This window comes from Callorhinchus milii, unplaced genomic scaffold (genome assembly GCF_018977255.1).
Source record: "Callorhinchus milii isolate IMCB2004 unplaced genomic scaffold, IMCB_Cmil_1.0 Scaffold13, whole genome shotgun sequence".
Classification (NCBI taxonomy): domain Eukaryota; kingdom Metazoa; phylum Chordata; class Chondrichthyes; order Chimaeriformes; family Callorhinchidae; genus Callorhinchus; species Callorhinchus milii.
Window position 1 is genome coordinate 1,063,851 of NW_024704754.1, and position 143,672 is coordinate 1,207,522.

General features: G+C 42.0%; 6 protein-coding genes across 19 annotated transcripts; 2 read left to right on the forward strand and 4 right to left on the reverse strand.

The window, feature by feature from the left end:
* Window positions 1–3,681: 3,681 nt before the first annotated feature.
* LOC121850072 (thymosin beta-11-like) lies at window positions 3,682–6,861 on the reverse strand. Its single transcript, XM_042340169.1, has 4 exons — window positions 6,782–6,861; window positions 5,542–5,642; window positions 4,371–4,478; window positions 3,682–4,068 (listed from the first exon to the last, which is right to left on the reverse strand). Exons 3-4 carry the CDS (start codon window positions 4,468–4,470, stop codon window positions 4,031–4,033), a joined length of 138 nt encoding a protein of 45 aa, XP_042196103.1. The 5' UTR covers window positions 4,471–4,478; window positions 5,542–5,642; window positions 6,782–6,861; the 3' UTR covers window positions 3,682–4,030.
* A 5,092-nt stretch (window positions 6,862–11,953) lies between these two features.
* fam13b (family with sequence similarity 13 member B) lies at window positions 11,954–43,757 on the forward strand. Of its 6 annotated transcripts, none has more exons than XM_042339854.1 (24): window positions 11,954–12,070; window positions 17,008–17,170; window positions 17,733–17,924; window positions 20,015–20,224; window positions 24,206–24,383; window positions 26,081–26,219; window positions 27,088–27,239; window positions 27,944–27,985; window positions 28,510–28,662; window positions 29,638–29,800; window positions 31,259–31,365; window positions 31,753–31,804; window positions 32,458–32,605; window positions 33,592–33,657; window positions 34,248–34,461; window positions 34,617–34,755; window positions 35,021–35,102; window positions 36,404–36,636; window positions 37,110–37,193; window positions 37,933–38,028; window positions 38,308–38,391; window positions 38,785–38,975; window positions 39,742–39,843; window positions 41,712–43,757. In XM_042339854.1, exons 3-24 carry the CDS (start codon window positions 17,768–17,770, stop codon window positions 41,833–41,835), a joined length of 2,916 nt encoding a protein of 971 aa, XP_042195788.1. In that variant the 5' UTR covers window positions 11,954–12,070; window positions 17,008–17,170; window positions 17,733–17,767; the 3' UTR covers window positions 41,836–43,757. The 6 variants fall into 6 exon arrangements, with proteins under 6 accessions (XP_042195788.1, XP_042195789.1, XP_042195791.1 ...); XM_042339855.1 differs by having other exon boundaries at window positions 17,008–17,105; XM_042339857.1 differs by lacking the exon at window positions 37,933–38,028.
* Window positions 43,758–48,300: 4,543 nt separating this feature from the next.
* LOC103183722 (protein phosphatase 1K, mitochondrial) lies at window positions 48,301–57,769 on the forward strand. Of its 5 annotated transcripts, none has more exons than XM_007901362.2 (7): window positions 48,301–48,363; window positions 49,496–50,033; window positions 50,449–50,549; window positions 50,818–50,983; window positions 51,218–51,362; window positions 51,892–52,026; window positions 52,440–52,795. In XM_007901362.2, the coding sequence occupies exons 2-7, from the start codon at window positions 49,621–49,623 to the stop codon at window positions 52,569–52,571; spliced, it is 1,092 nt and encodes a 363-aa protein (XP_007899553.1). In that variant the 5' UTR covers window positions 48,301–48,363; window positions 49,496–49,620; the 3' UTR covers window positions 52,572–52,795. The 5 variants fall into 5 exon arrangements, with proteins under 5 accessions (XP_007899553.1, XP_007899555.1, XP_007899552.1 ...); XM_007901364.2 differs by lacking the exon at window positions 48,301–48,363 and adding an exon at window positions 48,835–48,894; XM_007901361.2 differs by lacking the exon at window positions 48,301–48,363 and adding an exon at window positions 48,846–48,898.
* LOC103183723 (polycystin-2) lies at window positions 52,752–60,532 on the reverse strand. 2 transcript variants are annotated; one of them, XM_042339845.1, is made up of 13 exons: window positions 60,220–60,532; window positions 59,483–59,733; window positions 58,768–58,992; window positions 58,126–58,354; window positions 57,795–57,965; window positions 56,435–56,493; window positions 55,811–55,931; window positions 55,578–55,676; window positions 55,318–55,442; window positions 54,957–55,023; window positions 53,999–54,108; window positions 53,398–53,527; window positions 52,752–52,959 (listed from the first exon to the last, which is right to left on the reverse strand). In XM_042339845.1, exons 1-13 carry the CDS (start codon window positions 60,337–60,339, stop codon window positions 52,882–52,884), a joined length of 1,785 nt encoding a protein of 594 aa, XP_042195779.1. In that variant the 5' UTR covers window positions 60,340–60,532; the 3' UTR covers window positions 52,752–52,881. The 2 variants fall into 2 exon arrangements, with proteins under 2 accessions (XP_042195779.1, XP_007899556.1); XM_007901365.2 differs by having other exon boundaries at window positions 56,435–56,616.
* Window positions 60,533–62,264: 1,732 nt separating this feature from the next.
* Window positions 62,265–92,441, reverse strand: myot (myotilin). Of its 4 annotated transcripts, none has more exons than XM_007901357.2 (17): window positions 92,178–92,441; window positions 87,240–87,377; window positions 86,692–86,763; window positions 84,225–84,290; window positions 83,359–83,500; window positions 82,176–82,199; window positions 81,323–81,442; window positions 80,408–80,639; window positions 68,289–68,930; window positions 67,656–67,806; window positions 67,251–67,349; window positions 66,132–66,184; window positions 65,361–65,490; window positions 64,924–65,131; window positions 64,640–64,805; window positions 63,893–64,026; window positions 62,265–63,224 (listed from the first exon to the last, which is right to left on the reverse strand). In XM_007901357.2, the coding sequence occupies exons 3-17, from the start codon at window positions 86,716–86,718 to the stop codon at window positions 63,076–63,078; spliced, it is 2,343 nt and encodes a 780-aa protein (XP_007899548.2). In that variant the 5' UTR covers window positions 86,719–86,763; window positions 87,240–87,377; window positions 92,178–92,441; the 3' UTR covers window positions 62,265–63,075. The 4 variants fall into 4 exon arrangements, with proteins under 4 accessions (XP_007899548.2, XP_007899546.2, XP_007899547.2 ...); XM_007901355.2 differs by having other exon boundaries at window positions 65,361–65,493; XM_007901356.2 differs by lacking the exon at window positions 87,240–87,377 and having other exon boundaries at window positions 65,361–65,493.
* Window positions 92,442–121,875: 29,434 nt separating this feature from the next.
* Window positions 121,876–123,050, reverse strand: LOC103183720 (neuropeptide Y receptor type 6-like). The gene has a single exon (XM_007901354.2). The coding sequence runs from the start codon at window positions 123,048–123,050 to the stop codon at window positions 121,935–121,937; it is 1,116 nt and encodes a 371-aa protein (XP_007899545.1). The 3' UTR covers window positions 121,876–121,934.
* Window positions 123,051–143,672: the final 20,622 nt, after the last annotated feature.

The following is a 143,672-nucleotide window of genomic DNA, read 5'->3' on the forward strand; positions in this document are numbered from 1 at the left end:
CTTGATTTTCCTTAAAAAAACATTTAAACATGAATAATGCAAAATAAACTTCCCTCTGTGGCTTTCTGAGCTGATGCCTAATGCTTTTATGCTTTTCCTCACTGTATTGAAATGAAAAATGCACTGTCTTCCATTCTTCACTCCACCTCTCTCTGGATCTGAACACTGTGGAAATAAAGGAAATGCTTTTGTCTCTATGATGTATACACACAACGTATTGCAGTATTTTCTTCACAGCCTAAAATAAAGGGTCTTTTTTTTTTCAAACAAAATTTCAGCCAGCAAATAGTTGTGAAATTGATTGCTAATTTAGCAGTTTATGTAAGAAGATTTGCATTGCCTTTGCCACGGCTGCGTGTAAAGATATTCCTGCAATAGTGGCTTCTGTGTATTGCACCTCACCTGCTGCAGTGCTCTGTGTGTCCCAATTCCCAGTTACATTGGGTGTAATAATTAAGATGTTTGAGTTCAGTCCCGCTCAGATTTCACATAATTATGACACAACTAATATAGCTCAAATCGCTAGGAGAGTGCTTTATCAGCTTTCGAAGGGCTGATGGAGAATGTAATTAAATTTTAGTTTATTAATTATGAAAAGAAGATCTAAGAGAGGTTTCAGCACAGAATTAAGAAAGCCTTTGTCTGGAGCAGTGCTCAAGCAGCAGATAGTGCATTGCAGTGAAGCCCATTTATCCCCACACACACAAAAAAAAATGCAGCTGGAAATGACAGCAACCAGAATTGGAAGCTTTGCTCATATATATATATATATATATATATATATATATATATATAAAATGTGGAGATGGCAGAGGGACACAAATGCCTGGTAAGTAGGGTTTTTTTTTAAAAAAATGACAAAATGCTCTCCTGCATATAAACTACACCCCTGTGATGTGCATTATCTTTCACCAGGGAACCAATCCAGCACTGGTTATTGTGTCTGGAGCAGCTCAAACGTGATGTCTGTTGGTGCACAGACATGAATTCCCATCAGCTGTACTCTTAGACAGTGCAGTGGCATAATCCGCCAGAGATGGTCTCCCTCTCCCTCTCTCTCTCTCTCTCACTCAAGACCACCTTCAAGCCACAATTATTCAAATTCAGCGCAAATCTATTCATTAGATAGACTGGATTTTTTTTTTTTGGGTGGGGTGGGGGTGGGGGGGGGGTTGCAATCACACCTACAGTTTCAAGGGCGCTGCCTCTGCCACGTGTGAAGCTGTAGAGAATCATTCTGTTGGCAAATATCTTCAGCAGAACACCGAGTCCAACGTTATTATAAGTTCGCCCGATGTCCAGTTGATCCCTTCACAACATTATCACGTTATCTGCCTCCTCTTCCACAAAGGCTTGAACAGTGTTTCACTGGTCCAGGGCACCACCGGCTGTTCCAGCCTCAGAATGCTGCAAAAATCAATTGCCCATCTGCTGGTCACACCGACCAAATGCTTTCTTCTCTTACATGGGATTTATTGCCCCCCCCCCCCCCCCACACACACACACACAGCACAGCACTCCCCTCACAAGTATTTATCTTTATGCTGCAAAAAAAATGTAATGGTGCAATCCAATGCCCAGTTATTTATGTACAGCGCCTTTCCCGTTGGTGTGCGACACACGACCACTTTGGAGTGATTTCATGCCTTCATTGTCTGAATGTGGACCTTTCCTGGGACTGTGATTAAGTGATATTAAAGACACGGTATTACACACCATATAGCAATCCCTGCATTTGATATTGTTCCTCTGATGTTGAGAACATCTCAAAGTGCCCATAAAAGTTTCTGCGAAGTGTAGTGACTGTGTATTTGTATATATCTGTAGGGCTTTCGTTACTCGCCCCACGTTATGTGAAGAGGGGCTTTTATCCTTTGTGAATATATCCAGAGACATTCAACTCACACAGGCATTTTAGCTGAGGTGTTTCCAGAGTGAACTATTTTTAATTTGCTTCATTATTTGAGGATTTTAAGAGTTGTGAATTTTAGTTTCATAGTTACTTCTATACTTATTGTGCGTCTGAGAGTTTTCAGTTTTATTTATTCTGAAAATAGCAATGGAATTAAGTGTTCGCCGCTTTGTTATCACGAAGGGTGTATCATAACAAACTGAGACACAAAAACAATCGGAAACAAAAATTTTTTTATATTCATTTGAATTTGTACCGTATTGCAGAAATAGTAAGATATTTGAATTGAAGTGTTGCGTTATACGTTCCGCAAATGATGTGGGTTTCCCTTCTGCACTGGGGGTTCCCTGTCTTCCTGATTCTCCTCTTCAGCAAGTGGTGGATTCATGGCAGCAATACAACCCCACAGGCAACAGCAGCCTTTCAGCCAAACTTCATCGGTGAACCTGGACAGAGAATGCTATAGCATATTAATGCGTTTGACTGTGGGGGTTATAACAGCCAAACCTGACTGCCTTCACTGGACATTCATGCAAACACACTCTCAAGAGGAGCTGATTAGCCCTGAGATACTGAAGCCAATTGCTGCACTTTTCCTGCTGTCAGTTAGCAAAACACAAGGTAGAAATGCAACGTGGAGTTTATTTCTCTATATGTGTTCAGTCCCCACACTGTACTACACCCCGAACTTGATGCATTGAAGGGTGAAAATGGGCAGGGACTTAGCTGTTGGTTTATCTATAACGTCCTGAAAGATGATGCACGAATCAAAGCAGCACATCACACCATTGATCCGTTATCCAATCTTCGTGCCATGCAGATTGGAAGATGGGTGAGGATGGGAAAGATGGGATCAATCAAGAGTTATATTGGCATAAGTCTGGATAACGCTGCGTGCCATACACTCACCTGGAAAATGATGGGCAACAAGAAAAGGGGACAAAATAAGTAAAACAGAGGATTTTTAATTACTTTGCTTTTTCTACAGCTTCCGAAATGCTTAACGGAGGGGGAAATTGTACTCCACAGAAAGAAGCAAAGTGTATGTTTAAAAAACAATAAGCTGCGAACAACACTCACAACAGAGTAACATTTCCTTCAGAAATTGCAGGGAAAAAAAACCTCGTAGTAGAGTTCTGGAAGCAATTCCAAGTAGGGACCACCAGTAGATGATGTTTGTCGCAATTGCGTTTTTATAAAGTGCCACTGTACCCAATCCATCATTTCTAACTCAACAATGCAATTCACCATATGAAAGGCTGCTTCATATAGTGACAACTCAGCTTAAACCACTGCACCGTTTCTGTTTGGTAACAGATAGAAAGAAGAGAGTCCCTCATAGAACTGATTTATTCGCGAATAATTGGCACATGGTGCTCAGGGCTCCTTTAAATGAAGTTGAGCTCTTCCTTGAAGGTCTCTCGGAAGGCTTTTCTGAATATTTAGAAAGGATTGCTGCTGTTCCGGCATTATTTCCAATGCATCCAGACATCCAGCACAAAGATGCCAATGAAATCACTGCAGCTTCTGTTGCAAAAACAGTAGCAAATAAGGTCTTCCAGAAACTCGACCTTTACCATCTTCCTTTAATGTACACTTTAGGTGAACTTCTAAAACAACGGTAATCATAATAATAATAATAAAGCATTAAATTAGTTCAAACTGGGCTCTGAGATCGCGAAAATCATTTCAGATGCGTCGTCTTTCTACCAAGTTACCCCAAAAAAAAAGATGTCGAGCAAAGAAATCCGCAATCCACACAAAACGGGTTTGTTTCAGTGTTTTTTTTTTTTAATTTATTTTTGCAACATGTCGAGCAAAATGTCCGTGGAGAGACAGAATTCAATACACAAATAAAATACAACTGACTTTACATATTTAATGGGTGGATACATCTTTTGCTATCAATCAATGTATGTGGTCCGAACACCATTGTATGACTGAGCCGCTGGTCCCTTGTTGGAGGGCAGGGAGTGGTTTCCCCTTTTGGGAGAGGATTTTACAGCGGAGTCCCATTCACTGAAGTCAGTTGGCAGTGGGGGCTTTGGAACAAAATCAAAACCAGTCATCTTAAAACAAATAAAGCTGCATCTTCGTTCTTTTCCCCCCATCTCGCGTTCAGGAAGCCGATTCCTGTCTTTTTTCCTGTTCGATGGCTGAAACAAAAACAAATCAAGAAGGAGTCCCGAACCCCCTATTAGCTGAAACTTGAGCACAATGTCATTGCAATCGGCCTTTTGGGGTAAAATGCACCACAGCAAAGTAAAACGAATAAATCTTAATTAATTGTCCACCCCCCACCCCCCCTCCCCGCCCCAAAAAAAAGATATGATATTGTAAATAGACCACTGCAACTTAGACAGAAGAACCATCTCCAGTCCTTGTTCACCATAGCCTGGTCCGGTCTAGGCGTGGTCAGGTCAGGGATAAAGCTCTCAGAGCTGTTGGGAATACTTACTCTCTTTTGTTGGCAAAGGGTTTTTCTCTTTGGTTTCTATCTTCTTGAGTTTAGTCCTATCAAAACCTTTGATTTCCACCAGGTTGGGTTTGTCTGACATGGCGTCGGCTGTGGAGATAACATTGAAATCCAGACTCGTTATGGTGGAATGCGATTACAGTGCAGTAAAACCCACAGTCACTACAAAGCACGCGCTGTAATTAAAAAACACACACACACACACACACACAGGGGCTGCAATTGAAATATTACGATGGTTATTATTTTTTTTGGCGTGTGGGGAAATTGCAGATGACAGGAATATTACAAAAGCAACCGCTGGAGCCCGGAGACTGGTGCACGACGTGAAGAAGCATTAACCACAGGAGATTATCAGCCTCATTGTAGGGCAAAAATCAATTAGACATTTCAGTCTTCTGGTCCTTCTAAAGTACCAATATCTGCCTCTGCAGCTCCACCCCCTGTGGTCCATATACACCCCACATTCTTCTGCTTAGGATCGCTGTCAAAGGAAGGGACCGCCGCCCTGAAACATTAACGAATGCTGATTCTTTTTTTTAATGTGCAATTGCAATTCATTTTTTTTTTAAAAAAATAGAAACCTCCCACACACACACACACACACACACACACACACAGTGATGAACGCGTTCCGTTCATTCAAATTGGATTCTGAAAGGAAGTCGCCTCAAAAATGCAAAGCTTTCCACGTCCCGGTTTTCCAGCCAAAGAAAAAGGGTCGTCGGAGTCCCCACAAATACAACCTCATTGTATTTTAAACCGCACAAAGGATCGCCCCAAAGCTTTGACACGCGTCGCTATATCCACACCCACGAACACCTCTCTATCCGAGTGTTTCGTGACTATTTTTAATAAAGGCGGCAGTCGCTCAGCAACAAAAAAAAATCCAAAAAAAAAAAAAATCCGCGAGTGCGAGGAAAAGAATAAAGATTTTTTTTTCGTTCGAAACGAGATGAGCAATGCTGAAACATCTGGATATCGTTCACAGGGCACAGCGTTGTAATGCTGAATTGGGGGGAAAATCACAGCGAGAGGGAGAGAGGGAGAGGGAGAGAGAGAGAGAGAGAGCTTGGGGTTGGGGTTGGGGTTGGGGTTGGGGTTGGGGTTGGGGTTGGGGTTGGGGTTGGGGTTGGGTGCATCGCTTACTTACCGTTATCTTTGTCCTCCTCTCGGAAATTCAGCTGCTGTCCGCTCCCGCACTGTCTGCACTGTGCACTGTCTGTCTCTGTCTGCACTGTCTGTCTGCACTGTCTGGGTGTGTATTAAAAGGCGCAGAGAGAGAGGGAGAGAGGGAGAGCTCTGTGGGATTAGCATAAATATCTCTCTCACACACACACGGACCGCCTTCTGGAAATCCACCGCACACGACAGCAAATGGCAACGCAGCGTTGCTGAGACTGGTCAGAGGATGGCACAGGGAGAGGGCGGCACAGGGAGAGGGCATCACAGGGAGAGGGCATCACAGGGAGAGGGCGGCACAGGGAGAGGGCGGCACAGGGAGAGGGCGGCACAGGGAGAGGGCGGCACAGGAGAGCATAGGGAGAGCACAGGGCGGCACAGGGAGAGGGCAGCACAGGAGAGCATAGGGAGAGCACAGGGAGAGCATAGGGAGAGGGCATCACAGGGAGAGGGCGGCACAGGGAGAGGGCGGCACAGGGAGAGGGCAGCACAGGGAGAGGGCATCACAGGGAGAGGGCGGCACAGGGAGAGGGCGGCACAGGGAGAGCACAGGGAGAGCACAGGGAGAGGGCGGCACAGGGAGAGCACAGGGAGAGGGTAGCACAGGGAGAGGGCGGCACAGGGAGAGCACAGGGAGAGGGCAGCACAGGGAGAGCACAGGGAGAGGGCGGCACAGGGAGAGCACAGGGAGAGGGCGGCACAGGGAGAGGGCGGCACAGGGAGAGCACAGGGAGAGGGCAGCACAGGGAGAGGACATGCAAAGCACTACGCAATTCAGGAACGCATCATTCAAGATTCTGAACAAATGAATAAGGCATTGTGTGCTCCAGAGGGGTTGGTGAGGGTGGTGCCCGTTTGGATGGTGGTCACACAGTTTAGATCAACCCCCCACCATCCCCGCAAAGTGCATACGCAGTGCTGTGTGTGTGAGAGAGAGAGATGGTACGAATCTTTAAATAACACTATAATCGGAAGATCACAGTTGGAAACGAGACGCGTCTTTAACGCTTCTGGGAAAGACAGAGTGGAATAGCCATTTTCGGTGCAATGCCAGAAATACAGCTAATCAGATTTCAAATGATCGGGAGGTTTCAGTAATTGCAGAGAGAGAGAGAGAGGTTTACAAAACACAGTTGACTTAACAATTACACTGATCCCAAAAAAAAAAACTCACTGGGCGCAAAGGACAAAGGAATCTGGACGTTGCTTACGGTTCTGTTGGGTGGTTTATCGCAAATGTCCATCGTTTGGTAGTATTCCTCCTGTTTGGAGACACCTTGGGCAATGCATCCAAACTGCCCGGCATGTTGCTGATTTTATTTGCAGCTTTTTTGGGGGGTTGGAGGGATTGCAAGTCGTTTTGAAATATGGTTCTGATTTGATAAACCCCGGTGTTGCCACTGCTGCATTCACAAATAAACCTGGGCCAACAGTCCTCAGCAGCTTCATGGAAGTCTGCATTTCTTGGTTGTCCTGCTGGAAGGAGAAATGTCTGATCAGTTGGGCACTCTTTTGTTTTTTTTTTCTTTGGACGGTTGGAAGATGGGAATGAAACGTACCGGGATTAAAAACCGGTGGGATAAAATTTACCTGGAATCCACCTCCTTTGCAGTGTTTCCTCGGATGGCTTCATGCAATAAAACTATAGATTTATGGATAGTATTACGCAGGGCACCCCCCCCCTCATGTGCCAAAGGACACCCAAATCTGTGCTGCTCTTGAGAGAGTGCCAAGGTAATAGCACGATTACAAGAGCTTCTCCCATGTTTGTGTGGATGACTATACGGTACATCATTTGCTGGATCTGAGAGACCAGAAAGACCCTGAGCCCACATTCAATCTCGGGTCAGCAATGAGTTTGGGTACATCCTGATTGCTGTCCACTGCAACCTTGTGGATAGAAGTGATTTGGTTCTGCTGCTCTACATAGTCCAATAGCTTGTCAATTCGGATTGTCCAGGCACACAATGAATTTGCACTTGGATAAGGTACTAAACGATCACTTTCATCCATGGAACTGCTCACAAGCAAAGGTCACTGCTCCCGAGGTAGGAGAAATGGGAGAAAAGAAACCTGATGAAAGATCTGACTGATGACAATTTTACAGTCATGGAATGTTTCAGTCGTCTCCTTAGAGTCTCATTACACCAACATAATTGACTTCTACCTCAGTTGCGTCTGTCACTTGAGAATCCATTGAATTTGTGATTTAAATTTTCTTACAAATGTCCAGAAATGATGTACGTGTACAGTATTTGGTTCATTCGTTCACTGTGTGTCAAGAAGGGTTAAGGAAGCAACTCACAACTGATGTCATTCAATTCTGCATCCGTTTCATTCATATACCAAAGCAAACATTATGTAAATGAAATTAAAGCATTGCTTTAGAATATGTCAAGTAACATGGACAACAGGATCAGAGAACCATGGTGAGAACCGTCGAATGTTACAAGACAGACAGGATATTTGGCCATTATGTTTGTGCTGTTTATTTTTTCCACATGAGCTAACTAATCTAATACCGATCTCTCCTGTTTGCTCCAGTTTCAAGCAAGAGCACAAACCTGGAATAGAATTACTGGATGGTGTGTGAGATAAAACAAATACCTGTACTATTCAGTTAGGCAACTGTATGTGAAACAAACATATCAAGAACATGATGGAAAATTGAGCAGTAGCTCAGAGCTGAATTATTGTGGTCTTAAGGAACTGAAGCATAAAATATACTTGCGTACAGGCCTTGAAGCCTTTTTGGGTGTAATAGCATGACAATGCACTTCAGTAATGTGCTGCAAATAGCAAAAAGCAGCTCGAGATCTGCTATGTTCAGCGAGTTGCAGGTTTTGTGGTTAATTTAATACTGATTTGAGTCACTGACAATTGAAATCCGCCTTCCAGCAGATTGTGTGTAGATAACTTTGCATCCGCTATCAGTTTGTTTTCATCAGATCAAAATTAAATCTTGGGAGGATATTTGCAATGGGGCAGTGTAGAAAGGTGCCCACAATGACCCTGATCTGGGATATGTGATGGAATGAATGCTTCATGCACATCGAAAAAAGGAAACAATGAAGTAAAAATAAGTATATCGTGGTATCTCAGCTGGAATTACTACTACTAATACTACTAATAATCCTTGCGTTTGATATAGCGCTTTTCACCTCTTCGAGACGTCTCAAAGTGCTTCACAGAATATACTGTATAGTGAATTGAATAATATGCATTACAAATGCACTGTTTGCTCAGCAGTAATCCAGGTTCCTTTTCAGGATGTTTGACTATTACAAAAAGTATTTGAATTTGAATTCTTTAGTATTTTGCTTATATTCTGAACACAATAATTCGCTGCTCCACAATCACATATTATTCTAGTCCAGGGACATGGTGGTCAGCTAGGTAATGGCATTGTTTTGCCTACAAAATACAGTCAATTCACTTTACAGCATATTCGGTGAAGCACTTTGAGACGTCTCAAAGACATGATAAGGCACTGCATCAAATGCAAGGATTATTATTATTTTTATTATTGCATCTAGTACTGCAAGGTCCTAATATTGAACAAATTATCATAATATAAGAGAATATAAGAAATCACAAAGGAGGATCCATTAGTGTTCACTAGTCCCTCATCAGTAAAATCACGTACAATACCTTTCAGTGTCCTAAGAAAATGTTAATATCCTTACTCTGGCTGTATTTCTTTGTGTAGTAAATTCTTAGGACTCCAACTGGTTTAGAAACAAGTAGCTTTGTTTTGGACCAGTGACCAATTCAGATGAAAGCAATACAGCTACAACCATAAGTACACATGAATAAAGCATTTGTATTGCGCCAGTATATCATGTAAAATTTGAATAAAGATCTTCAAATGCAAATTTTATTATAAAGCTACAAGTATACATTTCCCTGAACCCTTCCCCTCATCAGAATCAACGACGTGAAGTATTAACAGTACAGACAATACCAAATATCAGAGAATAAATATTTGATTGGAAATTCAGGAATACACACAAATGCCAGAAAGCATTATCATCTGTTCCATAACATCACCATAAAGAAGTATTATTAAATATTTAATATGGCACTTTCCTTGATGTTATCAATTAAATACCCTTTATAGTATGCGGTAGCACGATAATGCTATGGTAGCATCCCTAGCATTGCTGAATGAAAAAATCCACTGCCAGATTTTTGTGCTTGTTCATTATTCAGTGCTGGAAGATCCATATATGGGGATGTTAGAGGAGGACAAGATTAGTTTCAGCAGTTGAAGTCTATATACTGTGTAGGAAAGGAACATTAAAAAGACTAATTTTCACTGATAAAAATCTCTATTTGGTCAAATTCAATCAGTAAAGACATTATTCACCTGAACTTCATTTTTAATAAAAAATTTACTAATATTTTTCGGTATTCCCGATAGTGCACATGCATCCTGAAACACACCTGGGAATGCCACACATCACATTGTATGATCTGTTAAGTGGCTGTTGCAAAATAGATCCTAATTTTGACCAAATTTACAATGACCGGGTACATTTGTGTTAAATTTCCTTCCCACTCCAGATTTCGCCAAAAAATTAGAAAAACACCTGGATCCCTGTACTGGCGGTTGGGATATGGGAGGGTGGAGGGCAAAGGGGGTAAGAAGGTGACTGAAGACAAGGTCAAAGAAGAGGGTTTTGAGACCGATCTTGAAGGAGGCATGGGAGAGGGCGAGGCAGAGGGACTGCGGGATGGAGTTGCACAGGATGCAGGCAGAGTGGCTGAAGGTCCGCCGGCCAATGGGCAAAGTGGAGGACGTGAACCAGGTTGGAGCTCGCTGAGGGGAGGGCAGGTTGGTAGGAGGTCAGGGGGAGCGAGGCCATGGAGGGCTTTGAAAGTGAGGTCCAGGCTCTTGAACTGTATCCTGTGTGATGGGAAGCCAGTGGAGTCGGGGAGCCTGGGGGTGAGGATGGGGGTGATGGGGTCGGGGAGCCTGGGGGTGAGGATGGGGGTGATGAGGTCGGGAGCCTGGGGGTGAGGATGGGGGTGATGAGGTCGGGGAGCCTGGGGGCGAGGATGGGGGTGATGGGGTCGGGGAGCCTGGGGGTGAGGATGGGGGTGATGAGGTCGGGGAGCCTGGGGGTGAGGATGGGGGTGATGGGGTCGGGGAGCCTGGGGGCGAGGATGGGGGTGATGGGGTCGGGGAGCCTGGGGGCGAGGATGGGGGTGATGGGGTCGGGGAGCCCGGTGCGGGAGAGGACACGGGCTGCAGAGGTCTGGATGATCTGCAGCCTGTGGAGGGAGGAGTCGGGGAGGCCAACATGGCAGGGAGTTTGTGTAGTCCAGCCTGGATGTGATGAACGCGTGTAGGAGGGTCTGGGCGGCCTGCGGTGTGAGACAGTGGCGGAGCCGAGCCGGGCGCTGTTGCGGAGCCGGAGGTCAGGGCACGGACGTGGGGCGTGAAGGATAGTCAAGGATCAATCAGGACGCCGAGGTTCCCCCTCCCTCCTCTCCCCCCCCCATCACCACCACAAAAACAATAACACCGCACAATGCTTCAAACAAAAATGGTCGTTGCTGTCGACTGGCAATGGCTCGGCAGCCATTTTGTGCGCTGCAACGTCCCACAACACCCAGTCCAAGGCGGGAGGGAGAGGGGGGGGTCACTGTTGCCAGGAGACGGGCAGAGAATCCCTCCCCATGTTTATATATACCGGGGGGGGGGGGGGGTCCCGCTGAACCGGTGCCACTCGGTTCAAAAGTCTCGCAAGAAACCTACCGCACAGTTAACCGCATCCCCCCCACTCCGCTCCCTCCCGCCTGCCCGCCCGCCCTCCTCAACGGGGACACGGTCGAGCGTGAAGTCGGTTCGCGCAGCACCCACCAGGCCCCGCGCCCGTCCGCCCGCCCGGCTCCATGGCAACGGCGCGTTGAGCCCCCGCCCTCCCGGCCCGTGACGTGGCCGCCCAGCCCGGCGCCGCCCGGCTATTGGTCAACCGACAGTGATGGGGGCGGGGGCAGGCGCGCGGGCCACGACGTCACTTCCCGTAGCTGACTCCAGTCGGTGACGCAGACGTTGCCCTATCCCCGCTGAAGGAGAGAAATAGGAGCCATCCAAACAATCTCCCTCCGAGAAAAATAAAATACTCGCTCTCCCCCCCTCCCTTCCCTCTACCAGTTTTTTTTTGTTGTTGCGGTTTTCCCTCTTTCTTCCCCCCCTCCCCCCACCCCCGTCCCACCCCACACCCCCGCCGCCGCGAGAGAAAAAAAAGAACAAGAGAAAAACCAGCCAAGAAGGAAGGAAAGAAGGAAGACGAGAGTTACATTTTTTTTAAAAAAAAAGATCTCTCTCTGTCTCTGTCTCTCTCTCGGAACAGCCATCGCCGATCGCTTGCTGCTTTGAGGTGGTGTGGCTTGGGGGTGGGGTGGGGTGGGGGGAGTAAGGAGAAAAGAGGTGACAAGCTGCAGGAAGCGTTCTCGAGCGTGAAAGCCGAGCTGGGGAGAGTGGCCCTCAGGTAAGGTGCACGCCAGTCGTCGTCGTCGTGGTGACTCTTGGCGCGCGCGGGGCGGGCGGGCGGGAGGGAGTCGGTTAAGTCGGTCAAGTCCAGTCAAGTCAGTCAGTCAGCGACCGACCGCCAAATTGTGTCCTCGCGACGGGGCTGCAGTGCGCACGCGCGCTCGCCACCCCCCCCCCCACCCACCAGACTGAGCATGCGCATTCCGTCCCGAGTGCGAATTGTGGAGGCGATATTATTATTATTATTCTGATTTCAATGAATCCCACAGTGACCTCGGGTTAAGTAACGTGCGGCCTGCAATTGTTTTGCTTGCAAGTCTGCGTGCGTTGTCCCCCCCCCCCACCCCCCTGTTGTTTAAAATGAGTGTCTTTCTCCTAACCCCCCCCCCCCATTTTCTGTCATCAGCCCTATTTGTGGGTAATTCGCCTTCCAAAAGCAAACGTCGCCATTATCAGCGCCCAAATGATCTCTCTTTCTCTCTCTTTCTCTCTCTCTCTCTATGTTACTATGAAATGTTTTGGCCCCGTCGACAAATTTAATAATGATTATCATCATTGTTGTTCGGTTTGCATTTCGGATAGAACGCCTCGTCGCGTCTTCGAGACGTCCGAGAGCGCTTCTGGGAGGGGGGGGGGAGGAGGGGAGGGTTGTAAAATTTTTGTTAAAAAAAATGGAAACACGAGAGAAAGAGAGACAGAGAGAGAGAGAGAGAGAGAGAGCGCAGCCCCAATTTACTGAATTTTCCACTTGGTGCGGTCTAAATGATAAACATGGCCATAACGAACGCATACATTCGCCCACGTAGTTTTTATTTAGATGTAAATCTACCTCCCGTTTGCGTGTCCGAAATGGCGCGCGAGTGTTTTGCCCGTCAGCCGCATTTATTATTAACACCAACACCAGATTGAATTTGTCAAGTGGACAGACGGTTAACCAGTTTGAAGGTGTTTTTTTTTTCTACATCGTTTATTATTTTTACATATAAAAAGAACCAGAAGCTGCTTTTGACCCCTTTTGCTGCTGTGCGTGCGTGTGCGTGCGCGCGTGTGTGTGTGTGTGCGCGCACGTACACTGTACACAATGCGCGTTAGCAGATAAGGTACAGAATGTTCTGGAGAATTTGCGGTTTGGGGACAGAACTGTTACTGCTCTCTCGGGGCTCGGCTTTCGTTTGCACGTTGTGCGCACGCGCGCTGTCTGGGTTTTTTTTTGAGATCATTCAGAGCGTTTTTTGCCCTCAGCGGTCACTGAACGTCTTGTGAGAGCTTATCTGCTTCGGTAACCATCCCGACCTGTTATTCCCTTTCGTTTTCTGGACGTTTCTGTAGATTTACAGCTGGGCTGGGCTCACGGGTGGTTAGGGGGGGGAGTACCACCTCAAAAGTCGTGAGAGGGAGGTATCATATATAAAGGATATTTATTGACCCGAGTAGTTTTGGTTCAACTTTAGAGAAGTTTTATGTCCAGACACTCTGCTTATGCTGAAATGGCCTTATCTTCTGCTTTGTGGTAACCGGTTTGGAAAACTTCATTTGCTCATTTGCTGGAATAATGATTCCTGAATCTTACAAATAGTGGTAAACGACTTTTCCTTTCATTTCTCCCTTCATATTTCTCCTCGCCTTAGCGTTTGATTGACCTACAGTGCATAGCACACGTAGATTTTTATTACCTAGTACAGAAGTTTTTATGCTGTGATTTCTTTTTATGTTTTAGTTATGACCTGTTAATATTTGTTTTTAAAAGATTTTTTGTTGCGTTTCAGTATTTGAATCTCTGCATGCGGGTTCTAAAAATACTGCCTACATAATCGGTGCTTATTTGATAATGTCTAAAACTTAGAAATTAGGTTATTATTTTTGATGATGTAAGTTAGAATTTTTTTGCTCCATTTTCCTCCCTGTATAACTATCAGTGTTTGAGAAAAGGGATCACTGATTCATATAGCTTGAGAAATGTTGGAAATATAGCCTATTTTGATTTTGTGAACATAATTATCATTTTAAGTCTTAGGTATAGCTTTGTAATAAAGGTTGCTTTACCTTAATAGAATAGCTTCCACTTAAAAGCTTTTCTGGAGGAGTGTTGAACATTTGCCCTTGACAAATTATGGACATAAAAAAAANTTGCTTCCCTTCCCCCTTCTTGTTGCCAGTCAGAGGCACTGCTACATAGTTAACCAGTCACATTCCTGATGCCATAGAACTGAATGGGTAAAGGGTATCAATCATACGGGTAAAGGAAGAGAGGATCTGCAGGTATATAAAAATGAACTTGAAGGAGATGAGTTGTAATGATCCAATTTAATTGAAATCTATTGTTGCGGTGTATAATGGAAGGCAGATAATCTTATACAGTAGTGTATACTTTACCAACCCCTCCAGTGTTGCCCACACTGCAGGCATGGAGACCTCGTTCAGATTACAATTATTTCAACTGTTTTACTAATGGTGCTATACAAATGTAATTTGTTTTGTTATCTTTTAGGAGAGCCAAATAACTAATCATATTGAGATCCAAATGTTCTTCCTTGCCCACTTATTCAAGAAATGTAACGTTTTCTGAGACAGGGAAATACTTGTTTACGTTGCTTAACAAATAAATGGGCTTTTAATATAATATACATAACATAATGTATATTAAATACATGTACATAATATCATGTAATGTAGAGACCTGTAGCTCAGTGGTTAGAGCACTCGCCTTACAAGCGAGAGACCTGGCAGGACGAAACGTTGGGTGAGTTTCCTTACCTCCACATTCTTCTGTTTACCCAACAGTAAGTAGGAATCTGGTTGTTAGTCGATTGGCGGATCGCTTTTCCGTGGGTAATAATTCCTTCATAAATAAGCAAATAAACAAATAGGTCACTGAATCCACGACCGTGGGACACTGCTGTGTGCAATTGGCTGCCGCGTTTTGCCCACAAAATTTACAGTCAATTCCAGTATATTCTGTGAAGCGCTTTGATACATCTTGAAGACGTGATAAGACGCTACATCAAATGCAAGGATTATATTATTATTACATAACAATGAGTTTATTCCAAGCTTGTAGATTGAATGGATTTGAATTTAGGACACAATTTGGCCTCTCCGCTGTGCAACGTGGCATTTGTTGAATTCTGGTGTTTAGCGGAATTGATATTATTAACTGACTCGGGACTGTTGATTAAGATTATTTCTATATCAGTTAGGCAACAATCATGAATATTAACTTGGACTCTAACTATCTTTATTACATGAAGTAAAGTCCAGTAGTCAAACAGTACAAGGTTATTTTGGGGTAACAGTTTATGGTTAAATTAACGGATTAATTGCAGAATCATAAATGCTGACTGTACAGTTTTCAACCTAATTCATGGCAGAGTGCAGTAATTCAGTATTAACTTTCTAGATGAGTTTGAGATTTTTCAAAGAAAATTCCTATCTGAGGATTTAGATAAAACAAAGATAGCAAAAAATGAAGGATTGAGTGATCCAAAGTTCAGAGGTTGCTAATGAGTACAGTTTTAAAAACCTAATTAATAATATTAATTTATGAAATAATTGGTGGTGAAATAATAATAATAATTCTTGCATTTGGTTCCAGAGTTGTATTTTTCTCTTCCTTCAGTTATACTTCTATTTATGCTATTTCCCTAGGATGATTAAAACCTAATATTTTAGGATCCAAGGTGTCAGTTTTGGTGGGATAAGTCTCAATGACAAAAAGCTAGTGGACGATAACACAGGAGATCGGTTTGAAAAAAATCTGGAACATAATATTCTCTGACTGGCCATTTTCCAGGTCATTGTAGAACTAGGCAGACCTTGATGGGATATTTGCCCAGAGGCACGTGATGCTAATATTATGCTGTGCAGTGCTTGCATGATGTTGATCAAACAGGATCTTGTAAAATAGTCTGCCAAAACAGTGAAGTGGCATGTTCTTGCTGAGGGAGGAATAGAACTGTTTAAAAAAATTAACTTAACCTTGAGACTCTTAATAGTACAGTCCCAATACTGTAGTGCACTGTAGCGTATAGTAATTGCTCTCCTGGCTTGATTGGTATGGAGAAGCACAGTATTGCAGTTCCGATTCAACTTCTCTACTCTCTTTAGCAAGTTGTTTGTTTGAATGAATGAGACATGTTTTTGCATGGTCTGTAGAGACTTTGCGTAGAGAATGTGTGCATATAATTTTGTGGCAAGCTGATTATCACTCCCCAACTATTATGTAAAAGGCCATACGTTCAACTTAAAATGAAAGGAACATCGTTGCATTAAAGGAGCATTCTTATTTTAATAATAGGAAGAGGTCAATCAAAAAGTAAATAGGGATTTGAGCCGGTGTTTTTTTATACGGTTACTGGAGATATGGTGCGCTATACTGTAAAATGTTAGGGCCCAGGCTCATATGCCAATCCTTCCATGGTATGGAATAATGATTTGAGGTCTATCGTTTTGGGGGAAAGAATATTTGAAGGCGATGCGTTTCCCATAGGTAACAAAGTAGAGAGTATTGCTCAGATCAAGCTTACTCGTTGACATCAAAATAGTTTTGATGAATATTTAAGAGCAGGCTGATAGTTTATATCACAAGCCTATGTGAAGAGAGATTTTTTTTAAAAAGTAGACTTTTTATTTTTTCTTTCAGCACTTTTTAAGCTAGTAAAAGCAAAATGTTGGAAATCTGCTTGTGAAAGAAGATAGGTTAGCTTTGACTCTTCTGAAAGCTAGATTAGTATTTTTGAGTATGAGCAATTTATTAGCCTTTGGATTTTCCAGTTGTTTCTGTTTTTATTTGGGATTTCCAACACTTTATTTGAGCTAGTGTTTTGGTTTTGAGCCAGTGCTTTGAGGCGTCCTCCTGACGTGAAATGCGCTATACAAATGTAATTTGTTGTTGGATGTACAGTTTATGTTATTCACGTTTCTTAACTTCTTTTCCAGGTTAATTGTCAAGAAGATTGGAAGAATTCTGCTTTTCGTCAATGAGGAACTACAGGTTGATCTTCTGCCACAATCTCAAGCAACCATAGCTGGCTAAAGTATGCTTATTCACTAAGGGTGATTGTGCACAAATTAATTTTTCATTGGGTGTCCTTGCTCAAAGGTACGTTTTTGTGATTGAATTAGTGCATGTTTATGTTTTTATTACTACTTATGAATTGCTCGCCTGCACTTTCTCACCCGGTCCCAATGTTTGCAAAGTGGATAGTGGTTGGCTCGAGGCTGTGGCAGGTTTTGTAGGCTTTTTGTTTTCATCTGCTACCCCCAGGCGATGGGCTAGGAGAACCTCAAGTGGGCTGCTGACTGACGAAAATGAAGCTAGTCCCTAGGCTAAATCCAGCAGCAACTTTGATGTCCATGGTTTAGGCAGTTGGGTCATGCAATGATATATCTTATCCATGGTCTGGGTTTGGTAGATAGTTTATGGCCTTCCTCACTGTGGTGACTATTGGGCCTGGAGGTGATATGAGTTTGAACAAGTTCCCAATCAGTGGGGTGTACTTTACCAGTTTTTTTTAATAAAAATTTAAAAAAGGCCCCAGAGATTGCTGGAGTGGGATATTTGAAGATAGCGACAAAATTTGCTTGGCTTGAAATCTGAAAGGTAGTGCAGCATTACAACTGAGAGCAAGTTAACTTTTTAAAATGTTTGTTCTTTCGTACAGACAAAACAGCTGAGCTTTTTGGGCTGAGGGAAGATATGAGGAAGAGCTTCTCTCCTTCACTGAGTAACAGCAACTCATTAACTACTAACAAAATTTTTGGGGTTCCCCTTAATGAGCTACAGCAACAAGGACATCCAGGGAATGGAGTTCCATACATAGTAAAGCATATTGTGGAGTATCTGGAAGAATATGGTAAGTACATTTTTGTAAATATTTAGAACTGCACAATTGGTTTCTTCATTTGTTATGGTACCATTATGTTTCTGCTCCATTCACTGCTGCTCAGTTCAGTGGACAACAGGATAGCTTTTGGAAATTTATTTGAGGTTTAGGAAACTGACTAAAACATTTTTTTAGAAATAGCTTTGTCTTTTACTATGAGGTGTTCAAAACAGAAAAAGTAATTTTACAGTATATTGGCTGTAGGACAATTTATCTGTTAAGTTTTCTTTGTGCACCTATAATGCATTAAAAGTAACAAAGTTCCAGTATTTCTTTTCCAATAAATTTTATTCCAACAAATAAACAGAATACACGTCGTACAGAGTGAAACATGAAAATGACCCATTGTTTAGTGTGATAGTATTTTCCATTTTTCAGTGAACCATAATTTTTTAGCAACAGGCTGCAGTAGCAGTAGAAATTAGACTGCATTGTTAGAGCTTATTAAAGCTTAGCACACAATCGCTGCAAGTATTTATCTTGTGAATGGATTATCGTAATGCACTTGTGACTTTGCTATTTGTGCAAATCACACAATGTAACTCTATCCTCTACATAGGGATTATGGCATTGGAACTTTGACTTGACGATTGACTAAGTTTGATTAAACAACTGTGAATCTTGTTTTCTTATGCGTTTTTGTTGCATTTAACTTGAGTTCTGAAATCCATGGAGTTAGTCACAGTAACCGTTTGGTCGAATCTGATTACCTATGGAATCATACATTATAGAGGAACATCTCTACATTATTAGTGTCTCAGATGGTGCTGTTTTTAAGACTGCAGGGAAGAAATTTCACCTTGCCCCTCCATAAAATTTTCCCCCTTCTTCTATAAGCGACATCTCCTGTTTGGAGACGAGTGTGAGCAGCTCTGGTAGCTCACAAAAGGGGTGATTTTTGATTTGAATCTGAATCATATGTGTTGGTTGACTGTTGATTGAGATTTATTGAGGGGCATCACAGTGTAGTCTGGCTCTGATGTCTGTGTACGTGGACTTTCCAACAGGACGCTGCTGGATAGTCATTAGGTTGAGAACTGTAGCTGATTTTTCTTCTCTGGTTTGTTAATCTGGCAGTGATCAGTTAACTAAGCCAGAGATCAAATCTCAGTCCTCTGCAGCTCAATACCACACTATTGCAAACATTGGGAAATGGGGGAAGATATTCATGTAGATGTTCCTCTTTCCTTATTGTGTTTATCCGTTTTCCCCCACCCCCCCCCTTCCTCTCTCCGCCGCCTGCCCTCCCCCCAAAAAAAACTTGTATGTACAGTGACATTGTAGAAGGCTCTGGATTGAGCTTTCAAAATTTCAATTGAGGAGTATTGTGCTCAGTGGCTCTCTCCAGCCTGACTTTGATACTTTTAGAACCTAAAACCCAGATGAACTGAGACACCAAAATTGTACAGATTGACGCCCTATAATATTGATTTTATTCTGATGAATTTAGTTATTTACAAATACATTACACTTTTCACTTGAAGTTATTGGTTTTCAGTAAGTATTTAAAACTTGAGTTTTTTTAACGGCTAAAATAATTTGGGGTGAAAGAAAGAATATCAAACTAATTTTCCAGATTCATATTAAACAAAATCTAAATTAATTTATTGTGGCTCTCCTCCTGTATGAGTTGATTGAGAGGTTGTGCTAGTATTTCATTCGGGCATTCATTATTTTGTATAATCTAAATACAAATTGATAATGCTTACAATGCTTCTCAATTTATAATATTTGTGTTTGTAAAATTCCATAGAAGACTTACATTTTGATACTTCCATATTGTTTCAAATATTCAAATGATTTATAGCATAGATGTGGTTTATAACTGGAACAATAGCTTCAAGGAATTCTGTGTAACCTAAACCCAGTGTCCTAAATTGCTAATCAGCAAATTAAAAAAATAATATTTATGATGCTCTGGAATGACGTAATTGTAATCCAAACACAAATTAGATCAAATTTGCATTGAAATCAACTTTTGATTTAGCAAAATTGATTTCTTTAGCTCCGTTTTGCCTGCAATTTGACAAAACTTTTTTTTGAAAATAATAAACCGGGAGGCGTGGAACAGGAAGGACTTTTCAAAGTAAATGGAAGCGCAGAGATGGTGGAGTGGCTGCGACAAAAGTATGACAGCGGAGAAGAAGTGGATTTGGTTAAAGAAGCAGATGTATCTTCAGCTGTGAGCCTCCTTCGACTGTTCCTACAGGAACTTCCAGAAGCTGTCATCCCTGCTAGCCTGCACACTCACTTAATGCAGCTCTATCAGGGTAATTTTATTGCTTACTCCTTACTGTTGTATAAATGTTTGAACTTCTGGCATTAAAGACATTGAGTGGTCCTGTACATTTCTCTTATTCAGGGATAAGGAATGAGTATTTGGTAAGTGTTTAAGACGGCAGTGTTTTTAACCAGCCTTGAAATTTTGTGTTCTAAAGGAGAGGGATCTTGATGCTGGGGACTGGAACAGCTTTCCAAGTTGGGCAAGTTACTACGGAGGTACTCTCATTGCCTGGCTCAGGGGTAGCACTCTCGCCTCTTGAGTCAGAAGGTTGTGGGTTCAAATACAACTTTGGACTTGAAGTCACGTAGTCTAAGATGACACTCCGAAGCGGTGCTGGGGATGCATTGCATTGTCGGGGTCCTGTCCTTCGGATGAGACTTAAACCGAGGTCCCATCTGCCTGAGGACGTTAAAGATCCATGGCACTGTTCGAAAAGAGAAGGGAGTTTCTCCTGCTTTCCTGGCCAACAATCAAAATTGAAAATTGGTCACTCGTTTCACGACTGTTTGTGGGACACTGTTGTGCGCAACTGGCTGCTGCATTTGCCTACAAATATACAGTCAAAAATCCTGTGAAGCATTTTGAGACGTCTCTCCGACGTGATAAGCCACTATACCAATGCAAGGATTATTATTATGAATATAGTAACCATATAGAGCAGGAGCATCAAACATACGGCTCGCAGACCGCTGCCGGCCTGCGGGGTGATATTTGGCGGCTTATTTAGTTCCTAAAATCTCAAGTCGTCATCGCTGCCTGGGCACTTCCGGATCAGCAGGCTGTTCATCAGGACGTTCTCACCTTCGATGGACATTAGTCAAGACAACAAATCACCTGTCTTAAAGGAACCAGCCTTTTCATTGAGTTTCACTTCACCCCCTCATGGGATATTTTCACCTGCCACTTTTGCAACAATCTGGCTCTTTCAGGTAAGAGTGCTACCAACTGAGCCTAAAACACATAATTTTGCAGTGCTTTCCATTCAGTGTTTTTAAATTAAGGAATCTTGAGTAATGACTCCTTTTGGTAACTGGGCGTGTGTTGTGTTTGTCGTTCTAACTCGAGGGAATCTCACTCCGAAAATAGATCGAGTTAGAGTGAGCTTCTTGTTAGTTGGCGCCATGGGCTTCTGGATTTTTTAATCTACACACAATCACTATAGATAATTTCAAGTATAGTATTAAGTAACAGTAAAACTCATGCAAGTCTAATCTATATAAATTGTATACGCTCAAACAATACGATAGAAAAGTATGTGAAACCTATTGTAACTTGGTGCTTTTTTAGCCATAAGGTGAGTGAATAAAGGTTATTATTCAATTGCAGTACTATTGTATTACACTTTAGCAAAATTGTTTCATGTATTCAACACATTATTTTATCAATGAAGGAAAGAAACTACGAACACTGGCTTTCAAAAGGTCATGCCCATTATCACCATTTAACTAGATCCTTAGTTATGTTTGATCAGGTACAGCAGTGATCGATTTTGACAGTTTACATAAGTAATGAATTAAGAGTGATATCAAGATTTTGTGTGTGTGCAGTAAAGCATGGTTGGCCCTTTAGAGGTTTAATGTCTTCAAAAGAAATGTAAGAAACTATTTTATGCGAAATTTCACACTATACACCACCAAGTAAATAGCTCAGAACAATAAAATCATTTCATTGCATCTTGGGCTGTTTTGGCCACTGAGACTAGTTTTGGTTCTAGTAAATTCTTCCTTGATCTCCAGCGTTGCTGGTGTGAATCCTCCCTGTGACCATTTGATGCAGTTACTGATTATACCATTGTTACATGATTATTTAAGTAGGAAGTCTACTTGAGTCTGCTTAAAGGCTGGATGGAACTATTCGCAGAAAGGCTTTCCTTGCTTCAAGGATGTTGGCTTTATTCTTAAATGTGTCTTGTGTTCTTAAATGTGTTCTTATTCCTAAAATCCTTGGTTCCTGTTCTACTACTTCATCTCCAGAGCATATAGAAAATAATGATAGAAGTGAATTATTCAAAGAAGGTTTCAGAAACTATTGACTATGTTTTGTCTTGAATAGTCAAGGAGAAGCTCTGGATAATGCATTGATTAAGGATTGCTCAACATTTGAGTTTGGCTGCTGTGCCTAATGCTGGTTTGAGTCATGGAACCAGAGAGTTTAATTCTGTGATGTGGTCAGGAGGCTATTCTTTTAGGGAGGGTTTTTCTTTATTGGCATTGACGCATGGCAAGAGAGAGTTTTGGTAACTGGTGCCATCCGTTGATACTATTCACACATTAGGAATGGATTTCCATTGAGGAGTTTGCAAAAGAAATTGTTTGTGATAATGTTATTCGCTATCCCCTCTGTCCAACATCTAACTAGCCAAATGGTTCCTGTCCTTTCCAGTATCTGCTCTGAAAGGGCATCGATCCAGCACTAGTTTCTGTATTTGTGGAGTTCCACTTATGAATTCTCTACTCGTAAACAAGGAGAAATAAAGATTCTCAAAATTGATGGTTGATTATTAACATTCAGATTAGTTTTGGCTTTAAAGACTTGTATGCCCAATGGAAACACTTAATGTCCATTAATGTTGAGACTGCAGTAATGTGAAATGGCAGCAATTATATGCTTGAAGTTTATGCTTTTGGTTTCCTTTTGAACTAACGGGTTCTAATGTACTTAAGTCTTGTTTACTGAAAATATCATTTTGCAGCACGTAGTTTGGTGGTAAAAGGTTCAGAAAATTGTACATGGCACACTTACTTTGTCTTCTTTGTTATGCTTCTTCAGTCTTATCCATGTCACCAAAATTTAGCCAGATTTAATTTGATGAAATTTGGGTGCCAAGATTCATCAGCTGTGCAAAGATTTATAGTGCACTATGTAAATAGAATATAACTTGTTTTAATAGTAATTAAAGAAGGTTGGAGCTGGCTCTACGTATGCAGTTTCCACTCTTGGACCATATGAGGAGACTCCTCTTGAAACTGCCTGGAAAGCAAGTTGTGGCACTTATGTGGTTTCAGCTAAGCACTATTCTATTGATCTGAAAGCTGTGGATAATGAATCCTTAAGTGCTGTAAACAAGTCTTAAGATATTTGTGTATTTCTGATGAAGATTGAATGAACCAAAAGAATGCTAGATTAATTACAGTACCTATTCTTGAAAGATAGTCAGCAATTACAACTTAAGTTCTTGTTCAGCTTAATAATTTTATTTTTTTTCTGAATGACTTGCTGCTTGGCACTGGAAATGTGTATTCCGTTGCATTGTTGCACTTAATGCATCTATTGCTGTTTGTGTATAAAAAGAAGATATTGTGATTGAGACCATATGCACAACTTTTGGGGATGAGAGAATGGATAAGTAATAACCTTATCAGAGATGCACAAGTTTTTTTTAAATAAGGTAGATCTTTTCGCTTTTTCTCCTCCCCAACCATAAATGGTAACTCATATTAGGGCAGTATGTGGATATTGTACTTTGCCTAAAGAATGACAGCCAAACTAAACTTGGATCAGTTGCGTCACTATTGTTCTACCCTGTATTAATTGAATAAGGCCAGCTCAATCCCTCGATGGTACTATTAGAAATCATGCTTCAAATGTATTTATGTATTGTACATTCGGTTGATTTTAAAACCTGTTGCAAATTTTTACATTTAAATGTTTAATAACTTGTCAGATTTTTTAAATTAACATTGTGGTCCAACAAGAAATCTCTTTAATAAGGGAAACTTGTAGACAAAGGAGTAACCATAAATGGTATTCTTGAGTAAGTTGGTTTGTGTTTGCACATAGAATTGCAATTTGATTTATAATTTTTTCTTGAAAGAATCCAACATCTAGTGTCATCGAAAACATACTTAAAAATAGGTGCTTTTCAGAAAAATGGGTGGGTAGTTTATGAAAACAAGAAGATGGATTAATTAATTAATGTATGAAACCAATTTATTTTTTAAATTGTCATTGCATGTGTATTTTTCAGATAACAGTATTGAGGATGACTTTGGAAGGAAGTTGAAATGCTTCTTACAACAGCTTCCAGCTGTTAACTACAATCTTCTGAAGTTCCTCTGTAGATTTCTGGTCAAGGTAACATCACAAAAGGAAGAGAAATGGACTGCAAGCAGTCTTGCTGCTGTGTTTGGCCTGGATGTTTTCCAGTAAGTATACACGTTTAACAATGGTAGACTCTCTAAGATCTGGTTGACTACATTTATAATGATTTCATTCTTAATACATGGATGCTTATTTTCTTATAATATCTGATTTCTCTGACCTAGTAAACTTACCTTTTTATTTCCTGACACACTGTTTGTCTGACTGTTTGGGCCTGTAGATAATATTTGACAAAACATTGGTATATTTTGATATTTTTAACCTAGCAGATATGTGACTGGATTTTTTAAAAGGCTGTGTGGGGGTGGTCTTTGTTTGATTAAAAAAAAACAGTGGTTAAATGTGGACTCCTTTGGACTTTAGAAACCTATTTGGTGTGTTGCTTGAAATTTTCAGCTTTGACTGCAATGCACCTACATGCAATCAAATCACATTACATACTTTGCATTTGATGTTGGGCATTATAATGTTATTGAAAGTCTTGAGTGCTTCTCAGGGTTTTGCTGTGAAGTGTAATTACTGTTTTATATTTCATATTTTAACATTATACAATGCAGGAAGGTTGTAAAATCTTGACTGGCCACCAGTTGTGACCGTTACCCTATCATATCTTAATATATTTCATAACTGCTGCTCATAACTTCACACAACTGTTTTTAAATCGATTGTCTTGGGTAAAACATTGTTAAAAGGTATCTGGCTGAAAAACTCCATGGTGCAATGAGTCACTGTTTTTTGGAGACAAACTTTGAAGCTAGCTATTTGCACCATAAGCCCCTGTAACAACTACAGTATACCAATGACCAATTAATGGGGAACATTGTTGGCCAGGACACCAGGAGAAACATTCTTCTGATTTTGGGTAGTAATTTGAAGGTCTTAATGTTCATCTGAACAGGACTTCTAATAACAAATTGCACACATGTTTAAGTTATATATAATATATTTTATATATATGTATATATATATATACATACGTATATGTAAGTGGCTTTCATATTGTGAAGATGTCCATCATTTCTAAGTAGGAATCCCCACATCCTGACATTCTGTGGTGGCACAATGACTATTTTACCAAATGTTAGTAGCTTTGTGTCTACATTCATTCGGTATTTGATTCTCGCTGCAAAGCTTTGAGATTAATCTTTGAATTTGGTATAGTGTCCTATTGCGTCGAAAGAATGTCTCAAAGCTCTTCCTAGGAGTTACTGTGAAACGGAGTGACTGTGTATTTGAAGGCAAATGTGGCAGGATAATTGTGCACAGCAATGTCCTACAAACAGCCATGAAATAAGTGACCAATTTTATTTGGGGGTTTGTTGGCCAGGACACTGGGAGGAACACCCTTCTCTTTTTGAATAGCGCCATGATCTTTAATGTCCACCTGAACAGATGGGACCTCGGTTTAACGTCTCGTCCAAAGGAATGCACCTCTGACAATGCAACACCCTTCACCCTCGCCAGCGCTGCATTGTATTGCCAGCTTGTCTTAGACTACTTGAGTTCAAGTTCCAACATGGAATTCAGTACAAATTCAATGCATTTCAATACTCGTTAAAGGTGTTGCATTGAATTCCATACTGTTAACAAGAGAATTGAGATTTAGAATCTGTTTACTTGCAAACTGAGAATTTGACATGTTCAGTGTTCATTAAGTAAAAGTATGAGTGCCATAGATACCTTACAGGGACAAAGCACTTTTTGATTGTTTAGTGAACCTTGTTAAATGTTTGTTTTACAGTATTTATACAGATGTTGAAGATATGAAAGAACAAGAAGCAGCTAGCAATATAATGTCTGAACTTCTGGAAAATTACAATGAGTTTTTTGGTACTGAAGAATTTCTATCTACCGACATTTCAAATTCATTTCATGTTGAGGTAAACTTAAGTTTAACTAATTTGTTTTGCTTATTAGGACATTTACTTTTCCACCAAAATCTGTTTGCTCAGTTCCTCATTGGGCATTGCTTTTACCATTGGAATGATTGAAAGGCTGTGATTGTGAGGTTAATAATTAGTAATCTACAAATCTTATAAAACTACTGTTCTATCAAAATATTGTAATTTTGCTGGATGTTTGTTTGCCTATCGAAACGTATTTACTTCAGAGATTTATTTAAAAAAAGTAATTGTGAAGTAGCGAGGTTTTTTGGACGCTGCAGTACCAGAATTAGTTTTCAAAGGAAAAGGGAAGCTTTATTAGGTGGAACAGAACTGTTCAATTGGAAAGTGTAATGTTTTAATTGGATAAAATGTACGAACATTTAAGTTTGAGAATGTGTTTGTATTATTTGAAATGGCAGTAGGGGGGCATGCATGATCATTGGGAATGTTGCAGTGCTGCAGAGTAAAAGTAAATTAGAAGTAGGCTTAGATAATGAAAATAACTGGGCTTCAACCCTCATTTTGAGAAGGTATTGGCGGTGTTCTTGAAAGGTCATCCTACTCCAACTCATCGCTTTCCATATTAAAAAAAAACTTTCCTGATGCAGTGGATATTTGACAATTTTCAGGCTTGTGTAAAGCAGATCATTGTGGCGCTAACCTGACCAGTCTTTGTAGTGATTTGGTTGAGGTTCTGCTTTAAATATTTAATGTTTAAAGATTAGAAATTTATATCTGTTTAATTTTTTCTTCTTATACTGAAGAATATGGAAATGAATGTACACTATATTTTATCCATAAAAACTCTTCAAGACATGTGTTTCAGATAATATCACATAAATATTCTAATTTCTCATGCTAGGTGACTAAATCGTGCGAACAAGTTGAAAAAATAGAACAAACTGATGTATTACCTGAAGATTGTGAGGAAACACTGTACAAAAAGATGGGCACTGAGCATTTGGAGATTACTAAGAATATTACTGAACCTGACAACATAGTTTTGTCAGCAAGGTATATATTACTTACCTATTGAAGAATTCTGATATGCACATTGAAACCAGGCTTTCACTTTTCACCTTTTCTTGTTGACAAGGGAGACACTTAACCACCTATTTTCAAATTGTGCCGTGGGATCCTTAACATCACCTAGAAATTTACAGCACAGGAGAAGGCCATTTGGCTCTTTGTGTCAGGCACATGAATAGGCAATTGAGAAATGGCATCATTTCCAGTGTGCACACAGTATGCAGAAAGCTGGAATCTGTTCTCGCAGGCCACAGAGAACCAGTTATAGACAGACTTGTACAATGGCGAGCTATGTTATAAAATGGGGTTGTTCTGTATTTTGAAGTTGAACCACCAGTTCTCCCTCCCTCTGCTACTTTTTCTATTTCCCTTACTGTGCACAACTCTCTATCTCTAATATACTCGCTGAGCTGGACAAAACGGATGAAGGAGCCAGGTATGGCCCTCAGGCTTCTAGATTGACATCCGTGCCCTATATTATAACTTGCTATTTGGTAGCATTTGGTGGAGTGATGGCCACCATGTTAGTGGCTGGTAATCTTATTTAGCTGACTTGATTTTTTGTAATTTACAATTAAATTGTGTTGTTCAATCTGATTTAGCAGCATGCCTATCTTCTGTAGCTCATGTCTGCTAATGAGACTAATGTGCATAATAATAATACTTGCATTTGTACTTTGTTGTTGCAGCGCTCCTGTATCCCCTTCAAACCGAGTGCCTGCAAATACACAGTAAGTGCTCACTGTATTGATGAAAGTTTTAACTGTGTATATATATCGCTGCTCAAGGCAATGACTGAATATCAAGAACATATAAGAATGCTTGCTTTAATAAGAGTGGCTTTCACTTCTCTATCAAGCTTAAGACATACAATTATCAGAAAACATGACAAAAGCTTCACCGGTTTTTGGCATAACATTTGGTAACGAAACACCAGAGATATTTTGGACTTTTAAGAGTTTTAACTTGTAGAATAATAATTCAAGGTAATAGTGAACACATGACATATTTTGACTACAAAATAAGTCTGTCTGTATTGTTGCTGTATTTTGTGGGCAAAATAAATAGTGTGTTCACATGTTCACGGTTGATATATCAGTTAATGAACATTCAAAACGTGCCCAATGTTTGCCATGAATAAAAATCATGACAAGGTAACCAAAAAGCAATGTTTAGAATTCTTTTAAAATGTTTCAAAATCATAATCACTTGTTCGCTTTTATTTATATATCTGCTACTGTCCAACTTTCTTCAGGATTCTGGAAAGGACAATTCGAGCAGTTGTGGAGCAACACCTCTTTGACCTGCAAAGCAATATTGATCAAAACTTCAAACCATCGCAGTTCAGTACATCATCTAATGATCTTGTCCAATACAGTGGATGCGATGTGGAAAGGCCCAGGAAAACGTAGGAAATTATCATTGCTATGTGATCTATACACTGCAAGAGTATCAGAATTAAGCCTTATTCTTTCTGTGCAGATGTTCTATCTATATTTGGTGATCTTGATAATATCATAGTTGCATGTTTTTAATTTGGGGCACCAAGAGAGAATTCTCTTTGACTGTTACATTAGTTCCTTAGTGTTCGAATGAACAGGTAGACAGGACCTTGATTTAATTTCTTATCTGAAGTATAGCATCTCTGACAATGCAACACTCCTCCAGTGCTACACTGGTACATCAGGCTGGAATGAGCTCATTGCCTTAAAGTTGACATGCGTCTTGAACCCAAACCAGAGACGAGAATGCTGCCAACTGAGCCAGCTGGCACATATTTAGGAGTGTATTTTAAATAATCTTGTGAGGTTTACATTTGGGATGTCAGCCTGCGTCCTATCGAATGCATGGTTTATTTTAGTGTGTAACAAGGTTCTTAATCATCCTTTGATTCTCCTAATCCTGATTTTTGTTTTTCCCTGTCCCCTTCCACCTGTGGCCTTGGGTATGAGTCTTGTATCAGGATTTGAGCTCATAAACTAGGGTGTCATATCATTGCATACTAAGCAAGTGCTATATTGCTGTATCTGCCATCTTTCACATGCGACCTATAATTGGCCAGGTGGATATTGGGATCATGTTACACTGTTTTGAGGAATAGCAGCATTTTCCATTGTCAAGGCCAATGTTTCGCTCGCATCCAAGTTCACTGAACAGATTATGTTTGGCCATTGGAGGGTGATGCAAGATTAAATTTTACACTGACTCGACGTGCGCTATAAGTATGATAAGTAGTGGTATATTTCAAATAACTCAAACCATTTGAGTGGGGAGGAGTTTTTTGTGGGAAAGAAAAGAATGTTAAAACGTGATAAGGCACTATATCAAATTATTGTTATCTTCTAGTCTGGTGTAGCTCAGTTTCGTTTTCTCTAAATTCTAGGAATGATCTCGTTGAAGAAAATACTAACATTGATGTTAGTAAAGTGACCTTTCTAGAAGATTTGCAGCATACTGATAGTTTGGAAGGCAAAGATGAGCAACCATCACTGCATATTCCTACCTTGGAAGCACTGAATAATGATTCCTATCTGGATGCTGGAAATGTGAGCAAAATGATGTTTATTTGTTATTATTTATTTTGTTTATTTGCACATCAAGGAAGCTAAAACCTCACAATTCCCAATTAATTGGTTACAGTCTTGACTGTTACAGATAAAAGTATACAACTCTAAATCGTTGTACTCTATTACATAATATTGTCAAACGATGACCTTTGTGTACATTCCTTTCTCATCTTTAAATTGTTAATCCAAAATAGGCTGTGGCAATCACTGAGGCAAGGTACATGACTTTATTAAGTCATCTAATCCCATTTTCACACATTGATTGTCAACCTGCAATTAAAATGGCTTTCTTTCTTCGAGAAATGACTTCCTTCTTCCTCCAAAAGCTGTGCATCAGACCCTGTCAGATCAGAGTTTAATCTCTCTTATATACATATCCTTCTTAACCTTTTATATTCTTTGGATCTTAAACTTATAACATAGTCATGGTTTCAGCAAGAATTCCAGACATGAGTAATTTGTGGTTCATAAACCGCCATATTTAAGCCAATGATGGCCTTCTCAAAACTTTCGTCCAAAGTAGTATTGCTGAATTTCATCTATCGTGGGAAATCTTGGTCTATGCATTTCTGCTTTTTATTTACTTTCTCGTCATTCAAATACTTTGCCCTAGATTAATGTGATAAACCAGTTCACAAAATGTTGTTACTGTTTCTAGCCTGTTGAACAGGTATTCTCAGATCTCCAGTTTCTGAACAGATTTCCCAAATGGTTAATGGAATGTATTTAATGTTTTTGAAAGAGGCCGTCGCAAAGTGTTACATATACGGCCAACCAGCCATTTCTTGTGCCGATCTTCAAAGTGTCACTCTGTATAATTGCAGCTTGCAGCAATTTCTTATGCTTTTCAACCCAACTTTGGTTGGATTCTCTAGTTGAGATTTTAAATGAATCTGTGCTGCCTAAAATTTAGGGCATATTGATGGTAACATTCAAGCAGATTTGTAGCGATTGTCTAGAAATGGTAAAATGAAAAAAAGTGAGATTTGCAGCTTGTAAAGTCCTTAACAATTGCATGGAATCCACATAACACCTAATACGCGAGAGACCTGAGTTCAATTCCAGGCAGAGGGCGAAACCTCGGGCAAGTTTCCTTACTCCACACAGAGCCTAATAATAATCCCTCCAAAACCAAAAACAATAATTAAAAAATTGGTCATTTTCAATCTACGACTGTTTGTGGGACATTGCTGTGCGCAATTGGCTGCCGCGTTCGCCCACAAATATACAGTCAATTCACTTTACAGTGTGTTCTGTGAAGCGCTTTGGGACGTCCTCCCGACGTGAAAAGCGCTATATCAAATGCAAGGATTATTATTATTATTATTATTAATATCTGGTACATCGAGGGTGTAACCATATCAAGAGTGAAAATGTAATTGATGTAGATTATTGCTTTCTATTTGGACTTTTTGACTTTTCTATTTTATTTTTGAGGTTGTGAAAAACGTGTCCCTTCCCAAAGATCCTCTCCTGAATACATCTAAGGAAAGCTTAGATAATGGACCAATTGTAGATGAAGAAAACAACATCAAGGCTGAAAGGTATGAAATTGCAGATTTCTGATTCTTATTGAAATTAGAAATGGAGTAATGAAATGGCACATTGGATCCTAAATACAGTTGTATTTGTGTAATCAAAGTGTTTTATATAACAAATTAGTTTTATTCCACTTCTGAACAGAACAATGTCTTATATGTAAAAGGAATATGGTCTTTTCTTCAAAATGTGCTGCTTATATAATATGTGTTCTGTTAATTTTTGGTTACTTTACAAGGAAAAGTGGAAACCAAATTATAACTTGATCAGCTATTTTGTCTAGAGTAGCACAAATAGTTATTGGACATAGACAAATTTGATTTTAGAAATTATGGAATATATTCTTTTGAGTTTGTAAACTAAGGAGAATGTTATATCCTTTTTTACCCCAGACAAGAAAGTTCCTCGGATTCTGAAACTGACATCGATTTCAAATCAACTTTGGTGAGTAAAACTCAACGTTCTTGGTCAGCCGGGCGTCTGACACTTGCAGAAATCCTTATCATGGGTTGGAACATTAACTACACAAGGCATCAGACATTCGAAAAGGCTATAAACCTGGGTCAGGTTCCATTCCCAGGGTGATCGTCAAACATTGTAATTGTCACATCTGTGAGAAAGTAAGTCTTGAAGGATATGTGTACAAAAAATAACTACATAGTGTAGATCTTAATCTCGCCAAACTCCAACAAATTACCCACATTGTAAATCACCTGTTTCTATGACATGATTGCCAATAAGGTGATGAACTGAAAGTAAATAAGTTTCCCCTCTCCATCTTCTGTGGGAACTTCATTTCCAGTAATAAAAACAAAATAGACACAATTTCTTTATTTCTACCTGTAGTAAGTAAAGTAGCAACTGAATATGGAAGATTGCTTCTTATTTCTCAATAAATTAAAGGCCTACGTTTATCTACTTTGAAAACTATTTTGTTGTAGAGATAAGTATCATGGATATTGCTGGAGTATGTGTATTAAATATCAGTATGCTTTAGGCTTAGAACTTTCCCCTTAATGTGCAGATAATGTTTCTTGTTTTGACAGCAAACAGATTTAACAAAAAACAAATGAACATTTTTTTAATCCTATTTTCAGGGTTTCGCGACTGGAGTTTACGATTTAAATGCTAACACAGAGTCTGATGTACCAGCACGTAGGAGTGTTTCTTTTCGGGCAGATAAAGTACGACCGGAAATTGCTCCCCTTGATCTGAAGAAGGTGGCTGAGACATGCGACTGGGAAGGTAATGGATCCATTACAGAACATAAACTAACATGAAACGTGCATTGCCTTTAAGTCATCTGGATTTCAAAATGTTGTTGGATATCAATTTTATAGGTCATCATGTGAAGCCCAGAAGCAGATCTTTTAGTTTTAATTTCTCTCTATTGTCTTTTTTTGCTTAGTATGCTTCATGTTTATGCTCTATGCTCTGCCCCACTCACTTGCAATTTATGCTCTGCCCCACTCACTTGCAGTTGAACCAATCTCTTTGAAGTGTTTTGTGTTGAGTGTTGGATCTATTCCCTACATTTTAATATTTTCTGCTGTGGATTTTTCTGCCATGTCATGCAGTAATTTTGTATGTTTTTCATCTTCATGGAAGTGTTTGGCTGTACCATTTAGTTAGATTACATGACCTTAGACACTATAATTTCTCACCCCCCTCCATTTCATGGGCTGTACCTTGAAAAAGATAACTAAGATTTTTTCAGTCTTAAGAACTTAAGCACATAAGAATTTGTTAGGCGAAAGAATACCAAGGTCCATCTAGTTCCCCCTCCACCGACATTGCAGTCGCTTGACATGTCATGTCCCAAACTATACTGTATCCAGAGAGATTATTTTCTAGCAGAAATCTGTCTAGTTTGTTCTTGAAACAAACATTTTTTGTTTCCCTAGGGAGCCTGTTCCATAAGTCATTACTCGCTCATTGAAGTAGTGTTTCTGTCTTCATAAGACTATTAGAGATTTGTGATTCCTCTATTGAAAGTACGTTGTTAGACAGACGGACAGATTAAACTTGTTTTTTGCTGCAGGATGGATTTGGATTTGAGACCAAAACCAAACAATAAACCTTTTTCGGCACTGGTATTGAAATTTGAACTCGCTTGAGAGAAGGAATGATCACTGATTGTGCTTTCTGTTTTACCTTTATGTGTTTGATGGGGTGTCTGACTGCTTGCTGCTCACACTGGTGTTTTTTTTACCGTTTTTTCATTCTATTAGCGCCATGTACAATCACTTTTCCCTTCATTGATTTCAAAACAATGCATCTTCAAAGAGATGGGAATGGTAAGTATGCTTTGCCATCGATCTGTGTTCAATCAACCAACATTTAAAAAAAAATCTTTCTACTCTCATCTGAACTCTTTGTTCCATTCAGTGTTTTGTGTTTGAATTTTCACTCTGCTCAAGTGCTTATTTTAATGAGACATTTTCCTTTAGAAGGTGACTTTAATGCTTGATTTTACTAACTTGAAAGTGGTTTATTGAATATTATACGAATAGTCACCCATTTTAGATTTCTTATGTAAAATCTGTTGGTAGAATTAGGGCGATGTTTTTTCCCGAAGAAAACGTAGTGTGAGTAAAACAATATTTTTCTGTTTATTAAGCTGGAGGAGAATAATAATTGTACTTACAGTGGTATGTTCATTTAGCTTTTAGTGCAAGTTGCACCTTAATTGAAAATGTTGTTCTCCAACATATTGAACATATTTAAATTAAGAGCTGTTTGGGGCGATAAGAATGCAACTCGTGATTTCAGCATCATGTTTTAAGACTTTTAAACTTATGATGTGAAAACTTTTAAATGTGCTTGATCCCATTTCCATTTGTTAAATTGTGATTCAACAACCTGTGTTTTGTTTATCCTTCAACAGATCCTGTTCCTGCATTCAAATCGTGGCAGGATGAATATGAGCATGAGTTGGGGGAAGCACAACTTTCCCCGCAGGCAGGCCGACTGACTAGCCACCCGCTGGAGGAAGATCCACAGCCCATGCTGTGTCGTCGTTACCTCAACTTTGGTCACAGCCAGCGCTTTCTTCGGGAACCTGATTCATTAATCTCATTGAAAGGACCAACCTCCTTCAGGTAGGACCACTTACAGTGTTGGAATCAACTTATTTTTTATTTTCCCCAAATTCTGCCTTTGCTCAGACACGTTTCACTGGACGAGCAGTTTGTTTGTGGGGATAGACCAATGGTTGGTTAAATAATAATGTTATTCACTGTTATTATGTTTCCAGACCTCGAAGATCATCGTTTGATTCCAAAGATGAAGAAAAGGAAGAGCAGACACGTTTACAGCTCACCAAAAAATTACAGAGCATCAAAAAGAAAATAAAGTTATATGAAGATCAGTTTGAAAAGGAGAGGAAGTATAAGGTAAGATTTTATAAAAAAGTATATAAAATTATTTTAATATTGGGGCTGAGATCACAGCAGAGACGTCTTGTGTGAGATTAATTAGTTATTCATTGCCCTGTGTAGTTACTAAAATTCCATTGAAAATTCACTCACAAAATTGGATTGTTGTTAAATAAAATAATGTCATTGCCATTTCTCCACTTTTAGCTAAACAGGAAAGATGGTTTCAACCTTTTCAAGCCAAGATTTTTTTTAACATAAATATGTTCGATTTCATTTGCAGCCATCCCACAGTGATAAGGCAGCAAATCCGAAGGTTTTGAAATGGATGAACGAACTGGTCAAGCTGCGCAAACAAATGAAAGGTGAAGACCCCAGTCACTTATTTTTTTCCAAGATCTGTATATCCCATTGTATGTGGCCATTCTGTCTATTGAAACATGTCTCTGCAATTGTGTAGGTTCAGGTTTTTATAGAGATAACCTTTTGCCATCTTTGTGAAAAATCTGTGTTTGGCAAAAAAAAAGTTTATAAAAAATGTAACTGGGAGATGAATTGTTGGAAAGTGCATCATCTCATCATTTTTGTGGTGGCATATAGCGACAACAATCCACTGCAGCTCTCTGCTTCTCTTTCCTTACCAAACAAAAATGATTTTCAAACTTTGTCATGAAGACAAGCCCCCTCTTTAAGTTTCCAAAACAAATTAGATTTAATTTCCATCTGTGGAAGTTAGGAACAGGATTGGATCATTTTGCCCTTTGGGCTTGCTCTACCATCTTATTAATTTTCATCTTTCCTAATTCCATCTCTTCCCCCACCCACCCACCCGTGCACACACGCACGCACTCACACACACTTCCTCTCCATGACCTCGCTCTCAGGTCTTGGGAGTTCAACTTTCTGTGCCAATCATTGTTGCAAGTTTTCAGTTCCTATAACATGTTGTTAAAGCACAGAAATTACAGTAATAAAATTATTTGGATGTCAAAGTGCAGCTTTATTACTGTAATGTCTACAACTACAAAAAAAACCTAAAAGAGCTTTAGCATCCATGGCTCTGTCCCTTTTGCCCCATTCATCTCTTATTTTATTTAACTGTACATTTACTTTACACTTACTTTAACTGTACATTTATTTCTAACTAATATAACCCATTCTAAGTATTCTTTCCTTTCTTTCCTAATTTTAAACTTAAAACACTTTACTTGTTTTTCTCAGCCTCTTTGGTACCACCGTCCATTTTGGAGGTGGAATCAATACTGAAAAATTGGCCTCTGGTTGGCTGAAGACCAGTTCTCAAGGTCAGTTTTTCAGCCAGTTGAGGTCTAGAAGTCTTAAAAAAAATTGACATGGTTGTCTCTGTGAATGTGTCCAAATTGTTGTTTGAATCAAAGTAAAAGCACGATCACTGGATGAGTTGTCTCATCTGTGGTGCTGGCAGTGTGATCAATCGTGCCTGGATGAGAGAATTCATCTGGCATTGTTAAGGTATTAGCACTTAAAATACCAGACTGTATTAAAATTCTGATCAACTGTATTCCTATTGACCCGGGCCTTTATCAATTGGCACTAAATCAATTGATCAGAATGAACTAGAACAAGCAACCAGTAAACAACCGAAGAGATCTACACCCACATGTTTCCCTTTGTCTTTTCATGTCAGAGGCAAAATCCCGAACGATTGAAAAAGATTTAGAAATTTTACCTCAAGCACGGCCCCGTAGCAATACCCTACCCAAAAGTTTTGGTTCCTGTTTGGAACACGAGCGTGGAGACGCACACCACAGAGAAACACCCGGAAAAGAAGCCAAGCCATCAATGGAGGCAACATTGGAAGCTATCTTAAACAGACTGAAGGAAAAGCGAGCTGAGGAGGACTGGCCAGAAGATATCAAGGTACGTGCAACTAATTGAAAAGTTATTTCCATCTGCAATGGGTTGGGGTGGTGGGGGGTGTTGCAATCCTGGAAATCCCGATCCCTTTGGGTAATAATGCCCCTGAAATCCCCGGATTCACTGAAGGGAATCCTGGCAATTTCGGGATTGTATATCGGCTGATATACAATCCTAGGTGCAAGGGGACGAGGTAAGTTTTGGGGCATTAAAATCCGTGAATCTCGCTATTCCAAAAGAGCACTGGGATTGCAGCCTGTAATCTGAATGGGGTTAATTAGTAACCTGTTTAAGGATTTAAAATCTCAATTCTTTCCGTAGCATTTTTAGTAATTGTCTCACTTTATTTGCTTTTAAGTCCTGAAACATTTTTCCTTTTCAATGTTTGAAATGCCCACTGTGTTTTTAATGAAGTTAATTTACACAAGCAGTCATCATTTCACGTGCAGTCTTTCATGAAGTGCATTCTCCATCAGGAAATGAGGCAAAATCATTTAGCAGCGGAGAAGGTAGCCCTTCAGAAAAGTCTACTCTATTTTGAAAGCATTCATGGACGACCGGTATGTTTTTCCTATAGTTTTAGTACTTGCCTTTTAAACTTCATTATTGGTTAGCTGGTGATGCTTTAAATGTTCTACAGTGCAGTAATAGTCCGTGTTGATATAAGAATTGCCTTTTTTTCTAAACAAAGGTGTAAAGTTAAACTCGTCTTTCCATATTTCTGATCAGTTAATCCTTTAAATCGGTATTTATTTTCTGAATTGTTGCTGTTGTTGTCATTGAGTTGAAAAACACCCGATAATATTTTATTTCAAAAAAAAGGTTTGAACTACAGGTTCAGGTGACAAGTTTGGAAATTGGTATCTAATAAATATAAAGTCCATGGATTGTTCAGTATTCTAATTCCTGGATTTTAATCTACAACTTCATGATTTGTTAGATATGTCAGGACTCTTGATGGTGTGATGGTCATAAGTGCCTGTCTGCCTCTTATGTCACTACAACAGCGCTGGTGTGAGTGACAAAGAATGCTTTTCAATATGAAAAATTATGAATGTTGGTTGCAAGTATTCGTAATTCTGATGTATGGTTGAAATATGTTAATAATTTAACATTCCCTATGTTGAATACGTGTGTATGTATATATTATATAATATATATAATATATATATGCCATCAATTAATTACATCTTGTTATGTCATAAATGCTTCATTAACTCCTGTAAGTTTGTAATAACGTATATTGAGTTTGTTTTGTTAGCATCCTTCTTGTTAAATGAATCTTATCTAATTTTCAAGGTTACTAGAGAGCAAAGGCAGCTGGTGAAGCCTTTGTATGATCGATACCGACTGGTGAAACAGATCCTAACCAAAGCTAACCTAATACCAATTATTGTAAGTGTGAAGTCTGTCTGAAACTGAAGGATTTTTTTTTGTGAAGTCTATTAACAATGGTACTTTATATAAAGCATCTTAATGGGGCCCTACCACTGGATTGGTCTGAATGCTGTAATTGTTAATATGGATGTGGTTAATTCAGCAAATTATATAATGTGTGATCAATGTAGCATTGGACAACCAGTTATTCTCATTTCACAGCCTTTACATTGTGTTACCATTAAATCTTCCAAGACAAGATGATTTTCTTATGCTGATTTATTTAATTCCCTTCAGGGTTCCCCATCAACCAAACGCCGTGGTCAAACATTACAGCCGATCATTGAAGGCGAAACCGCTCACTTTTTTGAAGAAATCAAGGTAAAAATTCAGTTTTCAAAGTGTCGTACGAATAATGCAGAATTATAGTACCTATTAGTAATATTTTAAATGATTTTAAAATCATTCAAACATCCGATGTTCGCAGGAAGGAGCCATCCGGCTTTCTGCTTGCATTTTGGATTTTGTTTCCTATGTAGTACTAATACTTACATTTGATATAGCTCCTTATCACGTCTTCGAGACGTCTCAAAGTGCTTCACAGAATATACAGTAAATGAATTGACTGTATTTTGTAGGCAAAACGAGTACTGTGAATGTTGGAGTCTTGCCTTATAAATGAACCCATATTGTATTAACGTGTTGCAGCAGATTCCATTGTTATTGACCTTGTTCAGTGTGTAAGTTTGCAGCTTACCTTTGTGTATTTTCTAGGAGGAAGACGAGGAGGAAGATGATTGTAATATGACAGCGAGCTTTGCTGATACCCTAAAACTAGGCTGCCATACCAGAACCTTTTTAGATCAGCTGGAGAGTGAGCACGACACAATCGAGCACAGTGGAGAAGAGACTTCAGCCAAACTGAACCTTGATCTAGGGGCATCGAGTATCCATGCAGCGTCAATGTGAGTCTGTTAGGAGTTATAAACAATATACCGTAAACCCCTGGTTTACCGGATGGACTCCGGGTATCCGGAATTCCTACTGAGTCTGATAGACTCCCGTCGGCTCGCTCTCCTAGTGCTCACTGTGCTTGCTGGTCTTCACAGTGGTCAGGGAGATGGAGTTTGACTCCATTGAATCCCGTGATCAGAAGATAATTTATTCGCTATCTTCTGCCAGCCAGACCGAGACCATTACACCCCTGGTCCCGGCATTTTATGGTGCTGCAAAATGCCGGTACTGACATTATAATTACACTCAGCTGGAAATTCTGGCTTTCCAGACCAGATCTGGATATGCATCATTCTGCTGTAACGCGCACAACATTTCACAATATGGCCCACATCAAACAAACGTTTGGACACCTAGGTCTGAGATGACATCCTCCGGAACAATGGCAGATCTGACCCTATTTTACATAGAAAGATGAGGAATTGGTCGATCCTTTGAGCGCAGTTTATTACATCACGTTTTATTTCTCAATCCCTAACCCTAATCCCATTCCCCCAACCTTTACACAAACCCATTAATTCCCTTACTTCCAAGTATCTGTTGAACCTGAGACCTTCCAGGTAGACAAATTTAAAAATATTAAATTTGGTTGCTAAGGAGGATAGCGGATTAATGCTGATAAAATATCTGTCTTGTCCACCTTTTCTAGTCCAATCTTAAAATTTAGCCATAGCTTCGGGGTTGTCTTGAGTTTATTTATGATTTGGTCATTTTCAGGCCAGAGTTACTTGAGCAACTCTGGAAAGCAAGAGCTGACAAGAAGAAATTACGGAAGGCGCTACGTGAATTTGAAGGAGAATTCTATCGACAAAATGGAAGGTTGGTCCTTATTAAACTTCTGTTATTTGAATATAAACAGGTAGCTAAAGCCACAGATTTAGCTCGATCCTGCGTTGTCATTTTTTTACATCTTCGAATGAGATTTAAGGATAAATTGAACAATACCTTAACATATTTGACACTTAGCCATTGATTCATCTGATGTCCACACAGCATTTGGTGGGCAGTGAAGGTTTAGTGCGGTTCACACAAAGATTTTTCTCAAATAGCAAACGTTTGTCAGAACAATATTTCCAATATTTTCTGTTCAAAATGGGCAATTTGGAGGGCGGGAGATTGCTGCTTTCAGATTCTAAAGTGGACTAAATTCATCATTTTGTTATAAGAATAAAAATGACCAGAACCAGAACCCTAGAGCACTTTGGTACAAGTTGTAATAATAGTAATAATAATACTTTCTTTTTATATAATGCTTTATCTCATCTGCCAGACATCTCAAAGCGCTTCAGAATGTACTGTAAAGTGAATTGACTATATTTTATGGGCAAAACCCCTTGTACAAAAAGTTGTACTTCAGCATTCTTTGAATGTATAATGCGAACTCTTCTTCCCCATCCCTTGACAGGTTTTGTTGAAGCACTTTCTGCAGTAATGGAAGGCAACCAAAAGATGTTTTATATGTGTTTCCAATTTTATGTTGTATTATAACTCTTAACCCCTTCCCCGCCTTTCTTCTGAAATGTATGGAACAGGCTCCCTTTCCATACAGGCGGTGGAGGCAGAACATGTTGTTTGTTTTAAGAACAAATTCGATAGATTTCTGCTAGAAAATAATATCTGGGGGATAGTTTGGGACACAACATGTCAAGCGACTGCCAGGATGGTGGAAGGCAAACTGGATAGACCTTGGTCTTCTTTTGCCAGCAAATTGTTGTTATGTTATGTTTTTGCCTTCTTTTACCTTGTGCAAGAGTAATTCCAGGGGTACTGGTTGCTTACAAGTAACTTGCCCAAACGGCTGTTCTTTATCTGTGAACCTTGATGATGTTCAGAATGATATTCGACTGGGCACCATCGCTCTCCAACACATACCCATCCTTAGCTGATGCCACATTCACACACCTCACCTCCAGAAACATTTGCTAGAGAAAGATAAAATGGGAGTCGTGACCGATTTTCTCCCTAACCAAAGGCACCAGCAATTTTAGTGGCCCTGGTTCTGTCCTGGCTGAAATCTCCTACCTCAGCACAAACTAGATATCGAATAAGGGACCTTCCAAGTCTTTATGGCTCAACTACTTGCTCAAAAGCTCTGAGTCATTGTTGCAACCCTCTAACAGTTTCTTTTATGTGAACATTTTTCACGGTAGCTCATATATAGAAAAAAGTGCATAAATATTGCTCCAAGAAGTGATTCCTACAGGAATTTACTGTTCTCAGCTACGTGATTACTGTTCCAGACAGCACTGTGGCCCCCAACAAATGTGATTACAATAGTAAGTGAATTTCTCTCAAAACAGTAGTTTGAGATCTGCCTTAACTCTTAGCTCTTACACTATGAATTAGTCTAGTTATATAAACCTTTAGCTGCTGTGTATTAACATCTGTTTTCTGTTGGTACATACAGATTTTTTTGTAATTTCTTACTACGTGTGTTGGGAGTGTAGTGTACTTTGAAGCTAAATGATCATATGTTTTACTTTGAACTCACAAAGAGATTAGCCATCCAGACGTAGACATGTATGCTTGCAGATTCTAATCCAAGAAAATTGCAAGTTTAACACAATGATTAAAATATTAGCTGAATGAATTGTCTACCAAAATTGACATAAGAATATTTGTAGGTTTCTGTTGAAATCCACTCTGTAAAAAAAAATGATAGTAACACATTTTCTTGTATGATCTAGGAATGTACAGAAAGAAGATCGAACCCCAATGATTGAAGAGTACAGAGAATATAAACACATAAAAGCCAGGTGTAGGCTTTTGGAGGTTCTCATTAGCAAGCAAGATTCTGCTAAATCCATTTAAATCAATATTAATCAGTACTATCTTTATCTTGAACATTGTTGTTGCACACTTTAGTTAATGGAACTGGTGCTTACCTCTTTTGTGACATATCGTTACCCGAAGCCAATCTATGTACCTTTGGTGCTTCTTTATCAATTGATGAATAATAGTTAGGGTTGTGCCCTGAGGTAGTTATGAATGGCAGGTGGATACTCCCAGAGTAAAGAGGACAAAAGAGAGATGACATTCCCTTAATTGGTCTGTACTGTCTTGTGTTTTGTTGCTCGACATGTCTGACAGGTGAGGCTTGTACTTGTGCAAGCATGGAATTATTGTTGGTACTTAAATGCTTTCAAAATACCTTGAGGGCATCCAATGATAGAATGCAAAAACATTTTGTTTCCTCAAGCTACAGTTCAGCCAAATTGAATGCCATCATAGAAACACGTGTAAAGCAAAGGTATGCTTGTTATCCTGTACTTGCTGCATTGCATAGTTTAAAATAATGTTTTGAATTCTTTTAATTTAATCGTTGGCATCAGAATCGTCGGTTTGAACTGCAATTTTCCAAAGCATTAGTCGGGTGTGTCTATTCTGAGCAAAGAAAAGTTCCGGTCGTGCTTTCAGAAGTATTGCACTTGTACCATCAACCATTTTGTGAAGTGGACATAATATGTGCTGGTATTTATACCCGTTAAATTTGCTTGTACAGAAAAGATGGAACTTGCCCGTCACCCCACAATGGTACTAAAGCACTAACATACAGTCGATGGTTTCTAAATCGTTGTTTATTACTTTTATTGAGTTTATTAACATTTTTGAGATTATTTTTTTTCCCCTGTCGAGTAAAAAAAATATTTGGCAGAATTTGATTTTATGAATGTGATTTAAAATGAAGTTCCTGCTTTCAGTATAACTTCCTGTACTCGTGCCACTTTTTTTCTGGCTATAATCTGCTCAATGACGATATGAACTGTTACATTTATTGTGAAGTGTTTTTTTTAAATTAATGTAACTTTTGGAAACTACATCAGTGAGTCTCCTTGCCATTTAAAAATAAGTGGGTGTTCCTTTGTAATACTGGTTATAATTGTGAGAACAATGCATGTATCTACTGTATTTATGTGATTTGAGCAGCTAACTTTTATGTTTGCATGATTTTAACAAGCAGTACTTACTAAGTTTTTGGTAAATAACACAAGGACACCATATTGAAGGCAGGCTTAATCTGCAGACATGTACATTGGAAGCAATTGAATGTGTACATTTTTGTACATGATTAGTTTTGTTTTATGTAAGAAATCCAGCAAAATTGTTATGCATTGTATGTAGTACGCTGACACGTCATGATTGAAAATTACAATATGAAGAACGTAATAAATATTTGGGCTCAATTTGTGTGCATATATAGATGTACTGTGGTACATTTTATAGTAATGTATCATTTATACACAGTTTTGTTTAAATCTTCTGGTTTTATCTGTATATTTATTCTGTATATTTCTGGTGTTAAATGTTTTTCTAACCCGTCTTACCTACAATTCTTGCATTGTGATACTTGGTCTGGTCCACATATTGAAATTGCTTGATAATTCAAAGAGAAAAAAATAATGTGCATGAAATATGCAGAGAAACAATCATAATAGCAATAAAATTGTCAAAAGTTTGAACTATGGAATATCTGCTACGTATCAGATGTTTAAGACCGTTTCCTGCTCGAGGTGAACAATGTAATGAGTATGCATGGCAAGAACATTTCACTGTGTGCCATCATAATTGCCAACCAAAGGCTTTAAAGGAAGTGGTTTCATGTTTTGGTGAACTACAAGATTTACAACAGTGCATGTTACATAATGTAGATTATTTATTTCTGAAGATTATTATCTATTCGTAGTTCTAACGTTTTGCTGTGACATTACTTTAATAAAAATGTTTCCACACTGTCTGGTATTCACACGGATCGATCATTTTTTGGGGCAGTTTTCTCTCACCATTGCTGAATGCACAGTAATAATAATCATAAATAATCCTTGAGTTTGATATAGCGCCTTATCACGTCTTTGAGATGACTCAAAAAGTGTTTTGCAGAATATACTGTAAAATGTAGTGACTAACTTGTGGGCGAAACATAGCAGCCAATTGTGCGCAGCAAGTACATTTCAAGACAATTTTTTTCAAAAGGGTTTTATAATAGTTCAGCAATAAATTAGTGTGTTGGTATAACGTGGGTTAATGTATCACCCCGGCTGTTCCCCTCTGTTAAATAGTGGAAGGGACGGAGCTGGGACATAAAACATTACCAAGGTGCCAAAAGCAAGTCAAAGCAGATTTTCTTAATTACACTGAAGTTAGTCTCGCAGGTGTGCATAAGCTTTTTTAAATATAAAAACAGCAGCTTTAAGGCAAGTGTTTAGCAATTTTTTGAGTTGTAGAATGCAAATTTTGGCGTAGGTGGTACTCAGATTCAATACCGAAAATGGCTGAAAACTGATTTTCAATGCTACAACGCTGTGTTCAAACAATAAAAGATTGTGTTGAGACACTAACTGAGGGCAGCGTTATTATCAACACGTTGTTGGGAACCTGTCAGCTCGGGAGTGGATTTACCATTTCTGGTGAGAGCTTTGAGCGTTGAAAGCGACAGAGTGGCTTCAGCTTACAGAACTAAACCACCAGAGAGATTCTAACATGAAGATTTAAACCGGGTCACGTCGTGTTTTGTTGATAACGTGTTCTGCTTTAATCTGACCCGAGTCCCCCCGATGGATTGGAGTGGAGCGGACTCCCGACTGAGAGCTCGAGAATATACCTTTGGAAACGTATGGACCCTGTGCGCGGGTTGAGCGCGAATAAAAAGTGGGTACGATAAAACCTCATTTTTATGTTGGGTGTCGGTGACCGGTTGCAAGTTCTGGTGACAGGTCGTCAACCTGAAACGCCGCCTCACTTTTCCTCGCCGTAAATGCCTGACCCTCTGAGTGTTCCCAGCCACGTCTGTTTCTATTACTCGATGAGCTGTGAATTTCACGCCGCTGATGCCCCCTTTCAGCGTCCTCGGAAATGGTAACCAGCCTCCGCCTGCAATGAATGGATTGGAAACGCTGGAAAGGACTCGTAAAACAAAGGGCGATGCATAAATCATTAGCTTCATGTATATATGCAGTGAAACTGGAGACGGCTTAGTCTGAAAGCCCTTTCAGGAGAGACTCGCAAGAGGAGGTGCTGGACGGCTATCGGTTGCGCACAGAATAATTTACGCTCGTCTCATAATTATCCTCCCCTTTATTCTGTGCGTCACACAACAGACGACCTCAGTGTCGAACAAAGTGTTAAATCAGTGTGGCCACACATCCCCGATTTCCTGGGACGACAGCAACAGATTATATTTGTACGGCGCCTCTCACATCGGGAGGAGGTCCCAGTCCCGAGGCATTAAGTCGAAGGCACGGCCGAAGAGGAGGGTCTTGAGGCGGGTTTTTGAAGGCAGGGAGGGAGGTAAAGGGGCTGTGGGTGAACAACCCCTGGATGAGGGATTGCATTCCTGCGGCCAAATTTGCCGTCATGAGTTCAGTAACTAACTGAGCACGAACAATAACATCCATTAGATGAACAGAGACACAGCAATTAATTCGACAACCTTCTCCAGTGCTGCCAGCAATAGGAATCTTTTATATATATATATATATGTATACATATATATATATATATGTGTGTATCCCTGGCTTTGTTTTGCCAAATATGGTTTACAAAATATACAACTAATAATTACTTTTGTAATATATATGTTTGTCTCAACGATGCTTTGCCCACACAATACACGGTCGGCTCACCTTACAGTGTATGCTTTGAGACGTCTCGAAGCCGCGATGAGGCGGTACATCAAATGCGAGGATTATTATTATTATTGTTATTATTATTATTATTTATTATTATAATGATAATAAGGCCCCTCTGTCATGTCAGGTGGACACAGTTCGGTGGGTTCAGGTTCAGCTGCAGTTGGCTGTCCCGCCTGAGGGGGTCGCCACTGAGCTGCAGTCACAACCACAACCACAACTTGCGGATAAAACACCCTTCACAGGTGCTGACAGACAGCAACATGGGCTGAGCAGGGCAGGGAGGGCAGGGCAGGGAGGGCAGGGAGGGCAGGGCTGGGGAGGGGAGGGAGGGCAGGGCAGGGAGGGCAGGGAGGGCAGGGCTGGGGAGGGGAGGGCTGAGCAGGGCAGGGAGGGCAGGGCAGGGCAGGGCTGGGCTGGGGAGGGCAGGGAGGGCAGGGCAGGGAGGGCTGGGCTGGGCTGGGGAGGGCAGGGCAGGGAGGGCAGGGAGGGCAGGGCAGGGAGGGCAGGGGAGGGCAGGGCGGGGAGGGCAGGGGAGGGCAGGGCTGGGCAGGGCAGGGAGGGCAGGGCAGGGAGGGCAGGGAGGGCAGGGCAGGGAGGGCAGGGGAGGGCAGGGCTGGGCAGGGCAGGGAGGGCAGGGCAGGGAGGGCAGGGGAGGGCAGGGCTGGGAGGGCAGGGCAGGGAGGGCAGGGAGGGCAGGGCTGGGCTGGGAGGGCAGGGCAGGGCTGGGGAGGGGAGGGCTGGGGAGGGGAGGGCTGGGCTGGGCAGGGCTGGGCAGGGCAGGGCAGGGCTGGGGAGGGCAGGGCTGGGCAGGGGAGGGCAGGGCTGGGGAGGGCAGGGCTGGGCAGGGGAGGGCAGGGCTGGGGAGGGGAGGGCATGGATGGGCAGGGAGGGCAGGGCTGGGCAGGGAGGGCAGGGCAGGGAGGGCAGGGCTGGGCAGGGCAGGGCAGGGGAGGGCTGGGCTGGGCAGGGCAGGGGAGGGCAGGGCTGGGCAGGGCAGGGAGGGCTGAGCTGGGCAGGGAGGGCAGGGAGGGCAGGGCTGGGGAGGGCTGGGCAGGGCAGGGGAGGGCTGGGCTGGGCAGGGCAGGGCGAGGGCTGGGCTGGGCTGGGCAGGGCAGGGCAGGGGAGGGCAGGGAGGGGAGGGCAGGGCTGGGCAGGGCAGGGAGGGCTGAGCTGGGCAGGGAGGGCAGGGAGCGGAGGCAGGGCAGGGAGGGCAAGGCAGGGGAGGGCAGGGCTGGGCAGGGCAGGCAGGGCAGGGAGGGCTGGGCAGGGGAGGGCAGGGCTGGGGAGGGAGGGCTGGGGAGGGCAGGGCAGGGAGGCAGGGCTGGGGAGGGTAGGGGTGGGGAGGCTGGGCAGGGAGGGCAGGGCTGGGCTGGGCTGGGGAGGGCAGGGCTGGGCTGGGCTGGGGAGGGCAGGCAGGGCAGGGAGGGCTGGGCAGGGCTGGGGAGGGGAGGGAGGGCAAGGCAGGGCTGGGGAGGGCTGGGCTGGGCAGGGAGGGCTGGGCAGGGCTGGGCTGGGGAGGGCAGGGCTGGGCAGGGCAGGGCAGGGCTGGGCTGGGTAGGGCTGGGCTGGGAGGGCAGGGCTGGGCAAGGCAGGGCTGGGCAGGGCAGAGAGGGGAGGGCTGGGCAAGGCAGGGCTGGGCAGGGCTGAGCAGGGGAGGGCAGGGCAGAGAGGGCAGGGCTGGGGAGGGCGGGGAGGGCAGGGAGGGCTGGGCAGAGAGGGCAGGGCTGGGCTGGGGAGGGCAGCACTGGGCAAAAACAACACACTGCACCTTTATTTATGGCACCTTTTCCATCCGTCCTTCATCGGTGCTGTTCGCAGAGAGAGGATCCTTTGTTCGGTGGCCATCAGTCGGTCGGCATCACTGACGTGAGCTGTGGCTGCTCGGTTGAACGGCGGCAGCAATATTAATAATAATAATCCTTGAATTTGATACGAGGCCTTATCGCGTCTTCGCGACGTCTCGGAAGCGCTTCATAGGATATACTGTAAAGTGAATTGATTGTGTGTTTTGGCCGAAACGCAGCAGCCAATATCAATGTCAATATTTTGCCCACAAATATATGGTCAGTTCACTTTACTGTATATTCTGTGAAGTGCTTTGAGACGTCTCGAAGACGTGATCAGGCGCTATATCAAATGCAAGGATTATTATTATTATTAATGAAAGGGAAATGCTGCATAGAGGAGCAGAGTTTCATCCGAAGGTATCACCAGTCTAATGTATAGTGACGATTTAAATGTATAGTAGCAAAGTACAAGAAATACCGATGATACGTGGGAATGAATGAATTATATTCATTTAAAATGGAGTTGTATTTGATTCTATTGTATTTGATTCTTTAACTTCTTCCAATTTTTGTGAGGCTGTTTTCAGATCCCTGGACGGTTCATTCGCTGACGTGAAAATCCCCATTAATAGGGTTAAATCTACAGAATTGAAGTAGATCTTGTTTTGCAGGAACAGATCCAACTGTATTGTAATAATGTGCAACAAATTCATTCTTAGTGCCTGTCTGTGACTTGTTGACCTTCTGTGATTTGGGACCTTTGACTCACTCCCTGACGAGGCTGAAATGAAACCTTCAGGTTATGTTGTTTTAAATCCCAGTCACTGAAGACCGACGTGGCTGGGAATCACGTTCCAGGAACGAGGCCATCCCATTCTACTGAAACAGTCGGCAAGCGCTGATGGATCTACGGTGCTCTGCAGGTGAGCTGGTTTTATCTTCAAAATAATAATAATAATAATAATAATTTGGTCGCTCAACCCACGGCTGTTTGTGGGGACGCTGCTGTGTGCAATTGGCCGCCGCCTTTCGCCCACAAAATGCACAGTCCATTCACTTTGCAGTATATTCCGCGAAGCGCTTTCAGACGTGATAAGGCGCTGTATCAAACGCGAGGCTTATTACTATTAATAATAATTGGAGTGGGAGAGAATATTACGATATTAAAAATATTTCCCCCGTACAGTAACGTTCCTCTTGTACTTGTACATCTGTATGAATTGAAGAAAATTCCTGCATTCCAGACCGTAACAATGCTCTGTGTGAAAAGAAACGTCTCCTTATCCCCGTCTGGTTTCATGTTTGGTCTCAGCCCCTTTCGAATTCCTGTCTTAAAACCCACCTCTTTAACTGTGCGTCAAAGGTCACCTCCCCCTCCGACCCTCCTCCCCTCTCCCTCCTGTCTTTGCGTATCGCTCGGAGATGTCAACCCTCTTGAAGGGCGCTGCACACATGTAGGTATGGAGGTACATTATTACCCGACACTATCGCGAACGGTAGCGTTCGGAATGTCTGTTGCTCTGGTCTTGTACGTGTAGTAATTTGTTCAGACAAATAGCTGCCGGAAAACTGCAGTGGCGTTGTGGTGCATTTCTGCAAGTCACCCTCCCCTAATCCTCCACACTCTTACTGCCTTTGGCGGTTATTTACTGGCCAGAATAAACACAGCAAGACAATCGGTGTGCAAACTGACGCTGAAGGGACCTGGTTTCGGTTCATGTGATAGATTGAGAGATGTAGAAACACAGCCTTCTCTTGTGGCACCCTTAATAATAATAATAATAATAATAATAATAATCCTTGCATTTGACAAAGCACCTTGTCACATCATGGAGAAGTCTCAAAGCGCTTCGCAGAATATATTAATATCATATTATGTTAATTAACATAATTAATTCTCATATATTAATGGAATGAGTATAGTTCATTCTCACAGCGGTGTTTTGTCCCCCTGTAGCTGTGCATTCCAATCACGGCTCTTTCGGGAAAGGGGTAAAAAATGGGCTCTCTTTTGTTTGGGTCAATAAGCTTTTTGTCTCTTAACATCCTTTACAGAGTCCTTTGAATTTCAGAACCACATTTCGGGGGTATTACGTTTAAGAAACTGCAGCAGATTTTTTTTTTTCTTTCTTCAATGAGCCTCGGGCTGATATATGTGAAAGAAAACATCCAAAGCTGCTATGTTCAGGAGCTACGCTGGAGCACAGATACAAAGTGCGCTGCGTAAGGCTCGACCAGCATTGAAAGGCGCTTACACTACACTTGCGTGCGATAACTCTGCCTCGAGACGGCATCACGGGAATTCCCAACGCGGCCTCAAGAAAGATCAGGGCACTGGTGCTTGGAACGGTTTGGGAATCCGGGCCGGTTGGCAAGAGGGAGGGTCACACGTTGCTCAGTTCAGGAAGACGTTCTCGTCAGTCAGCCTACCGAGGGTGGGGTGTGACAGCCGGATTGGGAGAAGGAAGGAGAATGAGGACCGCTGTGGTGCCGAGGAGCTGAGGGACGATGTGCTGTATTTTGCCGTCTATGACGGACATGGGGGAGCTTCAGCGGCAGAGTTCTGCTATCAGCACATGGCGGAGTATATCAGGCAAGTCAGGAGACGATACACAAGGCTGCTCGTACGTCCCTGTGTTGCGTGGAGCACGTTATCATTTGTTCCTTGTGTTGTGAGACGAGGAACGGTTTAGTATCTGCACAGCGTAACAGTGGGAATAAGGGCAGTTTCTGGTGATTCCTGCCGTGTCTGTGACTTTATCGAAGGCCCTGTTTATCCCACTGCATCCATAGCAGATACAGAATCTCAGCTGCACTTAGTATATTCAAGACTGAGGTGGATAGATATTTGTTAGATCAGGGGATCGAGGGATATGGGGGAAGGGCGGGTAATTGTAGTTGAGGTACGGATCAGCCATGCTCTTATTGAATGGCGGAACAGGCTCGAGGGGCTGAATGGCCTCCTCCTGTTCCTATGTTTCCATGTTTCTAACCGTGTTTTGCAACAGGTTGTGCTTATCAAGAGAGGAGAACTTGGAAACGGTCCTAAGCCAAGCCTTTATGCAGGTGGATGAGGAGTTTGGGCAGCAGGTTTGCTCGCTGGGTGATGGTAAGCATTGCTCGTGTTTTCCAAAACCTCTGCCAGTCTCGTTTTCACAGAGTAAGGACTGTTTAAAGAATTTCATTCTTCCTTTCATTTTGTTGTATCGTGGTGAATGGTCGGTGTATGATCACTGTGTTGTCTACAAGCTCTCCGGGATGCTACTCTGCGTGAAGGGCGCTATATAAATGCAAGTTGTTGTTGTTGTTCCAAGGCCTGCATTGCAATCTGAGCTGTTTCCAGAGAGGTAAGAAATCTTAACAATCTATCGTTTCAGAAGCTCTCCAGTTTTGTGGAACCACTGCTACTGTGGCCTTGTTACGTAATGGAGCTGAGCTGGCTGTTGCCAGCGTAGGAGACAGCAGAGCCATATTGTGTCGGAAGGGAAAAGCAAAGAGACTCACTATAGACCACACTCCAAACAGGAAGGATGAAATGGAAAGGTAAAGCTACAGCCGTGAATATACGATACCTTACAGTCCAGTGAAAACTGAGAGGGATGGGAAGTGATGTGTGCGTTAGAGGATAATGCAGTCACATTGCTGGAATTATACAACTATATGAAGTGTCTGTACATTATTATACTAGATCAAATGCAAGGATTATTATGATTATCCGTTCTCCGCAGACACTTTTGAAGATTGTTAATCAAACTGTTTGACACTTACTTCATGCAGGATTAAGAAAGCTGGTGGTTTTATTGCCTGGAATAGTCTGGGACAACCTTTTGTGAACGGCAGGCTTGCCATGACTCGCAGCATAGGTGACTTGGCCCTAAAGGCCACCGGAGTCATTGCTGAACCAGAAACCAGAAAAATCATGGTAAGGACGTTACTAATTTTTTTTTCTAAAGAGGGTCGTTTACTCTGTTCTGCAGGTCCCAGGTCAGTAATATAGTATTGTAGCTTTGTTGGCAGACACTGGAGGTAGAAAGGGTTTCTTTCTACACGATAGTGTAAAGCAGGTGGTTCCAAAGCCGATTTCATCCAGCCCCACCCCCCCATTTCCATCAGGACCACCAGCTCCCGCCATAATCCCGTAAATGTTATGTTTCTGAGAGGGAAACACCAAATATTGCTGATGCTGCCCACGGCTGTTTCTCAAAGAGGGCTTCTGGGCCTCAGCAGCCAATAGGTTGGACCTGGTGTGAAGATATAATGGTCTACACAGGGTGAACCGAGAGAACTTCCTCATCGGTCGATATGAGATGTTCAAACTGATCTCGGGAGGGTGGCTGAAGGCACGGTTGAAGAGGAGGAGGGTCTTTATTCAAGAACAATACCTGTCGCAACTTGCACTTTGCTCAGTTTGCTTCGAACTTTTAATGTGGACAAAATTGTTCCCTTTGCAGGTGAGGCATGGAGAGGATGGCTTCCTGGTTTTAACCACGGATGGAATTAACTTCATCCTGAGCAGCCAGGAGATCTGTGACATCGTTAGCCAGTGCCAGAGCGCAGTTGAAGCTGCTCAGGTTATCACAGAGAGGGTAAGAGCGATGTACTTTACAGTGGCTAACTAGCCATTGCTAACTAGCCAGTGAACTACCCTACACTTGGAATATAAAACAGAAGGTGTTTCGCCCACAAAAATGTACAGTCAATTCACTGTACAGTATATACTGTGAAGCGCTTTGAGACATCTCGAAGCCTCGCATGGGTGTAAAGATTCAGATGCTATGACTGCTGTTACCTCTCTTTTTTCTCTGCTGGTTCATTGTTAAGTGTCTCGACAAATAGGGGAATCAATACTGTCTTATCCCAGATTGATTGGCATCCCATGGAATTGTACAATTGGCGCCGTGCTCCGCCACAGTCAAGCGCTCTGGGACGCTATCCTGCATGAGGGGCGCTAAATAAATGCAAGTTGTCGTTACGTTAAAACTTGTCTTTTTAAATGCAGGCTCAGGAGTGCGGGACAGAAGATAACAGTACAGCAATTGTCATTCCTTTTGGAGCCTGGGGGAAACACAAACACACAGACAGGAGCTATTCTTTGAGCCGCAACATTGCCTCCAGTGGGAGATGGGCATAGGAGGCAAAGGAGCCGTCGACTGTGATCTCCAGTAGGTACCTGGGACCCTGTCGTGGGATCTTCATTGTCAAATTATAGTCTATTCAACACAAATATAATTTTGTATTGTGTTCGTCTGTTTGTAAGTTATGCTGATTTGACAGAAAAACTGTTGTTTCTTTCTAAAAAACAAGAGTAATCGACAATTGTGCAATTTTATTGTTAAATATTCATTACTGTTACATTTTTGGGGGCCGCTTATGGGATTTATAGTTTCACTTCTTATTTCCTGCTCTTTTTGTGTGCTTTTCGGCCACTTTAACGTTGTTGATTATTTCTTCGGACTTGGCTCCTGGCTCTCAGTTATAATCTGCGACCAAGTTTCCAAGTCCGGCTTCTCCTCTACAACCTGTACAATAAAAAAAACTTACCGTGTTTATGCATGCAATAGATTAGTAAAATATCATAACAATACAATAATAATAATATCATAGTATTATAATAACCATTTTTGAGGGATTAATTGATTAATTAGACAATTGGCTGCCGCGTTTGGCCCACAAAATACACAGTACAGTATATCCTATGAAGCCCTTTGAGACATCTCAATGACGTGATAAGGCGTTATATCAAATGTAAGGATTATTATTATTGTTGTTGTTGCATGTGATATTTACATATATCAATACGTAACCGTATAAATACATATTCATATATGTAAACATAACTGTACAATACAATTTACATTTATCTAGTGCCCAGTTTGGTTTGGAGACTCTTAAGGATGGTGATGGGTTTCTGCAGGTGTCAGATACCCGGCCGGACAAAATAAACCATGTGAACTCACCAGTTTTTGTTTGGATGTTAACTTGTCTAACTTCACATGGTCTATTTTTCGAAGCAGATTTACGATCCATTGCACTTTGGGTAGAATGCAGTTCATTTGGTACTCCAGTTTTTCCGTACGGACGATGAGTCTGAAAAGAATGATTTAAAAAAAAGATGTCATACATTTGTGGGATTTATAGTAATGACAAATAATAATAATGTCAATATAATAAATAATAAATGTAGCAATAATAATAATTTGGTCACTCAATCCACAACTGTTTGTGGGGACGCTGCTGTGAGCAATTGGCTGCTGCATTTTGCCCACAAAATATACAGTCGATTCACTTTACAACATATTCTGTGAAGCGCTTTGAGACGACTCGAAGACATGATAAGGCGCTACATCAAATGCGAGGGTTATTATTATTAGTATTAAATACAGGGGAAGTTCTCAATCTCTGGAGTTAGGAGTTTCCACGTGTGTCAGGCATCCGGCTGACCTCCGAAAACATCAGATGTGCCCAATTATACCACGTCTTGGCTTAGTTTCTCCAGCAATTTTATACCACAATCATTTAATGGAGACCTTTCACTATTTGCAAAAGTATTGGACTCACAGATGATAACTTCGAGCCGAAATGCGGTTATTTTTATCCACCACATGGTCTCGGTAGCTGTTGTATTCTTCACCGTTATCAATGCCATAGTATGTGTTTGTATGTTGCTCCTGTTTAAAAACAAGGTAGACCGATTATCCACAATAACCAAATTAACCCATTTTTCAGCCGAAAGACCTTAGCGATTTGGCAGCTGCACAAAGTGCCAGTGTGAGTGACCCACTGTGTCTGTTTTTCGAAGCAGATTCATTCAGGTTGTGTGACCTAAAGCTGTGAAGGACAGTGTAATTTGAACTGGTTAAATTCCAGCAGTAATTTCTGACGTCCCAAAGCCTTGACTTCCTGCCAACCTGTACTTAGTACTCTCTGGAATTAGGTAAACAGGGTGTGCTTTGCACAGAGAGAGTCAGCATTCAACAACAACAACAACAACTTGCATTTGTATAGTGTCCTTCACGTGGGGTAGCGTCCCAGAGCTATTAAGTACAGTAATGGGTTTCTGCGTGTCCGACGCGCACGCGTCCAGCTGACCAAAAACAAGGAAAATAGTGGGCTTGGGATTCTGGAAGGATAAGATCAAATGGACTGAATGGCCATCAATGGAAGCTCCCTTGTGATCTCTTGATCTCTCTGTAGTGAGGAGAAGAGAGGGGGTTTAGGTGTGCTGAACCGCAAATAAGCAACTATACCTGTAAACAAGGCGATAGTCAGGTCACCGTCACCCAACCTGTCCTTCAGTTTGTCATTGGACGATTGGTAAAGCGATATCACACAACTCTTAATCCTTAACTTTTATTGTTCTTCAGATGAGTTACAAAACCCATAAAATTCTTTCCCCTGAAAAGCACTTTTCTTGTGGGCATTTCAGCCGCACAATATACAGTTAATTCACTTGACAGTATATTCTGTGAAAGGCTTTGAGATGTTCTCAGTGATGCAATACTTCTTATTGACTGACCTGATTGATTTCTTCACCCAATTCTTCCAAACAAGGATCATTGAGTATTGCTTGTGCACTTTCTTTACTGCAATTGTGTTTAAAAGTTCAAGAATATACATAGATTAGGTACAATGCGTCTAATACATGATGATAAACACAATAACAGCAACAACAACTTGTATTTATGTATTTATATAATACATTTAAAGCAAAGCGATCTTGGACAGGGAGCGGATGCGAGTCAGGGGTGAGCGTTACGATAATAATAATATTCATAATAATAACTTTAAAAGCTGTAGCAAAATGTGGGTGGATGGTAATGTGCCAGTAAACAAGTGCCTAATTTTAACAGTATTGAAAATATCATAAGATATTGTACTTCTCATTCTTTTCGTCATCCTGAAGAGATTGTTCCTTTTCCTTTTCCGCCTTTGACTCAATAGCTTCATAGACTTCAGTTGGGGCTTTTTTCAGTTTGAACCTTATAAGGCACCTGTCAATATGCTGTGACATTTCATAATGTTTATTAATTCTCAGTTACGACAATATTAAGTGAAATCTTGAAGGTCGGCTTTAGAATTAAGTTAGATTTACAGATCTACTCGAACAAATTAATTTATTAAATTTCAAGGTTCTTACCTTTTTAATTAAATCAGAAATATCAAAATCAATCTTCCTCAGCGACCTATTCCCCTTGACTTCAGCGTACGTTTCATTAATAATGGCCAAGAAGACATTCTAGACAGAAGAACCAAATCGAGTGTCGAAACAGAATAGGAGAAACTTGAACAATAAATAACATGTGCAGGTGTCCGAGTGTGCGTCCGCGTTGCAAATATAATATAATCTAATGTAATACGTCATACACTCACCAGCAGCACAAAGAATATGCAGAATACAAAGGTGGTGAAGTAAATAGGGCCAAGGATTCGGTTTGCCTTTTCGATCTCAGCAAAATTAAAATCTCCCAGAATAATTCTAAACTGAGTAAAACTGAACAGAGAGAGGTTTGTAAATGCAGACTCCATCTTACAAACATTGAACGCAATCCAAGCAAGCTGCCGACTGAGTTTTACTGCGGTCCTTATTCAGAGAAAGCTAAGCACTCAGAGCCTATGCTGGTCACAGTACAGGAAAAACAATAATAGCGCTCGACTCGCAAGCGAGCGACCTGGGTTCGATTCCTGGGCAGGGGGTAGAACGTTGGGCGAGTTTCCTCGCTCCACACCCACGCCTCTGTTTACCAGCAGTAAGTAGGAACCCGGTGGTTAGTCGATTGACGGATCACTTTCCGGGGGTAATAATCCCCTAAAACCACAAAATATACAGCCAATTCACTTTGCAATATATTTTGTGAAGCGCCTTGAGACGTCTCGGAAGACGTGAATAGGCGCTATATCAAATGCAAGGCTAATTATTATTATTATTATTACCACATAATACTATAAAGCAACATCTTAGACATCGATCGTAGATATTGTTGTTTTAATACTCACATGCAGTTGCTGAAGGTATGAAAACTTTCCACTTGGGCACCAAAGATAAGGTAGCCTAACTGGGCATAACCAAAAAATATTATAAAGAACATGATAGCGAATCCAGCAATGTCTTTTGCACAGTGCTGGAGGGTTGTAGCGAGCTGGGTCATCGTCTCATTGAAACTGATGAATTTAAATATCTGAAATAAAATTGTTTGGGTTTAGAATCCACATTCTCCAAAAAACGATTTGTATAACTGCTCCCTTTAAAGAACTCGATAAGGTTACAACAGCAACGACTTGCATTTATTCACCTACAAGATACAGTCTCTATATTTTACAATATAGCCCGTGAAGCGCTTTGAGATGTCTCAACAACGTGATAAGGCGCTACATCAAATGCAAGGATTATTATTATATAGCGCCCCTCGTGCAGGGTAGAGTCCCAGAGCACTTCACACAAATCGGTTAACATAAATCGGCTGCTAGAGGCGTCCGTAACCAGGAGACACAAATATGAGATAGCGACCAGGGGGATCTCAAAGAGAATTTAGGAGGAACTGCTTCACACAGAGGGCAGTGAGACTGTGGAACTTGAGCATGAAACGGTGTTTGAATCAGATAATACTGTATAGATACATTCGAGAAGAAGCAAGACCTTCACATGAGGGAGAGGGGAATCGAAGGGTGAGAGAGAGTAAGGAATGGGTGAAGACTTAAGTATAAACACCAGCATAGACTGGTTGGGATGAGGGGCCTGTGTCTGTGCTGTATACTTATTGTAAACCCTTTGTAAATATTTTTCAGCAGTTTCAGCGAAAATATCACTAATACCCAAAATATTGCTCATTTTCTTCTGATGCTTAACCTATTGTGATCCTCGCATTGTATCTGTGATAATACTCAAATATGGCAGGAATCGCTCACGGTGCCGTGGATCTATCAGGGAGACGTCTCAACGATATGATAATGTGCTGTATTAAATGCAAGGGTTATTATTGATTATTATTAATAATAATAATAAGGTTGATCTCTCCATCCTCAGTTGTCCCCAAAACAACCTCAAGTCTACCATGAGAGGGAGCTGCAGCATAGAGATGGCTCTCCAGAGGGCGATTAATCGTAACGTTGATGTCAAGGCTGGGATCAGGACACCGGCTCACAGACCGGGGTTACAATACAATACAACTTGCACTACATAGACACCGTCGCATCAGGAGGACGTGTCAAAACCACTGAAATTGGGTTCCAGTGAGCACCCCCACCCCCCAAAAAAAAGACAATTTTAAAAAAGCTCACAGAGGGTAATCGTAGAACGACCAACTTTCTCATCAAAACATTTTCACAGTAAAGACCCCGATCAATACACACGCATTACCTTTATCCAGGCAATGAAGACGGTAATAGCGATCATGTTGTTGTATTGGTTCTGCCAGTAGGCCAGGAAATAAAGGTTCGGGTACTTGAAGGAGTTTTCCAGAAGTTTTTCAAGTACCAAGCTCACTTTTGCTGTACGATAGATACTGAAAACGATGGCCAGCAAAGACAACTGAAAGAGCGAGAGAGCGAGAGAGAGAGAGAGAGACAGAAAGAGACTTGTACTCTAATTCGGACAATATCTAACAACAAAATTCAACAACAAAATTACATCTACAGAGCGCCTTTCACGTCGGGAGGACGTCCCAAATAAGCCTGAATCTAGAACTGACCAAAACAATGAGGAAGTCCAGGCAATTCCAAAAACTTTGGAAGTAACGCAGCTTTAGTTCGTACATCTCGATCAGCTCCTGCCCCAGGTAGTTCAAGATGAAGAGACAGAAGAGGATTTCACAGGCCCCCAGGAAATAGTCCAACGTGGAAACGTATCGCAGGAGTTTCACCGTGTAGATGTGCCAGGAAGTGGTGGCACCACCAGTGGCCGGGAACTCCACCAACAGCCTGTCACACGAGCGAGAGAACAACATGGAAACGTTCAAAAAAAAAACACCCAAAAAAAAAACCTGGTCGGAAAAATTCACGGCCGTTTGTGGGGACACCGCTGTGCGCAATTGGCTGCCGGGTTTTGCCCATAAAAATACGCAGTCACCACACTTTACAGTATGTTCTGTGAAGCGCTTTGAGACGTCTCGAAGGCGTGATAAGGCCCTGTATCGCGTGGAAGGATTATTATTATTATTACTACAAATGATTATTATTATTATATTATATTATAGCTGCAAAATCGCCTTTTACTCCGTTTCTGAAAACGTATCCTAACATTTGCGAAATCTCAGCAGAGCCACCAACGGGATTGTGGAAGTATAAGTTCCTGTCTGATGTCACGGAGCTTTAAATCTGATGTCTTTACCAACCTGAGGGCACAGAACAAGTTGACGTTGGCGTTGTAGACCGAAAAGTCTATGAAGACGGCTCTGCTCCCCAGGTCCAGCCACAGGTTTGATTTAAGGTGTTTAATCTTCTTAGCGCTCTCTTCCTTCTGTCTGTCCAGGTCCAGGATGTAGCCGCCATTCCTGTACTTGCTGATCTTCCCCCAGTGCCTCAGCTCAAACTGGCTGTTCGGGACAGTGTATTCCCATCTTGTGATATTCAAAAAAAAAAGAGGAAGAACATCGGATTTAGAAACAACAGCAACAGCAACTTGCATTTACACCGCGCAACCTCACGATTGGTCACTCAATCCACGGCTGTTTGTGCGGACGCTGCTGGGCGCAGGTGGCTGTCGCGTTTCGCCCACGAAAAATACAGTCACTACACTTTACAGTGCATCCTGAGGATTGATACACACACAGACAGACATTTCATCTTTATTGGTATAGATATATCTCTCCAGAAGGGTGTGTGACGTGTCTGTCGCCATTTTGTTGCAGAATACCATACATATCTTATTGGGGGCTTAATGAAAGCATTATGTAATATATTTTTTAGCATTACCTGTTCAACGATAGGAGATCAAGACCTTTCCGGTGAGATATAAATCATGTCTCTACATCAAACGATGATTGGGTTCTTGGCAGACACACACACAGACAGACATTATATGTATATATATATAAAAATAAATCTTACTCTGATCCAGTTTGAAGACCGAATGCTGAATGATCCTCATTTGCAAGAGAATATTCGTTGAAACAGTCTTTGAAGGTGTCGCGAAAATATTTGAGAACAGAGCATGTATTATTGCGTACTCTAACTTGTCGAATCTGAGGGACTCCCAAAAGAATATTTTCGTAATATATGTAACTTTCTTTTGAAGACAGAGGCTGGCCATCATACCATTCCTTCCAGTATAAGCTATCCAAAAGTGGGCCCTCAGCAAACTAGAGAGGGATAATTTTACAGTAATTAGACATAGATACATGGATAAACAAAAGGCAAAATACTGCACGTGCATGCTGGAAATCTAAAATAAAAACAGACGTGGCTGAGAACAGTCAGGAAGCATCTACGGAGAGAGGAAAGTGAGTTAATCTTTCAGATCGATGATGAAAGTGCTTTGAGACCTTTCGACGTGAGGTAAAGCGCTAAAAAACCCAAAACAATGATAAAAATTGGTCATTTTCAATCCACGACTGTTTGTGGGACATTGCTGTGCGCAATTGGCTGCCGCGTTCGCCCACAAATATACAGTCAATTCACTTTACAGTGCGTTCTGTGAAGCGCTTTGGGACGTCCTCCCGACGTGAAAAGCGCTATATCAAATGCAAGGATTATTATTATTATACCAAATGCAAGGATTATTATATTAGTGTTATTTGTTAATAGAAGTCCCACAATCTAACACGTGGTTAAACAATGATCATTACCTCCCAGAAATCCTCCATACTTCTTATCTTCTTGAAGTTGACAAGTTGAGCACTGGATTTGGTTTCCAGGAAAAGATTAGACATAACTTTGGTGAAGAAATACATGTTGGAATTTACCATTCCAAATGTCACTGTAATACAAAAAGGAAATCTGTCAAAGTGCACGAGATAACACAATTATAACAAAAATATATCAAGTAGCGAATCACAGCACTCTGATAATGATGAAGGTTGGGGATTAGAGTTGAGGAGAAATATTGTTTAGCAGTAAACAGGTACTTGGGTATCAGTCGATTGGTGGAGGGTCTTTTCAGGGGTTAGAATCCCTTCAAAAGATTTTTTTTTTTTTAAATGTGGTCACTCAATCCACGGCTGTTTGTGGGGACGCTGCTGTGCACAGTCGGCTGCTGTGTTTCGCCCACAAAATATACAGTCAATTCACTTTATGGTATATCCTGTGAAGCGCTTTGAGACGTCTCAACTACAGGACTCCACAATCTCACAATAGTGGGGTAGTCACGATAGTAGGGTTTGGCTGTCAAAGGGGTGTAAAAATTGTGTCTTGCCATTGGGATCATTAATATATAATCTAATATATAATATGTCATGAGATATGTTACTTACATACAGAAAGAGTTAACAAAAACACTAAATACAATATCAGCTCTTGCAGTGTAATCTGTGCTGTAAACTCCTTGTTATATTGGAACTTGGTTTCCAACCGATCTGAAGGGAAAAAAAGTAAATTTTGCAACAAAAATGTGAGATTAGGATCAGTTGTGCACAGTTGTGGAAAGGGGTAGGAGGGTGACCGAAGGCGCAGTCGAAGAGAAGGGTCTTGAGACGTGAAAGGTGCTTTTTAAATGTGTCCAGTGTCCCGGCCTTAACCACCCTTTCTGGCAACCTGTGGCCCTTTCCCTCCGTCTCTGTAAAGCGCTTTGTGATGATCCGCTGTGTCAAAGGCAACGTACAAACAACAACGACTTAAAAAAAACACTTTACAGGGATGTAAAGTCCCCTTTACCTGTGTTTTGGTCCCTGTATTTGGTTGTCAGGATTTTCAGCACTTGTTTAGCCATCTCTCACAGTCATAACACAGCAAAGTGTAACCTCAGCCCAAACTGTCCACTTGCTCAGTGCTGATGGCTTGTGTGTATGGAGCTCCCAGAGCAGGGAGGCAAGTTAGTTAGTTAGTTGGCTAGTTAGTTAATCAGTTAGTTCACTAGTTAGCTAGTTCACTGCTTAGTTTGCTAGTTAGTGTGTTTGTGTGGGTTGTTTTTCTGGGGTTTAAATGGAGATGAAGGTTCCAGCCTGGGGTTCCGGCAGTGACCAGTGACACAGGAAGTCCAGAGATTGGTCAGTGAAAAGTTCCAAAAACCTCGTTCTTCCTTTTGTAATTCGCTCGTCATTGTCACACATCTATATTTTAAAAGAAAACGTATTTATGATTTTAATTGGAGTTTGTGCCTTGTGGGGCTGGGTGTGGTTTCCTGGGGTTTACACGCGACAGTTTTTAATGTAATTCTAACGTGTGTTTCCAATGTGGGACTGGGCAGCGAGTCCATGAGACATCTCCAAGAGAGATGATCCCACTTATTTAATCAGAGGACTGTACGTAAAAGGTGGGATTGGCAGATCTGCCAAGATCTAATAAACTGGTGGAACAGGCTGGCTGGGCTGAATGGCCTCCCCTGTTCCTGTTTTCCCGCGTTCCTGCATGGAATAATGATAATAATAATCCTTGCATTTGATACAGCGCCTTATCACGTCTTCGAGGCATCTCAAAGTGCATCACAGATTACACTGTAAAGTGAATTGACTGTATATTTTGTGGGCGAAACGCGGCAGCCAATTGCGCACAGCAGCGTCCCCACAAACAGCCGTGGATTGAAGTGACCAAATTATTATTTTTAAAAAAATGTTTTGAACCAGAAGCCACGAACATTAGACAGGCTATGAAACACTCTACGGTAACCTTTATCATTGATGTATTTTTGACCAAGTCTTGTGTCCAGCAAACATGAACGAGTCTCAGAAAGAAGATGGTTGATTTATCTACTTTATTGATCAATAAAACCAATACTTGCAAAAAAAAACCATTCAGTTTCCGCTGATTTATGTAGACTGTGGGATCTAACGATGTATCAGTTTCCAGTGGATTTCTTTAAACCAAAAGGAAGTCTCTCTTATTTCGCGAGAAATTTACTCTGAGACGTTTTGAAGCAGAATTCACACAGGTTGTTGCTCTGGAAATCGGGCACTCAACTCGATTTCTGTATTAAGGAATCCCATTAGAAATCTCACTTAGATCCTACAACTCCTTCATTGTTATTTTGATGCAATCATGATTTTGCTTCCATGATGCTAACAGCCATCTACCTATCTCTCAATGAGAGTTTGGTGTAATCAACGGTATTTTAACCGATTTCTTTCACCAGTTGTGCACAGCGGTCTCCCACCAACAGTCGTGGATTGAGTGACCAAATTATAACTTTCTTTTATTCATTTGAACTCCATTCGCATGCTATTTGCACACAGTAACAAGTTCTATTTTTTTTTTGCTCCCAGGTTCTGTACTAATGCTACAACAGCTGCGGAATATCACAAGTTTAATCCATACTGTACTTATTTATTCTATTTATTTCCAGGTCATCATTAGTTATGCCCAACTCATGAAGTATCCTGAAGCCAAAGTTGTTTCGTGCCGGGATCACATATGCATGTATTTTTATTAATAAGCTTTACACTTTGCTAAGTATTTATATACAAAACAAATCTGTGTACAGCATGGTGCACGTGAAGCCACAACCTAGAAGCTGGCTACTATTTGCCCGTTGAGTCCAGTTTACAATTATGCTACAGTTCCTCACTCTCTAACAGGCCAGGGTAGGATGCTGTGTGTTGAGAGTCCACCTTCCAGTTGGGTCTTTGATCATTAAAGTATTGATTGAACGTCGGCTGAACCTTCAGTTGTCTATTGCTTGGAACTTGTGCGATGGGCCTATCTGGAGAAACAGAACACAGAATTCTCGGGTCTTAATACAACAACAAACAACAACAACAACAGCAATTTGCCCTTCACAGAGTAACACCTCAAAGCACTTAAATAGTTTAATTGCAAATAACGTAATAGTTCTCTTAAATATAGATAGATATCTCGTGATGCACATTGCAGGACAGCCCGCTCATTAAACATGATTTTAATAATATTTTTTCTCGGGCCAGGCTCGAGGGGCCGAATGGCCTACTCTTGCTCCTAATTCTTAATAATATTTTGATTTGATACAGAGCCATATTGCAGGGTTGCGATGTCTCAAAGCGCTTCACAGGATACACTGTGAAGTGTATTTTGTGGGCGAAACCCGGCAGCCAATTGCATACAGCGGTGCCCCACAAACGGGGGTGGGTAGAAAAAATGAAAATGATTTAAAAGGACCCAAAGCACGGCAGACCTGCTACAGTGAAGTTAATCGCCATCAATATTCATTTCAAATGGCACAATGCTACGTTTTGCCAAAGCTTTGCGTTTCGCCCACAAACACACGGTCACTACACTTTACAGTATATTCTGTGAAGCGCTTTGTGGCGTCTCGAAGAAGTGATACGATGCTAAATCAAATGCGAGGATTACTATTATGATTATTACTATAATAAAATGCTGTGGTTGACTTACTGTGAACGTCTAGTCTTGCTGTACAGATCGAGGTTCCAGTATCATTTTGGGCTGACACAGTATACCATCCAGCATCACATCTGGAGACCGAGAAAATCTGGAGGCCAACTCTGCCTTCATCGCTCTGGATCATTCTATACATTCAGGGAAACGGTTATATGTTAAAAAAATATGTCTTTAAAACACTCCAAATAGATTTAACTGAAAGCTCGGGCCCACCTTTACACTCTTTAACACTTAATAGTCTTTATTTACTAAAACCAATGCAGGAGTTCAAGTCACCTATCAACTAAAGTGTAGTGACTGTATATTTTGTGGGTGAAACGCGGCAGCCAATTGCGCACAGCAGTGTCTCACCAACAGTCGTGGATTGGGTGAACAAATTATTATTATTATTATTTTATTTATTTTTTGACGGGATTATTACCCCCGAAAGCGATCCGCCAATCGACTAACCACCGGGTTTCGGGTTACTGCTGGTAAACAGAAGCGTGTGGAGTAAGGAATCTTGCCCAAGGTTTTGCCCGGCCCGGGAATCGAACCCGGGTCCTCTCGCTTGTGAGGCGAGTGCTCTAACCACTGAGCTGCAGATGTACTTCAACCGGAGCTCATGGCAACGAGCTCCACATTCCACCCACCCTCCTCTCTGCGTTCATCCCCTCAAGCTTGAAGGTATTACTTCTCCGATTGGCAGCAGTTTGAGGAAAGAAGGTGAAATGCAGCTCTGACGTCAGAGACTGTAATTACCTGATTCTGTCCGTGTTACACTTAATCATTTCATGGTCTTTCCTCCAGAAGATGTTTGGCTGTGGCGATCCGCTCACCAGGCAATCCAACCTCACCTCCCCTCCTTCCACAGCTTTGGTGTTTTGCAGTTTGTAGATAAACTCAGCTGGTCTCCTCGCCTCTTGTGCTACCATTATTTTGGAGGAGAAACCAAAACAAGCGGTAATGCAAGTGCAGTACGATAAGCAATTTGTGTTTTGGCTGAACAGAACCAAGATCTGTCTGTAATTCGAGACATTTCTCACCTTCGACGTCGAGTTGGACTGTGAATCTGTTCTCCCCGGCACGGTTACTGGCTACACATTCATACAGCCCAGCATCACGTGACGTGACTGCGTCTATGATGAGCGAATGCACACCTTTCCCCGACACAAGCATCTTGTGAGTGAAATCCTGACACACTGGTTGTCCATTTAAATACCAGCTAAGTTCTGGAGATGGCAGTCCACCCACCTGTAAATCCAGCGAGACATGTATTAATATCCAGAGATAGTTTGCACAGACTCCAGCTTGATGAATAATAATAATAATAATAATAATCCTTGCATTTGTATTCACTTGACAGCGTGTCCTGTGAAGCGCTTTTGAGACGTCTCGAAGCCGTGATAAGGCGCTGCATCAATTGCAAGGATTATTATTATGCAGTGGGACGACAAGGGGTGTTCGTTGGAGCACTCGATACCTTGGTGTCAATTCTGCAGAACCCGTACTCCTGAATCACAATGTTCCCGTCTGGTTTCTGCAGGAAGCGAGGAGGGAAGAGCTGCTCCTGAATGGATTCATTTTCATTCTCTCTGGAGCCGTGTCTTTGCCTGTTGAGAGATTACTATTTTTATTTTGTCCCGTTTGTTTTGGTTCCAGCGCTTTCAGCCCGAAATTCTGGAACACTCTTCCTCCCTCTATCCTTCCGCCTCACCCCTTCCTTCCCCATCTTCAGCTCGCGCCTGAAGACCTTCCTCTTCGCCTGTGCCTACGGTCACCTCCCCACGGCTCAGTGTCGGGCTCCGACACCGTCCAGCGCCCTGGAACGCCTGCCCTGCGCGAGGGGGCGCTGTGTGAATGCAAGTTGTTGTTGTTGTGGCGGTTGCATCTGAGATGGTTTCGCTTCAAGGAATCTCCGATGTGAGCGAGTTTTGTCCCGTCCAGGTATGGATTTTCCAATTCAGTTCATTTAAAAGTCATTTCTACTTCTCATAGCAGTCAGTCGCACTTACAAACAAACAAGTGTCTTTCACTCTCCCTCTATCCCTCTGCCTCGCCCCTTCCTTCCCCCAACCTTTCTCTTCGACCGTGCCTATGGTCACCTCCCCCCCCCCCCCCCACCCGGTGTGCTCCACCACTGTATAAATGCAAGTTGTTGTTGTTATGCAGCAGAAATGTAACACAGATTTAAATATAATGCACAAGGCTACAAAGAAGAATTCTTGTTGAGAGGAGATTGTATCTTCCTTACCTTGATGCTTGTGATTGATAATCCTGCCTTCTTTGACTATTCGAGTTTTGTTGCTGAAACGAAAACATTTATAAATTTAGTAAATCCAAAATAATAGCTTTGGGAAGGCCATTATTACAGTGATTCTACGATCAGTATCTCCTGTCATATTGCAATGCTATTTCAGATCTTAACCATGATATAGATATAGATATAGAGCCTTAACACGTCCTTGAGACATCTCAAAGCGCGTCACGGAATATACTGTAAAGGGGAGTGACCGTATATTTTGCGGGCAGCCAATTGCGCACAGCAGCGTCCCACAGACAGTCGTGGATTGAGTGACCAAATTATTATTATTATTTTTAATCTTCTCCCAAAATACTGGAAATTCCAGCGATCAGAAATGATAAAATCACGAAGAGCCAGAAATCAATCGGTGATAAAACTGAGAACAAAAACCAAGCGTGCGGCCAACCCTGCGGGTCTCGCCCAGGGTTCGTCTGTTTGTTTTAACAGGAATAGAATGTGTACATAGTGTTCCTTCACTGCTCTACACAGGCAGGTAATTATCACCTCTCTCCTGGCAGTACGTGGCATCGCTGATAGTAACAGGAGTCAGGGACAAATGCGGTTATACTTAGATCTTCCTAATGTAGCGCTGACATAAGCTATAGAGCATCCAAGTATCCGAGACTCTTAATAGCCTATGAAATCATCCTCTGTGCTGTCAGAGAGGTTTTTAGGAGCGGTCGGGGTAGGAGGGTGTTTCGTTAGGCTGATTAATATAACACAAGACATAGTCTTCAGAATTCAGAAGCAGTGGAATAACAAGAACTTGTGTTACATAGCGCCCCAGGACACATTTCAGTAATGATCATTTGAATGAATATCGAGCGTTTAAGAAGAATATATCTTGTGGGTAAACAAGAATAATCGACAAACTGGACACATCGGTAAACAGTGCGAGATTATTTGAATAAATATACAATGACAACATGCAATTATACAGCACCCTTCACACAGGGGAGCGCCTCAGAGCACTTCAGTGTGGAGCGCAGAAAGTTTCAAGTTAGAAATATCATCAATAAAACAACGACCTCAGGGGAAGAAGTAAAATCACTTTAACCGAGGACGTACCTGGGAGGCGTCACTCTCTGTTTGTTGGAGGTCAAACACCGACGCTACATTTTCTGGTCCCAACAGCCTCCGTGCCATCTTTTCCTCGTATGTCAACCGCTAACAACAACAACAACGACAAATGACATTCACACAGAGCCTTTCACGCTGAGAGGACATCCCAAGCGCTGGACACTCAGGGACGTGGACCAGAGCTGGGGGTTGGAATCAGGGAGGGCGGGAGGTTAGGGGTAGGAGGGTGACCGAAGGAGCTGTCCAAGGGGAGACTCTTGAGCTGGGCCTTGAAGGAGGCGAGGGAGGGGAGCGAGGTGAAGGGACTTGGGATGGAGTTCCAGAGGGTGGGGACGGAGAGGCTGAAGGCTCGATGGTTATCGTGAACTGATTTTTAGATGAAGAATATTTTACCTGTTGTCCATTGCTTAAGAGTCCATTTTTACAGCGTAGTTTTCGCTCCAAATCTTGAATCACGGCATCTTTTGAACCTTGTATTTCTTGATCGCTGGTTAGCTTTGGAGACTTCACTGTTTTCTTTCCAACTATCCTGGGATTTCTGTCACTAATCAGGAATGTTTGGACGTCAATATTTTTAAATTCTTATTTTAAACAAAATACCTATAATAATAACAATAATCCTTGCATTTGATACAGCGCCTTATCACGTCATCGAGACGCCTCTAAGCGCTTCACAGGATACACTGTAAAGTGTAGTAACTGTGTGTAAAAAAAACTCCCATAAACTGCTAGACGTTGAAATGCAATGAGAAGTATTATTCCTATTGCGAAAAGTGAAATAATAATTGTAATCATTGCATTTGATGTGGCGCCTTATCACGTTGTTGAGACATCTCAAAGCGCTTCACAGGATACACCTTTGAAGTGGAGTGACTGTGTAATTTGTGGGCAAAACGCGGCAGCCAATTGCACACAAGCAGCCGTGGATCGAGTGACCAGATTATTATTATTTATTTATTATTATTTTCAAACGCTTCAGAAAGTGACATGCATTGGCCACTGTGTGCGTGGACGCCTCACACTTACTATGTTTCTGTTGTTGGCAGACTGCTGTGATTCATTGGCAATGAAGCCCTCTGTGAGGGGAGCACTGAGCTGAGAAAAGCTGCCGGTGACTGAGTGAAGAAAGGGGAGAACATTTGCGTTGGGGGAGGATTGATTGGAGACTGAGAGGAGTGGGAGGACTGTGGTGTGAGCGGAGGCGACAGCTCTCCGGGGGAGCCGAACGACGAGGACCTAGTAGAGGCCGGAGAGCTCAGGGTGGACGGGGAAGTGGACCGTTGGCCATTTTGGTTCACCGGTTGCTGTGAGGAGAGAGGCAACGGCTGGACCATGTACAGTCGGGCTTGAGTCGCTTGGGAATGCTGAGGAAATGGAGCGGAGGCTGAGACCGGCTGGTATTTGGGCTGGCGTTTTGTCTGCGATTGAAGGAAATGGCTTGGACGCTCGTAGTTGAAGCTCGACTGATGCACCGGCCTCGAAGGGAGATTGACCACGTTCATCTCAGTCGTGCGGTGGTTTGGCTCAACCTTGGACTGAGATGGTTGATCAGGGGCCACTTGTTGGATAGAGCCCGTTAAGTGTGACACAGAGGGCAGTGGGTCCTGCTTTTGTTTGTTGGCTTTGGCTTCTCGGTTAAGATCGGAAGCGTTCTGCTGCGGGAGGTCACTGGGGAAGAAGCACAAACAGAAATTCTTCAGAAACAGATTTAAAACGTCCTTGATTTAAACACCAGTATTTTTCAAATCAATCGATATTATTATACCCGGATGAGGAATTTGTGCAGGAATTTGTGCCATTTCAATTAATAAAGTGCGCCCACAGTAAAATAATTCTCTGGGTAAAGTGTTACATTTCATGAGCAATTATCAACACAAAATCTTAGACTTTACTCAGCAATTATTAATGCTTAGAAAAGGATTCACACCCTGAAAAATATCAGTATCGCTTAACTGAGACGTTTAATCGCAATTGAAATAAAATGCTTCTGTTGCTTTGGCTGATTTCCCAATAAATGACCTTTCTACTTCTTAAAGTCGCTGTCGTTTATAACTGTTTGAGAAAACTCTTCTTTTACTTTGACTCTTCCTGTTTGCTCCCTAAAAGCCCAGTTTCAAAGCAAGATTTTAATATGTGGGACTGTCTTTTTTCTATCCTCAACCATTGTTAACTTGTTATTTGAAATTGGGGAGAAAATGACAGTGGTTAAAATCGAATGATCTTTTTATTGTTCGGATGTAAATATGACACAGAGCATGTGGGTAGAGAACAGCTGCATCATCAGATCAATCAATGCCTTTATTTATCAGAGAGAGAGAGAGAGAGAGAGGAATGTAACCATAAATAAAAGGCTTCAGAATAGCTCTCCACTTAGCTCATTAAAATGCCTCAGCCTTTCAGAGATTTCCCTTGAGGTATTTGCGTGTCCGAGAGAGCTTTTGCCGGGTGCCAAATATTTATTCAGATTCAATTGTGTTTGTGCGTTTACTCTGCCTTGTTCTCAGGAATGTCACTGAAGCATAAATAAAACGCCACAGCCTAACAAAGAACTAACACTACCGTCCTTTTATGAATGTAAATTAATTTATTCAATGACCTTAACTCAGCCCCTTTGACCTATTCCTGTTTTTGGTGACGGAGTGTGGCGAGGCAGAGATGTACTGTTACTTGAGTCTTGTTCAGCCATTTGTTGGTGTGGTAAATATAAGCGGTGTTAAGTTTAAAGTTAATGCTCCTGGTATTCTTTCATGTGGATGTGCTTCGAGGAGGCATGAGACAGAATGCTTTCCATTTTAGATGACATTTTTGGTCAAGTTGGCTATCAATGGGCTGAAATTCCTGTGTGCCGGTCGGATTTTCGTTCGTGGGATTTCCTGCATTGTAATCGGACATCACCAACCCATGACCCCGAGGGGATTCAGGCTCAACGTTTCCCCCACATTATTCATTAAAAACATAAAGCAAATGAAAGAGTTAAATAATAATAGTAATAATCCTTGCATTTGATAGACGTGAAAGGCGCTATGCAAATGTAATTTTGTTGTTGTTGTTGTTGATAGAGAGCCTTATTACATCGTTGAGATGTCTCAAAGCGCTTCACACTTTTAAAGTGAATTGACTGTGTATCTTGTAAGCGAAATGCGGCAACCAGTTGAGCACAGCGACGTCCCACAAACAGCCATGGAGTGAGGGACCAATTTTATTTGGGGATTGTTGGCCAGGACACTTGGGGAGAGAGAGAGAAAAACTCCCTTATCTTTTCCAATAGTGCTGTGGTATCTGTTAACATCCTCCTGAACAGGTAGACGGGATCTTGGCTTAACGTCTCAACCGAAGGCCAATCCAACACTACCCCCAACATTGCACTGGGGCGTCAGCTGAGACCGCGTGATTCAATTTCCTGACTTGGGGGCTTGAACCCACAACCTTCGGACTCAGAGGCGAGAGAGAGCGCTGTCACTACGCCAGGCTGACACAGGGCTGTTAAACTGATTGTTGGGACAGAGGATGTCAAAAGCAAGTGATGGATCTCAGGTTAAAAAAACACACACATTACACACCAAGAGAGACAGTCTCATGTCCACTTACTATTTGTTTGGTGACTGAACACTTTCTGTTCTGGGATTGAGGTGATTTAGCACCCACCCCCCCCACCTCCCACCCCCGACCCTCCCTCTTGTCCTTTTGTGGGAAGAGGAGTTGGGAAGAATGTTGATGGAAGTTTTGTGTCATTTCCATGACATCAATGGTTTACGAAGTGCCACGAATGGTTGGCAGATTGCCAGAGCAACACTGGTGACTGCATCCCTTTAAACCTTGATCCAGATCCTCGGAACAAAACCACACATCCTTCCCTCGGCATCTCTGAGGACCTGGGATGGAAGATCAAATCCCACCTCCAGCTTTTTAAATGGTATATACTGCTTGTCGCTCGCCCCCTCCTCTCCACCATCGGTGCCGTGCCTTCAGCCGCTACGCCCCGACACTCTGTTACTCTCTCCCTCCATCCCTCCGCCTCGCCCCCTCCCTCCCTCCCTCCCCATCCTCAAATACCCGCCTAAATCCCCTCTCCCTCTCCCTTGGCTCGGGGTCAGACTCCGCCACTCTCAAGCGCTCTGGGACTCTACCCCGAGTGACGAGGGGGGGAGAAGGGTGGGGGGCTATACAAATGCAAGTTGTTGTTGTTATCATTGGCGTGAAGTCATTGACTAGTGAGCATTGTAGTACTGCATTGCACAGCGCAGTATTAACAGGTAATTCTGCGAGGCGAAAAGCTTTGCGTTTTGCCCACTGTTGATACAACAACAACAACAGCAATTAACAACAAAATGACATTTATAGACATCACAAACTACTGAAATATGTTCTGCATTTTTCAAATCCGGGTCTTAGACGTGAACTACTTAAGACCATTTTGGCACAAGAGCAGCGAGAACCACCTGCGAGGCTGTGGTTTCAGTTCACAGGTTCGGTGGTATTGATCCGCACTATCTATGTGTAAATCTATCTCAGTATTATTACAGTATATTGGGGCAGCAATCGCTTCAAGTCCCTGAGGAACTTTGTCACCAATGTCGTTGTCTATTACTCTTTGTGATTTCAAGTTGTACTTAAAAGTGTTAAAGGGTCAATAAACTAATAAACCAAAGAGGTCCAAACAAGCACTGAAAAGCACAACTAAGTTTTTACCGACGCAATATTATAATAATAATAATAATAATCCTTGCATTGATATAGCGCTTTTCACGTCGGGAGGACGTCCCAAAGCGCTTGATGGCAATTCCTGAACTCAGCAACAATCTAAACATGTCATTCAAAACACACTCTCCCGGGGTTCCTTCCCACCATAGACAGACGTGTAGAGACGAACGAAAACCACAATAAACCTATCATAAATAAGCAACTCACTTTCAAAAAAAAACAGAAATTTGCGAACGTTTAGTCAGTTTAAGATTAAAAAGAAGGAAACAGTATCCGGTAATATTAAAATATAATTGCCGGTTAAACGTTTTGCTTCCGAATAAACATTGCATTATTATTCCTGCCTTACTTCCACCGGATAGAAAAGGATCAGCCAACTTACTGGGGTACAGAAAACTGTCTGCAGACTTTCCAGTCACGATTTTGCTCCCATTCTGCACAGACGTGAACCGAGCAAAGCTTTCTGTGGGATTGTGAGAGGTGACGGGTTGTATATAGTGGGGCGGCCCAGCGAGGCGGTGACGCTGGGCAAGGACTGAGGTCTCATTGCATTACTGTATCCCTTACTCCCGCACCACAGTAAGAGTCTCTCTGTTAACCCTACCCCCACACCACCACCAACAACAACAACAGCAACAACAACAACAACAACAGCAACAACGTGCATTTATATAACGCCCTCTCCATGTCGGGCGGGGCCTCAGATCGCTTCTACGCTTAACCAGGGTACGACGCTCGCCACAACCAGCCTCACACGCGCGCCTCTCCTGTGGTCCCTGTAGTACAAGGTTTAGTAGTTTATTTTTACCGTGACGGGGACTGATTGCAGTCGGTCACGTGCTCCAGTCTCCGGCGCGACATAAATTGTTTTGTGCCTTTGTTCGTTACATTTCGAGTGCGGATCCCTGACTGTCCAGCGCTTTGGGGAGTCCTCCTGACCTGCAGGGTGCTATATATAAATGTGATTTGTTGTTGTTGTTGTTGTTGTATATGGAGCCCTGTAGCTCAGTGGTTACAGCACTCGCCTCACAAGCGAGAGGACCTGGGTTTGATTCCCAGTCGGGATGAAATGTGGGCCAAGTTTCCTCACTACACACACACACACACACACACGCTCCTCTGTTTACCGGCAGTCAGTAGGAACCCGGTTGTTAGTCGACTGGCGGATCACTTTTCCGGGGGTAATAATCCCTTCAAAATAAATATAATAATAATAATAATTTGGTCACTTCAATCCACGACTGTTTGCGGGGACACTGCTGTGCGCAATTGGCTGCCGCGTTTCGCCCACAAATTATACAGTCAATTCACTTCACAATGTATCCTGTGAAGCGCTTTGAGACGTCTCGAAGACGTGATAAGGCGTTGTATCAAATGCCAGGGTTATTATCATTATGAAACCCCGGGCACTCTCAGGAAGCCCACGAGGTATTGGTGTGGTTGATTGAGCCAAACTCTTATTTTGAAAGGCCGTTCCTTTTCCTTTTATAGGCTGCCACACTGATGGTGAATCAATCAATGTATTCACATGAATCTTTAAATGGCAGCACCTCCCACCTTTCCTCACTTCCTGCTCATTGAATAGCTTGTTTGGTTGGTGATGTAGCTATTTATTTTCAGAAAGAGCCGTGGGATCGTGACTATCCTAAACCAATCCTTTCTGTACCAAACCTTCTGCTCTATCCAATACATTCGAGCCCCAGACGAGCTTGTGGAGAGCTTCACTTCACCTCATTGATGAAGATTTTCTCACAATGGCCTGTCTTTGCGACATACACATTGTTGACTGATGTGAACTGATAATCAATAGTGTCCCGTGAAATCGTGAACAGTCTTTAGCTCTGTAAGTAGTTTGCGTTTCTTCGGTACAGTATTCAAACTGGAAGACTATCAGCGCTCAAACTATCACACCGCAGTGGAATAAAAGGCAGCCGTTTAAATATTTTCTGCTCAAATCGGACACAACACACTCACTTTACCCTCCCCTGCAGATCGAGTTATTTTGGTCCTTACGACGTAGGTTTTCTGGTTGAAAGATTGTACGCAGGCTGTTCTCTCTTAGTCCTTATATTACTTGGGAGCAAAACTGAATTGCATTATGAGAATTGCTTCACCTGTCCCGTTATGCTTCGCAGTTAAATCCTGTGAAGCGCTTTGAAATGTTTTGTTGATGTGATAAGGCCCTATATCAAATGCAAGGATTATTATTATTATTATCTTGCCAATATAAGTGCGTTACTCTGCCCACACATTGTTGACTGATGTGGGGCTTGGCATATGTTCGATAGGTCTGGAATCGCAAGGTAGAAATTCCTTGAATTGTGATAATGTCAAGCATTTTTTTTTTTGGTGATCAATTCACCGGAGAATCGTCTTAATTTATATAAAGCTTTTTCTCCATCGCTGAGCCTCTGGCTTGCAGCCTCGAGGGGATTTGTTTCCAGTTCAAACCATATCATATTTAAAGTGCTTCGTCAATCTGATGTTGCTCCCAGTGCAGGGGATGGGATTACAGAACTTGAAACAAGGCAGATATGTCTGTGAACAGGTGGTGGCAAAGCAAGATCCAGCACCAGAGAATGGGAATTCCTGTCGGGGCAGAGAGGAGCTGGAAGAAGATTTAAGGGATACGTTCAGTATTCCCAACTTCCTATTACATTCCTGGTGGGATCGAAAGTAAGGATTCCTCCCATTCCCTCCACGATCACCTGCTCGTCATCTAACCCATGGGTTTGGACAGTTTAGGGCAGTTACACATAGACCAGTGACCAAGGGTCTGAATCACGGTCTGTGCTGAGGGTGCTGGGGTCAGCCAGGGCTGTGTGCGGAAGGTAAATTAGCCCCGGCCAACAACAACAACGTCAACAACTTGCATTTATATAGCGCCCTTCACGTGGGGCTCCGTCTCGGAGCGCTTAACAGTGGCGGAGCCTGACCCCGAGCCGGGGGGGGAAGGGAGGAGGTGACCATAAGCATGGACTAAGAGGAAGGTCTTCATCGTGATTAAAAATAGGGGAACGAGGGGGCAAGTCGGAGGGATTGAGGGAGAGAGGGTTCCAACTGAGGGTTAAGGAGGGCAGAATGAGACGGGGTTCCTGCTCTCGGTACTTCAACAGCAGCACCCTCTAGTGGCTGTCGACGTACGTGACGACGACAACAACGACAACAACAACTTGCATTTATCTAGCAGGTTAGCGTCCCAGAGAGCTTGACAGTGGCAGAGTCTGACAAGCCACTCGAGGAGAGAGGTCTGACTTGTTGTGATGTCCTCTCCAGTTGACTGAAAGCTTGCCAGACAGCAATATCGATGGCAAACTGCGTGTGGGTTAGACTCCAGCAGTTATCCCAACGCGCACTCTGGGCTCCCCCCAAGCCTTGGCTCTTGCCAACCTGCGCCTAATACTTTCCGGAATTAGGTAAGCAGGATGCGTCCCTCCAGGGAGAGCGAGAGAGAGCGAGAGAGAGCATTCCATTCCAACAAGCTATCTCCCTGGGATTTCCATGTGTAGGTGGGATGCGTGGAATTCTCAGCTCGATTTGGAGACTCTTAAGCAACGGTGGTGGGTTTCCGCACGTGTCCACCAAAAAAATAAAAATAGAAATTGAGTGTCTTGTTGTCGGCCATTGTCAAAGCTCACACATGGTCACTGGTGAAGGGCACAGGAGCGTAACCAGAGCCCCGTGGACCCTCAACCCCAACTAGAGCAGCCCTGAGCAGGAGCAGAGCAGAGAGGCAGATCCAGGGAAGCGAGAAAGCTAGAAAAATAATTGGCGCTCTATAAAATATTATAAAGTATGGCTATTCCATCACATTTCCCCCCCTCCCCCCACCCACCCGCCCCTGCGTGAGCTTCTGGGTAAAAACTGATCGGGAAAGTTAGTTTGTCGCAAACCAAATGATGTTGACGTCAGTGTTAGCCGTGTGGTGCCTCTCAACAGGAGCCGAGCAAACAGCAGTTGGACAATAGCAGCGACCCCTGTGGGGAGGTGATTAATTGGACTTTCCCCTCGAAAGCTCGAGGCGCCGGCCACCGTAGGAAGCCACTGCTGACGCGGGGACCTCGCTGGGAAGGATTGAAAAGGCTTCACACACAAAAGCTTCCCTGGGGATGAGGAATGAGCGACTGGCAGGAAACAAAGGGGAGATTGCTCTCTCCCTGTGCTAAAGAGTTTGGTGGCCAGATTATTGATTTCAGACAATGGAGAGAGTCAGAAACCCTGTGAGTCGGGAGCTGCCCATCTGTCATCTGCTCCGCGTGACACCCGGGAAACCGGCTGAGAGCGCGGAGATGGTGTGGATGGGGGTAGCAGCCTGTCCTCCTGACGTGGAAGGTGCTATACAAATGCGCCATTTGCTGTTGTCGTCTCCTCTCACAATTGCAGGGCAAACTTATCTTCAGGACAAACAAAATATCGTCCACAAAATATAGAGTCAATGCATTTCACAGCGTATCCTGTGAAGCGCTTTGAGACGTCTCTAAGACGTGATGAGGCGCTGGATCAAATGCAAGGATTATTATTATTATTATTATTATTATTATCTTTGGTGAAATAACAGTGCTGAGTGCCCTACAAATAGGTTCTTAGGCCCTTTTTATTATAGGAAATGACTGGATTTTTGTATGGAGCTTATTCCGGGTTTAGACATTTTCTTTTCAAGAAATGTTCTAAATTTTTTTATGGAAAGGAATTGCAGCTGGAGAAACCATAGCAACTGAAAGGTGAGATCGTTCGGCACTTGGCACTTTGATGTACGAGATCTAAAGCGTTGGCCTTGGATATGTTAGAGAGAGAACACATCAAGCGAACATTTTTTTTGAAAAAAAATCTAATTTAATTGCGAAGCAAAGCTTTCTCAGTCTAAAAGTGCAATAGAATGTTTCACCACTGGAGGGAACTGCACTATGTGTAGATATATATTATATATATAGAAAGAGAGAGAGAGACTATTTGTAGCTCAGTGATTCTGCCGTAAAAGAATTTTTCTCTGGCAGAACATGCTGCTGGTTTAAGAGTAAGAGTCTCCAGTGTAGGTGCTGGTTCCTAAATTAGTTCTTACGATAGTGGAAAAAATAATAAATAAATAAATGGGAGTTGTTTTGATCACAGAACTTAATAATAATCCTTGCGTTTGATATAGCACTTCATCACGGCTTTGAGACGTCTCAAAGCGCTTCACAGGATGGACTATGAAGTAAACTGACTGTATATTTTTGTGGGCGAAAGGCGGCAGCCAATTGCGCACAGCAGCGTCCCCACAAACAGCTGTGGATTGAAATGACCAAATTATTATTATTAATTTTTAAACAGGAATAGATTTACACGATAGAAGGCGGCCTTTCAGACAAACAGCAACAACAGCAACAACACATTACACCCGTGTGGCGCCTTTCACCTATCAAACGGGTTGCGAGAGTGTTCTTACTCTCACATTGACCTTGAGTGAGTTGTCGGGAGGTAGGTATTAGATGAAGGTATGAGGCGGGTTTAATTTGGCAAATGGAGGTGAAATGATTCACTTACACTTGACTCTGACAGCAGGAGTCCTGGCTGGCCGAGACCTGAGGCACGACAGGACGAATCTGTGGCACAGCACTTTGATGCACTAACACACCAGGCTGCCGTTTCCATTGCACTAACTCAGTCTAATTTAGCATTAATCTTCTGACAACCGTTTGAGAGCGGCATTTGCAACGTTGGTCAAAGCAGCAAACTGTGAATACTGTGACTTATATATATGTATACACATACTCCAGCGAGTGCACCTGTTTCTGGCACAGATACTCTTATCTAAGAGTATTGCTCACGAAATACACAGTCAATTCACTCCACAGTATTATTATTATTATATTCTGTGAAGCGCTTTGAGATGTCTCAAAGCCGTGATAAAGCCCTGCATCAAATGCAAGGATTATTATTAACTTATTATTAACTCTATCGGGTGATGCAGGTTTCGCAGTAGTATTTCTCACAGATAATAAATAATAAAGCAAATTCCTAACTTGGTGTTTGCAGGATTCAAACATAATATGTACTTTTTTGAGGGGGGGTGGTGCTTTGTGATAATTTTTAATGAAAACATAGTGGCCCGAAAACAAGACGGTCATTGACGCACAGCAAAGATCTCACGTAGAGGCACGAGAAGGATCTCGCCTGCAGGATTTGAGAGCCAATGTTCAGGAACTAGTTTGCAAATCACATGCAAATTGCCTCAGGCAACCTTGAAAGCTTAACCTCCCATTGACATCGGGGCAGGTCTTTGAGCAATGGATAGCAGTGAGCGAGCCGGCAAAATCACAAGGAGGCAGTGCCTTTCAGTCACTGCGCCCCACAACTCCGGAACGCTCTTCCTCTCTCTCTGTCCCTCCGCCTCTCCCCTTTCCTTCCCCATCATCGCTGTCGAGGGCTCTGGGACGCTGTGCAAACACACGTTGTTGTGATCGTGTAGTTGCCATTGGTCTCGTATGAAACTCGCTGCATCATAAGATATTCTTTTTAACAAACCATAATTCCTCATCCTTCCTCCAAACGTTGCTCTGGGCTTTTTTTTTTTGCCTGAACTACGCCAAGTCTCAACCTTGAGACCTAAAGAAAAACATCTCCCTCGTCGGAATATTTCTCAGAATATGTCCAGTCAGGCAACTCGAGTCGGTTCATTGTTACTGGTTAAAGCAGCTCAACCCTCACCGCAAACTGGATTCGTAATGGTGCATTCCTTCTCAAGAGCGAAACAGCCAAGAGCTGATCAATAGTGTTGCCAATAGCAACAGTTTGCCATTTGAACTGCAGAACCCAGGTTCGGTTCTATCAGTCGCTGAGGGACCCTTGATTTATTTTTTTGTGGGGGTGGGGGGGAAGCAGAAAGACACTCTACCGGTTGAGGAAGGAGCTCTGCCAGATTTATCCACGGGGTTGGGGTGGGTGGGGGGGGGGGGGGTGAACGCTGCTGTGCGCAATCGGCTGCCGTGTTTCGCCCAGAAATACACAAACAGTCAATTTACTTTACAGCGTATCCCGCAAAGCGCTTTGAGACGTCTCGAAGACGTGATCAGGCGCTGTATCCAATGCCGGGGCGATTATTATTGTTATCGTTGCCGTTTTCAGTTTGGAAAATGTTTGGAAAATGTTCGACGAAACAAATTCGGACGCGGGCAACCACAAACACCAATCGTCACCGCCAGGTGTCACCAGCTCCTGCACAATCAAAGTTGAGCATCATTTATTTGGTTGAATTACCTGCACGTGGGTTATTATGGCTTCGGCCTCTGTGTGCAGGGCAGGAAAGCCTCTGCTCTACCTGGCACTGGTTTGACTTGATTAGCTTTGTGCACATTGGGTTTCCAGTTACACGCAGTAGAGTTTTAGCCTTCAGCTGCTGCGCTCACCATCAAAGGTTTCATGTTTCCACATGGGATATGTTGGCCGCAGCTCACCCTCTCTCTCTCTCTCTCTGTGTGAAGTGCAGTGAGATCTCCTACCCCACACTGGGGTATTATAATGTTAGCTGAATGGGCAGCTCACAAGTGCTTCTATTTGTGTTATTCGTCTTTAAGTGCTACGTACAATATGAGAAGGTTTCCAATTCTTACCCTGGAGAGAGACTTTATGAAAAGCCCATCAACTTTTTGACTCTCCCGGGGGTTTCCTCTTTCAAGTCTTATGTTGCGACTTGGTTGCAAGAGGGTGTCTTGTTTACGGAGTGGCCTGGGGGCTGAGCTGACTAAAGACAGGAAAGGCCGGAGCGAGCGCCGTTGTCTTGTTTACTTGTTTTGCTCGGCAAGTTTGTTAAGGAAGCTCTTCCTGGAATTGGGTTTGAGGCCACGGCAAGGTGTACTGTTACCCCAAACACACTCCGGGGGGTCGCTAACGGCAGCTGCAACAAAGATTCCGCCACACTCAACCTTTCCTTTGAGAGAAGACGAATTAACGCTCTCGTGCTCAAAACAGGGAAACCAGACTGGAAAAGTGAGACTGTTATCGGCTTTACTGGGACAGCCCCGAGCCACCAGCTGGCCCTCGCTGGGTTATACTATTGCAACGACATGTCATCAAATGAACCTCACCTACGGGGAACCTCTCAACCACTTCACAAAGTTTCTGTGAAGGGCAGTTACAACAGCGACTTGCATTTCTACGGCGTCTTTCTGATTAGCTTAGGAGCCACGGAGAAAAGGGGAGATGACCGTAAGAGGTGGAAGAGTTAAAATGTCAAAACGACATTTGAAGAGTAGGTACAGGAGGGGATGAGGCGGAGGGATTTAGGCAGATGTATTGCGTATTAAGAGCTGAATGATTACGGTTTAAGATAATAACAATAATCCTCGCATTTGATACAGCGCCTTCGAGGCACCTTTTTTGCCGTGTACTATCCAACACGATAACAGAAAGGTGGAAGTGTGAATAGTGAAGAGCAAAACCTTGACCTTGATTGGATCCTTACTTACAAACTGGGATTGTTCGACACTTCAGTCCTCTGGGATGGAGAAGCGATTGCGTTAACTGGACAAACTCGGACCTGCTGATGGGTCATTTGCTTTGAGTTTTCAGAAGCGTGTTGCACGTTGGCATTTGTTGTTGGTTTTATCCCCGAGTCTCTTCCCTTCCCGTTTGCTGGGGGAGGAAGATCTGAATATCTGCCCGGATAAAAGGCTTCACTCTTCTGGGTGTCTTGATTTTCTGGAAATGGAATGAAACCGTAAATAGTGTGGGGGTCAACATTAATAATGTGTTTAAAACGTGCGCTCTTCATTTTATTTCGAATAATTTCTCATTGAATTCTTTTTGAATTCTTTTGCCCGCAAAATACACCGGCCATCAATCCACTTTACAGCATATTCTACGAAGGGCTTTGAGACAGCTCAACGTTTATATCCATGATTATTTAAGTGACAGAGCACAGTTCATTGATTTCTCTCAAATTTGTAGTGTTGTGTTACTGATACAGAGAAACTATTTCCTCTGGGTGGGGTGGGGGATCCAGAACAGTGGGGGGGTGGGGGTGGGGGGCATAATCTTAAAATTAGAGCCAGACCATTTACAAGTGAAATCAGGGGCAGTTTTTCACATAAAGGGTCATGGAAATCTGGAACTCTCTCTCTCTCTCCCTCTCCCCCAAAAGGCTGTGGATTATGGCTGAATCCATTCACATCTTCAAGACTGAGGTGAGGAGATGTTGGTTAGGGTCAGGGGATCAAGGGATGTGGGGAAAAATTGGAGTTGAGGTACAGATCAACCACGATCTAATAGAATGGCAGAACAGGCTCGAGGGGCTGAATGGCCTCCTCCTGTTTCCATGTTTTTATATCACACCTTTTCGCTGTGTTGACAAAACAGGAACACAGACAGTTTGCGTGCTGTACCTGAATAGACTGTCAGCTGGCCAGAACATGATGAGGTGCCATTCTGGTTGGTGGCGACACATTTATAAACCCCGGAATCTTCTGGGAAAGCTTCGGTAATGACCAGTGTACAAACATCTTCTGCAATAAACATAAATTGTACAGCGTGACTTTGGCAAATATCCTGCGCTTGGCTCCTTCCGAACAGACACAGATACGCCATTAAAATGGAAATCTGAACAAGAAAATTGCTCTCGTCTATCATCTAATACACTGACAAACAGGAGAATGAACTGCCTAAATTAACAGGCAGCGTTGTATAATTTGAACACTCCTGTCATTATCTACTAGAGACCTTGAATATCCTTTCTACCTTGACAAAGCCCGCACCACCCATCCACCTCCGCCTGTAATATTTTCAAGCCGGATTTTACACAGATTTCTAAAATTAGATTTTATACAGGGAAAAGCCAAATCTGAATTCTCACATACATTCTGATCTATGGTTGCGTTAGATACGATTTGCCCCCAAAACACACAGTCAATTCACTGTACGGTATGTTCTGTGAAACGCCTTTGAGACATCTCGAAGACGTGATAAGGCGCCGTATCAAATGCCAGGATTATTATGTTGTATTATAATGTCCAATGGCCCCGATATAGTATAAGACTTGAAAAGGCGTAAGTGAAATAATATAAATAACCATAATCCTACATGGCTTTAAAGCTCAAATCGAGGTCTGAGAAAAATGGCAGGACATGTAACGTTGGTGTTTCTAAGTGTTTTTAAGCGCTCTGAGTGAAGGATACTAAATAAATACAAGATGTTTGCTGCTGATAACTGAACCACTTTAAATGTAAATGCGTTGCTCACCAGGTAGCACGGTTAAACAGGCCTCTGCAGGAAGGCAGTCAGGCGGGTGCAGCAAAGAAAGAAAAAAGTACAGTTAATTTTCTGTGAAACCGCCCGCTGGCTCAGGCTTCCCTGCTTGTCCCTCGTCCCCTCCGCTCCACCATCGGCAGCCGCGCTTTCAGCCGCTACGCCCCGAAGCTTTGGAGCTGTCTCCCCCCAATCCCTCCGCCCTTCTCCCACTCCTTCCCCTCTTTCAGGTCATGACTGAAGATCTTCCTCTTTGACCGTGATTACGGTCACCTCCCCCACCACCCCCCCCCCCCCCCCGGCTCAGCATCAGGCCCCGCCACTGTGAAGTGCACTGAGACACTACCCTGCTCGAAGGGCGCTGTGTAATGCAAGTTGTTGTTGTTGTTGTCTTTGTTGTAGGGTGACGATTGAAATACCATGATGTGTTTGTTGAGGGGGGAGTGGGATTGATTGGGCGGCTCTTCCAAAGAGCCGGCACAGGCCCGATGGGCCGAATGGCCTCCTTCTGTGCTGTACTGTTCTACGATTCTATTCTATGATAATCAACACTGGTGTTACTGAACACATTGTTGATCAATACGGTCATTTACAAACCAGCTCTTTCCATGTGACTCCCCATCTCCCCTCCCCCCCTCCCCTCCCCCTCTTTCCCTTCCCTCCCGCTCTCCCCACTGCTCCCCCCCCTCCCTTTCCCTCCTCTCCCCTTTCCTCCTCCCCCCTCCTCCCCTCCCCCCACTCTCCCCTCCTCCCCCACCCTCTCTCCCCCGATTCTGTGACAGTGAACTCATCTCGTGGTGACACTCGAAGACAGGGTCGTGGACCCGAAACGTTGACTCACTTGCCTTTCTCCATAGATGCTGCCTGACCTGCTGAGTGTTTCCCAGCGACTTCTCCCACAGACTGTGCTTTACCTTTTCAGTTCATGCTCCACACTGTGCAACAGTTATCTTACCCGGCTCATTACCCACCTTTGCTTTGTATCCTGAGGCAGGTACATACATCCTGCAGTCAGGCTGATATGAACTCAATGGCAAATAGCCCAGCTTTAAATCCCCGGCTCCCGTGTGATCAGATTTAAGCCCTAACACACGCACCAAATTCCTGTCCGATTTCACCACTTTGTGGCCGCCCTGTAATTAACTTTGAAAACCTTGAATCGATGGATGTCACCTACTTTTCCTTAGGATGCGAAAGTCCGCAGAGTCCTTGATGAGGGTCTCCTGCCTGTACCACTGCACGCTGAGTGGGGGTGCCCCCTGGATTCTGCATTCCAGGACCACTAGCTGACTCGTTGGCGAAGTGACATCTTGCAGAGACTACGGGGAGAGGGAAGACATGATTCTGTGCTAAAGCAGTACGAGGTGATGTAGGAAGGACAGTTCGCGTGCAAATAATCCATAAATCATTCATCACTCAGACCAAAGATCATATTTGGTCATGTGGAGATTGGTAAGAACGTGAGAACATTCGAGATGGGTAAGTTGCCATTCGAAAAGCCATCTGCACCTCTAACCACCACTAAAACCTAAAACATATGACGTCTTAGCAGCCAAAGTTACCTAGTTAGTCAGTGGTAACCTCGACTCATCAACCAAAGTTTATTTCACATCTAAGCTCTACGCGACACTGTATTAATCCCCTATCAACAACACCCTGTGGAAATAGTGAAAACAGGTCCAAACCTGCATCCATTCAAATACTTTTAAAAAGATCAAGGCACAGGGAGTAGAGTTACTCAGGTAACATAGTTAATGGGCTTCTTAGAAACCAGACAATAGTGGGCAAAGTAAAGGCTGAATGGCAGAGCATATTCATGTTTCTCTCAGTAAATCAGTAAAAAAACAATATTTGATCACTCAATCCATGACTGTTTGTGGGCGTGATTGGCTGCCACATTTCGCCCACAAAATATACAGTCATTTCACTTATAATATATTCTGTGAAGCGCTTTGAGACCTTCTCAACGACGTGATAAGGCGCTATATCAAATGCAAGGATTATTATTATTGTTGTTATTATTATAAATCATTTCTCATGTACCTTTGAAAACACAGGAGCTATTCCAGCGCTGGTCCCTGAAAGGGTAATACAAGGAGAACTTTGGGTCTGAAAGGAAGAAGTTCAATAAGTTCAAAATGCCTTCACTAACTTCTTGTGAAAAGCATTTGGCGAACGGTTTCTTTGGGCGAGGAGAACCATGCGAGAGACGTGCATTATTTTCACCCTGATCGCATAAACCCACACACAGCTTGCTATCGAAAGCACCGTCTGGGAAGCCTTCCTGCTGTTTGTCCAGCTCGCACCATCCTACCCGCTAGGGCTTTGGCTGCAGGGTTAACAGGAGCTGGGGGGGAGGATTCCCTGCCCCCAGTGACTGGTCTGCCCTTCCAGGTGCTGCCGATGGGCCGGGCCGGGCCGAGCTGTCATCAGCAGTTCTTTGGAGTACGCCTGGCTCAGGAGCTGGGCTACCAAGTTGGCCATAAATGATCAATTTGATACCGATATTCCAATAGCGGCCCCTTACCTCCCTCGCCCCCCTTCCCCAGGAAGATAGTTTCTCTCTGGTCATTAGATATCGGACAAACAAAGTGATTGATGCCATCGAACCATCGGCAAACACACAGACAAACGCTTGCTGAAAATGTCTCTGCTTTCAAATAATTACATTTACTAATTTTATTCAAAATGATTGATAGAAGGACTCTGGTAGCAAGTTCAGCGACGGGAAAGGCATTACTGCAAACTGTATAGTTATGCGCTTGCGATGATCAGGAGCTTTCAGTATCAGTCCTCTGTGTCATGCCGTTTGCAGGTTAACATCTATCATAAATGGACTCCACTGCATTCAAACCCATTACTGTTTTGAAAGAAAGCCAGAGAGCTGCATATTTACAGAGGCGACACAATGAAAAAAAAACTCAAGAGCTAAATGAGATGGGCTGCTTTTCACTACCTGCTGAGTGTGGACAGATAATGTGGAGTGCAACTGAGGATTCCTAGAACTCTCCTTTGCCGAAGAAGAGGCTAATGTTAGTGACACGGGTTGTTTTCTTCTGCGCCCTGGTGAGACGAGTCATTTTACATCAGCGGAAATGGAAGGAGACGGCGGAGAGAAATATCAGCATTCACCATTGTTACTCCTTTCGCCAGGAATCCGTTAAGAAGTGGAGTCCTGCAGCTCAGTGGTTAGAGCACTCTCCTCGCGAGCGAGAGGACTGGGTTCGATTCCCGGGCGGGACGAAATGCTGGGCAAGTTTCCCACGCTCTCTGTTTACTTAGCAGTAAGTGGGAACCCGCTTGTTAGTCGATTGGCGGATTGGCTTTTCCGGGGGTTAATAAATCCCTTCAAAAAATAACCATAACAATAATAATAAGTTGGTCACTTTAATCCACGGCTGTTTGTGGGGACGCTGCTGTGCGTAATTGGCTGCCGCGTTTCGCCCACAAAATATACAGTCAATCTCACTTTACAGAATAATCTGTGAAGCGCTTTGGGACACCACCTTGAGTGAGGGACGCTATATAAATGCAAGCTGTTGTTGTTGGGTCCTGCTAGAGATCACAACTTCTTATCGGGAGTGTGTATAACTAATACCAAGTTTATATTTCTTTCTGGACTTTCAGTGTCTATCATCTAAACAGCACAAACACAATCGTATTGCTGTCTGTAAGAATGTTTAGCTATTACAGATTAGCTACTGTATTTTCCTACCTACATATTTCACTTCAAAGCCACTCAGTGTTATTATCTCTTTGAGACGATTGCGACATCAGTTCCGTACAAAACATCTTGCTCGGAGCCTGGCACAGAGAGTTACCAAACAGAGAGCCAGAAAGCTTGTACAGCGACAGCGATGGTGATGTTGCAATGAATGTGATTCAGAACTCATTTCCAACACCACTGTAATTGACCTAAGGCATTGGGTTAGTAAATAGCACTCAGTCTCTTAGTTTTAATGTAGAAATCAATATCATCATCAAATTCAGAGAATAGGCGGACACGTAATTTGTGAGTGTGTTTTTATTGATTGAGGTGCATTGGTTTCTTTGAACTGTTGTTCCATCTGTACGTACTTGCTTTTGCTTTCAAAACGGAGTCAGGACTTTGGGTTGAATATTCGATTGCAGTTACCGGTTCTAATTTCTGTTTCGGGTCTTGCCCACAGAGACTGGGCCCAGAACAATATTGCCGGATACATCAACAACGACAAACAACAGATTACATTTGTATCGCGCCTTTCACGTCGGGAGGACGTCCCAAGGTTGTTTAATAGTGAAACTGAAATGTCAGCAATTCAGAGTTGGTGAGGGGGGAGAGGATGTAAACATAATTTCATCCCCCAATGGTTTTAATGAGTGGGAGTGGGTGGGGGAGTGTACTAGCCACTGCTTCATATTGCTAGCAAGCTTGGCAACATTGATTATGAACTTCGCCAGGTTTCAAAAATTAATTGAAAACAATGCACACGGTGTCCTTATATTAAGGGAATAACCTCTTCATACTTACCGTGGCATGATAATTTCTGCTGTACATAGATCTCGCACAGCGACTTCCTTTCCGAACCAATATAATCGACTCCTGTGGAATAGAATAAAATGAGGTCAGTATCATAGTTTGCTAAAAATTCAACCTTATATTGGAGCATTAATGCAAGTCGTGGGCACCCGAGACTAATAATAATCCTTGCATTTGGTATAGTGCCTATCATATCTCGACCTCTCACTGTGCTTCACGGGAAATACTAATAATTTGGTCACTCAACCCACGGCTGTTTGTGGGGACGCTGCTGTGTGCAGTCGGCTGCCGAGTTTCGCCCCCAAAACATACAGTCAAATTCACTTCACAGTATATTCTGTGAAACGCTTTGAGACGTCTCGGAGATGCGATCAGGCGCCGTATCAAACGCAAGGTTTATTATCATTGTATTATTATTACATACGGTAAAGTGGAGTGAGTGTTTGTGTGTGAAAGGGACTGACGTCAGAGTCGAGGAGAGGGGACAAAATATTTGATAGTTGTAAAAAGTCAGTTGGGATAATAAACTCAACAACTACCTTTTATTGCTTGGTTTATGTTCCGGCTGCAATCAAGCCCTGCTGTTCATTCTCCTATTGACGGCAGCCAAAGAAGCACAAGGAGAGGGCAGGCCGCACGCTCTATAAGACGCCAACAGGGGGCGCTCCTCTGCCAACCTGGACAAACACAAGAGTTTCCTCAGCTTTTCCGGCTCCGTCTCATGTCTCGACCGAGAAATGTTAAACCTACGCTGTGCTGCCACCACTGCAGTGCCTCCCAGTGATGATACAACGACAATAATAATCCTTGCGTTTGGTACAGCTCCTCAGCACATCTTCGGGACGTCTCAAAGCGCTTCACGGAAGATGAAAGGCACTATTACCAAATGCAAGGATTATTATTAGTCCCAACAACAACAATAAGATTCCATTTGTAGAGCGCCTTTCACGTCGGGAGGACGTCCCAAGTCCCAGTGTTTGTGGGGACGCTGCTGTGCACAAATCGTGCTGCTGCGTTTCGCCCACAAAATGCACAGTCACTACATTCTACCGTGAAGCGCTTTGAGGCAATCTCAATGACGGGATAAGGTTGCCGGCTCAACTGTAAGGATTGTAATCAAGGAGTGTTATTAGCAGTAGTGTGAATCACATCGAATGAAACGGCTTAAACATCCAGTGGCTGAGGCATCGGATTTGTGCCGTAATGACACATCGTGGCACCCGGGAGATTAGTCGGTAGTAAATGTGTGTGACTCAGCTGACATTCGCATCATCTGATCTAAGATGAACCTCAGAAGTCGTGCCAGCAGCTTATTAAACTGGGGCTGGCCTGCGCTGCGAGCCGGGGAATTCTTTGTGGTCGTCACAAGACGTACAATTCTGGAGCCGCAGAATAATAATAATAATAATCCTCGCATTTGATATAGCGCTTTTCACGTCGGGAGGACGTCCCAAAGCGCTTCACAGAACACACTGTAAAGTGAATTGACTGTATATTTGTGGGCGAACGCGGCAGCCAATTGCTCACACCAATGCCCCACAAACAGTCATAGATTGAAAATGACCAATTTATTATTGTTTTTGGTTTTGGAGGGACTATTGTTAGGCTCTGTGTGGAGTAAGGAAACTTGCCCAAGGTTTCGCCGGGAATTAAACTCAGGTCTCTCACTTGCAAAGCGAGTGCTCTAACCACTGAGCTACAGGACTCCACAATGGTATTCAGCAGAATTTTAGTGGCTCGGTTTTCTCTTTTCTTCTTCTTCTGACGCTGTGCAAGACCGGAAGGTCACAGCACCGACCTCAGATTGTTTGATTCCACTTGACATTTTGAACCTAGCACACGGGCTCTAGTAATCATTTACTCAAGCCATTTCCGAAGCTGAAATAAATGATTTTCCCCACCAAAATACCCAATAAATTCACTTTGGGGTACATCCTGTGAAGCGCTTTGAGACGTCTCAATGACGTGATGAGGCCCTATATCAAATGTAAGGAATATTATTATTATTATTGATTATCATCAGTCTCAATGGGTTTAGTTTCTAGACACTTTATCCGGCAGATTTTTGTTTGCGCTCAATTATATTGTATTGCATCACTCAATTGAGCTGTTGATCATATTCTCGAAGTAAGTTAATAAATTAGTATAAGAAGTCGACATAATATTAATAATAATCCGTGCATTTGATACAGCGCCTTATCACGTCTTCGAGACGTCTCAAAGCTCTTCACAGAATATACTGTGAAGTGAATTGACTGTATATTTTGTGAGTGAAACATAAGTTGGAATAGATACAAATTGAGGCACTTGAACAATATAGAAGGCAACGCAAAATACTCGAGTGGGTATAGCTGATTTCTCCCTACACTTGCTTTTATTTTTTCTCTGTATTTTGTTTCCCATTTTGCTAAGGAGTGAAATGGATATGTTGTCACTTGTAACAGCTGCAAAAGCTTTATGCGTCCTTATCTTGGAAGTAACCCAGAGGGTGTATCTCACAAGCACTGATGCCCAGTTTTACTGTGACCAAAGAGCTACTAAAAGCTGATTACTGTGTGACCAAAGCTCTTGGAACATCCTCTCCCTTATCTCTGACGAAGGTAAATTCTATACCCTTGTGCTCAAGGGGCCATCAGACAAACACAAACAACTCTGACATTATATCTTATTCTCATTTGCAAATAGATTTGCTCCAGACATTCACTCCGTGGTGGTCTGCTCTTCAATTTCAGGGCATTTACCAATGTCGAACGATGCTTTTTAAACTGCTTCCCAGCTTTCTGCAGCCCTCAGCAATAAATTAAACAGTAAACAGTCCCGTAGCTTAGTGGCTAAAGCGAGAGGACCTAGGTTTGATATATATATAAATGCACCTGATATCATTCATATTCAGTAAAAAAAATCTTTGGGGAATTTTAATGTGAATAATCAATTATTATGTTGTTGTTAGTTTTTCCCCCAAAAGTTTCCGGCCCCTTTTATTGCTTTAGAAAACATTAGGGTTTTAATTCTTACATTTCCGTACACAGATGCCTATTTGTGAAAATGATAAACATCGGAAATAAAATTCTCTGGGTATTGAGAAGGGGTAATAAGCAATTTTTTTATAAAGAGAGGTTACCACTACACAGAATTAGTTTGGCCCACACAATTCACTTTACAGCATATGCTCTGAAGCGCTTTGAGACGTCTCAATGACTATTGACTGCGATATACCAAATGCAGAGAATAGTATTGCTATTGTACTAACTATGCAAATGGGTGTCAGTGATTTAAAATAATTCAAATGCGCACACAAAACAGTCAGTAATTCCCTATCTCTGCTGTGAACCACAAGACACTGTGACTGTTTTCATTACCATGGCTCAGACACGCAAGCTTTGATGCACTCCCTGAAGTAGTGTTTACGCAGATTTGTTCTGAATTTACCCCCATCAATCGCAGGCTGTTCCTCTGGTTCGACTGTTCAGTACCAGAAAAGGCACCTTATCGTGGTCTACATTATCTAATCTGTCTTTTTTTTAAAAAAAAACAACAGTAATATTTTAAACCATTTGGCGTTCGGGTACAGAATCAGCCATGATCGAATCTCATGGCGGAACAGGCTCTAGGGGCTGAACAACCTACTCCTGTCCTTATGTTCCTATGACCACAACGAAATTATGACAAACCAAACATGTAAAAACTCTGTATCTTGACTATTCTGTGACTGTTTGACATTAGACTCTACGAGAGGGGTAAGCCTTTGAGTTTTGAGTGTGAATGTTACCGGCGCTCACTCGCGCTCTCTGAAATTGAACTCATTATGTTCAATGTTGTTTAACATTAACCAGAATCATTCTGTTTAATGTTGTTAGGTTTCATAAAGGGTTCCTAATCAATTTTATTACCCAGTGGAGCTCAGCGATTAACAAGCTTAAGGGTCTTAACACACCTACAGCAAATTTAGGAAGCTTTTATCATTCATTTTGAGCCACTACTTTACATTTCCAATTAACTGCTGATGACTTGCTCACTGATATTACCTGGAAGTGATCTAGTCTGGACAATATTAACATAGCACAACAAAAACAACAGCAATTTACATTTATATAGCGCCCTTCACTTCGGATGGCGTCTCGGAGCGCCTAAATAATAATTATTTAGTCCCTCAATCCACGGCTGTTTGCGGGGACGCTGCTGTGCGCAATCGGCTGCCGCGTTTCGCCCACAAAATATACAGTCAATTCACTTTACAGTCTATTCTGTGAAGCGCTTTGAGACGCCTCGAAGATGTGATCGGGCGCTATATCGAATGCAAGGATAATGTTACTAGACATTATTCTGTCTTAGCTCATGTAACTGTCACTATAACTCCCGTAAATTCACAGGGAGCTTAGGGCGAGATATTTATGTAGAAAAAACACGCTGTTGGAGTGTTACTCATACTTCTCATATTTTCAACTTGTCTCTGTGTGAATCTATGGTAATCCCACAAGAATGATAGAACACCACATGTGTGCAGTCACTGTATCCCAGACACTTCTACTTGGAGGTTGGCAGATCAACAAGTCACACTAGTTAACCCTTGGTGAGTGGGTTCGTTAGTCAGTTGGTTAAGTGCAACTTTATCTCAGGAATTGCTCGGTTTCAGGGACCTTAAGTTAGCGTCTCCTGATTTATCCTGAAAATTAATCATTATCTAATAATAGTTTGCTATTTCCTCGTGGCAGCTTGAAACTGGTATTGAGGTAAACGGATGCTGTTCTGTGAATCACGCTGGCATAAAGCGGGTTAAAAATAGCAGCATTTTTCCTCGTTTAAACCACATTAAGATCATGGGGTGCCTCCGCAGTCTCAAGAGTCGCAGTCAAACTCTGTGAAAGCTTTTATGTCAAACAAGTGAAATCTGCAAAAGAAGCTGCAGTCGTAACCTTTAGGAAATAAACTTAAGAAGTAAGTCTTCCGAAGAATTTCTATCCCTTTCATTCAAACTGCTGCGTTTAGCAGATAACCGCTGTGATCAGTGCTGAACTTTCTAATGGCGATAATTGAAAACACTTATCTTTTAGAATTTCTAACCATTTAGACCTTACCCGCAGCACTTAAAACACACCTGGAGGACATGCACTTAAGCTCTGTCGGGTGATAAAATGACTTCGAATTGAATTTGAACTCACGTGGCCGATCTTTGACCAACCGATATGCTCTGAACAAAAAAACCTCATTAACAATCACATGGTTGAACCAGATAATGCAATCTCCGTGCCCTGGTTTACAAACAAATGGTGTAATACATAATGTCATAATAATAACAATAATCCTTGCCTCTGATATAGCACGTTGTCGAGACGTCTCAAAGCGCTTCACAGAATATACTGTACCGTAAAGAGAAACGTGGCAGCCAATTGCTCGCAGCAGTGTCACATACTGTCAGATTATCAAACAAGACATCACGTTACCCGTTTGATTAAAAATTCTGCATTATCCTCACTTACCGGTCCGTCGATACTAGAAAAACAGACAGAAAACAAATTACACCTCTGTTGGATTCTTTGCTCTGAGGTTCTGTCCTTTGTAAGGTTGCTTTTCGGGTGTGCAGGAGAAAGCAGTTTCTCCGCTGTTTTTTTCCTCTATTCACGTTTAGCACGTTGGGAGCCAGAAGCAAGTCAGAGAGGAGTGAACGACTTGACTCCAGTGAGGAGCTTTAACTTCGGAAATCTATGGATTGATCCTATTAGCCAGGGCATGTTGTAGATGTTTCTAAGGAATAAAACTAGGAAGTGATCTCAGGCCTAGCTCAAGTTTCCTGGCTGGGAACCAGCTGTTCCTTACTTTACTTGGTTGGTTAAGAAAATACTAAAAATAAGAGTGGGTGTTAAACCCTTCAGGGCCATCTGTACAGTCCATACGACATTGGTATCGTATTTTATCAAAGACAAAGCCCATCTCACACTTTGGTAAAATAAGAACCAACAGTAAGAGAGGTTGGACTCTTCTACATATACATCACTTAGCTTCTTTCAGTTAATATTTTTAGAATATTTCATATATTTTTAGAACATTTTATATTACAGCACAGAAGGAGGCCATTCGGCCCATTGTGCCCGTGCGGCTCTTTGGAAGAGCTGCCCAATCAGTCCCACTCCCACCACCGCTCTCTCCCTAAAGCTTTGCAAATTTTTCCTTTTCAAGTCCCTATCTGATTCCCTTGTGAGAGTTGTTATTGAATCGGTTTCCATCACCTTTTCAGTATCAATAGTTTAGTAAGTAGATGAGCCAGAAATGGATTTGAGATTTCCTTGAGCATAATGGATAATATTTTCCGGGACACAAAACGTAGTACTGTATATTAAGATAAAATCTGTCAATACATTTTGCAGGCCTAGCTTCCGTTACCATTTGACCATCAAATAATTAGACTGCGACTGCAATGTCACACATCCACTCACGTTGATATCAGCGAGATAAAGGAGAGCTCTTCCTACCTAACAACAGGAAATACAACTCATTCGGGAATACAATATTTAAGATAAATGTAGAACGTACAATACTGCGGTGTGGCTTTACTTCGGGAATAGTGTTTGGTGAAACAGTTACGGTAGTGAGCGCTCAGCGGAGGATGCTGCCCCACATAAAGGCCGCTATATACATGCAAGTTGTTGTTGTTGTTGTTTGTTAGCAGATGCAAGATATTTTACAGATCTTTGACCTAATACGTGAGTGAGCGCCGCAGTAGATCCTATTTCAGCAGCCGTCCAACAACTTAGGATGCACAGCCAAGCCTTCCTTCAGCTGTCTCCACTAAGTACAGTTAACGAAGAGGAAAATGTGTCAGCTCATTACCATTAAAGAGCACATTACATCAGGGTGACCAAATTAGACTGATGGGTTCTCTTTACTGTCTGCTATTGCCTCCTCCTCTCTTCCACTCCCCCACTCAGAACATGTTCATGTGGGGATAGTGACTGAAGACAGGAACTCGCCAATCTAACACCCAATTGTTGAATAGCCTGTTTGTGCTCACTGCCTTAGCTCTCTGCTGTTGAATGGTCACTGTATGATGAGCGGCAAAGCTACATCGATCGTGAGACAGGAGAGAAAGGGGAAAAGGAAAGGAAAATCACATCAGTTCATAATAAGAATCCTTGCATTTAACATAGAGCAATATCCTGTGGAACCGTCTCCAATCGCTTAAGAGTATTTCCTGGGTGTGCAGTGACTGTATATTTTTGTAGGTGAACGGGCAGCTAATTTACGCACAGCAATATCCTATATACAGCCATGAAGTGAATGGCAAATATTATCTGTGGCATTGTTTTGGCCAGGACACAAAAGAAACCTCCTTCTCTTATTGAACGGTAGCCGTGGGATACTTAACGTCCACATGAACAGCGGTCTAGAAATATAGGAAGCAAGTTATGTGGTTTTAGCTGGTTAGACTCCAGCAGTTACTTCAACGCACACTGTGGGGTCCCCAAGCCTTGGCTCTTGCCAACCTACGCCTAATATTCTCCAGAATTAGGTAAGCAGGATGTTTCCCTCCAGTGGGAGGGAGCGCGCATTTCAGTCCAACAATCTATCTTTGGGATTTCCTCGTGTAGATGGGAGGCCTGGAATTCTCAGCTTGGTTTGGAGACTCTTAAGACAACGGTGATGGGTTTCCTTGTGTGTCAGACTCCCCCGAAAAATAAAACAAATCTGGCGTTGACCGTTTGAGAAGGGAATGGAATAATTTACGACTGCAGTGAGGATATACTATTAGAGAGATAGAGAGTAATGGTATTTTAGATAGTGGGAAAGGCCAGACATCACACAATATTATTCTCCAGTCTTATGCATTCCTATGTTCAAATGCAAGTCACATCATTCACATTATACAAATAATTGTGATATACAATAGCTATGAGGTTGTGCTGCGATCAGTATTTCTGATGTTTGAAGTATTTTGGCACATTCAATGTTGTTTTATTATCTGGGTCCTGAGATTTGTAATAAAAATCATGGTGATAAAACTTCTTGTGAATACAGTGAATTGTTTCGCGCTGCGAGATACCAAATTAAAATTGTTCAGTTTGTAATTGCCTCTTTAAATCAAAACTGCAATCTAAAAATTAGCAAACTCGAGGAGCTGAATTAGTACTTCAGTTATTTCACCGCAGTTAAATGTCTCCCAGCAGATTTTGTATTTATATTTTGGCAAAAGCTACGAACATAAGTAAGTCAGTGGGAGCTATTAAACATCACATGTAGTTTCAGTCAGCAAATTTTTCATTCTCATCGCTTATATAAAAAAAGCCATTGCACCAGGATCCTATTTACTGAGTTGCATTGTTTCTGAAAGCAATATAACAATACTGGATACTGTGAGACTATTAGATATTTAATAAAAGGCAAAATACTGCAGGTGCTGGAAATCTGAAATAGAAACAGAAGTGGCTGGGAACACTCAGCAGGTCAGGCAGCATCTATGGAGAGAGGAAAGCGAGTTAACCTTTCAGGTCGATGACCTTTTATACCCCATCAGCAGTCAGGCTTCCACCCTATCTGCCCCCACTCTCTGGAAGTCTATCTCTGTCTCGCTTTCTCCCTCACCTCTTTCAAAGTCCATCTCAAGATCTTCCCCTTTGACCTTAGGTCATCCTTCCCCTCTCCACTCTCCCTCAACTCCCACCTCCAGCTCAGGTGCCAAGTCAGGACTGTCAAGTGCCTTGGGACGTCCTCCCGATAGGGTGAAAGGTGCGTTATCAATGTGACTTTATATTGTACTGCAACTACCCTCCTCGGCCTTTGGATTATAATATGACTCTTATTATAAGTCTACTGGACATTGTCTCCTCAATTGTTCATGAGAGAAATTTAGTCCAAAGGGCTTCTCTGTCGCTTGCACCTCATCTGAGGCCAACAGGTTGAGTGACCAATTCATTATTATTATTTGTTTTTGAAGGAATTATTACCCCCGGAAAAGCGATCTGCCAATCGTCTAACAACCGGGTTCCTACTTACTGCTAATTAAACGGAGGCGTGTGTGTGGAGTAAGGAAACTTTCCCGATGTTTCTCCTGACGGGAATCAAACCCAGGTCCTCTCCCTTGCGAGGCGAGTGCTCTCACCACTGAGCTACAGGAATCCAGATGGGCTTCTTCTGTGTTGTAAAGTTCATTGGTTCTATGAAGAGTTTGTCCAGCTTCAAGCAGGAGGAGAATCCCGGTGGAGAAAGAAAGTGCGCAGTGGATTATTAAATCAACGGCTTGATATCAGATCTGGGTTGTGATCAAGTGCAGAGAGCTGGGATTTGACACCAATGCCTCTCTCTGGTAGCTCTAAGGATCTTAAGTGGAATTAGGTTGGGCAACTTAATTCCATTTATCAATGGAAAGAGGCCAACAGCATAAATCTGCCCGCAGTTTGATCAGGGAGAGAAACTATCATTATTGACAGTGTTTGAAGCAATGAGAGTGGCCATAAATCTGCTTCTGCTATCTCTTCACTTTTCTCCTTGACAAGTTGGACGGGAAAACTTCATTAAACAAGCGCCAATTGGGAACCGGTGAAACTTCACCAAAGTGAGGTGAATGTGTTTGACGAGAGAGGGGCTGGACCCAGTGGGAGCACATTGCTCTTTTGAATGAAAAGCAGGATTTGCTCGCCAACCTTACATCGAAGTGTGTTTGTGATTTGCCGAGATAGATCAGATGTAAGCAGATATAATGTTTCTGCAAAGCCACAGTACTTTTAAAATGTCAGCATTAGAGTTTCCGAGCAGTGTCATTAACCACTTTAGTATTTCAAACCTGACATTTTCGTTGTTATAAACGCCGTTTTGAAGTACAAAAAAGCTATTTGGCTGCTCCATCATCTTTTCGACGTCGCTGAAAGACTTCTGATCAGAGAATTATAGGCGTCAGAGATGCTGTTAACCAAGAGTTTAGCACGAGGATAAAACAATATGTTATTGAAGTGTTTTGTTTCAGACGCTTTTTCGAGGCACGATTTGCAGAATATGGAGGGGGAAAAAAATGGAAAAGGACAAAATTAGTGCGTTCAAGAAACAGGTTTATCATTTTTTTCCCTCGTGGATTTTTAAGATGATAAAATTCTACAAGCCCAGTCACCCCCCAAAAAATTAAAAAGGATAAGTCTGGTGTCTCTCATGTTAGAATGGACTCGTTTGTTGCCCAGAGCACAGGACTATATTGAACCTCCGTGATCCATATAGAGCCCATTACTTTGTCGTATCTCTTCATGGTCAAGCCATATCTTCAATTACCTGTGCCTTGAATCGGAACATCTCCAGCAGATAATTAACAACTAATACAATTACTACAGGGCTGTTGCACATACACACAGTAACGCTGACATTAATGCAGACTGACAACAAATCATGGTTGATGGAAATAACCATCACAAAACGTGTTGTGTTTATCATCAGCGTGAACTGGCCTGGTGAGAATGCTTGCAAATCAGTCACCCCCTAACCTGAGCGGGTTCTCTCTCACTGCCACTCTGGCTATAGTCTTGAAGCTCTCCCTAACCGCTGACTGCAAACCAAACACAAGGTTTTATCTAACCTTCCATCATAGCAGTTGGACCCTGGAACTCATCTGAGAAACAGGTGCAAGAGTATCTGTTCATGGAGCTCTCACTCCGCCAAGTCCCTTAGTTAGAGCAACATTTTGTCTACAGTCACTATACTTTACAGTGTATTCTGTGAAGCGCTGTGAGACGTCTCGAAGATGTAATAAGCTGCTGTATCAAATGCAAGGATTATTATTATTATTATTTTTAAGACAAGATGGATGTGTTTGATGTGTCCCAAATTCTCAACCATCATACAGTGCCTTGTTCCAACGATATAACTAATATAGCATCTCTCGATCCTTTTTCGGAATGAGTCGAGAAATTAAATGACCTTTTGTACCGGTCTGTTCCACGTCCCCCGCCCGGCCTGCCTCACCATCATCGGTCGTGCCTTCAGCCTCTCTGTCCCCACCCTCCCTGCCCTCCGCCCCTCCTGATCCCAACCCCCAGCTCGGGTCCAAATCCCTGACTGTCCAGCCCCTCGGGACGTCCTCCCGACGTGTAATGTAATGTGTTGTTGTTTTCTCCTTCACATTTGTGAGCCTTAAACAGCAGAGGACTGCTCGAAGGATTCTACTGTCACTCCAGTTTGTTAATAAGAACCTTTTAACATTGAAATTTTCTCTATTAATGGCCATTACAGATGACAGGAGTATCATTATTCTGTCATAAAGATTGTGAAAACTGTTGCTAAATAAATGACGGGGGTTTCAATTCAAAAACATTTACCTCTGGTCTAAACTTCACAACAGTGTTTAAGTAACACAAGTAAATATGTCAGTGATATTTACGATTTGATCATATGTACTATTAATAAACTTTAGGATAACTGACAGTAAAGCTGCTGAGTGCTGTACAGGAATGTTGGAGCTAAAAGTGCTTTAAAGTAAGCTCAACGACAGACAGAAGGTGGCAGTATAATGTTACCTGATAAATAATATTTTAATAAAGCTTTCTTGTGAAGAAGAAATCCCATTAAGATATCCCATTAAATGACATACTGAAGCAAAGGTAGAAATGGACTGGATTTGGTAATTCACTGAGAGAGTTAAATGTTGGCTGATTTGTCTATATCCAGAACATTTGACAGTAATTGCAGGCAACATATTTTCTCTCTGTGTAGCGTACATTGCTGTTGGAATCACTTAAGAATACACAAAAGCTTGGGATGAGTTATGGGAGGAACAGGATCCTTCTGCACAGGATTCTAATACAGCACTAATACAGACAGGTGATCTGGATTCCTGGAGCTCGGTGGTTAAAACACTCGCTTCGCAAGCGAGAAGACCTTGGTTCGATTCCCAGGCAGGGCAAAGCGTTTACGTTTGTATAGAGCCTGTCACGTCGGGATGACATCCCAAGGGGCTGGACGATCAGGGATTTGGACCCGAGCTTGGAGGTGGGATCAGGAGGGCAGGGGGAGGGTGGGGGCAAGAGGGTGGCCGAAAGGCACGGTCAAAGTGGACGGTCTTGAAACGGGCCTTGAAGGAGGCGAGGGAGGGAGCAAGGTGAAGGGAGTGTGGGATCGAGTTCCAAAGGGTGGGGGCAGAGAGGCTGAAGGCTTGAACCCCCGATGGTGGGGTGGGGTGGGCCGGGCGGGGGATGTGGAGCAGGCTGGTCGGAGCCTACTGAGGGGGAGGGAACCGACAAGACCAACCCTCACATATAATGGAAAATCTGAAGCTTACTGGCACTGCCAATTTACTGCTCCTGCCAGAACATAAATCCACCCACTAACCGTACCGCTCCCAGCTACTGACGATAAAAGCATCATCCAGTTTCATGCACATGGACTGAAAAGTACTCTTTCAGTGTTTTACATAGAAACATTTTTAATTCAACAAAAAAAATACAGTTCATTAGGTATTTCTAATGAGGACAATATACTAGATAATATACCATGTGTAAATTATAGATGAAATATCGATCGTAAAACACTTTCCTTTGGTTTAGGTTTGGACTAGTTATGGTAATAGATCATTAGAGCGCCTTAATCCGCACTCTCTGTTTCCTACCAGTTGTTTGCATTTCAATACCTTAAATCCGATCCCCACATAACGACTGTATTTATTTTTCATTAAAGTTGTCCAATTATTTTCTTCTCTGCGGGGAAAGCATAGAAATTTACAACACAAAAGAAGGCCATTTGACCCAGTGTGTGTGTGTGTGTGTGCTGGCTCTGTGAAAGAGTAATCCCATTCATCAACAACAACAACAATAACTTGCATTTAAATATGTGGGGTAGCATCTTAGAGCACTTAAATCCTCCTTTTTCCATGATGTCTGCAAATTACTCCTTGTAGCTATCTATACAGTTATATAATAATAATATTATCACATCTTCGAGACGTCCCAAAGGACTTCACAGAATATACTGATAAGTGAATTGACTGTATATTTTGTGGGCGAAACATATCAGCCGATTGCACACAGCAGCGTTGCACAAACAGTCGGGGATTGAAGTGACCAAATTATTGTTATGTAAAAGAATAATAAATGAGTCACTTCAATCCACGACTGTTTGTCAATTCACTTTACAGTATAATTCTGTGAAGCGCTTTGAGATGTCTCGTGATAAGGCACTATATCAAATGCAAGGATTATTATTATTATTATTATTTTGTTTGGAGGGATTATTATCTCCGGGAAAGCGATCCACCAATGGACTAACCACCGGGTTCCCACTGACTGCTGAGTAAACAGAGGAGTGTTTGTAGAGTAAGGAAACTTGCTCAACATTTCGTCCTGTTCAGCAATCGAATCCAGGTCCTCTACTTGTGAGGTGAGTGCTCTAACCACTGAGCTACAGGGCTCCAAATTATCTGCCTTTCTTCATCTAATTTTTGCAGCACTCACTCTTACCACTGAGGGTATTATATCTTTATGTCATTATGCTGCTAATGGCACTGTTTCTCATGTATTCTGTGCATTACATAACCAAACAGGCAGTGCAATCACACCATCATCTGCTGCCGATTGCTCCTCTGCATTACTTTTAACAGCTCGGAATGAAGTGAAATGGATTCGACTTGGGCCGGACATGCACTGTTTGAACTCATAATGTGTCCATCATTTCAAATAAAATGTGCAAGTAGTTTGATCATGTGTATCGACAGTGATACTTAAGAGGTGAAAATGCTTTTAACCATAATTTTCCACGTGTTAAAATCCTTTTATCCCCCTTTCTTGCTTTGGATTCCCACAAAATGTCTTTGTGCTTTAATTTGCAGAGGACTCTCTCTAGTCATGTCTCAAACTGTCCCACACGGGTGATTTAATATCTTCCCGTTTATTTTCAAGGGGGAATACTTTATAATTAATATTCTTGGTTGCACCTGGTGACAGCATTGGGGCAGATTTTCGATCAATTTGACCATTGACTTTATGGGTTGTTTGGAGATATTGCTGCACTCAAATGGGTTGCTGTGTTAGTCTGCAAATACACAGTCACTACACTTTGCACCAATTCCTGTGAAGTGCTTTCAGACATTTTGAAGATGTGGTAAGGTGCTACATGCCTTGCAAGGATTATTATTATTATCATTATTATTATTAAAAAAGTACCGTATGGCTGTTGTTAGGGTGAGACTAAAAATAATAATAATCCTTGCATTTGATATAGCCCCTTATATGTCATCGAGACGTCTGAAACTGCTTCACAGGATACACCGTAAAGTGAAGTGACTGTTTATTTTGTGGGCCAAATGCTACGGATTGGCAAATTGCTACTCATACTGCAGTGATGAATTTACATGAAATCTTTCCTGAAAGGATCATATTAATAGCTGAACCCTTTCAATTCCTAACCCTGCACATTATTAATTTGAATGTTCTGTCATGTAAAAGCACGTCCTTAAACACACAAAATCGGTACCCAGAGATACAGACTAACACTTCAGAGTTGGGCTCTTCAATATACCGTTATCACACCTTCTCTTATACGCTCCGTTCATATTCCATTTTAATAACACAATCAATTACTTGCCTTCTTAACTTTACATAAATAGTCCAGGGTATACGGACAAGCAAAATGGTTATCTATAATTAAAATGAATCAGTTTTCATGGGAACAAAGAGGGTTGAGGAGAGACCTGAGAGAGTCTTTAAAGTGATGAGGGATTTTACTGGAGAGGAGAGGGAGACATTTTTCCCAACTGGTCAATGAGTTAATCACTAGAAGGCATTAATTTAATATAGTTAGCGAAAGAGAGATTAGGAAATTGTTAGGTGTGGAATATCTTGCTGGGTGCTGTAGTTGAAGCAGAATTCCTATTAGCTTTCAAGAGGGAACTAGATAGATGTCTAAAAAGGAGTCAACTAAAGGAATATAGGAGGAAAAGGCCGATAAATGAGACTGAATGGATTGCTCTTGCAAATAACCAGCACAGACACAATGAGTGAAAGGCCGTGTCCTCTGCTGTCAATTTCTATGGTTATTATGTCTGGTCTTCTCTGGATCAAACACAGGGATTATTACAATAATATTTAAAAATCTATCAAATCCATAAATATAATATAGGTGTCTGCGTGGTGGTTAGAGCACTCGCCTCGCAAGTGAGAGGACCCGGGTTCGATTCCCGGACATTGCGAAAACCTTAGGCAAGTTTCCTTATTCCACACACACGCCTGTTTACCCCCCAGTAAGTATGAACCCGGTTGTTAATCGATTGGCAGATCGCTTTTCCGGGGGTAATAATCCCTTAAAAAAACACACACACGAAAAATGAGGTCTTTCCAGAACGCTTCCTCGTGTGAAGGGCACTATATAAATTCAAGTTGCTGTTGGATTCACTGTAGCTGAACAACCACAAGCAGTTTTGCATCTGTTTAAGGTCCCCTCCAGTGTCACGGTGGGAAAGTAGAAAATGGAATATATTTTGGAGCCAGCCAGCTGCATATGTTCAGCTGCTTACAATCATAAAAGAAGATTTACCATCTAACTTATTCATAGTCAGCATACTGTAGGCCATCACAACATATGCGCTGAGCTATCATCTGTTCTGAATTTGTGAGTGTTCATTAAGCGCCTCTAGAGCAATTCAATTCTGACTAAACGAGACAGCTGACTAGACTCCACCGAATCAGTCAGAATAAGACTTATTGTTAATCAACATGATTGGTTGGGATGTGTCTTAACTACAGCACAATGAGAAAGTCCAGGGAGGAGAAATCAGGTGTAAAATGGCTTATTTGGAGGATCTTCGGCAGTGGAGAGGTCTCATCATTCCAATTGGGATGTCAGGAGATAGAGGCCAAGAATGTTCATCAATAAAGAAAGATTGAGATTGGAGTTGTCACAGCAACTACTGTTACACTTGTAAGGAAACTATAATACAGTCAATTCACTTTACAGTATATTCTGTGAAGCGCTTTGAAACGTTTAGAAGATGTGATAAGGCACAATATCAAATGCAAGAATTATTATTATTATTTACATGCAATTGCATGACATGTGTGAGTCACTGAAAACATCTAATTTTACATTGCATGTTGTGATTAGCACCGGGGCAACTTTTGTATGCAATTAAGTTTTAATTACAGATGTTAATTGCTCAGATTTACCTGCTGAGTTGTGCACACAAACCATTGGCCACATGGATTACATTATGAGCGATTGCCGTGATGTTGCCTCGAGGCATGTAATTGGATTCACAGCAGTCACTAATCCCTTCGATACGTCTGTCTGTTCCATACACACAACTAAATAAAGCATATGTAACTGGACAACGCACAGTGCGAGTGGCAGGAGGGTTTAGGACTTGAAATAACAATGACAATAATAATAATAATCCTTGCATTTGATGTAGCGCCTTATCACGTCTTCGAGATACCTCAAAGCGCTTCACAGAATATACTATAGAGCGAATTGACTGTATATTTTATGGGCAAAACAATGACATTGAGATCCAACCTAGAATAAAGCGTTCAGCAATCTGGCAATTCTTTGTGCAGTTTGATTGCATTGGTGCATGTAACAAGTGTGTGGAGAATGTGGAGAATGATCTATCTGGTTGTGTGTGTGTGTATATAGATCAAGGAAATTGGATTGTGCCTGTCTGTAGGTGGGGGGAATAAGTCTACAATGACTGGTGTCTGTGCTGGGGGTTTGTAGTCCAGACATTAAGTGGCTGCTGTTGCAAGTGCTGGTAGGGTCTCTTACATTGGTTTGTGTTGTCAGTGCATTGCTCATGCATATTAAATTATCTTGGGTAGCTCCCGAAGTTGAATGTCGGACATTTCTGCATCTGAAGCATGGAAACAATTCAGAGGCATTGGAATGCCAGCCACGAGGACTAATTTTACAGCTGATGATTTATGCCTGTTCACTTCACCTTCTGTTTGCACGTAGACAGACCGCGGTCAATGTCCCCTTGATTATGTGTCCCCAAAACTCCATTACACTGACGCACGTCATGAATGCCATTGTATTAAGTTGCCACACTCACATTTGACGTCAGGGAGCTGAACGCACTTGATTTGTGGGTTTGTGTTTCCGACTGAAATAACGACACTTGTAAGATATTTTGCAGTTGTTACTCCTTTGTCAGTCGGTTGTCAACGGTTGTCATACCGCTCTCGCTCGCTGAATGAATCTAAAACACCGTTGTTAGCACTTTAAACTAATGAAAATCCTTGCGTTTGATATAGGCTTTCACGTCGAGAGAATGTCTCAAAGCATTAGATGGGATGTATTGTAAAGTGTAGTGACTTTATATTAGAGATGAACATGGCAATTAGTTTCTACACAGCAACATGTCCCAAAAAGTCTTTTTTTTTCCCCAGACACTGGGTGAAACTACAGCAACAACTTACATTTATGTAACACCTTTCACACCAGGCAGCGTCTCAGATATGCTTAATCTAATCAACTATCATCTCTCTTGAATAAAGTCCACCTGAACAGCCAGATGGGAACTTGGTTTAACGTCTTGTCTGAAGGACGTAACCCCTCAACAAAATCCAGGACGTCGCCCGGTTGTGTTGTGATGTCAGTCCAGAACGTGAGCTCAAAATCCCATGAGCCTTGAACTCATCAGCTCATCAACATTAGTTGAGTATTGAGTCGGTTTCAAATGGTCACGTTTCCAATCAATGAGGTGCATTCATTTCAATCTGGATGAAACAATCAGGAAAAGATTTTTCCGTAAACAAGTTCAATATCGGAATTCAGTGTTTTGTGCCGTCTTTTCCCGAGACCCAAACGGAACCTCACAATTTGTAAGGAATTCATGTTTCTCTTCCTCCAGCGCACTGCAGTTTCCAATCAAGTGCGGGGATTTGAAATGGCACATTTGGCAACCGACCGCTGCATTAAATATGCTGCAAGGATTGTGCCAAAGATGTGGCTGAACGCTTGAAAATAATACCAATAACACTAATAATCCTTGCACTCGATAGAGCACCTTATCATGTCTTCAAGACGTCTCAAAGCGCTTCACAGAATATACCGTAAAGTGATTTGACTGTGTATTTTGTGGGCCAATCGTGCACAGCACAAACAGTCCCACAAACAGTCGTGGATTGAGTGGCCGAATTATTATTTAAAACGAATGTATATTTATTGTTTTGAAGGCATTATTACCTCCCGAAAAGCGATCCGCCAGTCAACAACTTACTGCTAAGTAAACAGAGGTGTGTGTGTGTGTAGAGTAAGGAAATTTGCCCAATGTTTCGCCCTGTCCTGCCCGGGAATCAAACCCAGGACCTCTCGTTTGCAAGGTGAGCGCTCTAAGCACTAAGCTGCAGGACTCCAAAGTAGGTGCAGAATCAGAACAGAGCCTTTACTGTAGAGAGGTGGCTATAAACATGTCCATTTACTGCACTTTTCCACGCCTGATGCCCTTGAATTGCAGTTTAAAAAGTTAATGAATCGGTTATTTTTCACTTGTGTTTCTTGTTTGCCCGTTTACATAGATTTGAACTCTTTCCCCTCACATTGTGCGAGATAATAGCTTTAACTTACGTAAAGCTTTTGCCCAGCAAGGATGATTATTATTATGATTATTATTATACACAGCCTTTTTTGTAATAGTAGTAAGAAAGCTTCGAAAATAAATATGAAGGTAAACTAAACCGACAGTTGCTATTTGCGAAGGCTTTGGATCAGCCGCGCGATAGAGCCATTATATTCTTTTCTTTTTCTCTCCATTGTTCTCTGGAAAGCTCCTGGCGATGAGTTTTATCCGAGACCGTTTCAAGGTTAGTGATTCGTGCACTGGTAGTATTTCCAACTGAATCAAAGTCAAGTCTGAGCAGCAACAATGGCTCATCAATTCTAAGCCCTCCCTTGGGGCAACAAGCAGGAGAACCATGGCCGTGAGGCTGAGGCTTGATTGCGGCGTGTGTCAGGAACGACGGCTGAATTCGTTTCACGCACAAATTTCTCAGTTAGTCACACAAAAAAAACATCGAGCCGTGTGTCGAGGAGAGTGACACCAGGTCAGCTACAAAACCTCACCACCTCGATCCGTGAGCGCAGAGCAGCGACATCAAATCCATCCCATTTGGGTGTTTTTTTTTTTGCTCTGTTTCATGTGGGTTTTGCCCAAGTAATAGTAATAATAATAATAATCCTTACATTTGGTATAGCGCCTTTCACGCTTTCATTGGTTTATGGGGTTTGATGCAGGAAAGGACACGAGCTGCAGAGCTCTGAATGATCTCCAGCTTGTGGAGGGAAGTCTGCTGAGCAGACAGTTCTGAAAGTCAAGCCTGGACGTAATGAAAGCGTGGCTGAGGGTCTCGGAGGCCTGAGGGGAGAGGTAGTGGCCGAGGCTGGCGGTGTGGCGGAGGTGGGGGAAGGCAGAACGGGTCACGGCACACGCAGGTGGGGTTTGAAAGACAGTTGAGGGTTGAACAAAACGCCAAGGTCCCCAACCGGCTCTCAGTGAGGTGGACAGCGCATCCATGAATAATGCTGCTGTCGGCGCCTGAAGTGAGAATAGTGCTGCTGTCAGCACCTGAGGGAGCGAAGCAGGAGAGCCTCGGTCTTGTCGACAATCAACTGGAGAATGTTGGCTCTCATCCAGGACTTGATGTCAATCCGCCAAGGCAGGTTTAGCTTCATTATGGTAATGATTTGCATCACTGGAACAACGCCACTCTCGTGCGGCTTCAATTCTGTATTAAGTGCTATGTTAGTTATTAATAATATATTAATATTACTATTTAGATCAACTGCTTTAAAGCTAAAATGATTAAAATTGGACAGGTTTTTTGTTGTCGAAAGGTACACAATACTCTGTACGGACAAGAGAGAGTCACGGGCGTAAATTGTTATATTTGTTGTGTATCACCTTGAAGGTTGTGTTTTGTGTGTAGACTGGAGAGTTTGTTGCACTTCTTAACATTGCCCTCTTATTCCAGACAGCGATGTGCTTAAAAAGAAGTTTTCATACGATTTTGCTGCCTCTGAAACATTCTCCGTCAATGGAGGAGAACTGGAGCCAGCATTTTTATTTCTGAAAAGCTAACCGGATGATGAATGTTACAATGCCTGAGAAAGGGCAATGAATGGCTTTTACCATCGTAACCACTGCTTTGTTTCCAGAAACCAGTTGCGAATACAAAATATTTCGCCCACGAAATATACAGTCAATTCACTTTACAGTGTGTTCTGTGAAGCGCTTTGGGACGTCCTCCTGACGTGAAAAGCGCTATATCAAATGCAAGGATTATTATTATTATTATTATTGGTATATATATATATATATCCGTATGCACAGTTTGTTCAAATCAGGATCAGGATTTATGAGAAGTCTTTACCTTCGCCGTGTGTCAGAAAGCTGAGCTGAATAACAAACAAGCTCATATGAAACAGGAAATTGTCTGAGATAATTGTCCTGCATAGGTACTCCCTTTTTATTTGCTAAATCCCTTTGATCTATTGCACATCTATTTTATTATCTCCGCTCTGCGTGAAACTATTAAATCACACTCGGAGATTTTGCTGTTCAAGAATTTCTGCTGCATTGATAAACGAGTGTTTGATTTGAAATTCCTGTGAAGGAGTGAAGGACAATCCTCCGTTTCTCATTCAATGTTTTATAGCTATGTATAGCCTTGACCTTTTCTTCAATGTTAAGCGACCGGTGCACTCAGATTAATGCTGTGGGTCCTATCGCTGAACCAATCTCATGCAATGGGATTCTCATACATTTCATACATAGCTTCACCTACAACACACATTGTCACTACACTTTACATTGTATCCTGTGAAGCACTTTGAGATGTTCTCCTGATGTGAAAGACGCCATCAAATATCAAATCAAATGCAAGGATTTTGATGATTTTTAAATTCATTGCCTTTATTTTTCCAACTTATGCTTCGCTTCGGAAACGTTCAAAGTTTACCACTAGACTGAAATGTCAATATATATATATATATATCTATTATATATTTTATACTTAAATATCACAAAATATCCAAAGTCTTCCTCGATCAAGAATTGTTTTAGAAAGGGAATCTCACCTCAATTTTGTACGAGGATTTTATTCACTCTGCGTAATTGTAAGCAATGTAAAATAACGTTACATAATGCAAGGCTTATCCCCACTGCAAGCCCACACAGCGAGTGTTGTTGCTGTAAGCAAACCTAGCTTAGTTGTACGACAACAAAAACAACAATTTGCATCTATAAAGCACCCTTCACGTGGGGTACCTGTACAGTAGTGGTATAGGGAACAAACTCAGGTTTGGGGGTGATGCCCTTCTGGTTCAATAGTTAGTCAGTGAGCAACCAGGAGTAATAGTATCTCAGGATACAGAATATAGTTTGGGACACAACATGTCAAGTGACTTCCAAGATGGTGGAAGGTGAACGAGATGGTCCTCTTTCACCCGCAAGTTCTTATGACCTTATGATTGGCATCCTCCTACCTCACTAAAACGAAAAATGAACCAAACGCCTACAGGAGAGGAGAGTTGTTTTTTATACAATATCACAAGGATTGTTGTTGACGTGTGGCGTGGTCTTTGGCTCCAACTCATTCTCTCGGTCGGTGTCAGCTCAGCACACTGCAAGTCCTTGGCTTCAGACACATGATAATGATGTTGTGAAAACCCTACATTTTCTTGCCTGTTTTGTTGGGGAGCGACTGTGGGTCATTCATTGATAAGCCCACAAAAGACACAGTCACTGCTCTTTACAATGTATCCTGTGAAGCGCTTCGAGACGTCTCGAAGACGTGATAAGGCGCTATAATCAAATACAAGGATTATTATTATTATTAATGTCATTAGCATCATGTGGTACGTGCTGGCTATTTTGTGTCCCGTGTGTAAATCAGACTTGCCACTGCAATGCATTTGAAATTCTATTAGGTAAGAAAGGTATTTCATCTCCCCAACCCAGCAATTTAAATTGTTTTTTGATGGAGGCACTAGGGAAGCTTTCTGCCATTTCTTTGAATTATTAAAAATGATAAGAGGGGAGACTGGTGAGACGGTGATTGGAGAGATGCTTTTAGAGCCTCTCTTGCTTTCCGAGATTAATTTGCTAACACGTTGTTTACATTTAGATTCAACCAACAAAAGCTCAATCAGCCTTGAACCGTGTGTGTTTGAAGCAAAAGAGGGTTTGGAGTACCTCATTTCAATGCATAACATTATCCACTGCAGGTGCGATAAATAGAAGCCTTTATTCTTGCTTCTAACATTGTCAGCACCTTTTAGACTTTAGCCAGAGAAGCAGGAAGGAGGAGACAAGCTCAATCTTTCTCTGAATTCTATTAAACAGAAGTATATCTTGTATCCCTTATTCATTACAATATATGATGCCAATCACATTGCTATGGAAGTGTGCTGCAGTTATGTTGACAGACAATCTATCCCTCTGAATGTTGCACTTGGCTTATGGAAGGAGATTTTTGCTGGGACACTTCTGGCTCTTGTAGAACCCTGTGGATTCCTGTACTGAGTTCAAATCCTTTTCGGACAGGGCTAAGCAGGGCTACGAGGCAGTGTCATGTCTCATCGTGTCTGTGCCAAACACTCTAAACCTCGCACACAAGTGACATCGCAGATCACCGTCACTAGACAGAACTTTACAGAATGGACCTTTGGTACCTTAACAAAATGAGATTTAGGCCTTTACTGTTCCAGGAGCGATTGCAATGCAGATTAATAATAATCCTTGCATTTGATATAACCCCTTATCACGTCATTGAGATGCCTCAAAGCGCTTCACAGGATATACTGTCAAGTGAATTTGTTTTGTGGCAAAAACACAGCAGCCAATTGCGCACAGCAATTACCCCTGGAAAAGCGATCCGCCAATCGACTAACAAGCGGGTTCTACTTTACTCCTAGGTAAACAGAGGCGAGTGGAGTAAGGAAATTTGCCCAACGTTTCGTCCTGGCTGGGAATCAAACACAAGGCCTCGTGCTTGTGAGGGGAGTGCTCTAACCACTGAGCTACAGGACTCCACTATGACGTAGAATCTCTGCTACAAGAGGAAAGCAATGAACAGATGTACAACAGAGGGTGAGAAGGACAAGTTGCCAACACAGGACCATCGATGATACTGTCAAGGCCATCTTCGATGCTCTCATACATGACTAACTCCCACCACTGTGACTGGCCCAATGTCACACACCAACAGATGGTGGTGAAAGCCACACGTGAGAGCATCGCTGTAGCTCCTAAAGTAAGAACACGATTGCTAATCGACTTGGGGGAAAACAGCGTGAAATAATATTCTTGTTTATTAGTTATTGGGGATTTTGATTTTTTTTAAGAAGTTTTGTAATAAACCCAGTTTGATCTCCCGACAACACCAGCACATCTACACGCTCAGGTTTCTTTATACAAATATAGAAACCTAAAAGCATTGGGCCATTTGACCTATCACTTCTCTTCTAGTCCTAGTTCTAGTTCCCGCCCAAATAGAGCTGCCCAGAGGGAGTTGACGTCTATCGTGGTCAGGCTTTCTCCCCACGCACTGGCCCACAAAGCGGTCGAAGAGGAGGTTCTTGAGACTTGCCTTGAAGGAGGCGAGGGAGGGAGCGAGGTGAAGTGGCTGTGGGATGGGGTTCCAGAGGGTGGGGGCAGAGAGGCTGAAGGCCCAACCGCCGATGGTGGGGGGGGGATGCCGGGCAGGGGACATGGAGTAGGCCGGGCGGAGGGAGTGGGCAAGTCGGTATGGAAAACTTCAACGATGATAATACGGACTGGCTCGCCGTATCGATCTCAATAAATGATCAGTCAGAAACACGGAAAACAGCAATCATACTTTATTAGCAGTCACTTATATGCCAGATGGGATTTGCAGCTGAAAATAGCTCAAGGGTCACTGAGGTGTGTTTTCAGCAAACATTTTCTGTGAGGTGTATAAATCTGAAGTTTGCCTAAAATCCCTCACTTGGTTACTGTAGAAACGAAGAAACGAGACTATTCCAATATGTAAGTGAGCTCAGGACCTCGTTAAGTAATCATGCTCCACGCACTCTGGCCTGTGATGATTTCTCTTGCGTCCGTTTGGCTTGGTTCATAACCATCTATTCACTTTACACAATTATAATTTTAGGATTCATGATCACTGTCAAGGATGCAATACAGATGCAAAGAAATGGCATCATTGGAAAAAATGTGAGCCCCTGGCACTGGAATACAGCACGGGATTACTGCAATTTCACCCACAAAATACACAGTCACTGCATTTTGCAGTATATCCAGTGAAGCGCTTTGAGGTGTCTCAATGGTATGATAAGGAGCTATATGCAATTTAAGGATTATTATTCGGATTATTTGGCCACATTTTCCTCAAATGTAATACTAATATATGAACAGACAAAGGATATCAGTGCTGCAGAAGTGATTCAATTTGAGATAAAAATAATAATAATCCTTGAATTTGATACAGCGCCTTATCACATCTTCGAGACGTTTCAAATCACTTCACAGTATGTGCTGTAATGTGGATTGACTGTATATTTTGCGGGCAAAACGCAGCAGCCAATTGCACACAGAGGTTGTCCTCCCAAACTGAAAGGCGCTCAAATCAAATGCAAGAATGTTTACTGTTATAGTTTGTATAATAGCAGTTGGAAATCTCCATTGTAGAATATATTATTTGAAGGAAAAGGTGTATTGCTCTTTAAGCAAACTAATCAAAACTAATCCAGTGTTTCTGAATTAACATCTGGCTGATGATACTGTTTCTATTTCACAGCTCTTCTGCTTTTAATTTGTGCCTCCCAATGAAGTTGGAAGTGTTCTACAGCTCTTCAGAAAAGGGCAGTGATGTGTATCCTACTTAATCGCTTTCCTTAATTGTCTCCCTCCAGCTCAAAAGTTTGGAAGCACATCATAGAAGTGACTGTGTAGGATGGCGTTTAGAAGAATGAGAAAACGCAGAATCGTACACTCGTTTATCTCTGCTTTGAGCTGATGACAATCTAGTTATTTGGAGTCTTGTGTGCACATCACTTCACGATGAGCAACAACAACAACAACAATGACCAACACCAACAAATTACACTCGAATAGCGCCTTTCACGTTAGGAGGACATCCCAAGGCACTGAAATCTAGATATAAACATAGGATTTGAAGAATATAAGAGGGAAGTGTTTCCATGTGTAGGTAAGACGCATGGAATTCTCAGTTTGGTTTGGAGATTCTCAAGCAACGGTGATGGGCTTCCGCACGTGTCAGATACTCGGCAGAACCACCCCCCCAAAAAAAATGGATGAGAGGCAAGGGGTAAGGGTCATACTCTGCGGAATTAGGTGAGCAGGGTGCACCCCTCCAGGGAGAGAGAACGCATTCCATTCCACACACAGGAATTTGCACGTGTCAGTAGAATCCATATGTGGAGCTTTCAGGCTTGTTTGGTTGTTCTTAAGCTTGGTGATGGGTTTGCACATGTGTTGGACACCGGGCTGACCCCAAAAACGTTGCTGTGAGGATTTTGAGCCCATGAGTGTGAAATTCTGAGCGAGGATAGGATCTGATGGCTTCTGTCAAATTGCCTTGTTTCAGCTGTTTAAGCAAGAGAGCAGCTGGCACCTGTGAGCCAGAGACAGCACTGGCAGGAGAGGAGAGGAAAGAGCGAGGGGAGAGGGAGAGGAGAGGAAGAGGAGGAGGAGGAGGGAGAGGCGCGCAAATGGCCCTTATAAAATGATGATCGTTGCATTTGACATTGCGCCTTATCGCATCTTTGAGACGTCTCAAAGCGCTTCACAGGATACAGCATAAAGTGAATTGACTGTGTATTTTGCGGGCGAAACACGGCAGCCAATTGCGCACAGCAGCGTCCCCACAAACAGTCGTTGATCCAGTGACCACATTTTTTTTAAAAAGGAATTATTACCCCCCGGGAAAGCGATCCGCCAATCGACTAACAACCGGGTTCCTACTGACTGCTGGTAAACAGAGGTGTGTGGAGTAAGGAAACTTGCCCAAGGTTTCACCCCGCCCGGGAAATGAACCCAGGTCCTTTCGCTTGCGAGGCGAGTGCTCTAACCACTGAGCTACAGGACTGCACACAGGCCTTAACCATCACCAGCTCACAAACAGCTCCTGAAATTACTGTTCAAAAAGCATCGTCTTTCATTTCTGCCAAAACACTGAATCGATTAGAAATGCAATGGAAAATACCTTTTCTGTCTCTCTTCAGCCAAATCAGTTAATGCCTTTCAGAAATGGATTGTGCTTGCAAATTCCTGCTGTCTCGGCCAATTCCCTGTGACCTTTCAATTCACTTCCTTGACCTTTAAACACGTTGGAATCCTTCAGCAAGTTTCAGGAGATCCGGTTTGAACGTTGGCAGCTCAGGGAGGAGGTTGAGTGTATGTCATCAAAAGACCAAGGTCCATCTAGTTCACCTCCCACCGTCCGGGCAGTCGCTTGACATGTCGTGTCCCAAACTATACACGGTATCCCCGAGAGATTATTTTCTCTCAGAAATCTAATTTGTTCTTGAAACAAATGCCCATTTTCTGCTTCCACCGTTTGTCTCCCGAGGGAACCTGTTCCATAAGTTTACTGCTCACTCACTGAAATAGTACTTCTGCAGATTTGTTCTGAATTTACCCTCAAAGTTGGCCAAAGTTTGAGCCATTGAATCCAGCCAACCCTGTTATAACGTGCTGTGTTTGATGATGTGATAAAGTTCAGGCACATTAAATTGCAAGTGTCATCTCTTTCTCACAGAGAGACACTTCCAGAAGGATTTTGCATGCAATGGTAAGAGGAGCACTTATTTCCTTTTGATGCAGCTTATTATTTCTAAAAAGACACTTACTATAGCTTTTCAAATGGCTCTGCCTATTTCTTTAATCCTTTTAGACTTGTTTCGCTCTAACACTATCCTTTATCCACTCCCTCGGTAATGGAAAGTGACACTTTCTAAGCAATTCAGCGAGACAAATGATAATATGATTCAAACTGGTTTTCTTCGCACTGTATTGTAAAATGCGTTATAAATGTCAGCTGGAGCACAAGTGAACAGAGCAGATTCTGATACCATTGGAAGGCAATTAAATGTCTCGAGGCTGCTTTTTTCTGTAATGGATCACTTAATAACTGATTCTGCAAAGGTGAGGCAGGACAGTATTTTGTCGCATATTTTCTAATAAATGAATATTGAATTCTTTCGCAGATTATAAGGAATCAGAATCTTAGACATTTCCATGGAAATATCATCAGTGCTCCTAAATTTACATTTTACCAAGGTCGCAAGGTTTACTGTAAATTGAATTGACTGTATTTTGTGGGTGAAACGCAGCAGCCAATTGCGCACAGCTGTGTCCCCACAAGCAGTTGTAGATGGAGTGATCAAATTATTATTATTTTGAAGGGATTAGTACCCCCGGAAATGCGATCCGCCAATCGACTAATAAGCAGGTTCCTACTTATTGCTAGGTGAAGAGAGGGGTGTGGAGTAAGGAGTCTTGCCCAACGTTTCGCCCTGTCTGGGAATCGAACCCAGGTCCTCTCACTTGCGAGGCGAGTGCTCTAACCACTGAGCTACAGGTCTCCGCAATCGCTTGAAAGCACAGAAAATCTTGTTTCAGAATGCAGAAATCCAGGAAATAAAACCCTGAGATAAAAAAGATGGAACACAGCACTGAGTTCACTTATTAGCTTCTGTAATTGTCGAGTCGAAAACGAGTTGGTTTTAATCTCACCTTCGCAGTTTTGATCGCAGATAAGTTTTCGCATATATTAAAAAATCAGACAATAGTTAAAATAATTGCATGTGAAACCGTGAATAATGTCAATGACGATAAGAAGTAATCTCACTGATAGCATTGACTTTGATCCCTGACAGTCACCAACTTCTTTATGTAATAATAATAAAATAGTCCCTACATTCGCTATAGCATCTTTCACCTTCAAATCAGACCTGAAAACTTTCTTCTTCAACCGAACCTATGTTCACCTCCCTCTTCTCCCTGGTTTTGCCCACAAAATACACAGTCAATTTACTTTACAGTATTATTCTGCGAAGCGCTTTGAGACGTCTCGAAGACATGATAAGGCGCTGTATCAAATGCAAAAGATTATTATTAATATTATGGACATCAAACTGTACCATTGTTCAATGCTCCAAAACACTACCTCACATGAAGGACGCTGTGCAACTACAAGTCGTTATTTACATCATTCAGTTTTGTTAGGTCAGGGGATCGAGGGATATGGGACAAAGGTGGGCAATTAGAGTGGAGGTAGAGATCAGCCATGATCTTAGAGAATGGCAGAACAGGCTTGAGGGGCTGAAAGGCCTTACTCCTGTTCCTATTTTCCTATGTCTCAAAGTGCTTCATAGGAACTTCTGTAAAGTGTGATGTTTGCACATTTTGTAGGCCAATGTAATGTTAAACATTGCACCATTGATGGGGACTGATACCATCTCCTCCCATCTGGACACCAGAAGCCAAATCATCAGCAAACTGCCCCACACTGCTCCAAATCACCAGCAAACTGCCCCACACAGCTCCAAATCACCAGCAAACTGCCCCACACAGCTCCAAATCATCAGCAAACTGCCCCACACAGCTCCAAATCATCAGCAAACTGCCCCACACAGCTCCAAATCACCAGCAAACTGCCCCACACAGCTCTCTGCTGAAAATCATCTGAATTTAAAAATAGGAAGATGTGCCAGTAATTTTCTCAATGATGAACAAGTGAATGTACCATTCAAGAGAATGAAGGTAAGGTGCTGGTGTTACACGGAGGCAGATGATTGTTTAGATTGCTCCTGAATTATTCCGCTCACGAAGTTTGCTAAGAAATGGTCTGTCTTCAATGAAAATGCCCCATCATTGTACCATCCGGCCTTTGAGATTTCATCATTTGGATTAGAATATACTTGCTTAAGACTGTAAAATTGTATTCTCACACGAATGCATCAAACCACTTAATGCTTGGAATAATTCCTTGTGCAGCATCTCCACTGACTTGTCATAAAATTAATATAGGATGATTTATTACATCAAACCTTCCTTATAATATAATGTTTAAACCCAACATTGCTGAAAGGAATATTGTCCAAGATATTAGTTGCCTGAAGTATAATTGTCTCCCAAAAACATATTAATCTAGTAAATTACAGTTTCAAGTGACCTAGGTAATCTGATATTTGAAGACACTGATAGCATTAGAGTGAGAGTAAATTGCTTTATGATGTATTCAGTTGCTTAAAGCTATATTATCATATTCTGCATAAAATAAGACTCCGCCATCATATCACAAAGTGAAGAGACTGTTCCATATGCTGTCAGACAGCCAAAGACAGTATTCAATAACGCGTAGAATTTTAAATGTAAACTTAGGAGCAGAAAGATTGCGTATAGTGCCGTTGCCATCAGACTGGAGATTCACAATCAACCTCCTCAGAGTATCAAAGGATTAAGCCCTGATCTATAGAAAATCTGTTCAGAGTTGTGGATAACAATAATAATCCTTGTATTTGATATAGCGCCTTATCACGTCTTCGAAACGCCTCAAAGCGCTTCACAGAATATACCATAAAGTGTAGTGAACTGTGTGATTTGTGGGCGAAATCACTGATCAGCAATCACTGATCTGCTCCCTTCGTAAGCTGGTCGAGGGTATAAAGAAGTCTGCCGTGCAGTGCAATAAGACCTGATTTCTCAACGTTTAAATGGATCCATCTGGTTCACCTTCCACCGTCCTGGCAGTGGCTTGACATGTCGTGCCCCAAACTATACACCGTATCCCCCAGATATTATTTTCGATCAGAAATCTATTGAGCTTTTTTCTTGAAACTAACAACGTTTTCTGCTTCCACCGTCTGAAATTTGAAGGTTTCTGGTTCGAAGCCTTCAGTTCTGTTTGTCACATTCCATCAACAGAGGAAGAAGTAGAATAATACCAGTCGGCTAATAAAGCCGTGTTACGCAGAGCAATACCTCAGCCCGGAGTTTGTTTTGCACAATTAATCCTCATTTGAGATTCGATACTTGAGCTTTGTCACCACTGAATACGGCCTCTTCTAAACCTTTCAGTGTGTTTCACTGCCTACTCCAACCACTGTGCAATCCCACATATTATTCCGTAGACTCCTTGCGTATTCAGCCATCTTTAAGCTTCATGAAGTCTGCAGTAACGCATTTAAACAAGCTGGGGAACATAACACACACTCCCAAAACTGACGTGGAGATATTTATTTGCAGTACTCTCGCCAGGCACGGAGTATTAAAATTGCCACTTAGAATCAGACACGTCAAGATAAAGAACGATAGGGTACTTTCTCTGGGATGAAATATGACACGAGTCCTAAAGATTGCCAATTGTTTTTCTGCAGCGGTAAAATGCAATATATGTAATGATTTAAGATACGAGTACATCTACTGCAATTGCTTTGACACTGCAATTTCAAGTTAAAACTGCTACTTTAGAATATCATCATCATTATTAATATTATTATTATGGCACTCAGCAAAAAATATTTCTGTTGGGTCATACTTTGACTAAATAACATGACAATATTTGGTCTAATCACCAACCATAAAACGTACTAATCTGTAGAAAACTTTGCCATTGAGGTTGTAGATTACTCATGAGCATAGAGAGCATTCTAAGTGTGAATTCAAACACACATTACACATCCTAAGAAATGTAGAATCGTGGCAGCCAATCGTGTGCAGTGGTGTCCCCCAAACAGTCGTGGGTTGAGTGACCAAATTTATCATTATTATTATTTTTGGAATCAATTTGTTTCGACTTCCTTTCACTCTAATTTTTCATTTCTACCTGATATTTCTGGTTTCTAACTCTTCTGCTTCTCATTCCTCCGATTCCCAATTACGTTGACTTCTAACTTTTTTTTAGCTGAATCAGGTGCGTTAGTCAGGGAGTCAACGCCCAAATCCAGTTACTTTCCTCTGTGCATTAGCTGTACTTGTTACTTTATTTATCTCTGGCCTTTCGACAACTCGAGATTGAACTTCAGACAGTAAGATCCCTTTCAATTGGGAAACCCAAATTTATAATTGGGATCGGTATATATTACTTCATGACTCATTGCTTTTAATTGGTTCAACAATTGAGTGCTTTAGAGCATTTTCCTCTCAGTTTATTTTGATCAATCACCAGTCATTTGAAGGTCCAGTTATTTTTTACCAGGACAATATAGTAGCTCTTGACTAGCTCTATTTACATGTATTTGAGTTGGGCCTTTTGTAACAGCCAAAATGAATTGTTATACTGATTTTTACAGTGCTCACTAAATGCCTTTGACAACAGGTTCACATTGGTTACTCTTTCGATCTCTTACTTGAAAATAATTCCGGCTATTATTTGCATGTGTCTCATTCTGGGTTTTTTCAGCTCCTTCTCTCCATTAATCTCCAATTCCCAAATGCTCATTTCGCATTGTAACAAGAAATTGAAATGGTCCGTGAATGTCAGAGGTAAAGGATTTCAATGAATAGCTGTCCTGGATAGTCTAATGTTCTCACAACACTATCCTGACTCCTTGGCATTTTGTGACTAGAAAAGTGGCTTTATTGTAAAATCCCTTTGACTTTGTTATGTGTAGAAACTATAGTTTCTGGGGTGATCGCTCCGAGAGATGTAGTATCGTATCTGCTTCATATAAAAGTGCGTAGCAATGCATTTTCAAACTCTTTAAATCTCCTCGACAATAGAATTGGTAACAGACTCTGATGTACCATAATAAAAATGTCACACTGAGTTTTAGACTCAGAGTTTTCTGTGAATTCCTGTGATTGTCAAATGCAATTAGATGCCACAATGAGACTTTTAACTTCCTGCAGGTTTGAGCTTTGTCGGGCTGAACGCAGTGACATCTTTCACATTCCCAAATGTTCTTAAGTGCTTGCTGTCGTGTTTACTTGAATTCGTAGCACTCGAAATCCTTACAAATTTGCATTTCCCACAAATAGCTTGTAGAGGATTCTAAGCCGATATTTATGTTAACACAGCGGTAACGGAAAAAATTAGCATGAGCAAAATATTATCCTTTTCTGTATTTTGTTCAAAATATGGGTTTCGAAATGTAGTTTGGATCTGCCAACAAATATGATCATAATAATATAATAATGATGATGATGATAAAGTCCCTTCTCTTTTTAAGAGTTTTAACGTCCATCTGAAGAGGCAGATGGATGTTAAAGACTTTAATGTGGGGCTGGAAACCCATAACCTTCTGACTCAGAGCCCACAGTGCTACCAACTGAGCCAGACTGACTCACCACACAGTAAAATGCCAGTTAAACTCTTCAACCTGGAATCCGCACATCAACAAAAATTAACCTTTCATTTTAAATGGATGAGACACCAATTTTCAGTCAATTTTCCATCACTTACTTCACGCATTTCAACAGCGCTAAAGCTAATTAGAAAACAAACAAAAACTTAATTCGCGGTATTGAAGAAATGAACTTGTTAATCAAATTAACATTAACTTCACACATTTCGCTCATTCAGAACAGTCAGAGAGAGAAAAAAAAACCACGTTCGCTTTGTAGAATTGAAATAAACACAAGTATTTTATTGAATCAATTGACAACTTTTTCACATTCTACAAAAAGCCAAACCTTTAAACCGTCACGGAACGTAGACAAAGAGATTCGCTTTTCACATTTCTCACAATATAGACCAACCGAGGATACATTACACCACTTTAACCATGTTTTCAGGTATTTATTCAGCATTCCCACATAACCACACAGTTTATAGTTAATTCACCATTGAAAATTTAAGTAACAAACAAAAACCGCATAGCTTGCCATTGGTTTGGAAAGTTTGGAATAAAGAAAATCCAATTTATATACAGATAGAAATGGTCAGGTTCCTGAAATACTGTATTGAAGTTCCAAATTCATCAATGTTTATCTAAAATCTGGCATATAAATAGCCTGAGCGACACTGAAATTGGAGACTGCTTTTGAAAATGTATTTTCCGCATCAATTCTAGAAGTCTAAGAAAGGGGACACATTCATTTTCATCTCAAGATGACACACGTTTAATGTACAGATTTACACAAAACGAGCAAGTCTTTTACAACAAAACAAACCAATATAGGTTTCCAATATTTTGATCTTTTGCCGTTTCCTTGCTTTGGCAAGGAACGCTGAAAGAAATTTACGTTAAGTATCGCTTCAGACTCCTGGCAGCCGGCATCAACAATACATACTTCTATGCAATTTCCCATTAGCAAATGGGTTCCCAGAGAGAATGCATGTCGATCGACCAATGTTCAATTCAAATAAAGCAGATAAATGTCCACTATTGCACAAAGTAAAATCCCTCAAATATTTATAAGAAATGCTACTCTTGACAATTAAAGCTCACGCTCAAAAGGCATAGAATACTCAATAATGCAGGGCTAAAAAGTTAGCAGCAATGGGATGTGCAACTTCAATTCATCGGCTGTTGAAAATATGAGTATCAGAAGAGATTCTCTTCCACTGAAGTTAAATGATTACTCTGTTATTTTAAGCGCTCCGAGATGCTAGCCATTGTGAAGGGCGCTATATAAATGCAAGTTGTTGTTATTTATAGCACTGAAATATGTACATTACATTCTTCTTAATCGTCTAATGTGTTTTCGTAAGTCTTTGTGGAAAAGTGTTGGGCATATCTTTAAAGGAGGAAAGCTTTGTATTGTTATTATCACATTGCTCTCATTCAGGTCATTACATTGCATTCTGATGATGATGATGATGATAATAATAGTAATCCTTAAATAGATCAGACTCGTTTTTCCTGCCTATTCACGTGGACTGGAGTGCCTACAAACTGCATTATAAGATACAAATGGGTTTTATTTGTATTGCAAATCCTGTTACAGCTATGATTCAATTCATGTTCGGATAGTGAATGGGGAGAGACAGAAACTCAACTAGATTATCATTGTATGTCCATCAAATCCCTACAGTAACTGTCCATTTGGGATGGACTGTATGTGTGTAACTGTATTATAAGAGTAACAGAAGACATTTTCATAGAAATCATTGAATAGATTTTGCCTTTCAAAATCAAAATTCCTACCTTTAATACTGTAATTTTTCTCCCAGACCAATTGACTTACCTCCTCAGTCATTGACCTATGCAATTTCAAAGGCGAAAAAGGTCATCGACCTGAAACGTTAACTCACTTTCCTCTCTCCGTAGATGCTGCCTGACCTGTTGACTATCTCCAGCTATCTTGGTATATGTGAGGGATATAGTTTGAGTGTTTTTCTTTGCTATGGATATGAATTGGTTCATGTTATGCTTTGCTCTGTGAACAATCAGATAGCTTTGGCATGTAACACACTGACTGATCTTTAGTTCTCACCACATGGTCAGTGTTTTCAGCGAACACGCGGAGAAAAATCTATGAATGTGCTTGTAGGAACAACAACAAAGTGAGGCTAATGAAGCAAGGCGACCCTTTGAAATCTTATACCATGAAGGCACTGCAGACGGGTTCCTGTTTGGTACAGCATCAAGTCAGTAATATCAATAACACAGGGAAAATATTTATGTTGACACAAAACAAAGGAACAAATATACCACAGATTATGCGTAAATAACATCAGTGCTTGTGGAATGCAACAGTGAATGTTGGCGTAACAAATCACAGCATTCGCCGTGTTGCTCATACAGTAAGAGTCTCTGATAAGAACCTCTTTCGCTCACGCCCTCCCTCCACCTCCGTACACAGCAGCGAAAACATTGACTTCCTTGAGTCAATTTTGGTCAGCGAGTCAACGGGGATAAATAAATAAACATAGTAATAACAATAACACAAGCGCATCGTCAAAATGTCTCAAAGTGCTTCACAGGATTTTACTGTGTAGTGACTGACTGTATTTGCAGGTGAATGCGGCAACCAATTTGAGCGCAGCAGTAATCGCCCAAACAGCCATGAAGTCAGTGAGCAATTTTAACTGGGGGATTGTTGGCCAGGACACCGGGGGAGAGAGAGAGAGAAACTCCCTTGTCTTTTTGAATAGTGTAATATTAATAACATTATTATTATTATTATTAGTGCTGTGGGATCTTTAACATCCACCTGAACGGGCTGCCATCCCCACTAGCAGCTTTCTATTGCATTTTAATTTTACTGTCTGTACGAAACCTCAGTTGTCTCGTACGATAGGTGTAATTTCACAAGCATCGACTTCCTCCAAACAGCGTCTGTCAGTGAATTACTGAGCATTTGGAATACGACAACCTTAAAAGTGATCTTAGACATTTTGAGAGGAATTGTTTAATTTCAGAGAGCATTTCGACACGTCTGTGTGCATGGTTGACAGTCCAATATTCTCATACTCTTCCTGGGCAGATTGGCATTTGCAATGGATTAGCATATTTAAGTCCTTTTGGAAATTCTTGTTGAGAAACCCATAGAAGATTGGATTAATACAGGTTGACACGACTGCTAATAGGTGGCACAGACTGAACACCAGATTGTAGTGACAGTTCATCAAAGCTTCATGATTCCAGTCAAAGACCACATTGAAGATGTTCAGAGGCAACCAACAGATTGCGAAAGCCACCACAATTGAGATCAGCATCGTATTGATTCTCTTGCTCTCATTTGCTCTACTCTCGTTTTCTCTCATTTTATCTGCCATGCCGTTTCTTTTCTTGAGGCACACGGATATTTTCAGGTAGCAGACAAATATGAAGCAGAGTGGCCCAAAGTACTGAAATACCAGCAAGCATGTTGTAAAAACTAATCTCTCTGTCTCTGAGGGCCAGACCTCGATGCACACAAATTTGTCCTTGTAGAATTCACTGTGTGAAGAGACATTTTTAAGCGTTTCATCTGTCAGGACGTGGAACACAACGAAGGGAAAGGAGATGATTAAGGAGGTGAACCAGATCAAAACGATTCCCCAACACGCGTGTGAGACACTGGGCTTCCAGCCACGTGGATTCACGATTAATTGGTGCCTTTCGATGGCAATCAGAACCAAGGAAAATATGGACACAGTGACAGACACGCACTGGGTAAAGGAGGTTGCTTTGCACATTGTTTCTCCAAATATCCAGTGATCCATCAATGTGTACACGATAGTAAAAGGAATGCACACGACACAGACCAGAACGTCAGAGACAGAGAGATTTGCGATCAGGATATTGGTGACGTTGTGATTCTCTTTCTGTCTTTTGATGATGAAGATGAGGCACAGGTTACCAAAAAGGCCCACTATAGTCACCGCACTGTAGACTATAATCAGCAAGAATACCACAGGTGAAGAGGTTTGACACGAATCAAAATCTGCAAAGTGCGGCCTGGTGCTGTTAGGAATACCTTCGGAGATGCTCCTGCTTTGATTGTACATTATTTCTTCCATGTTACCTGTTTTCATTGTTCACCTTTGAATCACAGATTGTCTTCAAAACAGTTTGGGGCCAGGAGCAATGTCCTAACCTCAATCTGATAAAACCTCTAATCTCCGCACAGAATTCCCCGCTCCCAAAATAGGACATTGACTGTGAAGTCTTCCCGCGTTGGCATTTTCAGTTCCTATGATTCCTGGAAATGATAAACAGAGAGACTTCAATATCCTCATCTCCACATACAATATCCCTTCAGTCCTTAGCACCTTGCTACAGTCAATTCACTATACAGTATATTCTATGAAGCGCTTTGAGACGTCTCGAAGATGTGATAAGGCAAAGATTATTATTATATTAAATGCAAAGATCAAATGCAAAGATTATTATTATATTAAATTATTATTATTCAGATAAATCACCAAATTTCTAATTCCTGAATTAACTGACTCTTCGCAGTTCTTGAAATCCATTTTTAGCTAAAACGCAAGCAATTCTGATTGGGTTATAGAGGTAGAAAAAGTGACAAAAATAAAGGGTTTTGATAATTTTTGAAACAACTAAACATGGGTTGAGCAATAAGCCTATCCTAGAATCTTTTTGCAGACATAAGAACATAAGAATTAGGAGCAGGAGTAGGCCATTCGGCCCCTCTAGCCTGCCCCGCCATTCAATAAGATCATGGCTGATCTATTCTAACTCCACCCGCCCGCCTTATCCCCATATCCCTTTATCCACCAGAAATCTATTAATCTCAGTCTTGAATAAAGACAATCCATAAAGATTAGTTTGGGTAACCAGGCATACAGGTAGTGCAATGGAATTTCAGAGCAGAAACCAGGAAGCTTTTCTTTATCCAGAGACTAATTAATAACTGCAATAGGTTGTCAGGAAGGGTGATTGAAGCCAGGATACTGAGACATTTAAAAAGCAGCTTGATGCTGTGATGGGAGGACAGTAGGAGGGGGAGGAGGTCAGAAGGGTCTCCTTCATCCAAACTGTGATCTTGTGAGGTGTCGTCACAGTGTTGTAGATTAAAGAATAATAAGCAAGAATTAATGAGTGCAGTGCCAGAACTGAATTATTAACCACTGTGGCCTTTCATTTTAAATCAACGTTATCTGTAAATCTTACAAAAGCTGCACCTCTATCAAATAATAGAAAGGATTTGCAATGGTGCTTTAAATAGATTTTCCATTAGATTTCATAAGGGATTCTAACTTCAAAGATAGGTGCAATGTTACTGACTTGCTCTTTGAAGTACAGCGAAACACAGGCGAGGAGTAATTAAATACGTAACGGAAGGATGGGAATAACGGTGTACGCCAGCATTTTAAAATTCAGCCGAGATAAGCTGTTAAAACGGGGATCGCAGAGTTTCAATTTTTGATGGTTCTCCTAAAAACTTCACTCGGTGAAGGATGATAAAATACCTACCCCGGCTCTTTTATGGTTTCACCTTCAAATTGAATGATATCTTGGGCTCCTAGTTAGCTCTGCCCACATCTGACAGCACACTGCTTGGTGTGAAATGATATTGAGACACAGTTCCGTCTCCATAGCTTATTATTAGACACACAGAAGTCATGGAAATGTTTCACTGCATTGCAACTGCAAGCACGGGTATCTCTTTCATCTCTCATCTCAGTTGTTACAACATAAAATGGCTTCGCCCACAAAACACACAGTCACTACACTTTACAGTATATCCTGTGAAGCGCTTTGAGACGTCTCGAAGACGTGATAAGGCGCTGTATCAAATGCCAGGATTATTATTATATCTCATTTGAGAACCGGTGTGAACCTTCATATGCTTCGGTCAATAGGTGTCAGCCTGGCTCTGTGGGCATTTCTCAAGGTTGTGAGTTCAAGTCCCACGTAGGAGCTTTCAACTGACCATTCTGGTTTGACCCTCTCGTGCACTGGTGGGGAGTGCTGCATTGTCAGAGGAGCCATTCTTTGAGTGAGACACTAAATCGAGGTGCCGTCTGCCTGTTGGATGTTAAAGATCCTGTGGCACCATTTGAAAAGAGAAGGGAATTTGTCCTGGCGACCAATTCACCAATTAAAATTGGTCATTCACTTCATGGCTGTGTGTTTGCGAGTTTGTCTGCAAAATACACAATCCTGGGAAGCCTTGTGAGATGTCCTGCTGATATGAAATGTGCCCTATCGCATTGCAAAGATTTTAATAATGTTACTTTGGCCACATAATGGTTATGATTAAAGAAAAAGGGAACTGTATTTTAACAAGAAACAACACTTATCAATGAGACATCTCAATGGCGGGATAACGCGCTATATCAAACGCGAGGATTATTATTATTATTATCCTTAGCTGTCACTGGAGCGTAGAACTATAAACATGTAAAGACTGGCTACACACCATTCAAAATAGCTTCATCCTCCAAACAGACACATTTCCCCGAGTGTCCTGTGGTTTTATAGTTTCATTGGAACAAATAGACATGAAAACAAAATCTGGAAGGCTATGAATGAATTAACTGCTCATTCTGTCAGCCTGGCACGGTGGGAGAAACTCCCTTCTCTAGCCTCTGAGTCAGAAGGTTAAGGGTTCAAGCTCCCTATCAGGACTTGGAATCATATTGTCTCAGATGACACTCCAGTGCAGGGCTGGGGGAGCGTTCCATAGGCGGAGGTGCTGTCCTTCAGGTGAGATGTTAAACCTATGTCCCGCCTGCTTGTTCAGTTGGACGTTAAAGATCCCGTGTGAATATTTGACAAGAGAAGGTGAGCTTCTCCCAGAGTCCTGGCCGACAATCCCCCAAATTAAAACACGATTGGCTGTTTTTGGGGACGCTGCTGTGTGCAAATTGGTATTATTACAGTATATCCTGTATATCCTGATATACAAATTACTGTATATGCTCTGAAGCGCTTTGAGATGTCTCAATGATATGATAAGGTGCTATATCAAGTGCAAGGATTATTGTTATTCTCACCCAGGAAAGGCCACTTCCCCCTGAAGTGTCTATTTGGTGAACATGATTAAATGTTCTCTGGATCCTCGCTCGTCTGAAAAATAATGAGTTTGGAAAATAGTAAAAGCTATAATTTACAGAAGTATGACCGACAAGGACAAAATGGAGCAAATGATTTGGATTGTGTTTTTCATTGAAATGAATCTGTTTGACTGGAAATGCGCAAAGAAAAGGGATAATTGGATGTCAAGAAAAAGTATTCCTTTCTGTATTTGTCATACGACTGCACCATATTTGTCCACTTAAGACCTCTATACCAGTTAGGGCTTCGGCTCACAGATTTGAGCACATTGAGCAATGGCTGTGGAAAAGGAAAAGGTAAAGGTCTGAGCACAGATAGACAGACAAACAAAGAAGTACACAACATCATAATAATAATCTCGGCATTTGATACAGCGCCTGATCACGTCTTCGAGGCGTCTCAAAGCGCTTCACGGGACACACTGTAAAGTGAATTGACTGTATATTTTGTGGGCGAAACGCGGCAGCCAATTGCGCACAGTCCAATTATTATAATTTTTTTTCACGCTTTTAAAACCTCAATAATTAATGCTCCCACAACAGTGAGTGGGGGGAAAAATGGACTCTTATTTTAAAAAGGAAACTCTTCATTTCTGAAAAGACCACTCACAAAAAATCTGAATATCCTTTTCCAGACCAGGCAGGTGGCAACTCAAGTGAGAGATGGAGATACTGACAAGGACAGCTAGATTGTTTGGGGTGAAATAAGGTGCAGATTTTTTCCAGATGTCTTGTGCCAACGGTTATTGGCACTAATCATCCGCAATCAATGTGTTTCATTATGTAGCGGCTGAAAGCGAGGGTTAAACTGGAGGCTGGAGCTGGCCGAGCGGAGGTGGAGTAGGAGGTGAACAGGTGGGAGAGGGAGGGAGACAACTGCAAGGAGAGGTTACTTTTCATTTGCCACCTTGAGATTGGTTTCATCTGATTTCTATTAGACTGGATAAACTGGATTTCAACTGTCCTGTCAACATCCATGAAGCTTATTAGGATAATCTGGAGCGAGCATTGTACGAGTCAGATCTCAGGGGTTTAACTCTCGGCTCACCTCCTCCCTCCCTCCCTCCCTCTGGTCTATTCGTGTTGTTGAGTCTCTTGCCTTAAGTATCAGGGTCACAACCCATAGATGCACTAATGGGCAAAATTAAGTGTAATAATAATAATTATCCTTATATTTGATTTCACATCTTGGAGACGTCTCAAAGCGCTTCACAGAATATACTGTAAAAGTGAATTGACTGTGTATTTTTTGGGCGAAACGCGGCAGCCAATTGCGCACAGCAGCGTCCCACGAACAGTGGTGGATTGAGTGACCAATTTATTATTATTATTATTTTAAGAGATTATTATCCCCTGGAAAAGCGATCCACCAATCAACTAAAAACCGGGTTCCTACTGACTGCCAGGTAAACAGAGGCGTGTGTGTGGAGTAAGGAAACTTGCCCAATGTCTTGTCCTGCCTGGGAATCAAATCCAGGACCTCTCGCTTGCGAGGCGACTGCTCTCACCACTGAGCTACAGGATTCAACACAGTGTAGTCCAAACAATGGACCGTGTTTCAATATAGAAGTCACCTACTGCGCTCCTTCTCTCGATTCTGAGAATATTAAAGCTTTGGGAGACTATAGCTTCACAATAATGCTTTAGCTTCTTTTCATCTCATTTGAATGTTAGAAGCAGAAAATACTCAAGGCCATTTATGAGGTGCATAATTTTTATGTGACGTTATGGTAATTTATAAAACATTACTATCCAGTGGCGTATTTATAGAATTATGTAATGTGCAGCAAGTCCTGTTTGTTTGGACTCGTGTTATATTCAATTCTGCAAGTAACTTTATTACCTTTAATAATTATTATGCACTCCAATAATGCAAACAAATTCGCTCTCATCACATCACTGAATAGAAAATATCAGTAAAGTTCAACTGTAGGCATAACGCTACTGTAAAAAAACAATATTCAAAAGATACATTAATTAAACAGTAAATTAACCCAGTTCTTATTCAGAATACCATATTTTGCTTGTACAATGTTTCTTTATAATTTGAAGAAGTATTTCATTTGCTTTTTAACTTGTCTCCTAACCCAAACACCCTACACTGGGGTTTCCTAATCCTTAGTGAAATATCTTCAGTACCATTCACATATTAAGTTTTACGAGCGCATTTTCATATTAAATCTGTGTTATTACCTACCTGCACTCTGCGTTACACACGTATCTGTATATAATTTTAGAAATGAGAGTTCTTACCTGGTAGAGTTAATGCAGTTGCAGTTTGATGGCTTGTTGTAGCTTTGAGCAGGTTTCAACAAGGTAAGTTACATGATAATCAACAAATATATCTTTCTGCTTATCTACTGTGGGACTTGCAGTTGCACAAGGTAATGCTGATGATATCCTTGAAGATGCGCCTATCCTTTGTGTGCAAGGCACTTTGTCCGAATCTAGCCAGCGTGCCCTGACGTTGCGTGATTGACACCGAAACAACCATACAGGCAACTTGAGATTGCTCAAAAATATCATCATAAACAAGACAAGCCCCAGCCGGGCAGCACCAATCAGTGCAGGATAGGGTGGGATTTGCTTTACTTTCAGAATATGACTTGCTGATCGCTATCAGATTAGTGATGACTGAGGAAAGGTGCGAGTGGACTGTGTGTTCCACTCAGTGTGAGTGCTCAGCGCGATGCTCTAGCCCCATCTTGCTGTTGGGTTGGAACATTTTTTTCCTGTCGCGAGCAATCGTCAAATATCTGTGGATTTCGAGCACACAGAATGTCGATATTGTGCTCAAGGGTTATCAAATGCTCGAGGCAGATATTGAAAGAATACGCAGTGAAATGTGCTTGTGATAATTGCTCGCTTGTGAACCAAATAAATGTGCCTTTCGAAAAAAAACAGGATTTAAACCTAAAAGCTTGATGTTATGGAACCATTGAGGTTTCCGTGCTATGAAAATCCTTTTTTTCTCTCCATTAACAACATTTGAAGCAATTACTCACTCACTGGTATTTAATAAGCACGAAAAACAGGTGGATGAATTGTTAAATTTGTCTACAAAAATACAGTCACTTGCCTTTACAGTAAACCCAGTGAAGCGCTTTGAGTGATGTGAATTGTGCTGGATCAAATGTAAGGATAATTGTCATTATTCACTTGACAGTCATATTTTTGTCGTCCAATGTTAACAATAAAAGCAGAAGACTATTGGCAGTGACTCTATGCACAGATCATCTCATGATGATCACATTAATTCAGTAGAGGAATCCGAGAAAATGTGAATGTCTGCCCCTCAAGTCTGGAGCTGTGAGATTTTTAATATTAATACTATGTTTAATATCAATACTATCGGACGCTCTAATAGTATTTTGTTCTGGTGCCTACATATTGCACGAGGAGGAAATGAAATTCCTTTTGCCAGTGAATGTAGTGAGGCTGATAATTTGCAGGATAAACTCCGATTCTATTGGCAGTGTTGCCTTGGTTACGTGTTTACACTATATACTGTGTCGTGAATTTCAATTCACTCAAGCCTAGAAGGTAACTTGCTTCTGGCGAGAATATTCCAACCCTGACGTGAACACGGCAGGGAAACTGCAATTAAGAGCCTCTATCTCCAGCTGTCACACCATCTCCAGCGTAGCCGGGCTGATAACTGAACTAATTCCCGTGACACCTATGAAGGTACTTGAGCTACTATCTGCCAGGTACCTGTCTCCTTCGAGCCCCATCTCACGTTCCTCCTCTTTGATCACGCATTCGGCCATCCTCCTACCCCAAACCTCCCCGCCCTCCACCCCCTCCTGATCCCAACCACCAGCTCGGGTCCAATTCCCTGACTGTCCAGCGCCCTGGGACGTCCTCGACAACAACAACAAATATAATTCAGAACAAGGGAGGGGCGTCATCTTAAAATTAGAGCCAGGCCATTTAGGAGCGAAATCAGGAGCCAGTTTTTCACCCAAAGGGTCGTGGAAATCTAGAACTCTCTCCCCCCCTCAAACGGCTGTGGATTATGGCTGGATTCGATGTTTGTCAGGTCAGGGTATTAAGGGATACGGGGAAAGGGGGGTAATTGGAGTTGAGGTACAGATCAGCCGTGATCTGATAGAATGGTGGAGCAGGCTCAAGCGGCTGAATGGCCTCCTCCTGTTTCTATGTTTCTAAGAAGTCCAGTGATTTTTAATCAACACTGAGACTGTAGATCTAAATTCATTTAGAATTTTGCACCAACTGCTGGCGTCAGCATGCCCTGAAATTGATAGTGTGTGGCCTAATTGGGAAACCTGGAAGAAAATGAATCTATTATTCATAAATTGTCGGATGAAAAATATGCCATCGCATTAACTGTGGAGTGAGGAGAGGGGCACAGTGACAGATGAACCCAAACCAGAATTCCCTTTTTTCATGTTCAGAAGCGTAACGGTTCTCTTATAAAATTTATTCTGTTTTTCTATTAATTAAAGATTCGGAATTTGATAACTGGAGTAGTAGATTTCATAAAGGTCACATATCTCGTGAGAAGTGAGTTTCCATCTTATTATGGAATGAGATGTGCTTAATATAGTTATTGTATTGAGTTTGATTGTAAAACCAAAATCCTTTTTAATACAATGACCTTCAAACTGATCGATGTATTGTAGTGGAATCTAAGAATGGTATTGAAATAGCAAGTGGAGGAGCTTGTGCTTAAATGTTTAGTAAGGACCTAATTCCAAGGATATTACATCAAGTGCTCCACAGTGTTACACATGTGGTATATTTCTTAACACAATATGGTGCCATCTTAAGCCAAACAAAGCAAACAATCTCCACATCCCATCTTCCCCGACAGCGTGTAAGATGGAGTAAACTGCAAGGCTGTGCGGAAAGGGCAGGTTAATGGAACTGAAATCATGTCTCTTAAAAGAGCCAGCACGGTTACAATGGGGCTGAGTGACCTGCTTCATTGTTGTAAATGTCTATGGTTCTATGTCATTGTAATTCTGTATAAATCATGGACAATTGCGGTTGACACAATCTTCCTGAATTAATAAACACATGATTTAAATGGGAAGAATAGAGCAATGCTTGTTACCTTTCTTTTCAGCTGCCGTTAAGTGACAGCTTAATGTGTCACACTTAGGAAAGTGAAGGGAATTTCTCCTGGTGTCCCGAGATTGATTGGTCATTCACCTTGTGGCTCGTTTGCGAGATTTTTCTTTGACCGAAATGTCTGTCATGTTTGCCTTCAAAAAAAAAACAGCCACGACGCACGGCTATGGAGCACTTTGAGATGATTCAATGTTATGCACGCCACAAGAAAATGTGATTTTCGTTCACCATTAAATAACATGAAGTAGTTTAAGTGACATTTTCCAAATCAAACTTTCATGAAGGAGCTGAGGCCGGAGCTGAGGCCGGAGCTCCTGGGCAATGAAACATAAGAAGTGACGCCTGTGCTGATTCACCAACATTCCTTATTTATTATTGCCTCAATTCTTCAGCCACTAAAAGCTCTGAGGTTCGCATAAGCTTAATGGTGCTTTAGAGTAAGACCCAAATTTTGAGGAGCTTTTAAATCACTTGCTACTTTCCAACAGGGATTTGAGTAGGGCATTAAATAGTAAAAAGTAATCATGATAATAATAATCCTAGCATTTGATATAGCGCCTTTTCATGTCTTCGAGACGTCTCAAAGCGCTTCACAGAATACACTGTAAAGTGAATTGACTATATATTTGTGGGCGAAACGCGGCAGCCGATTGCGCACAGCAGCGTCCCCACAAACAGCCGTGGACTGAAGTGACCAAATTATTATTGTTTTTTTTCTTGAGGGTTTATTATCATTAGACACATTCAACGCATTAGATTAATGTGTAGTGAAACACGTAGCTTCATTGTGGAAAAACTAGCCCAGTGGCTGTAAGTTGATTCCAACAACCTCTAGCTATATAAAGGCTTTGTAACAAGACTGATGAATTCTATTGAGTAACATTTAAGTGAGGCAGAGGCTATTGAGTCTGAAGCTATGAATCCATGCTCTCACGGATTCGGTCTCTAATTAAACAATGATTTGATAAATTATTGCTGAAGCAATCCTTCAAGATTGCCACTGCTGTGTTTTCTTTTCTCAAGTGATTTTCAGGCAATTGGAATATGATAATCCTCATCAATATTCATGGCAAGCTATCGCAGCCGACGACTTCTGATTTCTCTTTAAGATTGCTGAGTTTTCATTCAAACCATGAAATGGAAGATTTTATTTTTTACTTTTGTAAAAATATTTTATATTTTGCTCATATTTTACCGGACTTTTCACGGTAACCAAATGCAGGAGAATCAGGGTCACCATTATTGTTCTGAAAGTGAATGACAAGGAGTGAAACCGTCAATGACATCTTCAGACGAAGCTTATTGAAGCAGGTTAGTTAATGGTTCCTGGTGTGAGATAGTCTCAGAAGTGAAAGGCATTGTTTTGAACCCCTCACAGCTGTACATAAGACCATCAGAATTGCTGGAAGAAAGAAGTCCATCCAGTTCGTCTTAGAATCATAGAATATTACAGCACAGAAGGAGGCCATTCGGCCCATCGTGCCTGTGTTAGCTCTTCGGAAGAGCCGCTCAATCAGTCCCACTCCCCCCGCTCTTACCCCATATCCTTGCAAATTTTTCCTTTTCAAATACCTATCCAATTCCCTTCTGAAAGTTTGAATCTTCCCTTCTGAATCTTTCACCATCCTGACAGCCGCAAACCCATGTCACGTCCTCAACGAGATAGCGTATCCCACGAGAACATAAGAATTGCCAGAAGAAAGAAGACCAAGGTTGTTCACGTGCAAGCGATACATACTGACTGAGGTTCTGCACAGAATTAGTCTCTTTAAAGCTGTCACTATCATTGTTAAATGCTACTGAAGACCGGCTATTTAATCACATTAAGAGCAAGCACCAGTTAGTGGTGCTCTGTGCCTGCGCTCAGTTGTGTTGTGAGACAAGCGGTCCTTGGCCCAGACCAGAGCAGTTGAAACCCTAAAAAATTCCTGCTCCCCCCCCCACCCCCACCCCCCGAATCATTCCCAGCAGCAAAAAACAAGATATTATATTAAGTTGTTGCTGTCTGGAACACACTGCCCGACCGGGAGATGGAAACAGATTCAATAACAACTTTCAAAAGGGAGTTGGATAGGTACCTGAAAAGGAAAAATTAGCAAGGTGGTGGGGGGGGGGGGACTGATTGAGCGGCTCTTCCAAAGAGTCGGCACAGGCACGATGGGCCGAATGGCCTCCTTCTGTGCTGTAATGTTTTATAATTCTATGATTCTATGATATAAGAGTGGTGCACTAAATAACAATAATCCTTCCATTTGATATAGCGCCTTATCACGTCTTCGAGATGTCTCAAAGCGCCTCACAGAATACACTGTAAAGTGTAGAAGTGTAGTGACTGTGTTATGTGGGCAAAATGCGGCAACCAATTGGTATTATGAGGTTCTTGCTGGTGTGGTGTATTGGTGTGGTGTGGTCCCTGAGGTGGAAACACTAGGCTATAACCCACTGCTCAGCCCGGCTAATATATAAATAAAATAAATAGTGTGTGTGGAACGCGTTCCATGTTCAAGGCTGACAATTGTCACCAGCTCCCACCACCCCCTCTCCGCTCCCTATCGTCCCATTGAGTTGCATGGCACAGCAAGTAGCCTTCAATGTCTTTCAAACGAGCGGTTTAAGAGTGAGCCGCAAAAGCTTGTAGACAATAGCAATAGCAGCACCTAATGAGGCACAAAATGGGGCCATCTGTAGTTGATCCATTTGCTGAATAAAAATAAAGGATTGTGCATCTGCTTACGGACAGAAACAGAGGCACAATGAGAGTTAAAAAAGAAACCATTAAACTAAACTGCACCTTGTTTGCACAAATTCCTAGAAATACGTGCGACCTTTATGAGGTTTGTTTGGAGATCAATTTTATACAGGTCGGCGCTGAGTGTCAGTACAACACAGATACAGTGTCAGGGGAACGAGCCAGTATTGCAGAGCCACAGGAACCACAGGTGATTCAGAAGCCTGCTGATACAATGCCTTTCGAGCTTCTAATACATCAATCCTTGCTGAACATATCCTCGCAGCTAGCTTCCTGTGCTAGCTTCTGTTACCTTGCCCATTCAGCATGGCAGAGTTGGAGAGCATCCAATCTGCACCTTAAAGGTGACTCGTTTCAGCAATAATTACAAACACAAGCATTACGCGATATTCTGGGTGAAAGGGCTGAGCGTTACGCAGCGACTCCAGCAGAGGATTCCACACACGTAACGATCTCTGCTTATTATAAATCAATGTGGTATGTCTTGCAGTCTTACCGGGCATTTGTGAGCTAATTATAGGTACTGCGGCAGAATATTCCAGCTGAATTAAATACCTTGCTGTGCTCAGGGCCGTGTCCTGACTTAGGTTTACACAGGTACACAAATGCTTTTTGGGAGCATTTTAATTTCAAGCACATTGGTACTCCATGTGTTTTATAAATACAAATCGCTGTTGTATTTTCGCAAAATGAAGCCATTGAAGCAACAAAACTGCGATTGACAGAATAGGAGGAGACACTTTGCACTCATAATGTCCTCTCTTACAGTTACTATCTTTACTAAAGTTTTGATGGAAATAAATAACTGCAGATCAGGCTTCGTACTGCATCAAGCTAGCCGAAGCTTGAGATGTTCATTTCATAGAATCGTAAAATATTACAGCGCAGAAGGAGGCCATTCGGCCCATCGTTCCTGTGCTGGCTCTTTGGAAGAGCCGCCCAATCAGTCCCACTCCCCCGCTCTTTCCCCACATCCTTCCAAGAATGTTTCCTCTTCAAGTGCCTATCCAATTCCCTTCTGAAAGTTGTTATTGAGTCGGTTGCCACCGCCCTCTTAAGATGTTAATTGATTCACAAAATATCGGGCTTTATTTCAAGCTGCCTTCTGCACGTGGACTGAAGGCAGGAATGCCGTCTGGGTTGAGTAGAGTAGGTTTAAATAGTTCAAGTGCACCATCTAGTGTAGAGATAACCAATTGCGTTGTTCACGGTTGTGGTTCGTGAGGTGTCAGTTGCCATTTTAAACGTGAGACATAAATGGAGTTATATGCCCAGCTACACACTGCGTGTAGCATAACATATTTTCTTTGACGTTCCTGTTACGTGTGTCGTATCGATCACGTAATGGTTAATAGTGACGCGAGTCAGGCCCAACTCACTCACTCATAAACAAAACCCATTATTTTATTATGATTGAAATGGAATAAAATGAGTGACGTCCATTTTGACTCCTGTCTGTCCGTCTGTAAAGTCACCAGACTTCAGATTTCTAGACAAAGTTAGGCAAATCTGACCTCTGTTTAGAAACATAGGTACAGGAGTGAGGCCATTCAGCCCCTCGAGCCTGTTCTGCCCTTCTATAAATAATAACAATTTGGTCACTCAATTCACGACTGTTTGCGGGACACTGCTGTGCGCAATTGGCTGCCACGTTTGGCCACAAAATACACAGTATATTCTGTGAAGCACTTTTAAGGCGTCTTGAAGACATGATAAAGAGCTATGTCAAATGCAAGGAGTATTATTGCTATTATTATTAAGATCATGGCTGATCTGTACCTCAACTCCAATTACCTGCCCTCGCCTCGTATCTCTTGATACCCTGACCTAATGAATATCTATCCAAGTTTAAATACTAAATGTAGTACAAGATGGTGTCGAAAACTAAACCCATGGTAAAATGTCAAACCACATGATCCAAACTACCTGGAAGGCAGACTGGAGCACTGACCTTCAGACAGTCAGAATTATTAACAACATGAAGTGACTCATGTCATGTTAATGTGTCCACTTCACTGACAGCCCATAAGCAGAAATACTGTATATTAAAGCAAGCATTAACTCCAGCATAGGGGTGAATGGAGATATAATAATAATAATCATCCTTTTATTTGATACAGCGCCTGATCACGTCTTCGAGATGTCTCAAAGCGTTTCACAGAATATACTGTAAAGTGAATTGACTGTATATTTGTGGGTAAAACGCGGCAGCCAATTGCGCACATAATATAAGTATGCATTGTACACATCCCGTCCCCCACAACATTTGACTTTAACAGCAGTTCAAGTTCTTAATGGAGGGATGGAATTTGGAATTTCTTATTCTAAGTCAGTGATGTGGCCACTGTGGACGTCAAGAACTAACCCTCCGAACATTCGCACTGGTCTAGGTAAGTCTGTGTTAAATCAATGTTTTGTTTCCAGTAGCTACTGAATAGCAATATTTATGGTATGGCCATATATCAAGAAATGTTCAGTCCAGAAAAATGTATTTGTTTGGCTGACCCAAAACATTGGTATTCACTGTTCCCAGCCCTTCACTTCTTGTGAACTTTATACATTGGCTTATAACCAAAACAATCACTCATTTCATGAGAAAATCCTGTGAAGTTCTTGGGAGACGTTTCCACAATGAGATAAGGTGCTCTGCGAAATGCACGCATTAGTATTTTTATAATCTCACATGACTGTTTTCTCCCCAAACTCTTTAATATTCCTCTTTCAAGCCTTTGTCTGATTCCCTATTAAGTGCTCCAGGACGCTAAAGTGCATAAATTCACTTTGGGTACGACTTTGACTGAAATGCTTGTCTACAAATACAGTCATTACACTTCACAGTAAAACCCTGCGAAGCACTTTGAGACATTTCAACAGTGTGATAAGGCGTTTCATGAAATGCAAGGATTATTTTTATATCGTTATTCCTTTATTATTGACGTGGATGTCATGTTTGTGAACTGGCACAGAGGGTTGTGAAAATGGGGAACTTGCACAAAGCAGTGGTTGAATCGGGTGTAGGTGCATCTAAGGGGAAGCTAGATATGCACACGAGGGAGCGGGGAATAGAGAGGTATGGGAGGGAGTAAGAAGTGGGTAGAAGCTCATGCGGAGTATAAACACCAGCACAGACTGGTCGGGCTGACTGGCATGTTTCCGTCCTGTACAATCTATTCAAATCTCTATGAACCTCTGTAAACAATGATGCATCAATGAGATACAAATGCAAAACTCAATCTAAAATGACATTTGTACAACGCCTTTCATGTCGAGAGGACGTCCCAAGGCACCAGAGCCTTGATGGGAGGGTGGATTCTATTGTCTTGTTTTCCTTTTTTAGGAGAAGCGATGCTGCTGCTCGCAGGTGACCACAAGAACTCAGGATTTACATTGAATCCTGTGAAGCGCTTTGAGACCTCCTCCTGGTGTGGAAAGCAACATCTGCAATGCAAGGTTTATTACGATTATTATTATTATTATTATTACATTGATCAGATTGCCACAGTCAGTGTAGAACTGTACCTTGGCTTTGCTACTGGGCTTTGTAGGTGCGTAAGAGGCTGATGGTGGTGATTGTGGAGTGGCAGGCAGTGGGGCACCAGGTATTCATCGCTGGACTTAGCTTGACGTACTGCAAGCCCACTGCCTTATCTTTACAAACAAAGATAAATGTTTCCATTATAGGACGAGTGTATCTCACTGTTCACTCAAAATATTTCACTTTAGAACATCTTTCGATCGAGCCAAACATCTGGAATTAAAAACAAACAAACAATTAAGCATTAAACTGTGGATTTTTGCAGATTGCCGGTGATGGACGTGTGAAACTGGGAATGTGATGAGATATTATGGTCATTTGGGAGAATTGTCTTATTTATAAACAAGGAAATGGTTTTGCATGTATTAAGGAAATATTTATAAGGAGGCTACAGGAGATTGAACACGTTTGTTATCACACTGCTGTGTTATTAAGAATGCTTCAATGTTTGTGACCCACAAACATACTTTCAATGGTGACATGTTTACCAATTAGATACTCGAGAGTGTGAACACAAGACGTGAAACTGGTTTGTTAAACAAAAAGCTGACTGCATATCTGGCATCAGGAAATCGGAGGTAACCTGTCTTGCATTAGAAATAATAATAATCCTTGCATTTGATATAGAGCTTTATCACGTCTACTGTTAAATAATTGACTGTATATGTTGTGGTCGAAACGCCGCGGCCAATTGCGCACAGTAGCGTCCCACAAACAGTCGTGGATTGAAGTGACCAATTAGATATTATTATTCATTATTATTATTATTACCTCACCCGGAAAAGCAATCCGCCAATCTACTAACAACTGGGTTCCTTCTTAATGCTGGGTAAACAAGAGACGTGCGGAGTAAGGAAACTTGTGTGAGGTTTCGCCTTGCACGGGAATCAAAACTAGGTCCTCTCTCTTTCGATTGATTTAAACGGGGTTTCGTTAAATTTTCAAAAATAATCTTAAACATAATACTAAAATTGGGTGTTTTTAACAGGACTGGTACAAAAACACTTAATTTTGATATTCTGGGCCCCTTTTTTTTTAAACGCTTCACCGGGTGTCTGACACACGCGGGAACCCATCACCAAACCGTATCCACAGCAAACCTTGAGATGTGAAAGGCGTTATACAAATGTGTAAGTTTTTGTTGCTGTTGTTAAACAGCTCAGTCCTTAGCTTGAATGTTCCTTTTAAAATCATAAAAAAAATTGCAGTATTTCCTTCAAATTTTAATAATTATAAAGCTTGCATTTGATATAGCCCATTGTCAAAATGTCACAGGATTTACTGTAGAAAGTAGAGATTGTGTATTTTGTAGTCAAATGCGGCAGCCAAGTTGTGAACAGGAAAGTCTCATCAACAGTCAAGGAGTGAATGACCAATTTCACCAATTTCAGTGGTTAGACCACTCGCTTTGCAAAGTGAGAGACCCGAGTTCAATCCCAGGCGGGTCAGGGCCAAACCTTGGGCAAGTTTCCTTACTCCACAGATCTAATAATAATCCCTCCAAAAAAACAAAACAATAATAAATTGGTCATTTTCAATCCATATGACTGTTTGTGGGACATTGCTGTGCGCAATTGGCCCACAAATATACAGTCAATTCACTTTACAGTGTGTAAAGCGATTTGGGACGTCCTCCCGACGTGAAAAGCGCTATATCAAATGCAAGGATTATTATTATTATTATTATCTGAGGGACTGTTGTCTAGGACACTGGGAGAAACTCCCTTCTCTTTTCGAATAGTGCCGTGGGATCTTTATGTGTCCACCTGAACAGGCAGATGGTTTACAAGAGGCAGCAAGTTTACAAGATTGCAACTGAGGTTTGGATGAGGAAGCCACTCTGACCCAATTGATCCCATCTTTTGTTTGATGTACCGCGATGATATCATTGTTTTTCCGTCGACAGCTATTTTTGACCATGGGCATGCATCGTGAGACATCAAACGTTCTTTCGTTTGTAAATATTTTATGATGAGATGCAACCTTTGATTTCAGCACTTATTCGAGGCCAGTTTAGAACACAGAACCTTTAGCTTTGCACACACATCCTTCAAACTTGGTACGGTTTAATTATTTTATTCTGCACCAGCTGTGCCCTTGTGTATTGGACCTGGGAAACAAAATCATATTTTACACCATAATTTTCCCGCAATTTCCTAATTGGGGGGAGTCGGGACAAGGAAGACAAAGGAGAAAATGGGGTAGAGGACAGGGGATGATGGGTTAAAGAGGAGTTAATGATGCAAAACAAATGGGGGGATTGCAACAAAGCAGGGAATAGAGGTGTTAATACTGAAGAACAAAGAGGGGGGAAAGATTGCAACAAAACACGCAGTTCCTTACACCCTTATAATGTAGCGTTATCACATCAAAACATCTCAAAACACTTCACAATATTATTAAGTGTAGTAACTGTATTTTTAGGTACATGTGTCAGCCATTTTGTTTACAGCAATGCCCCATAACTATGAACGAACAGTTTTATCTGGCAGATTGTTGGGACACTGTTTTCTCTTTTGAAATAATGCGAAGGAATCTTTAGCGTTCACCTGCGCAGGCAGACAGACAGGAACTCTATTTTAACATCTCATTGAAAAGACAGCCCCTTCAATACTCCTGTGCCCCTCAGGCACTGAAGGGAGGGTTGGCCTAGATGTGAAATTGGTTATTCAATTGATCGCTCACAAAATATAGTCAATTCACTTTACAGTATTTTCTGTGAAGCACTTTGAGATGTCTCAACGATGTGATAAGGAGCTATATCAAATGCAAGGATTATTATTATTATAACAGCAACATATCACATTTACCCGACGCCTTTCACTTCGGGAGGGTGTCCCAAGGTGCTGGACAGTCAGGGATTTAGACCGGAGCTGGGGGTTGGGATCAGGAGGGGTGGAGGGCAGGGAGGTAGGAGGGTGACCAAAGATGAGGTTGAAGAGAAGCGTCTTGAGACATGCCTTGAAGGAGTCAGGGATGGGAGCAAGACAAGGGAATTGTGGGATGGAGATCCAAAGGGTCAAACAGAGAGGCTGAAGGCCCGACAGCTGATGGTGGGGTGGGCCGGGCTGGGCCGGAGCCTGCAGAGCAGAGGGAGCGGACGGGTCGATATGGGGTTAGCAGGTCACGCAAGTGGGAAGGAGCAAAGCCGTGAAGGGCTTTGAAGCCGAGGACGAGGATTTTGAACTTTAGCCTCTGGGGGATGAGACAGAGGGAGCCCTGGTCTCAGATGGACAAATTGGTAATTTGTCACGTTGACCAAGGCGCTTTCTGTGCCGTGGGCAGCAAGGAAACCCGACTGAAGGGGTTTGTAGAGGGGTAGAAAGCAGCGAAGCTGGGAAGCAATGACTCATTCCAGGACCTTGGAAAGGAAGGTTGGAGATGGGGTAAATAATTTGAGAGCAGGGATGTGCCCAGGGAAAGTGTTTTGGGGATGGGGGTGATGACGGCCATTTTTAAGGGGGTGGGAATGGTGCCAGTGGACAAGGAGAGGTTGATGATATCTATGAGTAGCGGAGCAAGGAGGTGGAGCTGGGAGGTAAGGAGAGGGGTAGGGATGGAGTCGAGGGAGCAGGCAGTGGGTTTCATATGGGTCACAATGGTGAGAGAGGAAAGGGAAACACGTTTGAAGGTGTGGACAGAGGGATGGGTCGTGGACGGAGTGTGAGGGGGAGGTGGGGAGGGGGTAGCATTTGGAGGGGTAGAGGCAGCTGAGCGGAGCCCCTCTATTTTGGTCTTGAGGAGGTCCAGCAGCGGGAAAGCTTATCAGTGGCAAGCTGTGCGGTTTTAGCTGGATAAGACTCGAGCAGTTACCCCAACGCACATTCTGGGGTCCCCAAGCCTTGGCTCTTGCCAACTTGTGCCTAATACTCTCCTGAATTAGGTAAGCAGGATGTGTCCTTCCAGGCAGAGAGTGCGCTTTCCATTCCAACAATCAATCCCTGGGATTTCCATGTGTCGATGGAATTCTCAGCTTGGTTTGGAGACTCTTAACCACGGTGATGGTTTTCAGCACGTGTCAGACACCCAACTGACCAAAAAAGGAACTATACTGCGCCCTTGATAATTCAGATTGACGTAACAGTTAGTAAATATTGTTCCAAATTTTGCACTTTTAAGATCCAAGGAGTCAAAGGCTGGTATTTTCAATTGATGTTATCTTGTCATCCTTTCCAGGAAAAAAAATGCCCATTATTAAGCAGTGCGAAAGGGGACATATGAGACGTATCCAAGCATAGCATAGATTTTCCAGACATCTCAAAGCACTTTAAGACGTGTAGAAGACGCGATAAGGTGTTATATGAAATGCAAGTATGACTATGATGATATTGTTATTTTTCTTTTATATCAGATTGTATATCAGTATTTTCCTAACAGTTCAAACTACAACTTCTATTGCTATTAAGCTAATTCTATATTTTCGAGTTGTTTAAAATCTCCTTTGGAGACTTGTGCTGTTTGTTACAAACAGAACCATTTGCCTGTTTCATTGATCCAATCACTGGTTTCATTCGGCTGACTGAATGTGCGATTCCAATTAAATCTTAAAAAACTTCGAAAATTACAAAACGTTTCATAATAAAATGCCAATTGTGTATGCAACCCAGCACACTGTAAGCATGTTGATCAGGCAATGGGTGAATGGGAGCGTGATGAATCAAGGTCTGATGTTGTATGAAAATGTTCTGAATCCTGAGTCTGTCTGAAATGCAATGCAAAGATTCATCTTTAGTACTCTTCACCGCTGATATTTCTGATCTGAGAGTCCACTAGAGAAGGTCACCAAAATAATTTGCCATATATATATATATATATCATTGCTTCCTGGAACATTTTATAGATACAAATTGCCAATCTGACCCTTTCCCCTTGTAAATTACAAGAACTAACTTTATAAAATAAACTTAAAAATCCAACAGTATCACGGCTGTGTGCTTATGTCTTGGCAGAGCTCTCTAGCGGCAAGAATAACATCTTTGAAACTAATATTTTAGCTCAAGGAATATATTTTAGTGGACCTTGGTGGAACATGGAATAACATTCCTCCACATCAAGGTTCTGTGGCTTACACCAACACTGCTTAAAAGATGTGGAAAGGTGTATTTAATCCTTCATGTTGTAACATTTGTCACTTCCGCTAACACTCTCCCACTTTATAGAGGTCCTATTGCAAACTTCAGTCAAGGCAGTTTTATAATGATTTTTGCAATTGACATAGCACCTTATCACATTGTTGAAATGTCTCAAAGCGCTCCACAGGATATACTATAAAGTGTAGTGATGCGTTTTGTAGCAGAGGTTTTGTTAGTGTGCGGTAAGAAGGGCCTGTGTTAAGGCTATTCCCAGTTTATTTCCTTACATTGCAAGACGATCTGAGATCTGCCACATTTCCAGTCAGACTGGGTTTTCAAACATTTAAGACAAACCAGGTGACAAATTCCAGGGGAGGCGAGTTAAATAGGTTAAGAAATAATTGGATGGAACTTTTTTACAATAACTCTAATTGACTGAGGTACAAGTTACCAGCGGAAGCCATTCAAGTCAACTGTATAAATGGGTTCAAGAGGCAAAGAGATGAGTGTCTAAGGGGAAAGGAATTGAGCGATATCACAGGATGATGGTTAAAAGAGATATAAATCGAAGAAAGGGCTTATTTGGTCTAACGACGTTTACAGTTCATAGGCCCCTATGCATTACGGAGTAGCTGTTGAGATAATTATTGCATTTGATACAGCTCCTTATCATCTTGTCGAGGCATTTCCAGGCGCTTCACAAGATTGCATTGAGGAGCGGAGTGTAGTGACTGTATTGTGGAGGTGAACCGAGCAGCGTCCTGCAACCAGTCGTTACGTCAATGACCAATTTTTTTCCAGGGTAGGTGGGTAACTTGCTCTTAAGGCCTTTATTGGTGCCACATCTTAAGACTGCAGACAACTGCAGCGTGGCTTGATGTACGGCCGCCCTCCCGCCCTCCCTCCCCCTCGCTGAGGTGGTGCCCTCTGGCTTTGGCAATCTCCAGGAAAGGGCCTGAGATTGGAAACAAAGGGCCATGTTGTTGTGTGTGTGTGTGTGTGTGTGTGGGGGGGGGAGAGGGAGGGAGGGAGGGAGAAGAGGGAAAGGAAACAAAAAAGACCTTAGGCAAACACAAACCATGCACCACAATGCTGACATGCCACACACACACACACACACACAATTCCCTTCTACAGCTCAAACTCTTCAGTGTCTTCCTCAA

What these genes read in the sequence shown, in the direction of transcription:
- LOC103183720 (XM_007901354.2), bottom strand. Translation starts at nt 123,050, where the DNA reads ATGGAAGAAATAATGTACAATCAAAGCAGGAGCATCTCCGAAGGTATT.
- LOC103183722 (XM_007901362.2), top strand. Translation starts at nt 49,621, where the DNA reads ATGTTCAGGAGCTACGCTGGAGCACAGATACAAAGTGCGCTGCGTAAG. An exon ending in AGGAAGGATGAAATGGAAAG is followed by an intron (nt 50,984 to 51,217) that starts GTAAAGCTACAG and finishes TACTTCATGCAG; the next exon opens with GATTAAGAAAGCTGGTGGTT. An exon ending in CAGAAACCAGAAAAATCATG is followed by an intron (nt 51,363 to 51,891) that starts GTAAGGACGTTA and finishes TTCCCTTTGCAG; the next exon opens with GTGAGGCATGGAGAGGATGG.
- LOC103183723 (XM_007901365.2), bottom strand. Translation starts at nt 60,339, where the DNA reads ATGGTAAATTCCAACATGTATTTCTTCACCAAAGTTATGTCTAATCTT. An exon ending in GTATGGAGGATTTCTGGGAG is followed by an intron (nt 59,734 to 60,219) that starts GTAATGATCATT and finishes ATCCCTCTCTAG; the next exon opens with TTTGCTGAGGGCCCACTTTT. An exon ending in GATGACGAAAAGAATGAGAA is followed by an intron (nt 55,024 to 55,317) that starts GTACAATATCTT and finishes ACACAATTGCAG; the next exon opens with TAAAGAAAGTGCACAAGCAA.
- myot (XM_007901356.2), bottom strand. Translation starts at nt 86,718, where the DNA reads ATGTACAGCAGAAATTATCATGCCACG. An exon ending in CCAGCTGACAGTCTATTCAG is followed by an intron (nt 80,640 to 81,322) that starts GTACAGCACGCA and finishes TTCCATTTCCAG; the next exon opens with AAAATCAAGACACCCAGAAG. An exon ending in TGTAACACGGACAGAATCAG is followed by an intron (nt 64,027 to 64,639) that starts GTAATTACAGTC and finishes CTGAATGTATAG; the next exon opens with AATGATCCAGAGCGATGAAG.
- fam13b (XM_042339854.1), top strand. Translation starts at nt 17,768, where the DNA reads ATGAGGAAGAGCTTCTCTCCTTCACTGAGTAACAGCAACTCATTAACT. An exon ending in GGAGTATCTGGAAGAATATG is followed by an intron (nt 17,925 to 20,014) that starts GTAAGTACATTT and finishes ATAAACCGGGAG; the next exon opens with GCGTGGAACAGGAAGGACTT. An exon ending in TCGATTTCAAATCAACTTTG is followed by an intron (nt 31,805 to 32,457) that starts GTGAGTAAAACT and finishes TCCTATTTTCAG; the next exon opens with GGTTTCGCGACTGGAGTTTA.
- LOC121850072 (XM_042340169.1), bottom strand. Translation starts at nt 4,470, where the DNA reads ATGTCAGACAAACCCAACCTGGTGGAAATCAAAGGTTTTGATAGGACT. An exon ending in CCCTTTGCCAACAAAAGAGA is followed by an intron (nt 4,069 to 4,370) that starts GTAAGTATTCCC and finishes TTTTTGTTTCAG; the next exon opens with CCATCGAACAGGAAAAAAGA.